The sequence below is a fragment of the Mobula hypostoma genome, chromosome 2, assembly GCF_963921235.1.
Source record: "Mobula hypostoma chromosome 2, sMobHyp1.1, whole genome shotgun sequence".
NCBI classification, from domain to species: Eukaryota; Metazoa; Chordata; class Chondrichthyes; order Myliobatiformes; family Myliobatidae; genus Mobula; species Mobula hypostoma.
Window position 1 is genome coordinate 174,774,927 of NC_086098.1, and position 144,179 is coordinate 174,919,105.

Here is a 144,179-nt window from a genome sequence, read left to right on the forward strand (position 1 = left end):
GGGGTAAAACCATGTCGAGGTATGCAGAAACGAGTTCGGTGGGGCAGGAGCAAGCTGAGACAATAGGTCTGCTAGGACAGGCAGGTTTGTGGATCTTGGGTAGAAGGTAGAAACGGGAAGTGCGAGGTGTGGGAACTATAAGGTTGGTAGCAGTGGATGGGAGATCCCACGAGTGGATAAAGTCGGAGATGGTGTGGGAGACAATGGCCTGGTGCTCCTTAGTGGGGTCACAATCGAGGGGTAAATAAGAAGAGGTATCCGCCAGTTGTCACTGTGCCTCGGCAAGGTAGAGGTCAGTACGCCAGACTACAACAGCACCCCCCCTTATCGGCTGGTTTTATAGTAAGGTTAGGATTAGTGCGGAGGGAGTGGAGAGCAGAGCGTTCGGAAGGAGTAAGGGTGGAATGGGAACAAAGTGCGGTGAAGTCGAGACGAACAAGGTGTGGAACCTGTCCCATGATCCTGTCATATCCCTTTTGCCAATCACCTGTCCAGCTCTTGGCTCCATCCCTCCCTCTCCTGTCTTCTCCTATCATTTTGGATCTCCCCCTCCCCCTCCCACTTTCAAATCTCTTACTAGCTCTTCTTTCAGTTAGTCCTGACGAAGGGTCTCAGCCCGAAACGTCGACTGTACCTCTTCCTAGAGATGATGCCTGGCCTGCTGTGTTCACCAGCAACTTTGATGTGTGTTGCTTGATTTTCCAGCATCTGCAGAATTCCTCGTGTTTGCATCTACAATCTTCTGCAGCTTCTTTTAGTCCTGTGCAGTAGCCCCTCCATACCAGACAGTGATGCAGCCTGTCAGAATGCTCTCCATGGTGTCGCTGTCTTGCCTTCTTTATAACTACATCGATATGTTGGGACCAGGTTAGATCCTCAGAGATCTTGACACTGAGGAACTTGAACCTGCTCACTCTCTCCACTTCTGATCCCTCTATGAGAATTGGTATGTATTCCTTCATCTTACCCTTCCTGAAGTCCACAATCAGCTCTTTCGACCTACTGACGTTGAGTGCCAGGTTGTTGCTGTGGCACCATTCCACTAGTTGGCATATCTCACTCCTGTACGCCCTCACGTCACCACCTGACATTCTACCGACAATGGTTGTATCGTCAGCAAATTTATAGATGGTATTTGAGCTATGCCTAGCCACACAGTCATGTGTATACAGAGAGTAGAGCAGTGGGCTAAGCACACACCCCTGAGGTGCGCCAGTGTTGATCGTCAGCGAGGAGGAGATATTATCACCAATCCGCACAGACTGTGGTCTTCCGGTTAGGAAGTCGAGGATCCAATTGCAAAGGGAGGTACAGAGGCCCAGGTTCTGCAACTTCTCAATCAGGATTGTGGGAATGATGGTATTAATTACTGAGCTATAGTCGATGAACAGCATCCTGACGTAGGTGTTCGTGTTGTCTAGGTGGTCTAAAGCCATGTGGAGAGCCATTGAGATTGCATCTGTTGTTGACCTATTGTGGTGATAGGCAAATTGCAATGGGTCCAGGTCCTTGTTGAGGCAGGAGTTCAGTCTAGTCATGACCAACCTCTCAAAGCATTTCATCACTCTCGATGCGCGTGCTATCAGGCAATAGTCATTAAGGCAACCCACATTATTCTTCTTAGGCACTGGTATGATTGTTGCCTTTTTGAAGCAAGTGGCAACTCCCACCTGTAACAGTGAGAGGTTGAAAATGTCTTTGAATACTCCCGTTAGCTGGTTGGCACAGGTTTTCAGAGCCTTACCAGGTACTCCATCGGGACCTTCTGCCCTGCGAGGGATCACCCTCTTTAAAGAGAGGCCAATTAGCCTGACTTCAGTGGTTGGAAAGATGTTGGAGTGTATTATTAAGGTTGAGGTTTTGGGGTACTTGGAAGCACATGACAGAATATGCCAAAGTCAGCATGGTTTCTTTAAGGAGAAATCTTGACTGACTAATTTGTTGGAATTCTTTGAGGAAATAACAGACAGAATAGAGAGTCAGTGGATCTTGTTTATTTCAGAAGGCCTTTGACAAAGTGCTATATATGAAACTGCTTAAGAAGAGACCATGGTATTACAGAAAAGATACTAGCATGGATAAAAGGCTGTCTGATTGGCAGGAGGCAAAGAGTAGGAATAAAGGGGGCCTTTTCTGGTTGGCTGCCGGTGACTAGTGGTGTTCCGCAGGGGTCAGTGTTGGGACCACTTCTTTTCACATTACATGTCAATAATTTGAATGAAGGAATTGATGGCTTTGTGGCCACGTTTGGAGATAATATGAAGATGGGTGGAGGGGCAGGTAGTGTTGAGGAAGCAGGCTGTCTACAGAAGGAAATAGATTGGGAGAATGGGCAAAGAGGTGGCAGATGGGATACAGTATAGGGAAATGCTTGGTCATGTACCTTGGTAGACGGAATAAAGGCGCGGACTATTTTCTAAATGGTGAGAAAGCTGAGTCGGTTTGCAGGTTGAGTCGGTGGTAAGGAAGGCAAATGCAACATTAGCATTCATTTCGAAAGGACTAAAATATAAAAGCAAAGATGTAATTCTGAGGCTTTATAAGGCATTGGTCAGACTGCACATGGAGTATTGTGAGCAGTTTTGGGCCCCTTATTTCAGAAAAGACGTGTTGGCATTGGAGAGAATCCAGAGGAGATTCACGAGAATTATCCCAGGATTGAAAAGGTTACCATATGAAGATTGTTTGGTGGCTCTGGCCCTGTACTTGCTGCAGTTTAGAAGAATGAGGAGGGATCTCACTGAAACCCATCGAATATCTCTCATCAGAGATCCCCACCACCCAGTTCATACTCTCTTCTCGCTGCTGCCATCAGGTAGAAGGTACAAGAACCTCAGGATTTGCACCACCAGGTTCAGGAAAAGTTATTGCCCATCAATCAACAGGCTCTTGAACAAAAGGGGGGATAACTACACTCACTTGCCCCATCATTGAAATGTTCCAACAACCAAAGGTCTCATTTTAAGGACTGTTTATGTCATTATCTCATGTTCTCATTATTTATTGCTATTTAATTCTATTTGTATTTGCACAGTGTGTTGTCTTCTGCACTCTGGTTGATCTTTCATTGATCCTGTTATAGTTACTATTCTATAGATTTGCTGAGTATGCCCACAGAAAAATGAATCTCAGGGTCGTACATGGTGACATTATGTACTTCGATAATAAAATTTACTTAAAACTTCAAATATTGAAGGTCTAGATAGAGTGAATGTGGAGAGGATGTTTCCTATAGTGGAAGAGTCTAGGACTGGGGCAGGGTGGGGGGGGGGTAGAGACTTAGAACAGAGGGACATCCATTTAGAATGCAGATGAGAAAAAAATACTTTAGCCAGAGGGGTGGTGAATCTATGAAATTCATCACCACAGACGACTGTGTAGGCCTAAGTCACTGGGCATAATCAAGGCAGAAATTGATAGGTCCTTGATTAATCAGGGCATTAAAGGTTATGGGGAGAAGGCAGGAGAATGGGGTTGGGAGGGATAATAAATCAGCCATGATGAAATGGCAGAATAGACTCAATGGGCCAAATGGCCTATTTCTGCTCCTATGGATCAGGGCTGGAAGGGAGGGGGGCAGAAACCAGAATCCAGAACAGTCTTCAAAACTTCTTTTTTTGCCCTAGTCACAGGATACACTGTCAAGTTGTGCTGATGAACGCAAAAGATTCTGCAGATGCTGGAAATGCAGAGTAATGCATATGAGAAGCTGCAGGAACCCAGCAGGTCAGGCAGCACCTATGGAGCAGAATAAAGAGTCAATGTTTTGGGCTGAGATCCTGAATCAGGACTGAAATTGTAGGGAAGTAGCAGTTCCTGAACCTGGTGGTGTAGGACTTCAGCCTTCTGTACTTCAAAGTGGCAGCTCGGAATAAGGTTGGGATTCAAACCCTTGCAAAGCACAATGGATTAGCAGTCCATGGCCTTGAACTATTGGCAGAGAGGATAGTCAGTATAAAGAAGAGAGGGGGAGGGGTGACACATGGGGCCAGTAGATAATTGGTGGATTTAGGAGAGATGAAGGATGAAAGCATGGTTGGGTAGGTTAGTAAGTTTGCAGATGCTAGTTCAATTGATAGTGTTGTGGATACCACAGAAGATTGCCAAAGGATATAGCAGGACATAGATACCTTACAGATATGGGCAGAGAAACGACACGCAGTTTAACCCAGCTAAATGAGAAGTGTTGCCCTTAGGGAGATTAAATGTCAAGTGACAGTACACTGTTAACAGCAAGACCCTTAACAGTGTTGATGGTCAGAGAAACCTTGGGATCCAAGTCCATAGCTCACTGAAAGTGGCTGCACAGGTTGATAGGGTGGTAAAGAAGGCATATGGTATGCTTGCCTTGAGTTGGTGAATTAAGCTCAAGAGTTGGGAAGTTTTGTGGTGGCTTTACAAAACTCTAGTTAGGCCACATCTGGAGCATTGCATTCAGTTCTGACCACTCCTTTCAAGGATGTGGAGGTTTTGGAGAGTATGCAGAAGAGGTTTATCAGGATGTTGCCCAGATTAGATGGCATGTGTTGCAATGAGTGAATGGACAAATTTGGATGTTTTCTTTGGAGTCGCAGAGATTGAGAAGAGACCTGACAGAGGTTTATAAGATTATGAGACACATAGATCTGGTATGTTTTTTTCCATGGGTGAAATGTGGCAAACATTTAAGGTGAGGGGGGGTAACATTCAAAGGAGGAATGTAGTTGAGTTCTACACTTGATTCAGGAACAGCTTCTTCCCTCTCTGTCATGAAATTTCGGAACATTAATGAACTCATGAACACATTATTTTTTTGCACGACTTGATTATTTTTGGAATTAATATTAATGTTACGTCTTTGCACTGTACTGCTGCTGTAAAGCAACAAATTTCATGTTATATAAGACAGTGAAAAACAACCTGATTCTGATATGCCAAATTATCTGTAACCTGGGGAGTTCCAGAATATGAAAGGGTGCCCTCTGGTGGCACAGTGAATGAAGTGTTGCTACCCTTTCTGAAGTTCAAATTTCAAAGTAAATTTATTATCGAAGTGTGTATAGTTCATGATATACTACCCTGAAATTCATTTTTGCAGCTGCAGTAGAGCAAAGAAATACAACAGAATCAATAGAAACCTACACATACAAAAAGACTGACAACAACCAATGTGCAAAAGAAGACAAACTGTGAAAATAAAAACTAATTACAATACTAATATGTAACTGGGTAAAAGAACATGACTGTCTGGGTAGGCGCATTGTCCCTACCTGCTCCTACCCCACTGAACTCATGTCTTCCTCCCTCAACTCCATTCTACCCCTCTTGGTTCAGTCCCTTCCCACTTACATCCATGACACTTCTCAGCTCTTGAATTCCTCACTAACTTTCAATTCCCTGGCCCTGACGTCCTCATTTTCATCATGTATGTCCAGTCCCTATACACTTCTATCCCCCATCAAGAAAGCCTTAAAGCTCTCTTCTTTCTCAATAAAAGAATCAACCAGTTCCCCTCCACCAACACCCTCCTCCTTCTGGCAGAACCGGTCCTCACCCTCAACAATTTCTTCTTCGGTTCCTCCCACTCCCTCCAGACTTGAAAGGTAGCCATGGGCACCCGCGTGGGTCCCAGCATTATCTGCCTTTTTGTTGGCCGCATTCCATATTCCAAGCCTTTCCCCGCAATGCTTTCCAACTCTCACTCCATTACATCAGTGCTGCTTCATGAACCCATGCCAAGCTCGTCAATTTCATCAACTTTGCCTTAAACTTCCACCCTGCCCTTAAATTCACTTGGTCCATTTCTGACACCTCCCTCCCCTTTCTTGACCTCTCATCTCCATCTCTGGAGGCAAGCTGTCAACCAATATCTTTTATAAACTTATAAATTCCACAGCTATCTGGACTATACCTCTTCCTGCCCAGCCTCCTGCAAAAATACTATTCCCTTTTCTCAGTTCCTTCTTCATCTCCGCATCACCACTAAACATATCTACCTACCCCTCTCCGCTTCCAGCAGTGATTGCTCCCTTCGCGATTCCCTTGTGCATTTGTCCGTCCGCACTAATCTCCCTCTTTGCATTTATCCCTGCAAGCAGCCCAAGAGATACACACCTGCCCATACACCTCCTCCCTCACCTCCATTCCAGGTGAGGCAAGACTGCACCTCTGAATCTGTTGGGGTCATCCAGTGCTCCTGACGCAGCCTTCTTGACATTGGTGAGGCCCGTCATAAATAAGGGGACTGCTTCATCAAGCACCTCCACTCCATCCGCCAAAAGTGGAATCGCCGGGCAGCCAAACATTTTAATTCCCATTCCAACATGTTGGTCCATAGCCTCCTCTTGTAGCAAGATGAGGCCACCCTCGGGGTGGAGGAGCAACAATTTATATTCCACCTAGGTGGCTTCCAACCTGATAGCATGAAAATCGATTTCATTTTTGGTAAAATTCTTTCCCTCCCTATTCCCCACTTGGACTCTTACTTCTTCTTACCTGCCCCTGGGTCCCCTCCTCCTTCCTTTTCGCCTATGGTCCACTCTCCTCTCTTATCAGATTCCTTCTTCTCCAGCCCTATCTTTTCTACCCGCCTGGCTTCCCCTCTCTCCCCCTTTTTATTCTGGTATTTTCCCCCTTCCTTTTCAGTCCTGCAGAAGGGCCTCAGCCCAAAACGTCAACTGTTTATTCACTTCCATGGATACTGCATGATGTGCAGAGCTCCTCCAGTATTTTGTGCGTTATTGATTTGGATTTCCAGCATCTGCAGACTTTCTCGTGTTTGAAATGTCACTATGAGTAGTTACCTTTATCCCCCTCCCAGGACTTGGTATGAAGTGTAATGTCACTTCAGCCACAGCTCACAAGGACAGTGGACGAGCCTCAGACATTTCACTCTGTGGTTTGATTAGACACTACCATTGGCAACCTTAGCCTGAATGTGGGAGAACCCTACTGTTAGGGCATATAGCAAAATATTAACTTCAGCAACTAATCTTTTGACCTGAATCTGGACTGTAGATTAAATTTAAAATGCAGCTCTGGACAGTAAGTTCCTAGAGCCGTGAACTGGAGTTACCTGGAAAACCAGACAATGCCGATTTAATATTCAGTAGTGTGGGTGCGAAGGAGAAGGTATGAAAGTTATATGCAATTCAAAGGAAGCATTGCAGATACATTGTAAACATAGAATTGTCCTTTGATCTTTAGCATATAACATGTCATGTAATGTTGGGTTGAACAAGCCTCTTCCTCCAAAAGGGTCTCAATAAGATGCCTGCTGTCTCATTTTTGTCGAATTAAAGACTGCTTCATATCTACCAGCTATGTCTCTCTGGTGACTTTGTTCAAATTACAACACCTACTATGGGTTTTTCTTTTTGAAATGATTTTAGTGAACCCTACTAATGACAAGAAATAAACTCAGAGACAGCAGCAATGCTTAGTGAGTATTCAGAGTGGTGCACACCACTGTTTATTGCAAATCAACCACAGCTCCTCCCGAGAGGAACCAATTTTTACTACAATGAGTAAAAGCAAGAGAATGAGGGGTGGGAACAGAGGGCAAGACTTGACAAAATATAAGAAGGTGAACAAAGAGCAAAACTAGCTTAAAATTAAACCCCATCCCACCAGGTATTTTAACAACACCTAATCTCCAAAACATACTGTGTATACACTGCAAAGGCGAATCCCCAAATTAAGAACCAGATCAGATAAGGGATTTCCACCCTTCTTGGAGAAAAATATAATTAAAGGGATTCTATTAGCACCACACGAGAGCTTCAGATGCAACATGTAGTCACTTATTCATCATCTTTTTAAAAAAAAGCTTGGGAGAAGTCAATAAACGAACAACATCCTGCCACACCACAAAAAATTCCATCAAATGCCTGGGATGTTTGTTGCAAATGTGTCTTTTAATGCCTTAAAACATAATGCTCAATCGAGTTTTTGGGCCATGGCAGCACTGAGGAAATCAAGACCAGGTACCCAAGGACAGACTGCACACCTTTGACCAGAAGCAGCGAATTTAGAAAGCAGATTGAACTTGGCAAATTTATGTCCTGGTTTCACACAATCAACTACTACTGGAGCAGCGAATCATTTCCCATTAGTTATTCTGTGCGTTGAGTCAAACAAAGGTGAATTGGTACTAAATTCCAACAGTGGGTGATACTACAATGTTTTTGATGTCGGTGTGTAGTAGTGTAGAATATTTAGAGACACTCATTTTGGGAGGAGACTGTATCACTGACGATTATTTAATAAACACCATAAAGATTTTGAAGACCATTAAGATTGAAAATATTTTCTATTAAAAGATAACATTAACCCACAAAGTTAAACCAAATAGAATATGTGCTAAGAAAAATATATTTGTAGACCTTCACCATCATTCTGAAAAGGTAATCTTTTTATCAACAGGCAGTAAATATTCAGACCCATGATGTGCTCAGGAGAGAGATACATGGTTAACAGAAGTACAAAGTCTTAATGTTCACTAACTAGTTTCAGAGATAATACTTTTAAAAGTCTCCACCTTATGACATTTATTCAAATTGTGTCCAATGGCCTCGGATATCCAAACCACAATTTTGACGAAAAATTGACATAAAGAATCGCTCCCATTGTTCAAACCCTTAACACTTTGCAAACTTGTCCTTTTCTACTCTTGCACTGTGGTGACTATACGTCATAGCTCAAACATTTTAATACTTAAATCTTTAATCTGCAAAAATTGCTAACTAATGAATGCAAAACAAAAGCTTAAGATGCTGAAGATAACACTGAGGTGTGCAGGTTTCAAATCTGTAAGGAAACAACCTATAAGACAAAATGCAGAATCAGAAAGACTTGCCTCACATTATATGAGAGCCAAGATGCTAAATCACAGCCCTACTACATGGACTGAAAATGATCAACCTTCAGGTTAGATCAGCTCTTTAAAAATTAATGCACCAGGAGTCAGTACTGTGGGACATAATAGGGACGACTGATTGTAAATAGACAGGAGTGTTCAGGTAGTATGGAAAGTTCTAATAGATTTTCTTCAGTATAGTCTGGCCACCTAAACCAAGTAGAACTGTGTGAAATTAAAAATCATAAGCCCTTGGTCTTGGGTTGGGTTGGGAGTGGAAGTGCTGGGTCTTAATTTTATACCTGAGCTGACCTCTAGGTCATTCGTTTAAATAATCTTTGTTCTCCTTAACTGCTCCTTGCTCTATTACCACTCCAACAGTGTACGTCTGGGGTTCCCGGACCCCTTGGTTAATAGTAGGAGTCCTGGACATAAAAAAGGTTGGGAACCCGTGGTGTGGAATCTTGCCTCCATTACTTAAGCCAGAGGAACATATTAAGCGTAGCAGCTCAATACACCATCACTGTAATCCAATTCCCTTGCTGAAGAAAGCCAAGTAAAATACAAGGCAAAGAAAAACAAAATCCCCCATGACACTGCAATGTCTCATTATAGATTCAAGAATAACAGAAAATGTTCAGCATGAGACACAATAATACTTGAAGTGATTGATTTCTGATATGAAATCAATGTGATGGTCAGTGAAAGGAACAGTGACAATACACTCTGGGTCTTAGAAGAACAAGAGATTATCTCAGAAGTGTGCAAGGTTCTGAGTTACGTGTAGATATTGAGCTGATTCCTCTAGCTTGAGAATCTAGAAGTAGGGAGCATAGCCTCAATATGGAGTAAACTAAACTCCTTTCATCTCCACACCTCAAAAAAGCCAGTTGATATTAGGAACCAGGGTGAACCTGAGTAGACAGAAGATTATCAGGTCCCTCATTCCACCCACTCAAATCATCAATTCTCATCAGCCAGACACATTGGAACAACAAGTAGGGTAAGGCAGTAATGGGAATACTAGCAATCACTGGGAGAAAAGAAATAAACAAAGCGAGGCAATACAACTGCTTAAATCAGCTACAGTGCCGCACAAGCATGACATTCCTCTCTACAAGAGTTGAAATACAGTGCTATACAGGGCTTCCCTAGTTAATGAACAAGTTCCACTTTTTAAACAAAATACAGATGGCCATAAGTTGATTTTACACAAATAAAATCACACAGCATGATAACTTTATCTCCACACTATTGTATTAAAATGCTATCAAAAGCACACAAACGATTACTAAAAGTGGAAAGAGAACAAGAGGGACAAGTTCTACTGTACCCTAGCACAAAACTCTGCACATACATCATTAATAATATTATGGGAGCCTGTTCACAGGTACAGTTGTCCATAAGTCCAGTATTTGTAACATGGAAATGGCCTGTATGACATTAATAGCAGCTGATGTTTAAGTTCTCTTTGAAAATCAAAGCTACAAAAGTACTTATGTGGCAGTTTATCTGGGCATCTTTGTGACGCTATTATATAGTAGCTTGGTTTAAACAAACAAATGCAGGAAAATAAATGGCTCATAAAAAGTGACTCCAGCATACAGAATATATACAAAATTTCAGTAGGTTACAACAGATTAATTTTAATATTCTCTAATTAAATTTCAGTGTTTCAGGTGTGGTATACGTGCAAGTTTGCAAGCTGTATCTATTATCAATAGTCAAGTGTCTTAAAAAAATCTTCCATTAAACACTAACCCTCCCCTTTTTAAAAAACACACAGGAATTGAACTGAAAGCAGTCATGTAAAAAACAGCTGAGGTATTTATTTTTTTTTAAATAAATACAAATTTTATTACATGAACTAGGTGAACACCTGTCTAAAAATTCAGTTTTCTGCATTTGTTTGTGAAAACAGAAGGTACTGGCGCCTTTGAATTCAAAGTGTCATGATCACTTTAAGCCATTTGAAATAAATTAAAAGATTACAGATAGGCACTGGTGCAACCCCTCAGGTTTCTTCTTCGAAACAATCAGTTGGCACATTCATTGAAAACACCAAGCAGAACTGAGTAACTAGCATCATAGCATGATGTAATGAAATACTTTTGTCCCTCATTAATAGCCAGGGACATAAGACACACATGACCACGTCATTACAATTAGGCATCTGCACAAAATGAACACAGAACAGGGAGCTGGGAACGTTTTTAAAAAACAATCGATTGCGCTGTGGCACGTCCCATTACTGCTCCTTTTTGTTTTCCTTCTGGTCGCCCTTGGTTTCATCCAAAGTTGCTTTGTCAGGGATGTCAGCCTTTTCTTCATACCTGCAGTAGAGATGATAGGAAAGTTAAGGCATTCTGTAAAAGTTTACTCATTCAGTACTGAGACTTTCAGAACTGCTGGCTCTTCACCCAGAACCATAGCATTTTAAGAGTTGGAAACGGTGATTCAGCATGATGCTCGATTCACAGGATTCCTGCCTCCCCAGACATCTCAACTAGACAACAGCCAGGAACAGAAACAACTGCTGAAACTGAGACAGAAAACCAATGGTGCCCACCGTCCACACCTCCCAAGTTCAAATGTTTAGATTAAAAAATAGCTTTATTTGTCACTGATACATCAAAACATAGTGAAATGTACCATTTTGCATCAAAGCAAATCAGTGATAATTATGCTGCCCCCAAGTGTCACTGGCAAATGTTCCATCAATAACATACTCACTAACCCTAACCATACATCTTTGAGAAGTGGGAGGAAACCAGGGCACCAGGAGAAAACTCACACAGTCACGGGGGGATCGTACACACTTTTTACAGACAGTGGCATGAACTAAACCCATTCTTACAGCTGGCACTGTAATTAGAAAAGGGAGTTTATCCAGAAGTCAGAATGAACGAAAGTACCATTGATTGTGTGGATAGTCAGAGGCTTTTTTCCAGGGCTGAAGTGGTTAGCACGGGAGGGCACAGTTTTAAGGTGCTTGTAAGTAGGTACACAGGAGATGTCGTGGTAGGTTTTGTTTTGTTTTTTTTAAATGCAAATAGTAAGTGCATGGAATAGGCTGCCAGCGACAGTGGTGGAGGCAGATACGATAGGGTCTTTTAAGAGACTCCTGGACAGGTACATGGAGCTCAGAAAAATAGAGGGCTATGGGTAATCCTAGGTAATTTCTAAGGTAAGGACTTGTTCGGCACAGCTTTGTTGGCCGAAGGGCCTGTATTGAGCTGTAGGTTTTCTATGTTTCTATAGTACCCTCAATGAATTTAGACCAGGAGACTGCAAATGCAACTCCTGTTATCACATGAAATAACCTAACTGCTTCATAGTACATGAACTAAATATTTCATGTCACTGCCATTAATGACATGAAATGACACAAAGGACACCACGGTAGTGGAGAGTTAACGTAATGATTTACAGCACCAGCTATAACATCGAGGCTCAATTCATGCTGCTGTTCGTAAGGAGTTTGGATGACCACGTGGGTTTCCTCCAGGAGCCCTGGTTTCTTCCCACAGTCTAAATATATACAAATTAGCATTAGCAGGTTATGAGCATGCTATCTTGGCACTGGAAGCATGGCAACACTCGTGGGCTGCCCCCACATCTCAGACTGCATTGGTTGTTGATGCAAACAATGCATTTCACTGCAGGTTTCAATGTACATGCTCCCTTAAACACTAAGTCCTACAAAAAGTAGTGGATACAGCCCAGTCCATCATGCATTAAGTCCTCCCAACCACTGAGCACATCTAGATGAAACGCTGTCACAGGAAAGCAGCATCCATCATCAGAGACCCCCACCACCTGTGACATGCTCTCTTCTTACTGCTGCCATCAGGAAGAAGGTACGGGAGCCTCAGTGCTCACACCACCAGGTCCAGGAACGGTTACTAGCTGTTAATCATCATGCTCTTGAACCAAAGGGATTAACTTTACTTGCCACATTACTGAACTGCTCCCATAACCTAAGGACTCACTTTTAGGGACTCTTCATCTTATGTTCTCAATATTTATTATTATATCTTTGTTTCGTATTCGCAATTTGTTGTCTTCCGCACTCAGGCTGAACGCCCTAGTTGGACAGTCTTTCACTGATTCTGTTATGGTTATTATTCTATAAATTTATTGAAGATGCCCACAAGAAAATGAATTTCTAGGTTGTATATTGGGACATGTGTACTTTGATAATCAAATTTTACTTTGAACTTTGAACAAAGAAAGACCTGACGCAGACTGGGAGACCGTTTCGCTGAACACGTACGCTCTGTCCATCAGAGAAAGCAGGATCTCCCCGTAGCCACACATATTAATTCCACGACCCATTCCCATTCTGATCCATGGCCTCCTCTACTGTCAAGATGAAGCCACACTCAGATTGGAGGAACAACACCTTATATTCCGTCTGGGTAGCCTCCAACCTGATGGCGTGAACATTGACTTCTCTAACTTCCATTAATGCCCATTAATAATTTATTATTAATTTATCTTCCCCCCCTTCTTTTTCTCTTTTTTCTCCCTCTGTCCCTCTCACTATAACTCCTTGCCTGTTCTCCATCTTCCTCTGGTGCTCCTCTCCTCCCATCCCATGATTCTCTCCCTTCTTCAGCCTTGTATCCCTTTTGCCAAACAACTTTACAGCTCTTAGCTCCATCCCTCCCCCTCCCGTCTTCTCCTATCATTTTGGATCTCCCCCTCCCCCTTTCAAATCTCTTACTATCTCTTCTTTCAGTTAGTCCTGATAAAGGGTCTCGGCCCAAAACGTCGACTGTACCTCTTCCCATAGATGCTGCCTGACCTGCTCCATTCCACCAGCATTTTGTGTGTGAAGCTTAATTCTGAATGTTTTGCTAACCTTTGATCTATTTTAAGTGATGCACCAAGCGGTAACATTTAACTCCTAATGCTGTGCATTTAACTAGTTTAGGGCAAGTCCTTTTTTTAAATTGGGGATGGGCTTGGCTTTTGCTCATCTGTGTTGATTCTCTCAATTTAGGTAAATTTTATGTTAGCAGCTGCAGTTCTGAGCTAGTCAGGGGGAAGGAACCCAAAGATGTCATGCCTAATATTGATCTAGTGATATCTACTGAGAGATTATATGTGTGGAGAAATGCCAAGGACAAGCTGCCCATGCCAAGTTTGAATACAAGAAGCTTCAATCCAGCTACCTGCCCACAATCCTATCAAGTCTCAACCTAAGCTTTTGAGATTCAATGGTAAAGATAGGGAAGGAAAGTCCAAAAGACAGATTTGTTCTTGTGATACAGAGCTCCAGTGAGGAAATAGCAGTCAAAGTTGGACTCCTGGACTAGTACAATGTCAGATTTTATCCAAATTACAGCTCTTTGTCAGATTTAGAACACAATACAAAAAGAAATATAGGATGTTGCCCAAACTGTCAGCTGTTTACTCCCCTCAATAGCTACTGTCTGGTTTGCTGAGTTCCTCCAGCATTTTGTGTGTGTTGCTCAAAGATTTCCAACATCTAAAGAATCTCGTGTTTAGGATGTGGAATTATTTCTCGGCATCCAATGCCTGCAACAATTCAAGTTGAAATTCTTGACCCTTACTCAAAACCTTTATGGTTCAGCTTTACCAACCACGCAAGCTCACCAACACTCAAATTTCTGTTGCCCATATCTAGCCTCTTGTTCATCGGATATTCACCTCCCCTATTCAGTCTTTTGTACCATTCAATGAGATCTGTGACAACAACAACCTTGCACTCAATGTCAGTAAGACCAATGAACTGATTGTGGACTTCACGGAAGGGGAAATCCGAAGAACACATATCAAGCTTCAAGTTTCTGGGTGCCAACATCTTTGAACATCTATCCTGGGACCAACATATTGATGCAATTATGAATTAGGCACACCAGCATCTACATTTAATTAGGAGATTAAGAAGATTTGGTAACAAATTTCTATAGATTTGTCACCTGGTATGGTAAATGTAATGTACAGAATCAAAAAAAGCTGCAGAAGTTTTTAGACTCAGCCAGCTCCATCATGGTCACTAGTCTCCCTACTACTTCAAAGTAACCTTCTTCTTCAAGGACTTCTTCAAAAGCGATGTCTCAAAGTAGCGGCATTCATCACGAAGGACCGCACCATCCAGGCCATGCCCTCTTCTCATTACTACTATCAGAAAGGAGCCTGAAGACACACACTCAACATTTTGGGAACAGCTTCTACCCCTCTGCCATCGCACTTCTGACTAATCCATGAACCCATGAGCAGTACCCCACCTTTTGCTCTCTTTTATGCATTACTTTTTTAATATATTTCTTATTGTAACTCGTCATAATTTTTTACGTAATGCACTGTATTGCTGCCGCAAAACAACAAATTTCCCAACATATGTCAGTAATAATAAACCTGATTCTGATTTTCTGAGAGAGTAGTGAATCTGTGAAATTCTCTGCCCAGGGAAGCAGTGAAAGCTACCTCATTAAGTATATTTAAAGTAGAGTTAGATATTATTGCTATTTAAAGCTACACAGGCACAACAGAACCAACAAAAAAAAACTTCCAATGGCTTCTCTGTTTGGAGATAACTAACGTTAACAGAGCAAAAACTCTTGTTCCAAAATAGTACACATCAGGAAAAAGTCAATGCCAAACAAGAGGTTGTGATACATATTGGTACTAACAACATAGTTAGGAAAAGGGAGGAGGTCCTAAAAGCAGGCTACAGGGAGTTAGGAAGGAAGTTGAGAAGCAAGACCTCAAAAGGTAGTCATCTCGGGATTACTGCCTGTGCCACACGACAGTGAGTATAGGAATAGAATGAGGTGGAGGTTAAATGTGTGGCTGAGGGATTGGAGCAGGGAGCAGGGAGCAGGGAGCAGGGATTCAGATTTCTGGATTATTGGGGCCGCTTCTGGGGCAGACATGACCTGTACAAAAAAGACAGGTTACACTTGAATCCGAGGGGGACCAATATCCTGGCAGGGAGGTTTGCTAAGGCTATTGGGGAGAGTTTAAACTAGACTTGTTGGGGGGGGGGGGGGGGGAACCAAACTGATGAGACGGAGGAAGGCTCACAAATAGAGAAAGCTTGGAGACAGTATGGGAGGGAGGATGGGCAGGTGATAGAGAAGGGATACGCTTAGACCGATGGCTTGAGATGTGTCTATTTTAATGCAAGGAGTATCAATAACAAAGCGGATGAGCTTAGAGCATGTTTCAGTACTTGGAGCTATGATGTTGTGGCCATTACAGAGACTTTGATGGCTTAGTGGCACTTGGCTATACTGGGTGTTGTTTTATAGACCACCCAATAGTAACAGGGACATTGAGGAGCAGATAGGGAGACAGATTCTGGAAAGGTGTAATAACAACAGGGTTCTTGTGGTGGGAGATTTTAATTTCCCAAATATTGATTGGCATCTCCCTAGAGCAAGGGGTTTAGACGGGGTAGAGTTTGTTAGGTATGTTCAGGAAGGTTTCCTAACACAATACATAGATAAGCCTACAAGAGGAGAGGCTGAACTTGATCTGGTATTGGGAAATGACCCTGGTCAGGTGTCAGGTCTCTCAGTGGGAAAGCATTTTGGAGATAGTGATCACAATTCTATCTCCTTTACCATAGCACTGGAGGGGACAGTAACAGACAAGTTTGGAAAGCATTTAATTGGAGTAAGGGGAAATATGAAGCTATCAGGCAGGAGCTTGGAAGCATAAATTGGAAACAGATGCTCTCAGGGAAATGTATGGCAGAAATGTGGCGAACGTTCAGGGGATATTTGTGTGGCATTCTGCATAGGTACGTTTCAATGAGACAGGGAAAGGATGGTGGTGTACAAAGGCTGTTGAAAATCTAATCAAGAAGAAAAGCAAATTTTACGAAAGGTTCAAAAAAACTAGGTGATGATAGAGATCTAGAAAATTATAAGGCTAGCAAGAAGGAGCTTAAGAATGACATTAGGAGAGCCAGAAGGGACCATGAGAAGGCCTTGGTGAACAAAGTTAAGGAAAACCTCAAGGCATTCTACAAGTATGTGAAGAGCAAGAGCATAAGATGTGAGAGAATAGGACCAATCAAGTGTGACAGTAGAAAAGTGTGTATGGAACCAGAGGAGACAGCAGAGGTACTTGAAGCAAAGCATTCATTACGGAAAAGGATCTTGGCAATTGTAGGGATGACTTATAGCGGATTGAAAAGAGTGAGCATATAGACATTAAGAAAGAGGATATGCTGAAGCTTTTGGAAAGCATCAAGTTGGATAAGTCTCGGGACCGGATGAGATGTACCCCAGGCTACTGTGGGAGGTGAGGGAGGAGATTGTTGAGCCTCTGGCAATGATCTTTGCAACAACAATGGGGATGGGAGAGGTTCCAGAGTATTGGAGGGTTGCAGATGTTGTTCCCTTATTCAAGAAAGGGAGTAGAGATAGCCCAGGAAATTATAGACCAGTGAGACTTACTTCAGTGGTTGGTAAGTTGATGGAAAAGATCCTGAGAGACAGGATTTATGAACATTTGGAGAGCCATAATATGATTAGGAATAGTCAGCATGGCTTTTTCAAAGGCAGGTCGTGCCTTACAAGCCTGATTGAATTTTTTGAGGATGTGATTAAACACATTGATGAAGGTAGAGCAGTAGATGTATTGTATATGGATTTCAGCAAGGTATTTGATAAGGTACCCCATGCAAGGCTTATTGAGAAAGTAAGGAGGCATGGGATCCAAGGGGACATTGCTTTGTGGATCCAGAATTGGCTTGTCCACAGAAGGCAAAGAGTGGTTGTAGACGGGTCTTATTCTGCATGGAGGTTGGTGACCAGTGGTGTGCCTCAGAGATTTGTTCTGGGACCCCTTCTCTTCGTGATTTTTATAAATGACCTGGATGAGGAAGTGGAGGGATGGGTTAGTAAAGTTGCTGATGACACAAAGGTTGGGAGTGTTGTGGATAGTGAGGAGGGCTGTCAGAGATTATAGCGGGACATCAATAGGATACAAAACTGGGCTGAAAAGTGGCAGATGGAGTTTAACCAGGCTAAGCGTAAGGTGGTTCATTTTGGTAGGTGAAATATGATGGCAAATATAGCATTAATGGTAAGACTCTTGGCAGTGTAGAGGATCAGAGGGATCTTGGGGTCCGAGTCCACAGGACACTCAAAGCTGCTGCGCAGGTCGACTCTGTGGTTAAGAAGGCATATGGTGCATTGGCCTTCATCAACCATGGGATTGAGTTTAAGAGCCGAGAGGTAATGTTACTGCTATACAGGACCCTGTTTCAGACCCCACTTGGAGTACTGTGCTTAGTTCTGGTCACCTCACTACAGGAAGGATGTGGAAACTATGGAAAGGGTGCAGACGAGATTTACAAGGATGTTGCCTGAATTGCAGAGCACGCCTTATGAGAACAGGTTGAGTGAACTCGGCCTTTTCTCCTTGGAGTGACAGAGGATGAGAGATGACCTGATAGAGGTGTACAAGATGAGAGCCACTGATCGTGTGGATAGTCAAGAGGCTTTTTCCCCAGGGCTGAGGTGCCTAACACAAGAGGGCACAGTTTTAAGGTGCTTGGAAGCAGATACAGAGGAGATATCAGGGGTAAGTTTTTTTAAAAATGCAGAGAGTGGTGAGAGCGTGGAATGGGCTGCCAGCCACAGTGGTGGAGGTGGATATGATAGGATCTCTTAAGAGACTCCTGGATAGGTACATGGAGGTCAGAAAAATAGAGGGCTATGGACAACCCTAGGTAATTTCTAAAGTAATACATGTTTGGCACAGCATTGTGGGCCAAAGGGCCTGTATTGTGCTGTAGATTTCCTATGTTTCTAAGAGTCAGAAAATGTGATAAATACCCATCATTACAAGTAAAGAAAAATTTAAAGCCAAGCTCAGATTTCATACTACCACTTCACTATGATTCTGATTTTTTTAAAATAGTGTTGTAAAAAAAGACAACTGTTCAAAGATGTACTTGGGGTCTTTGAATAGGTACCATGACATTTTCACATTTAAACTTGAGGGAATTAAAACTATAGCTCTCAGAAAATGCGTAGCACTTAAAGTACTGTGCAAAAGTCTTAAGCACACCTTAAAAAATTCTGTAAGTTAGTGGAGTGACAGTGGAGGCCAATTCTCTGGATGCTTTCAAGAAAGAGTTAGATAGAGCTCTTAATGATAGCGGAGTCAAGGGATATGGGGAGAAGGCAGGAACGGGGTACTGATTGTGGATGATCAGCCATGATCACAGTGAATGGTGGTGCTGGCTCAAAGGGCCGAATGGCCTACTCTTGCACCTATTGTCTATTTCATTAGCCCACACAATATGATCTTTCACTGTAGAGGTACTTTCAACATCTGACTGACATCTACCATGACAATGGGAACAGAGTGGAAGCCACATATACAGCACTGGCAAAAGTCGTAGGCACGCTAATTTTTTAAAATATGGTTTCAGATGGTGCCTCCACAGAGCCCTGATCTCAATCAACATCATTGAGGCTGTCTGGGATTACCTAGTGAGACAGAAGCAAGTAAGGCAACCAAAGTCTGCAGAAGAACTATAGCAAGTTCTCCTACCTACCAGTCGATTTTCTTATAATACTGCACAATTTAAGAGACCTGATGCATTTTTAACAGCAAAGGGTAGTCACACCAACTATTGATTTGGTTTAGCTTTTCTTCACTGCTTACTGCTCATTAGTTTTTTCTTGATATTTAGAAACTTTTTATAACATTCATTACCCCTGCAAGCAATGTTCCAGCTCATATCTACTCTCTGCTCAAAGTTTTTCCTCATATTCTCCTCAAAACCACTGGTCAAAATTATAAATCTGTAAACTCTTATCCTTAAACAAACTCATTCCCACACTAAATTCTCCTGTAACTGACCATGCCCATATTCTCGTCACTTCCACAACCTACCTGCACAAGGGTCGATCTGCAATCAAATACTCTAGCAACACCACTTTGGGATTCGAAAGGAAACCAGATCTGCCAGGGGAGTGCACGTATCACAGGGAAAGCATGTAAACTCCACACTGACAGCACTGGAGATCAGCTTTGAATGCGAGTTACTGGAGCTAAGAGAGAGCAATTTAACCATTCTTTTGGCCCTATGTAAATAGTTTCCCCTCTATTCACCAGCCGTCACCTTCTTTAACAAACATCCTATAGCTGATTCTGTTAATTTTATATATAAATCATTGGGCAACCTCATGCATTGGACGAGGTATCAGAATCAGATTTAATAACACCAACGTATGTTGGGAAATTGGTTGGTTTGCAGTAGCAGTACAATGTAATACAAAATAATAAAAGACTGAATTACATTAAATATATATTAAAAACATATTAAATAAGTAGTGGAAGAAAGAAGTGAGATAGTATTCATGGATTCAGTCCCCATTCAGAAATCTGATGGCAGAGGGGAAGAAGTTGTTCTGGATCGTTGAGCATGTGCCTTCAGGCCCCTGTAACTCCTCCCTGATGGTAACAATGAGAAGAGGGCATGTTGTGGGTGATGGAGATTCTTAATGATGGATGCCACCTTTTTGAGGCATTGCTCCTTGAAGGTGTCCTAGATGCTGGGAGGCGATTGCCCATGACGGAGTTGACTGAATTTACCAATTGCTGTACTTATTTCAATCCTGTGTCGTGCTGCCACCCCCATACCAGACGGTGATGTAGCCCACAAGAATGCTTTCCATGGTACATCTGTAGAAATCTGAGAATGTTTTTGGTGACATAGCAAATATCCTCAAATGCCTAATGAAATATAGCTGCTGCCATGCCTTCTTTGTTAACTGTATTGATATGTTGGACCCAGGAGAGATGCTCAGAGATGCTGACACCCAGGAATTGGAAATTGCTCACTCTTTCCACTTTTGATCCCTCTATGAGGACTGGTGAGTGTTCTCTCATTTTACCCTTTCTGAAGTCCATAATCTACCTACTTTTTACACCGCCCCCAACAAGAGATTCACTGAATAGACAAATTCAACAACAGTAGGAAATATAAACAAAATCTTAAATAAATAATGCTTCAGATACTTTGCCTCTTGTTAACTACTGTGGGTGAACTGTCCACACAAAAGGCTATTTCCTTCACTGCATTTCCAGTTGAGTCAGTATCAAGTGCCAAGTTGCAAACACAAAGTAATTAATTATCAGTGTATCAGACAGCTACCACATTAATATATTTGACTCCTACTTTCAAGCTTACAGCAATTAAGTAGCTCATTAAAATTAATGTTGTGATCCATTTGATATTACAACCAGATTCCTCTTTAAGAAGTATAAATGCAAGAGAAATGTTTAACTAAATAATTTATCATTTGGAAAAGGTTAGTTAATATCTCAATTTTTTTGTAAGACTATCTTTATTATTTATCTTTCTCAACCACTTAACTTGCTTTCTCACCTTGCTGTGCATTACTGGCTTTATTTCAAAAATGCAGCTTTTATAATCATATAACATGGTGCCCATTTTCTTCTGGAATCGTGAAATCACTTGAAAGTTTAAATAATTTGGGGCCTGGCTTCATCTCTTTCAGAGCGTTTACTTTTAACTGGAGATAACTCTTGTTTGACTGTGCTTTCCTCCACTTGCAGATGTCTGGGCATCAGAGGCAAATGGAATACAAGAAAGCATAAAAGAAATCCACCCACCCCCCCACAATCCCCCTACCAGAATTGAAAAGTTTAAGATTTGTTGAAAGGAAAGGAATGGGTCCATCTTCAAATGGGAACACAGAAAGCACTTTGGTACATCATGTGCGCTCACTAGTAGGTCAATTGAAGGCAAATTTTACCAAACCACCCGCTCCATAACTCAACATTCTACTAGAGATATTAACCACTTATAAAGTTATTAATATACAGTACTGTATTTGTCAACATGGAGTGGAGAGCGAATTCGTAAATTTGGTGGGAGCAAAGGATGTTGGGATGGAGAAGATGGGGCGCCGCAGGAGGAGTGTTGGACAGGTGGCAGAGAAAGTGTGTCAGGGACATGTTTGGCATGGGTGCACACACAGCCAGCCCTGAGACTCCAGGCCAGGTAATTTTATTCGTAACAATTGGTTTATAGATCATTACAGAATGTCTCTCTGGTGTTTCCCACTCTTTCTCCTCTTCCTTCCCCTTCTCCCAACCATGATTCCCCTTTCCCTGCCCCCTTCTCGTTCTCAGTCCACAACAGAGACCCTTAGCAAAATCAGGTTTATCATCACTCACGTATGTCATGAATTTTTTTTTGCGGCAGCAGTACAAAGCAATACATAAAATTACTACAGTACTGTGCAAAAGTCTTAGGCACCCTAGATATATATATATATATATATATATGCCATTTAATGAGACCATGCCATGGCCCTGACTGTCACCTCAACTCTGCATTTCCATTTACTCTCAAACTATTCAGCCCCTTATCCAAAATCCATTGATTTCTGGCTTTAAGATATTCAAAGTTTGCTTCCACCATCCTTTGAAGAGTGTTCCAAAGACTCTCAACCCTCCAAGAAAATAATTCACCGCAATCCACTTAAAAGTCCAAGTCTTTGCCTTTAAGTAGCCACTCCTAGTTATAGATTCTCTCAAATGGAACATTCTCTCTGTATCTACTATCAGTACTTAACATGTTTCATTTAAGTCATTCCAGCAAATACAAGCTGAGCCGGCCTGACCTTTCCAGCTAGCAACCTGGTAAAACCTCCCTGAATTGCTCCAGCACATTAGATTAGATTAGATTATGAGGACACTCAGTCCTCGTTTATCATCATTTAGAAATGCAAGCATTAAAAAATAATACAATGTTCCTCCAGTATGATATCATAGAAACACAAGACATTAATATCATAATGTTGTTCAGCATTGCAAGAAGTCAGGAATACCTAACCCACTGCTGCTCCATGAACTCACAGGACTATAAGAGACTTGCCTGTGACAGAGGAAGTTATGCTTTTGCAGCATCAAACCAACAATGTACTATAAAGCTGGAGAATAAACCTCCCTCATTATATACTCAATTAGACCACAGGAAAGACACAGGCCATTCGGCCCATCAAACCTGCTCTACCATTCCATCACAGCTGATTTATTTTCTCTCTCAACCCCATTCTCCTCCCTTCTCCTCATAACCTTTGATGCCCTTACTAATCAAGGAGCTATCAATCTCCACTTTAAATACACCCAATGACTTGGACCACAACCATCTGTGGCATGAATTCCAGATTCACCACCTTCTGGTTAAAGAAATTCCTTCTAATCTAATTACTAAATGGATATCCTTCATTCTGAGATTGTGCCTCAGCTCCTAGACTAGTTTCCACTATTGGAAACATCCTACCACATATATTCTAGTCCTCTTGAAATTAATGCTAACCATTGCATTTGCCTTTCTTACTATCAACTCAATCTTTAGGGGATCCTGCACTAGGACTCCTAAATCCTTTTGTATCTCAACTTATGAATTTGCTCCCCATTTAGAAAATAATTTCTTTCTACCAGAGTGCATGACCATACACTTCCTTACATTGTATTCCATCTGCCACTTAATTTTCCCATTTACTTGCTGTATGTAAACACAAGACAGCAGATGCTGGAAACACTGAGGAAAACACACAAAATACTGAGGAACTCAGCAAGTCAAGCAGCACCTATATAGGGGAATAAACAGTTGATGTTTCAGGTACAACCCTTCATCAGGACTCTCAGCCTCAATGACCTCAAAGATCTTTTAGTCACTGCAATAATCTTAAAAATAAAAACCATCACCTTTACCTCAATCACTAAGTGGCAAAGATCCACCAATTCTTCCTAATCTCCTTTATTCCAAAGACAACAGCTTGGCCTGTGTCTCGTCTCGTTTCTTCAAAACTACATTTCCCTGGTACAAAATAAAAACAAAAAATTTTGTATGTACTCATCAGATCAGACCACATCTGACAAAGGTGTCTGACATGAAGCTTTAGAAGTGTTTCTCTTCCCACAGATGCAGCCTGGCCTGCTGAGATTTCCATCTCCTGTTTTTAATTTACATTTCCAACATCCTTAGACTGATCGATTTATACTGCTCCAACCTTGCTTGGGTTACTGGCTCCAGACCAAACTCCTGCTTTCTTCATGGGAGAGGACTCTGTGGTTCATGTTCAGTGTATTATTTGTGTACTTTTCTATTTACTGTTTGCACGATTTGTTCCTGTTTTATACAGTGGGCATTTGTCCATTTTGTTGTTTCTTTGTTTTGAGGCTGCCCGCAAGATGATGAATCTCAAGGTTGTATATAACTCAAGGATTCAAGATTGTTTAATGTCATTTCCTGTACACAAGTGTAAGGAGAATGAAATAATTGTTACTCCAGACCCAATGCAGCACAAAAAAACAAAAGATAAAGAACACGATAATATTAATTTAAAAAGTACAATAAGTATAGATACACAAGATAGTTTATGTACATAGATTGATTGTATGTCCACAATGTGACACCAGGCTGTTCATAGGTGACTGATGGGAAATAATAAAGTAGTGGTAGAGTTAGTGCATGGAGGTGTTGATTAGCCTCACTGCTCGGGGAAACTGTTTTTGAGTCTGTTGGTGCTGGATGCTATGTGGCCTCCTCTCTGATGAGAGGGGGTCAAACAATCCATGAACAGGTGTGTGGGATCCTTTATGATGTTACTAGCCCTTTACCGGCACCTTTCTGTATACATGCCCTTGACACATACTTTAATAAATTTACTTTGAAACTTTGAATAGTTATCAATGCTCTACTGAGCAAACATTGAAGTTTACAGTGACTGAAATTAAGATTTCTAGAACTTAACCAGATGGATAAAGAATTTTTCTTATTTTAGGTAAACTCAATTTCATTATTAGGACCAACTTTGTTGAATTATTCAGCACACAGAGGGAATTAACCATCAGGAATTAGGAGGCATTGCTAAACCTGAACCTCTTGAATGAGGAGCAGTTATTAAGCTGTAAATCGCAGTCTTGTGATTCCATAAATACTGTATGTACAGTACTGTATAATCAGGTACATATATAGCTAGGGTACAAGACTCTTGCACACTACTGTAGTAATGTTATGCATTGCACTGTACTGCTGCCGCAAAACAAAAACAAATTTCGTGACATACGTGAGTGATGATAAACCCGATTCTGATATGGGTCTCTATCGTGAACTAAGAGGGGGAAGGGGACAGGGAGAGGGGAATCATGGTTGGGGAAAAGGGAAAGGAGAGGGAAGTGAGTGGGAAGCACTGGAGAGAAGCTGTAATTAATTTAGAATCAAATGACCTTGCCTGGTGTGTCAGGGTTGGGTGTGTCTGCACCAGTGCCAGCCCGCCCCTGACACTCCTCCTCTGCCACCTGTCCCACACCCCTGCTGTGGTGCTCCACCCTCACCATTCCCAACATCCTTTGCTCCCGCCAGATTGACAAACTCACTCTGTGCTCCACATTGACAAATACAGCAACTGTACATACAATGGAAGTTATGGTAGTGGTTTAGTGGACAATGTTATTGCTTTCTCACAACTGTCTTCAACATCTGGAAGATGTTGAAACACACCCATTCACAACACAAATCAGTGCAGTTGATGCAGGATGTTCATGCTAAAGGATTAGCAATTAAAGTACCAATCTTGCTACCTGAAAAATCGCAGGCAAGCTTTGCTGAGAGCACATTAAGGTCATGCATCTGAAGCTATGACTTAAATGGATTAAAAGCCCCTCCTTCAAATGAAGAGCAAATTAAAAATCAAACCATACACAAAGGGGAAAAAACACACACACTCACACAAGTCTAAGTAGCTTGTACTGCATCAGCATGCTGGATATATCACTATACAGGCAAAGCGTTGCAAGAAGTCATGAATACCTGACCCGTTGCTGCTCCACAAGCCCTCTCACAGGACTACATGGGGCTTGGGTTCGTCCGCCTGCGGCGGGGGGAGTTAGGCTTTTGCTGCATAGAGTTGGCCAGACTAGCAGGGGAGCCCGAAACAGTGGGGAAATGGGTGAGCCTTGGCGTGTGTGGCAAGACCTCAGCTGAAGACTCGTAGCTGATTAACAGAACAGAAAATGGAGGAAAGGGATAGGATAAGAGAAAGAACAAAAGAGGAAGCTTCATTAAGAAAAAGAGAACAAACAATTTATTAAGTGCAAATACAGAATCCTCAGCAAAGAAATACAAACCTGACCCATTCCAAATTTGGATCCTAGAATCAGCACCGGAAAGAAATCTCAATCTTTCAATGCCCCAGGCTCAGGATATCCACTGAGGCCAAAATTGAAATGCAGCAATTTTGAGAAAGATATTAAATATGAAGGTCACATTACCCAATAATTTGCCACCTCAGATTATGCAGCTAGGAATGGAGAGCAAGCACAGGATCATCCTGTATTCCCCACTCTGAAACATTACATTATCCATTGTACTGGAAATCACAGAGATGCGCAAACTTTGTATTTGACACTGCAATCCATTCTAAAATTGACTTTGCTCAGTTTTGTTCCGAGGTTCCAAAAGACTGGAGTAGATATTCCTTCACTTACAACACACACAAAATGCTGGAGGAACTCAGCAGGCCAGGTAGCAGCAACAATGGGAAAAAAGTATAGTTGACATTTCTGGCCAAAACTCTTTGGCAGGACTGGAGAAAAAAGGCTGAGGAGTAGATTTAAAAGGTGGGGGGGGGGCGGGGGGAGAGAACACCAGCTGATAGCTGATAGGGATGAAGTAAAAAGCTGGGAAGTTAATTGGTGAGATAAGGTGGGGGGGGGAGGGGTGGGAAATGGAGAAGCGGGAGGGGTGTCTTGGGGGCATTACCAGAAGTTTCAAAAATCGATGTTCATGCCATCAGGTTGGAGGCTACTCAAATGGAATATAAAGATGTTGTTCTTCCAACCTAAGTGTGGCCTCATCATGACACTGGAGGAGGCCATGGATGGACATATTGGAATGGGGGTGGGAAGTGGAATTAAAATGGGTGGCCACTGGGAGATCCTGCTTGTTCTGGCGAATAGACTGTAGATGCTCAGCGAAGCCGTCTCCCAATCTACATCGGGTCTCACTGATGTACAGGAGGCCACACCGGGAGCACCAAACACAGTAAGTGAGCCCAACAGGCTCACAGGTGAAGTGTTGCCTCACCTGGAAGGACTGTTTAGGGCTCTGGTTGGTAGTGAGGGAGGAAGTATAGGGGAAAGTGTAGCTCTTGCTCCACTTGCAAGGTTAAGTGCCAGGAGGGAGATCAGTGGGGAGGGACGAATAGAGAAGGGAGTCACGTAGGGAGTGATCCCTGCGGAAAGCAGAAGGTGGGGGGAGGCAAAGTTGCGCTTGGTGGTGAGATCCTGTTGGAGTTGGCAGAAGTTTAGGAAAACTATGTGCTGGACGCGGAGGCTGGTGGGGTGGTAGGTGAGGACAAGAGGAATCCTGTCTCTAGTAGGGTGGTAGAAGGATGGCTTAAGAGCAGATGTGCGTGAAATGGAAGAGATTTCCTTCATTTTCTGTTTTATAGTAGTTCAAACTCCCTCTATTTTATATTTCATAGCCCTTGCCAAAAAAAGATTCCACTGATGTTCCTGATTATTAATTTTAACAGCATGGTTTCACTTCCTTAATGGAGGATTCCAGCAATTCCCCAGCATATAAGATTTCTGCATTATTTCTCTGGAATGAACTTGGAGATTTTGGGGTGGGGGTGGTGCAGCGGCAAGAAATTTTATAGCTACATACTGTCAATCCCTGGCTAATATTGGAGACTGGTGGTGGGAGCTGCAGAGAAAACTGTTCTTCTATTTTTAATTTCCCTTTTCGATCAAGCAACAATGCAGACTCAATTATTCAGGAGCAACACAGAAAATGCTGGAGGAATTCAGCAGTCAGGCAGCATCTATGGAAGGGAACAAACAGTTGATACTTTAAACAGAAACCCTTCATCAGGACTGGAAAGAAAGGATTTCCAGCATCTGCACAACTTCTTGCGTTTATATTTACTCAGTTTAAGACTTTGATGTTTCAGCAGTGACAACACTGATTATGTTCATGATTCACTGATGTGATTCACCGACAAGTTCTCCCCCTTGAAGATGCAAACGAACTACTGACCACGGAAGATCCTTTTTAAAATGTATCCAGAATACTTCTATATAGTTCTTCGTTCAGTAACCCTTTAATGCTGGCTGAAGCTAAGGCAACTTAAGGCGCTGACATTCACAATCTGACAAGGCTACAACTAGTGAGTAAAGCAAATTCAACCTCAGCTCATATTTATACATCCTCCAGAAATACATTTAATTCTCAATTTAAGGTGCCACCATCAGCACCCATTTAATTTAGTCTCTGCTCTATTAGAGGCTTTGTCTTTAGACCATAAGATATTCGAGCAGAATTAGGCCATTCTCCACCATTTCAACATGGCTGATCCAATTTGCCTCTCAGCCCCAATCTCCTGTCTTCTCTCAGTATCCCTTCATGCCCTGACCAATCAAGAATCTATCAACCTCTGCCTTAAATATACATAAACACTTGGCCTTCGCAGCTGCCTGTGGCAAAGAATTCCACAGACTCACCACTCTCAGAATTCCACAGACTCACCACTCTCCGCTAAAGAAATTACTCAACTCCGTTTTAAACGAATGCCCCTTTATTGAGGCTGTGTCCTCTGGTCTTAGACACACCCACCATAAGAAACATGCTCTCCACATCCACTCTATCAAGGCCTTTCACCCTTCAATAGGTTTCAATTAAGGCACCCATGTTCTTCTGAATTCTAGTGAATACAGGCCCAGAGCTATCAAATAGCTTCATATCACAAGCTATTCATATACTGGAATCATTTTCGTGAACTTCCTTTGAACCCTCTCCAGTTTTAGAACATCCTTTCGAAGGGGACCAAAACGGCTCTCAATACTCCAAGTGAGGCCTCATCAGTGCTTTATAAAGTCTCAACATTACTTCCTTGCTTTTATATTCTAGTCCTTCTAGTCCTCTTGAAATGAATGCTAACATTGCATTTGCCGCCTTCATCACAGACTCAACCTCCAAATTAACCTTTAGGGAATCCTGCACAAGGACTCCCATGTCACTTTGCATCTCAGTTTTTTTGTATTGTCTCTCGATTTAGAAAACAGTCAATCCTATTAGAAAATAGTCACTTCTACCAAAGGGCATGACCATACACTTCCCGACACTGTATTCCATCTGCCACTTCTTTGTCCATTTTCCTTCTGTAGCCTCTCTACTTCATCATACCTGCTTGCCCCTGCACCTTTCTTCAAATCGTCTGCAAACTTTGCAAAAAAGTCATCAATTCCATCATGAAATCATTGACATATAACATAAAAAGATTCGGTCCCAACACAGGTCCCTGTGGAACACCACATTACCTGCAGCTAACCAGAAAAGGCTCCCTTTATTCCCACTCTTTGCCAATCAGCCACTTTTATCAACGCTAGAATCTTTCCTGTAATATTGTGGGCTCATAGCTTGTTAAGCAGCCTCATCTGTGGCACCTTGTCAAAGGCCTTCTGAAAATCCAAATACACATCAACTGATTGTCCTTTGTCTATGCTGCTTGTCATTTCTTCAAAGAATTCCATCAGATTTGCCAGGTAAGCTTTTCCCTTGAGGAAACCATGCTGACTAGAGCCTATTTTTTCCACATGCTTCCAAGTACCCTGAGACCTCATCCTTAATAATCGACCCCAATCACTAAGGTCAGACTAACTGGCCTAGAGTTTCCTTTCTTCTGCCTCTCTCCCTTCTTGAAGAGTGGAGTTGCATTTTCAATTTTTCCAGTCTTCCAGAACCATTCCAGCATCTAGGGCTTCTTGAAAGATCGTTAATGCCTCCACAACCTCTTTAGCCACCTCTTTCAGAAACATAGGGAGTTTACCATCTGGTCCATGTGACTTACCTACCTTCCTTTCAATTTCTCAAGAACTTTCTCTCTAATTATGGTAACTGCACCTACTTCATGACTCTGACACCTGGAACTTCCCCATACTGCTAGTGTCTTCCATAGTGAAGATTGATGCAAAATACTTAATCAATTCATCTGCTATTTCCTTGTCCCCCACTACTACCTCTCCAGCATTGTTTGCCAGCAGTCCAATATCCACTCTTGCCTCTTTTACACTTTATGTATCTGAAGAAACTTTTAGTATCCTCTTTAATATTATTTGTGAGCTTAATTTTATATTCCATCTTTATCTTCTTAATGACTATTTTTAGATGCCTTCTGTTGGATTTTAAAAGCTTCCCAGTCTTCTAAGTACCCACTCATGGCTTGGCTTCACAAACAAAGATTTAGGAAGGGGGCTACCCATGTCTGCTGCAGGCTCACTGGTGGCTGACGAGGCCAATACGGGACAGGCAGGCCCGGCCACAGCGGCTGCAAGAGAAATTCTGTTCTGGGTTTGGTGCTGCTGTGTCACGGTTCTTCCTCCTTCTCCTTTTGTCCTCAATGCCAGCCCTGTGTGCGCTCTCGAAGGAGGAGACAGGCTGGTGAATGGTGTGTCGCCAGGCCTCGCGATCGGAGACTAGATTAGATCACTGGCGATGGTCAATATGACAAGCACCAAGAGATTTCTTCAGAGAGTCCTTGTACCTCTTCTTCGGTGCCCCTCTGTCACGGTGGCCAGTGGAGAGTTCGCCATACAGCACAATCTTGGGCAGGCGATGATTCTCCATCCTGGAGACACGTCCTGCCCGGCGCAGTTGCGTCTACAACAGCATGGCCTCGATGCTGGTGACCTCCGCCTGTTCGAGGACTTCGATGTTGGTGACGAAGTCACTCCAATGGATGTTGACTTTTGCTCTATTATATGCTTTCTCTTTCGCTTTTATGTTGGTTTTGACTTCTTCTGTTAGCCACAGTTGTGTCATCTTGCCTTAAGAATACTTCTTCCTCTTAGGGATGTATATAAACTATGCCTCCAAATTGCTTCCAGACATTCCAGCCGTTGCTGCTCTACCGTGATCCCTGCCAGTGTTCTTTAACTATCAAATCTGGCCAACTCCTCTTTCATCTCCCTTTTTTATTCCCTTTACTCCACTACAATATTGATACGTCTGACTTTAGCTTCTCTTTCTTAAATTTCAGGGCAAATTCAATCATATTATGATCACTTTCCCCCAAGGGTTCTTTTACCTTAAGCTCTCTAATTAATTCTGGTTCATTGCACAACATCCAATCCAGAATAGCTGATCCCCAAGTGGGCTCAACCATGAGCTGCTCTGAAAAGCCATCTCGTAGGCATTCTAGAATTTTCCCCCTCTTGGCACCAACCTGATTTTCCCCAATCTACCTGCATATTGAAATCCCCTGACTATTGTAACATTGCCCTTCTGGCGTGCATTTTCTATTTTGCATTGTAATTTGTAGATCACATCCTTACTACTGTTTTGGAGTCTGCATAAAACTCACATTAGGGTCTTTTTACCCTTGCAGTTGCTTAGCTCTATCCACAATGATTTTACACCTTCTAACCCAATGTCACCTCTTTCTAATGACTTTCGTTCTCTTTTATTTTTCTCCTTCTCTACAACTTAATCTTTCAAAATTTTCTCCGATTCTGATGAAAATATATTGACCCAATATCTTAGCAACAAATGCTGGAGGAACTCAGCAGGCCAGGCAGCATCAAGGGAAAAAAGTATAGTCGATGTTTCAGGCCGAAACATCGATTGTACTTTTTTCCATAGATGCTGCCTGTTTTGCTGAGTTCCTCCAGCATTTTGTGTGTGCTGCTCGGATTTCCAGTACCTGCAGATTTTCTCTTTTCTGTAACCCAATACCTTGACTTTGTTTCTCCCTTTATAGATGTTGTCATATTTGTTGGGTATTGCAAGCATTTTCTTTTTCTCTTTTAAGGATTATCGGCAGCTCAGTAAAGGTCAGTATTAATCGCACATCTCTCTAACTGTGTAAGGAGCTCCTTCTCTCCACTAGTCTGCAGGTCACCCTTGGGCAAGGTGTAGCACCTGCTTAGCCCCTCCAATCAGGATCACGTTAAGCCATGGGAGCAGGTACCGGGTGGTCACATTAGCAGCTGGTGCAGATCACAAGTACTGGTTATGCGACCACTACTCCAGACAATCTCTGAATGCTGGGGTCACCCATCTTGTAAAGACACTGCCCAGAAGAAGGCAATGGCAAACCACTTCTACAGAAAAATTTGGCTGGAACAATCATGGTCAAGACCATGATTGCCCACATCACAGCACATGATGATGATGATGAGGAGGAAGAGGAGGAGGAGTACGGTATGAGCCAGCTTCTAACACAACAGTTTGTCTCAGATGAGACAGGGGTTAAAAACAAACTTCCAGATTCTCTCTACTGACCACTTAGCAACTCTCTTGTAAGTGAGGGCAGATGTCAGTGGAATAAACTAAACAACATGTAGCTGCTGATGTCTTCATAATAAAAATTTAGCAACATAGCAATCAAAACAAAGGCATGAAGAATAACCAAATAGACATGAGACCCAAACAATCGTATCTATTCTTTCAAAGGACAAGTCTGAAGGTTTAATAAAACTATAAAATTTAGTTCAAGCAAAACAACTAGGTTGGCTGGTGGCGCAGTGAGATCAGCTCCAGGCTCGAGAATGGAGGTTCCTGAGTTCGATCCAGTGACAGACCGCTCCCGAGCATGCTCTCCATCAGTCGCAACTTGACCTGCTCAATTGTCATCAACATATCGCCTGCAGCACCAGGGATCCCAACACATTCAACCACTGCAATACTACAATTAGGAATGCCTACCATTCCATGCCTGGACCACATTTCAGGAAACCCGATCATTTTCTGATCATTGCAGGTAGGAAGAGGCTGCCCTCCTCTTACCTGCATAGAAAGGTTAAAGAGCAAGGCTTCAGAGATAAGGACAACAAAGAGGTGGCCACGGGAGGCAGAAGAGCACTTACGGGATTGCTCCGGGTTAGTGGACTGGACCATGTTGAAGAACTCAGAGAAGCTGAACAAATACACTATGGTTGTCACAGACTTTATAAAAACAATCGTAGGCAAGTGCGTCCACTCAAAATCATTCAGTCTTGCCCAACCAGAAACCTGGATGAACTATGTGTTCTGCTAACTGCTGAGGGCCAGACTGTGACAATCAGGTCTGGCAACCAAATAAATTTCAAAAGGTCCAGGAACAATCTCCAGAAAGCCATTTCACATGTGAGGTGGGAATTCCACACCAAACTTGAATCACTGAAGGATATTCAGTAGATGTGGCAGGACTTGAATGCTATCACCTCCTACAAACTGAAACCAAGCAACAAAGGTAACAAGGTTTTGCTTCCAGATGAGCTCAATGCTTTTTATGCTTACTATACTGTCAAAACATGAAGCAACCTTCACAAGCTGCCACAGCCCCAATAAACCTGTCATTTCAGTCTGAGGCCAACGTTAGAGCATCCTTCAGGAGAGTGAACCCATAGAAAGCGTCTGGCCCAGACAGGGAAATTGGTTGAGTATAAAGACCTGTGTTGTTCAGTTGGCTGAAATGCTTACCAACATCTTTAACTTGTTGCTTTGGTGGTTTCAGGTACCCAGTTGCCTCAAGTAGGCTTCAATTATACCGGTGCCCAAGAAGAATGTGGTAACCTGCCACTATGACTATCATCCACGCTTTAAAAGGATAGCGATGATACACATCAACCCCTACCTGAGAAAGAGACTTGAATTTGCTCCAATTTGCCTACCATTACAACAGGTCAGCAGCAGATGCCACTTCACTGGCTCTTCACTCAACCCTGGAACATCTGGATGAAGTGAGGATGTTCTTCATTGACTAAAGCTCTGCATTCAGTATGATCATCTGCTCAAAACTAACCAATAAGTTTCAAGACCGTGGCCTCAATATTTCCTTGTGCAACTGGTTCCATGATTTCTTCACTTGCAGACACCAGTTAGTTCAGATTGCCAACATCTCCTCCATAATCTCCATCAGCACAGGTGCACCATAAGGCTGTGTGCTTAGCCCCCTGATCTACTTGCTTTATACTTAGGACTGTGTGGCTAAGCACTGCTCCAAAGCTATATTTAACTTTGCTGATGACACCGTCATTAGCCGAATCACAAATGTTGATGATTCAGCATATAAGAGATTGAAAATCTGGCCAAATGGTGCCAATAACCACAATCTCTCACTCATTGCCAGCAACAACAAGGAGCTGATTATTGACCTCAAGAGGAGGAAACCAAAGATCCATGAGCTGGTTCTCATCGTGGGATCAGTGTTATCATTTCAGAGGATATGTCCTGGGTCCACAGCGCAACTGTCATTATGAAGAAGTACAGCAGTGCCTCTATTTTCTTAGAAGTTTATGAAGACTGGGCAAGATACCTTGTGCTTTGACAAACTTCTACAGATGTGTGGTGGAAAGAATATTGACTGGTTGCACCAAGGCCTGGAATAGAAACACCAATGTCCTCGAATGGAAGAACCTACAGGAAATATTGGATACAATCCATTGAGCATAGATAAAGCCCTCCACACTACTGAACACATCTACAAGAAGCCCTGCCACAAGAAAGCAGCATCCATTAAGGACCCCCAACATCCAAGCCACGTTCTCTCCTTGCTGTTGCGATCAGGAAGTAAGTACCACACCACCAGGTTCAGGAACAGTTATTACTCCTCAATCATCAGGCTCCTGAACTTCACTCACACCATCACTTAATTGTTCCTGCAACCTGTGGACTCACTCTTAAGGACTCGTCATCTCATGTTCTCTATTTATAGATAATTTATTTACTATTATTTGCTTTTGTATTTACACAGTTTATCTTTTGCACATCAGTTGGGGACAGTTTCATTGATTCTAGTGTGTTTCTTGTATTTATGGTGGATGCCCATAATTAAATGAATCTCAGAGTTGTATATTGCGACGTATATGTACTTTGATAATAAACTTTGAACTTCTGGTAATTTCGTCTCTCCCCCCCCCACTCTCTTTTTCCATTACCCATTCTGGTTTCCCTTTTATCCAGTCTCTTCTCTTCACTTTCTTCTGGTTCCCCTGCTGCCTGCTCTCCTGTGGTCTGTCATCTTCTATCAGATTGCATCTTCTTTTGCTCCTTACCTCTTCCAGCTATCACTTCCTAGCTTCTTGCTTCATCCATCCTCCCCAACCCACCCTCCCACCCACCTTCCCCCGCCCCCACCTGGTCTCACCCATTGTCCTTCCCCACCCCCCCAGACTTCGTATTCTGGTTTCTCCCCCTTTCCTTTTCAGTCTCAATGAAGGGCCTCAGCCTGAAAATTGACTTCATTGGTACTGCCAGACCTGCTGACTTCCTCCAGCATTTTGTGTGCATTGATCAACTCCCAGCTATTCTGACAGACCAGCCAAAATGAATTTAAAATACAAAGAGATTGGTACGGAGGTATCAAAAGCATACAACAGATGAGATCACATCCCATGATAGCTGAATTCTCCCCAATTTGGAATATGATAATCCAAAGTAATAAAAGAACAGAAAGCCAGCCCAGGATTTTTCTTTATAACATACCAAATTTTTTAAACAGAACTAAATGTTCCATATTTGCAGTCAAACTGCCCGGTTCCCATTTATAAATTAAACAGTAGGAATCTTTACATAGGTTCCTACTATCCTGTAATATTTTTATTGGGATCTCAGTTATTCTGCTCTAGCCAAAAAAAACTGCACTTCTTCCTATAGATGCTGCTTGGCCTGCTGCGTTCACCAGCAACTTTGATGTATGTTGCTCAAATCAAAAAGAGAATAGCTTTGGGCAACTGCCTTAGTATTGCTTGAGGAAACAAGACAAGAATAAAGGCTGACTTATACTTATGCATATTAGCTTGCATATTAGCTTACATCTTAGCCTACGTAAGTGGGCTACGCTGTTATGAGCATTTATACTTGTGTGTTGGTGTGTCTGCGTCTCTCTGCAATTCACCGCCAAAACGCTAGTTGGCGGGGGGTTTCTATGCCACTGTGTTGAGTTCCTTCATGTTGAAACTCAACACGAAGAAACTCAAACTTCAAACAATGGCGACTGAAACTGAAGGAGGGTGAATTTTCTGTGCTTGTTCGGCCACTGAGAGACATGGACGAGGAAATGCATTTCAAATATTTTCAGATATCAGCAGGTAGATTTGACGATTTGGTTTATCATCTCCAACAATTTATTTCGCATCAGTGTAGGCACAGTATACTCAGAGACTGGCAATCACCATTCGAGTTTTAGCTTCAGGTGGAAGTCAACAGGCTGCAGCAGCTAGCTACAAACTGGCATCAAGCACAGGGTCCTCCATAATTTTGGAGGGCTGTAAAGCTTTATGGAAAGCATTGCAGCCAGAGTTCCTTCCTTACTCTTCAGTCACTCAATGGGAAGCTATTGCAGCGTAGGAGGAAATGCGATGCTACCAAGCGGACCAATCACAGTTGTTGCGGTCTGCATCGCCGCGACACAGTTATATTTTGGGAGAGGAGTGCGTTAGGCTACAGCGTAGAGTACAGCGTAGGGTACGCGGCTACGCCGTACCTATAGCGTACACTTGACGCACAAGTATAAATTGGCCTTAAGTCTATGCCTGTTTTTCCCTGTTGTACAGATGAATTTTGAATTTCAGGTATTTTTAATAGATCGGTAGTGAGGTCGCATCAACTGTGACTGTCTCTGGATTAATTGGACATCAAAGATTAAGATGGAGATTTGGTATGGTTGTTGCTCTACAGCCTGAAAACAATCAGACAGTTTGTCTTTGCAAACACGAGAAAATCTGCAGATGCTGGAAATTCAAGCAACACACGCAAAATGCTGGTGGAACGCAGCAGGCCAGGCAGCATCTATAGGAAGAAGTACAGTCGACGTTTTGGGTCGAGACCCTTCGTCAGGACTAATGGGAAAAAGAGATAGTAAGAGATTTGAAGTGGGAGGGGGAGGGGGAGACCCTAAATGATAGGAGAAGACAGGAGGGGAAGGGATGAAGCCAAGAGCTGGGAAGTTGATAGGCAAAAGGGATACAAGGCTGGAGAAGGGGGAGTATCATAAGACAGAAGGCCTTGGAAGAAAGAAAGGGGGAGGGGAGCACCAGAGGAAGATGGAGAACAGGCAAGGAGTTATTGTGAGAGGGAAAGAGAGAAAAAAAACAACAAATAAATAAACAAATTAGGAATGGGGTAAGAAGGGGAGGAGGGGCATTAATGGAAGTTAGAGAAATCAATATTCATGCCATCAGGTTGGAGGCTACCCAGACGGAATACAAGGCGTTGTTCCTCCAAACTGAGTGTGGCTTCATCTTGACAGTAGAGGCGGCCATGGATTGACATATCAGAATGTGAATGGGATGTGCAATTAAAATGCGAGGAAGAGGAGGAGAAGATGGCAGCGCGATGCAGCGCGCGCGGCCACTTCGATGGTGATGTCTGTTATTTGTCTGTGGAATTCGTTACCACAGGCAGCCGTGGAGGCCAAGTCTTTACGTAAATTTAAAGGCAGGGGGTGATAGTTTCCTGATTGGTCAGGATATAAAGGGAGATGGGGAGAAAGCAGGAGATTGGGGTTGAGAAGAAAATTGGATCAGCCATGATGAAATGGCAGAGCAGGCTTGATGGCCTAAAAGACTTTTGCTCCTATACCTTATGGTCTAAAGGAGCTGTTTCTAATTACTGATGCCCCCTCAATGATTGAGGTTGGAATTTGAATGGCTGAATGAGCCTTAGTCACTGGAACTGAAGTGCCAACATCAGGAAGCATGGCTCCTGTTTGCACCTCTGAGCAACAGGTGGAACTGAAAGCTTTGACTGAAACCTGTAAGTTGACAGAAGGAAAATCAGCCCATCTACAGTGATCATGAATATGCTTTTGGAGTTGTTCATGATTTTGGAAACTTATGAAGACAAAGAGGATCTCTTACAGGTGCAGGAACCCCAATGAAGAATGGCTAACTAGTACAAGAACTTATGGATGTCATACACTGGTGGGAAGTTAAACAGTTATGGAGTATGGAAATATGGCACTACTCATAGACTGGTATCCCAACTATTTTGCTTCCCTATCTGGTACAGCAAATACACTCCCTAGGACACACTGGAGTGGAATCCAAAGTTCAGGCCACAAGCTCGATGAACAGATGTCAGAGAATGAATCCCAGAGAAGTAGAAGGGTGAGCATAGCTAAGTGCTCCTGCACCTGCTAGCCCATTTTTACATTTACAGGTGGAGTACATTTCTTTGCCAAAGTGCCAAGGATACTCATATGTACTGATAATAGTGGATAGGTTTTCAAGATGGATGGAAGCTATTCCAGCAAGGAAAGCCACTGCAACATACAACAGCAAAAACTGATCAAAAGCTATATACCGAGATGGGGATTACCATGTCATGACAACTTTGACCAAGGAACACATTTCACATTTGTTATATTTTTGCCAATTTCCCTACTTACAATGAGTACTAATATTCATACTAATTGGCCAATCATGTCCATAAAGCAGCAGCTAAAATACATCATTCTGATGGATGGGATTTCTTTCACTGGATTTATTTATGTCAATATTAAATGTTGTATTATTCATATTAATATGCCTTATTATAAATTTTACTTGTTTAATTGTGACCATTAATAGAATAGTTCAAACTTACTTAAATGTGCCTATTAATCTGCCTTACAATGACAATCCTATGAATACTTTGAAGTATACCCTTTGATATTTCCTAACTTAGGTAGTTTTTGATTATTTTATACAAAGTAGAAACCACAAGTTTTTCCTGGTGTACTTGACTAAATGTCTTTTAAATGTTAATGTCGTTGAGTCACAGAGCAACAACAGCACAGAAAAAAGGCCCTTTCGCCCACCTGCTTGTCCAAATATTCTGCATCTGGCCTATATCCCTCCAAGCACCCACCACCTCTTCCATGTACCTAGCTAAGTGCTTCTTGAATGATACTACTGTACCTGCCTGAACCACTTCCTCTGAAAGCTCATTCCATATATTCACCACCCATTGTGCAGAAAAGTTGCCCTTCATGTTCCCTTTAAATCTTCACCCTCTCACCCTGAACCTATGCCCTTTTGTTTTGGACTCCCATAGCCTGGGGGGACAAAAACTGGGCATCAGCCTTCAAAGTTCAAAGTAAATTTATTATCAAAGTAAATATATCACCATATACAACTCTGAGATTCATTTTTATTGCGAGCAATCAAGAAACACAATAGAATCAGTGAAAGACTGCACCCAACAGGACAACCAATATGCAAAAAAACTGCAAATACAAAAAAAAATAGTAATAATAAAACAATAAATAAGAGAACATGAGATGAAGAGTCCTTGAAAGTAAGTCCATATGATGTGGGAACAACTCATTGATGGGGCAAGTAAAGTTATCCCCTTATCAAGACTCTGATGGTTGAGGGGTAAATTGGATAAGTAAGTATGCAGATGATACTAAGATAGGTGGTGTTGTGGATAATGAAGTAGGTTTTCAAAGCTTGCAGAGAGATTTGGGGCAGTTAGAAGAGTGGGCTGAAAGGTAGCAGATAGAGATTAATGCTGATAAGTGTGAGGTGCTACATTTTGGTAGGACTAATCAAAATAGGACATACATGGTAAATTGTAGGGCATTGAGGAATGCAGTAGAACAGAGGGATCTAGGAATAATGGTGCATAGTTCCCTGAAGGTGAAATCTCATGTGGATAGGGTGGTGAAGAAAGCTGGCCTTTATAAATCAGAGCATTGAGTATAGGAGTTGGGATGTAATGTTAAAATTGTACAAGGCATTGGTGAGGTCAAATTTGGAGTATTGCGTACAGTTCTGGTCACCGAATTATAGGAAAGATGTCAACAAAATAGAGAGAGTACAGAGATTTACTAGAATGTTACCTGGGTTTCAGCACCTAAGTTACAGAGAAAGGTTGAACAAGTTCGGTCTTTATTCTTTGGAGCGTAGAAGGTTGAGGGTGGACTTGATAGAAGTATTTAAAATTATGAGGGGGATAGACAGAGTTGACATGGATAGGCCTTTTCCATTGAGAGTAGGGGAGATTCAAACAAGAGGACATGAGTTGAGAGTTAAGGGGCAAAAGTTTAGGGGTAATACGAGGAAAAGATACAGGTGCTATGGAAGAATTCCTGCTTGGTTCCTGTATCCAAGAAGGTGACTCCATCTGAACTTAATGACTACAGACCAATTGTCCTCATACCTCATGTGATCAAGATGCTGAAGAGGCTGGTCCTGACTTACCTTGGACCACAGGTGAGATTTTCATTGGACCCTCTACAGTTTGCCTACCACTCATGGGAGTGGATGAGGCCATCATCTACCTGTTGCAGAGAGCTCTCTCCCACCGGGATGATGCTGGTGGCATTGTGAGAATCACATTTTTTGATTTCTCTAGTGCCTTCAATATAATCCAGCCACTTCTTCTGAGCATAAAGCTGCAAAGGCTGGACATAGACAAATCCACTATCTCCTGGATTACTGACTACCTGACAGATAGATCCCAGTTTGTACAGCTGGGTAACCCTGAGTGAGATGATGGTGAGTGACATTGCAGTACCTCAAGAGACTGTCCTGTCTCCGCTTCTGTTCACACTGCACACCCCAGACTTTCAGTACAAATCTGAATCTCATCACTTGCAGTAGTTCTCTGATGACTGCAGTGGTTGGGTGCATCAGAGTTGGGCAGGAGTTGAAGTACAGAGGACTGATGGACAAGTTTGTGGAGTGGCACGGGAAGAATCACCTGCTCCTGAATGTGACCAAAAACAGGGAGATGGTGATTGATTTGAAGAGGAAGAGGACTGTGACGAATCCTGTATACATTCTGGGAGAAGTGGCAGTGGTGGAGAGGTACAAATACTTGGGTGTTCATCTCGACAATACACTTGACTGGAAAACCAACACCAAGGCTGCTTACAAGAAAAGGATGAGCAGGCTATTTTCTAAGGAAGATGAGATCCTTCAATGTGTGCAGCAGGCTGTTGGAGATCTTTTATCATTCTGTTGTAGTGAGTGGAGTCCTCTTTATTGCTTTATGATGGGGGAGCAGCATCTGTGCTGGTGATGGAAAAAGACTAAACAAGTTCATCAAAAAGGCCAGATCCGTCCTTGACTACAACCCGGACTCTTGAGTTATTGGTGGAGAGGAGGTCAATAAACAAACTGTTATCCAACATGGACAATCAAGCACATTCTCTCCACGACTTACTGAATAAGCAACACAGCATCCTTTCAAACAGGCTCATTCAGCTCTGGGGTTACAAGGTTCCTTACAGAACATCTTTCCTACCAAATGCAATAATCATATATAACAGTTCATCTCTATGCATTAGGAGAGCACACATAATACAACGGTCTATTTCATTATTTCATATATTATTGCATAGTAATTATTGTGCATATTATTCTGTACTTTATTAGTTATTATATTTATTATTAAACATTATTGCTAAGTGTGTTTTTAAATGTTGCTGCTGTAACAAAATAATTTCCCGCTCAGGATCAATAAAGTACTTATTATTACTACCTTAAGTCTATGCTACAGTTGCTTGCTATGTTGGTGCTGGACTGTGCGGCAGCACTACCCCCCAGCATACCCTTGGATGTGTTTGTTGTTAATGCAGATGACGAACTTCTCTGTACGTTTTGATGCACATGTGATAAACTAATGAATCTGAATCTGCATTGCTAATGAACAAGTCATGACACTATGAAACGTAGTGGGACATGGTGGAATCAACACCATAGATCAAAATGGTCAGAGAAGCAAGATGCACAGTGGGAAACTTACTCGCAGTACAACCTGTAGGACAAAAATGTAGAAACCAAATCCAGTGGGCAGACAGAGATGGTTAGGGAATACAGGAGGGCTAGCAAACTCAACTGTGTTAACCATAATGGAAAAACCTCACAGGTTCAGATGTGGTTAGAGTACGAAATTGGAATTATGAAATTATTGCAATCACAGAAACATGACTGCCAGGGCTGACAACTCATTAGGTATATTTAAAGCAGAGGTTGATATGTACTTAATTAGTAAAGGCGTCAAAAGTTACAGAGAGAAGGCAGCAGAATGGGGTTCAGAGGGAAAATGCTATTATCAAATGGTGGAACAGACTCTACATGCTGAATTTTGTGTCCATGTCTTATGGTCTTAATATCACTAGGTCCAAGTCTGGCAGCATCCAGTCATAGAACTTAATTGCTAAATAATAGTCTAATCATAAAGAAAAACATACCATGAACTGCAAAAATAATCCATATAAACTAGGAGTGCCATATCAAGTGGCAGAAGTGGATTACATTTAGTTTCAAGAAAACGGCAAAGTTTGTTTTTGTTGCTACAGGCAGTATAATAACTGCTGCTCCTCCCTGCTATTCATGAACTTCCACAGGTGAAATACTGACAGTCAGGTTTTGCCAACTAGTTTTGCGGAAGTGCGGTTTATAGTTGCATGCAATATCGATTCAAACATGTGTGAAGAATTCTGTCGACAACTTACCTCTGACATCCCCCCTATACTTTCCTCCAATCACCTTAACATTATGTCCCCTTGTATTAATGTACAACTTTAAAGGTGATTGAGGAAAGAACGAGGGGTGGGGAATGTCAGAGGCAAGTTCTTTACACAGAGAGTAGTGTGTGCGTAAAATGCCCTGCCAGTGGTGATTGGCGATGGTAGAGGCAGATACATTTAAAAATTTCTTATATGGGCACATGAACGATAGGAAAATTGAGATATGTAGGAAGAAAGGGTTAGATTGATCTTATAGGTTAAAAAGCTATAGAGCCTGTACTGTACACCTATGTGCACTGAGACATAATTAATATTGAACTGAAAATCAGTTATTATAGAGCAATCAAAATTCTTACCTCAACATGTCAGTAAGTTCTCCTTTAACCACAGCAACAATCACTGGGAATCCAATGCAAGCAGGCACCAAGTAAAGCAGAGCAGGCTGACAAGTAAAAGATGTATTTACATTTCAAAGGAAATTATTTCATGACACAATTTCAAACTATTGTTATTTTGGCATGAACTCAGTGCACCCAAGAACAGATTTCTAGAATGGATTCAATCACATTTCTCTGTAACATCGGAAATACACTCGATGGCTATTTTATTAGGTACATCTGCTTGTTAATGCAAATATCTAATCAGCCAATCATGTGGCAGCAATTCAATGTATAAAAGCATGCAGATATGGTGAAGAGCTTCAGCTGTTGTTCAGGCCAAACAGGAAATCCGCAGATGCTGGAAATCCAAGCAACAGACACTAAATGCTGGAGGAACTCAGCAGGCCAGGCAGCATCGATGGAAAAGAGTACAGTCAACGTTTCGGGCCAAAACATTGACTCTACTCTTTTCCATAGATGCTGCCTGGCCTGCTGAGTAGTGTTGCTCGAACATCCATTAAGCAGCAGTTCTGTGGACAAAAATGCCTTGTTAACTCAAATAACCACGTGTTACAACAGTGGTGTGCAGGAGAACATCTCTGAATGCACAACATATTAAGCCTTGAAATGGATGAGTTACGCTGGATCCCACTCCTGTACCTAATAGAGTGGCCACTGAGTGTGTATGCCACACACCTTTATAACTTTTAAAAAATATAAACTGAAGAACCATAAATGATTGGCGCTCTATCTGTTATGATGTTCCCTTCTCCAGCCCTGTATCTCTTTTACCAATCAACTTCCCAGCTCTTTACTTCACCCCTCCCCCTTCTGGTTGTACCTAGCACCTCACATAAAATGTTGGAGGAACTCAGAAGGCCAGGTAGCATCTATAGAAAAGAGCAGAGTGAACATTTCGGCCCAAACATCGATCGTACTTTTCCCCCCCACAGATGCTGCCTGGCCTGCTGAGTTCCTCCAGCATTTTGTGTGTGTTGCTCTGATTTCCAGCATCTGCAGATTTTCTCTTGTTTGTTTACCTAGCACCCTGTGTTTCTCCCTCCCCATCACCCCACCTTTTAACTCTACATTTTTTTTCTCCAGTCCTGCTGAAGGATCTTGGCCCGAAACATCAACTGTTCTCTTTTCCATAGTTGCTGCCTGGCCTGCTGAGTTTCTCCAGCATTTTGTGTTGCTTAGATTTCCAGCATCTGCAGATTTTCTCGTTTGTGATTGATTTACTGCTGTTGATTACTTTTTTAATAGTTTGCAATTTTTAGGTCAGTGATTCATTGCTCGTAACAGGTCCGGGGCTCTCACCAATTTTTGCAATCCATCAATAAAAATTGGCTTTCACCAATAAATTCTGGGAGTGCAAGTGGCAAATTATTACAGAAGTCTTCTCATTTCTGTTTCCATACATAAGGTGTGGGTGGAGAGTGGCAGAAAGAAACAGGAAATAGTTTCCATCAACTATTCGAAAGCAGATTGCAGGAGCTTTGATTGTGGCCAACTAAATGATCACACAGCACAGTAAACAAATATACCACAGGATGAAACTACTTTATGTCAGATTTCACAGTTTGACATCAGCATCATAACAGGAACAGTAGTTAACTTTCATGACTTTATAACTAAATTAACAGTTGGATAGAATGGGAATGTTAATTGCATGAGCTATAGCAAGCCATTTTATGCATTATTGACAGTGTCCGCTTGGGGTAAAAATAGCACATGGAGGATGTAACACTTTACAGCGCAAGCTGCAAGATCGGGGTTCATTCCTGTCACTGTGGGTAAGGAGACTGTACACTCTCCCCGTGATCGCATGGTTTTCCTCAGGTCCTCTGGTTTCCACCCACATTCCAAAAATGTACACATAAGTAGGAAGTAAGTAAGTTATGGGCACGTTATGTTAGCACTGGAAGCATGGTGACACATACGAGCTGTCTCCAGCACATCCTTGGAATGCGTTAGTCATTGACTCAATCAATGCACTTCACTGTATGTTTTGATGTACACATGACTGATAAAGTTAGTCATCTCATAGGGCCATGGTGTCATGGGACAATGCAAGTATGCCACTGTCTTCAAGATGGGGGATTAGCTAAAAAAAACATTGCATTTATTGCCCACTACCAACTACTTTTGATATGAGATACTGTCACTTGATCAGAGGACAACTAACAATCATATCATTCTGTGTCTCAAGTCACATGCCAAATTAAAAATGTCAGGTTTCCTTCCTCAAAAGAGCTACATAGCTGCCCTTGAGCCATGTGTCTTTGATGTGCAGCTTGCACATATACCAGACTATATAATAATTACATTTCCCATGAACTACCAACATAAGGACACCAATTAAAATTCTTAAAACAAAAGGATGTAATGCTCAGGTATTGGTTGTACCGTGTTTGGAGTACTGAGAGCAGTTTTGGGCCCCTACGTAAGAAAGGATGTTTTGGTTTTGGAGAGGATCCAGAGGTGATTCCCAGGAATGAAAGGGTTAATGTATGAGGAGCACTTGATGGCTCTGGGCCTATACTTGGAGTTTAGAAGAAATGGGGGGGGGCAGGGGGAGAGGAGAGGAATCTCATTGAAACCTACTGAATATTGAATGGCCTCAATAGAATGTTTCTAATACTGAGGAAGTCAAGGACTGAGGGCACAGCCTAGGAATTACAAGCACATCCCTTTAGAACAGATGAGGAGGAATTTGCTTTTAGCCAGAGTGTGGTGAATCTGTGGAATTCATTGCCACAGATAGCTGTGTATGTCATTATTAGGTATATTTAAAGCAGAGGATAATAGGTTTTGATTAGAAAGGACATCAAAAGTTACAGAGGGAAATGATAATAGGGTTGAGACGTATAATAAATCAGCCATGATTGAATGGCAAAGCAGATCCAATAGGCTAACAGCCTAATTCTGCAACCATGTCTTATAGTCTAACCGGATGAATTCCCCTTGTGGACATTAGGGTACATATGCAATAGATGAGTTAGCAAGTTTATCTTTTACTGCATCAAATACAGTTGATGATTTTAAAAAGAAACAGACTATATTTAGGATATACATTTAACACAATAGTAAGCTTGGTGATGTGAGCATGGGCTTTGTAGAAGTCTTGCGACTCTTTTGGCTAATAGCAATTATGAATCTGGCTCTCGAGTCAGATAACAATGAAACCTACTACGCCTTGACATCTCATATTGGTGCATGACACTATGAATCATTCTATAACTGGTTCCACAACCAGTAAGGAGCAACTTTAAAAATCAAAGCACAAGCGATATTTAAAACCACAAAGGATAATTTACCTGTGCATGCTTGAAAGTGTGCATTATATATATGGTAAGTCCAAGACCAAAGACATAAGCCAAGAAGCTGGTGTAGAAGTACGTTCGACTATTCCTCTTCAAACTGGTAAAGAACAGGAAAAGTATGCAGGTTGGCAATTTCTGTACATCAATAGTTTAATAGTCTAAACTTCAATTCAAGGATCTCATTACCACAAAAAGCAGATGTTCCACAAATGTCTAATAAAGAACAAGCCAAATTCAAAAGAAGGGCAAACATTACTCTCTGCCATTTTATGCATCTCCCCCCTGCACCTACAAGCAAAGGCAACTAGGGCAATTGGAATACTTGTTTAACCTACAACTAGATCAGAATAGCTAATAAGCAGAAAGCCACCAAGTATGGGAAAGGCTCTGTCTTTAATATCTCCCTGAAACAGTCCACTGTCTCTGTAGGCTTCCAGGCAGCCACCATCATTCCAGTGCCCAAAAGAACAATGGCAGCTGGCCAATGATTACTGCCAAGTGGCAATGACTTCAACAATCATTTAGTGCTTTGAGCGGCAAGTAATAGATCGTATAAAATCCCATCTTCCAGTTACGTCGGACCCTTCCCTGTTCGCCTGCTGCTCAAACCAATTCACTAATGTCATAGATTCTGCCCTCCACACCATCCAGTCACACCTTAACGTTGATGCCTCATACACCAGGACGTTGTTCACCGATTTCAGCTCAGTGTTTAATATGATCATCTCTCAGAGGCTGGTGGGTAAACTGTCAATGGGACTCAACATCTCTTTCTGCAACTGGAACTTTGACTTCTTGATGGAAAGACCCCAGTCAGAAAAGTTGGCAGCAATATCTCAAGCTCCATCACACTGAGCACTGGTGCCCCAGCGATTGCGTGCTCAGTCCGCTACTGTCTCAAAAATGCACTGCCAGATTCAGTTCAAACCGTAATGTTAAGCTCACTGATAATATTAGTCCTTGGCCTCATCAGCAACAGTGATGAGTTAGCATAAAGAAATGAGGTAGAGAGGCTTGTCAAATGGTGTGAGAGCAACCTGCATCTCAGCACGGACAAGACAAAAGAGATGATTGTGGACTTCAGGAAGGCACAAGCCAACCACTTCCCATTGCATATCAATGGCTCTCCCATAGATAGAGTGAGGGGCATCAGGTTCCTGGTGTGCACATAACAGATGATACAACCTGGACTCATAACACCACCTCACTGGTCAAGAAGAGGCAGCAGCCTCGATACCGAGGAGATTGAGGCGTACAAGTTCTGTGCCCATTCTAATAACTTTCTACAGAAGCACCATTGTGGGGTACAAAAGCTGCAAGACATCGGACTGTAAGACCCTGTAGAGGACAGTAAAATCAGCTGAGATAATCGGCCTCCCACTCCCCCTTATTTGTGACATTTACTGGGAGCTTTGCAGGTGAGGGGTCCTATTCAAGGATTTTGACTGTATGATGCTATAACTAGTCTCATATGAAGATCAAGATGATGCTGGGTTGCAAGTACAATAATGTCTGAAGTCAAACTAGCTGCTGGAAAACATGTCTTACAAATATGCAATTACATGTGAATAAAACGGAAGTACTTTACTCAACGTTCACAACACTGGCAAAATACAAAACGATGCCATGAAAAAGAAAGACAGAAAAAGGGCGGAAAAGGGAAAATTAATACTGCAAAGGAATTGAGGATAAGTTAAAAAAAAAGTGTGCAACTATAATTATACTGTACATCTGGCATTCTAAGAATAATCATTCCAAATAACTAGACAAACACACAGAATTTCATTGATTTATGACCATTAGTAATTTAATCGGTTTTGAAAATGCTTATCTAATTTCCTTACTGACTCTGCATAACCTAATTACTACTGACAGATTAGTGAAGTTTGACTTACATTGTCAAAACCATTCAGAATCAACGTTATCTAAAATTTGGCCATTTATAACTTAGCTCACATCTTCAGGCAGCTTACCTCACATCAAAACGAAGGAGAAGGGCGATGAAGATGCCTAAGTTTAGATGAGAAATTAAAAAAATTAGATAACTGCCCAGTCAGAATTGTACTAAATTGCCATCAACTGTTCCTTTATGGTAACAAGTTCCACATTCCAACACTGCATGAGTGAAGAAAATCATGACTATATAACACCAATGTAATGAGTATTGTGAGCAGTTTTGGGTCAGAGAAAGGGGGTGCTGGCATTGGAGCGGCTCCAGAGAATGATCCCAAAAATGAAAGGGTTAATGTACAAAGAGCATTCGATGGCTTGCTGGAGTTTTGAAGAATGAGAGGGGGAATCTCACTGAAACCTATCGAATATTGAAAGGCCTACATAGAGTGAACATGGAGAGGATGTTTCCTATAGTGGGAGAGTCTAGGACCAGGGGACACAGCCTCAGAACCAAAGGATGTCTGTTTAGAACAGAGATGAAAAGATATTTCTTTAGCCAGAGAGTAGTAGATCCTGAATTTATTGCCACAGTTGGCCGTAAAGGCCTAGTTATTGGGTATACTTAAAAGTGGAAGTTGATAGGTTCTTGATTAGTATGGGAATCAAAGGTTACAGAGAGAAAGCAGGAGAATGGGTTGAGTGGAATAATAAATCAGCCATGATTGAATGGTAGAGGAGACCTGATAGATGGGATGGCCTAATTCTGCTCCTATTTTAATGGATATACAACAACCATTATCATTTCATCCAACCGTTTTATTGTCCTGCAACAGACGTCGTCTGCTACACATTATTTTGTGTTCTCTACCTTTATTAAATTTAATAGCTTGCATCAAGTTAATGGATTAAATGACTGTGTGTGTTAATAGGCTTAAAAAAAAGGCAAATGAGAAAACCAGGAGGAGCAGTGGATGCGAGACCTACTCCACCTCCACAGAAAGATGAACCCACCATGAGGATTAGGAGACTGGATGCAGCCATCTAGCCATTTTCTGCTGTGTATAGATAAGAGAAATTTATGGCTTCAGTGTGTTAGGGTATGCTCAGCTGCAAACCAATTATTCCAGGGTCAGATATATTCCTAGTGACTGTCTCTAATTAGTGAAAATTTCTCTGACGTTGGTTGTATTGAGAAGAACAATAAGTTCCAGAAAAGGACAAACAACCTTACTCTGGGGATCAGTTTCACAAATGACAGCTGGGGATACAGGAAAGCTTGGAAAAACCTGTTCTATGTGCATGTATCTTTCTCTTTTGGTAGGGAACTCTGAGATGGAACCATGACGTGGGGAATGAGGAGGAGGTGCAGACATTTGAAGAAAGTGTGTTTCCAAAATTAAGTAAGATTAGTTTTGCTTATCATGCTGGTGTTAAAGTTGCCTGAAACCTACTTCATGCGGTTTGCTCTGTACCTTATGTTATACTAGGTAAAGAACACCACAAGCACCAGATACACCTTTCCCTATGTCTATAGGTGCGGCACGGTATCATAGTGGCTAGTTTAATGTTTTACAGTGCCAGCTGTAAAATGAGGGTTCAATTGCTGCCACAGTCTTTTTCTACCCCGCGACTGCACAAGTTTGCCCAGTGCTCCAGCTTCCTCCCGCATTTCAACGACATACAAGTCAGGGGTAGTGAGTTGTGGGCATACTATGTTGCTGCCAGAAATTTGGCAACAATTGCAGGCTGCCCCCAGAACATCTCAGACTGTGTTGGATTTTGACGTAAAATGATGCATTTTCACTGTTTTGATGGCCATGTGCCAAATAATCTAAGATTATTACTTTTATCAATTCAATTCATATAATCATGATCACTATCCCTGTTCTCACCCATTTATTCTGCCTTGATAGTGATATGCTCTGGCTCAATATCATACTTGTCAAGTTTTCACTAAGTCCATAAGACTACATCAGACACTCCAGACTATGCTGACCAGAGCTACCAACAAACTTCAAATAGCTTGTAAAAACCCTTTTGATTCAGACAATCATCAGCAGAGGAAATCTGCTGCCCTCAGAGCAGGGGTTCCCACAACTGTTTTTATGCCATGGACCAATACCATTAAGAAAAGGGCTTGTGGACCCCAGGTTTGAAACCCCTGCTAGAGCCTTTGCACAGTTCCAGACCCACAGAATCATCCTTTGAAGTGACCTTGGCTATTCTGTTCTGGTACTATGAAAGATGAGCAATAAATGCTGGCCACAAGGCTGAAGCTGATTATCTTGAAAAGTTTACAAATAACCAATAATGAGCATATAGTGGGCTCCAAACTCTCCCACATTAGATTGGCAACTGGTCCAATGCCACATCAATAATGATGTGAGAAGGGCATTATACTTGCAATTTTAAAATAAGACGCAAGAGCAGAATCCGGCCATTCAGCCCACTTGAGTCTATCCATCATGGCTGAATTATTATCCCTTTCAACCCCTTTCTCCTGCTTTCTGCTTATAACCTTTGGCACCCTTACTAATATGCAAAACTAAAATGGCACATGACAAGAATTGCTCAAGGAACATTAGCTAATTTGAGCTCGTGTTAAAACTGAAGACAGCATGGTATTCAACACCAACACATCTAGCCCAATTGTTCAGAGCATGAGCGAATTGACAGCAGTTACTAAAAATTATGGATTCCTTAAAGAAAGCTCAATTACCTGGAATGACAATGTCTCCCAAGCCAAGCATTGCAAAATTATTGGCTGCAAGCCCTTTCTCGAGTAGATCTTGAGGAAACAGCACTAAATAAACAAAAAAATAAACATTACTATCCAACCTTGAGAGAAAAAGGGAAGCTGCAACAGTACTATTGGCCCATAAAAATCTTGAAATACAAAGTTCAGGAAGCAGGGAAAGAAATTATCAAGGTAGTTTTCCTTCGTAGTCTTAACTTTTATAAGTTAGAATATTGTGTACAGGTGATGCTCTTTTCCCGCATACCTACTGTCAATGCTCATAATGGAAGAACTGTCAGAACTACAACAGTCTGCTCAGTCTGTTCAAACCATAATCCATCATCTTTAGTTGGTCCAGTGAGAAATATGGCAGCAGGGATGGCCCCTTTTAAAAATGAAGCAATCTTGAACAATGTTTTAGGTGCATTCCAGTGCCAGACTGTATAAACACAGAGCAGCTGGGATGTCCTGCAGCTTGACAGGAATGTTTGCTTTTGTACATCTCATTCCAGTCCACGCTGTGCACAGTGATATCGCCCAACCGCAGGCCATCTGGAATCTAACCACCAGCTAGGGTGATGCTAACAGTTTCTAATTCTGTTCTCATGCAGCTGCTCGGGTAAGCAGCAGGCTAGCATCTTGGCCAAACTGATCAAAAACAAGGTCTGTTTATAAACACTCACCCAGATTCTACTTTCAGACAGAAAGTCCAAAGTGTTGCTGTGAAACTTAATACCATATATTACAATGACGCAAAAGACATTTCAAAGACTTGGAATATCTACAATTGGAGAAAAGGTAATTTGAAGTATTTTAAACAATTAAAGATCCCTCAATACATCCCCACAGAGAAATTAAGAATTAGCTCATCTTAAAATATTAAGATTGAGGAGCAGAATTCGGCTATTTGGCCCATTAAGTCTGCTCTGCCAGTTCATCATGGCTGATACAATTCCCTCTCAACCCTGATCTCTTGCCTTCTCCCTGTAACCCTTCATGCCCTGACTAATCAATAATCTAGCAACCTCTGCTGGTAAACTTCATTTAACAGGCACCAGGACTTAAAGTGAGAGGCACAAGATTCTAAACAACTGACCCCAAGATTATTAGTTAATAATAAGGAGCGTAGTGTAGTGTAGTGTAGTGGTTAGCACGTTTTATAGCATAGGTGCCCTGGGTTCAATTCTCGCAACTGCCTATCAGGAGTCTGTACGTTCTCCCTGTTACTGTGTAGGTTTCCAGTTTTATTCTGGATGCTCCAGTTTCCTCCCACAGTCCAAGATATACCAGTTGGTAGGTTAATTGGTCATCGTAAATTGTTCCATGACTAGGTTCGGATTAAATCGGGGTAGTGCTGAACAACATAGTTTGAAGGGTCGATTCCACATTGTATTTCAATAAAACAAATAAATTGATTGGCCAATAAGCTAATTAACAGCAGCCAGTAAAAAGCTATGGTCTAATGGAGCAACCATTGTCGGAGTGGACCAGCACAAGAGGGGTGAGCAGTCAGTGTGATGAGGCTGAGTAACGAGCAGGTGTGGGAATGAGAGGAGTTCTAAAAAAAAAGGCTTCAGTGAGAAGACATGGGTAAGTACAGGCAAGGTTTAAATTTGTTGTTGATCCTTGATCTTGGATTGAGGGTAGGCAGGATGGTAGCTTGGGCAGCAGAATGATCCCCCCACAAGATGTAGCATTTCAAGGGACCTGATGGTCTCCCCTTTGACTTCTGTGGCAACTGCACCACTGTGCAGCTTCAGACAGACCAGGTCAAGGAACTGGAGTTGACTCTGGAGGTACTCTGGATCATCTGGGAAGCTGAGGGCTTCACAGATGAGACTTACTGAGGTGGTCACACACAAATTACAGACTTCAGATAGATGGATCAGAACCAGAAGAAAGGGGAGCAGGCAGTCAGTACAGAGTTTCTCTGTGGTCATTCCCTTCAAGTATTACTTGGTGGGGCGGGGAGGAGAAGGGCATGACCTATCAGGACAAATTCTCAGAGCTGGCCACAGTGCCATTGATCTGCCTGCTGGTGCTCAGTGGAGAAGAGTAAAATAGCAGAGGACTAGTGATAGGAGACTTGTTGGTCAGTGGGACACACAAGAGATTCTGTGACTACTAAAGATGTCAGCATGATGTGCTGCCTCCCTGCTGCCAGGTTCAATGACAGCTGCAGAACCTTCTCAAGGAGGGTGAGCAGCCAGAGGTCATGGTGCACACTGACACAAGCGAAATATGTATAAAAGGACAACGAGGTCCTGCACAGTGAATATCGGAAATTTGGAAGCAAGCCGAAAAGCAGGACCTCAAAAGGTAATCATCTCTAGCTATCTCTCATACACGAGCTAATCAGGGCAGGAACAGAAAGACAGAAGAGAGGTTGAGGAAGAGGGGCCAGATTTCAGTTTCTTCAACCAATGGAACCTCTCCTGGGGCAGGACAGAACAAATTGAAGGCAGAGCAGTGAATGTGATGTTATATGGATTTTAGTAAGGCATTTGACAAGGTTCCCCATAGTAGGCTCATTCAGAAAGTCAGGAGGCATGGGATCCAGGGAAGCTTTGCTGCATGGATTAGGAATTTGCTCGCCCACAGAAAGTAGAGAGTAGTAGTGAATGACTTAGATGACGAAGTGGAAGGATGGGTTAATAAGTGCGCAGGTGACATGAAGATTGGTGGTGTTATGGATAATGTAGAAGGTTATTGTAGGTTACAACGGGTCATTAATAGGATGCAGAGCTGGGCTGGGCAGTGGCAGGTGGAGTTCAAATCTGGAAAAGCGTGAACTGATTCACTTTGAAGGATTGAACTTGAAAGCAGAGTACAGAGATCCTGGTAGGATCTTTAGCTGTGGATGAACTGTATCTCAATGTTCCCCTGGGTCATACAATTTGCTGTATATTCTTGTACAGTAGTTAACCTTCCGCAGTGCGTCACCTCACACTTGTCTGGATTAAGCACCACCTACTATTCTTTTGCCTAAAATTCCAATTAATCTATGTCTCATGACATTTTGAGAGCCTTACTACCTATAACAGGGTAACAAGGTGAAGATGTATCTCGACTGAAGGCACTCCTTCCCTCCACTAGCCTGCAGATCATCCTTGGGCAAGGGGTAGCATCTGCTTAGCTGTTCCACCCACCCCGCTCCCCTCATTCAGTGTCACATGAAGCCATGGGAGCAGGTATTAGCACCTGGTGCATATCAGAAGTTCTGGTTATGCAACCACTGATACCAGGCAGACAATCTGAAGAGTATTGATAATGGCTGGGGTTACCTGTCTTGTAAAGACACTGCCCAGAAGGAGGCAATGGCAAACCACTTCCATACAAAAATCAGCTAAGAACAATCACGGTCATGGAAAGACCATAATCCCCCATATCAGACATAATGAATGAAATACCTAAAATTCCACCAGTGTTCGAGTTACCCATGAACTTGATAATCAGACTGCCTACCAACTTATTATATATACTTTAAAGGGGTCCCAGCACTGATCCTGCAAAGCACCACTGATCACAGACCTCCATGTATGAGTAACACCTCTCCACCACTACCCTGCCTTCCACGACCAAGGCAATCCTGAATCCAACCTACCAACTTACCATGGATCCTCTATGACTTGATCTTCTGGATTAGTCTACCATGCAGGATGTTAAAGGTTTAAAAAAAAAGTGCGCATCAAGATGGTATTGTTTGCCATATCCATCTAAATGTTACCCACCTCTGCAACAGAGCTTCCCCCACACAGACATGCTGATTGCCCCCATGCAAGCAAACCTGTGGCCTGTGGAAGTTTGAAATGCAAGCAAGAATTTCTCCAACGTTTTCTCTACCACTGATCTAAGGCAAAACACCTGAATTGTATGAAAGGAAATATTTACATACAGAAACAGCACTGTCCAACTAGCTTTCCTTACTTCACTTATCCTCCCTATCAGATTCCTCCTTCTCCAGCCCTTTACCTTTCCCACTCACCTGGCTTCCCCCATCACCTTCCAGCTAGCCTCCCAACTCCCCCCACCCTTTTTATTCTAGTGTCCTTCCCCTTCCTTTCCACTCCTGAAGAAGCATCTCAGTCCAAAACATCAGCCATCTATTCATTTCCACAGATGCTGCCTAACCTGCTGAGTTCCTCCAGCATTTTGTGTGCATTGCTTTGGATTTCCAGTGTCTGCAGACTTCCCTGTGTTTATGACTTACATGCTTTGTTACCCTTTCTCCCTGCTGATTATTAAATACAAAAATATCCTATTTAATAAAAACATTCCATCCATGATTCCATGTCTGTCTTCAATCCTGTGACAACCTAGCTTATTCTAAAACATTTAGCGATGCTTTAATTTAGCAAATATCACATCCTTATCAAGGCTTCCCAAAACGTCCCTGCTTTTAACATCATGAAATATAGCGGACAACATACGAGTTGTGGGACCTTGCTACATGTGTAAAGATCAACACACACAAAATGCTGGAGGAACTCAGCAGGCCAGGCAGCATCTGTGGAAAAAAATACAGTCGACGTTTCGAGCCAAAAACCCTCTACTCTTCAGTTTTTTTTCTCCAGTCAAAACTGCCGAAGGGTTTCGGCCCGAAACGTTGACTGTACTTTTCCCCCAATAGATGCTGCCTGGCCTGCTGAGTTCCTCCAGCATTTTGTGTGTGTTGCTCGGATTTCCAGCATCTGCAGATTTTCTCTTGTTTATGTAAAGATCATATGTTTCTGGGCAAATGCTGGCCACGACACATAAGAATTCCTTATCTACTCTTCAAATTTGTGCCACAAGATCGCTGATGTTGGAGAACATTTGTGTTTTTGGTTTAACAGCTCCTTCGAAAGAAGGCACTTCCAAAAGTGCAACAGTGTGCACAAAGTAAGCCAATCCAGTCTCTCAAAGGCAAGCTTAAATTGCCAGAGATGCAAACTTATAAAGGTTAACCTCACCAGATGTGTGGTACAAATAGCAAATATATAAACAGGGAGTTAAATATTTATGCAAGGTAAGAAACAGAAGGCCAATTCATTCATAAACACCTGTATTTTTCTTCATTTTTGGAACTATAGTCATGGAAGATGCTTTTAATTCTGCTGCAATGTCCTCTTTTACTTCTTGGCATAACTACTATTTTCACAAGCCTCACAGACTAATGGCAAGAGCATAACTTGCTTACTAAAAGAAGAGCACTTGCCAAATTATCTGCAGTAGCCCAAGAGGGAAAAGGAGTTTAATTTACAACAAGCACAGTAGAATTATTTTATCCTACGACAAGGTGATTTTTGTTCTTGCAAGGTTTTGCCAAATTTGGGAAAATATGAAATTAGTTTAAAATGGGAAGATTTTAAGTCTAAGATTGGAATTGAATCCAAGTCTAGTGGGACAGGGCTCCCTCTAGGGGGTGTATACTGCACTTAAAATAACTGCGTTCTGAAAAGTCCATGCAGTCATCACCTCAGACGAGATTAACAGAACTGCAAATGTCAAAGGTGCAATAGTTCATTATCTGCAAGTAATTTTGACTAGTGGGTAAATATCAATTTTAGTGAAACAGACTTCACCTTATCAGTAGTTGTTATAAGCTAATGAATGGCTGAATCACACCCTTGCCACAGGGTAAGAGGAGTTTCTACTGTTTACCCAGTAAATTGAGTTAACGTAACTTGGACATTCAGAATAGACAGACCTTGTAAGAATTGCATAATTGTTTGATTTATGATTTAAAAAACATTCCTGGAGAAGTTGCATGATTTAAATTAATTTACTTTTTGTATCAATAAAAGAAAACCAGAGACTTGGCACTAGCCTTTCTGATGAAATTTTTAAGCTAATGGGTTTGATCAATTTTTTTTTCACCTCCCAATTAATTCTCACTTTTCCTCTACAAGTAGTGATTACAATTCTGGCAATTCCATTTGCCCAAAAATTAACTGAGCCATTCGAGCAAAATTAGATGGCAGATGCTGGAAATACAAAACAAAAAATACTGGAAGAATTCAACGTGCCAGCAAGCATCTGGTAGAAAGAAGAGAGCCAAAAATCCTTCATCTGATGAAGTTTCATCGATGTATAACAATCAGCTGGCACACAGACCTTAAGATATAGGAGCAGAATTAGGCCATTTGGCCCATTGAGTCTGCTCCACAATAACGATTATTGCTACGGTCAATATTTACACTCAGTGACCACTATTAGGCACACCTGCTCATTAATGCAAATAACTTATCAGCCAATCATGTGGCAGCAACTCTATGCATAAAAGCATGCAGACATGGTCAAGAGGTTCAGTTATTCCGACCAACCAGAATGGGGAAGAAATGTGACCCACGTGACTTGGACCATGGAATGATTGTTGGTGCCAGGCAGGGTGGTTTGAACTTCTCAAACAGCTGATCTCAGGATTTTTCAAAGTTTACAGAGATATGAAAAACAACAAAATCATCCCATTAGCGGCAGTTCTGTGGGTGAAAATGCCTTGTTAATGAAAGAGGTCAGAGGAATATGGCCAGAGTGGGTCAAGCTGACAGGAAAGTGACTCAAAATAGCCACACATACAACAGTGGTGGGCAGAAGAGCACCTCTGAATGTGCAACATGTCAAACCTTTAAGTGGATGGGCTTCAACAGCAGATCACACCAGGGTGCACTCCTGTACCTAATAAAGTGGACACTGAGTGCATCTGCACCTCTGCTGTAGGGCATCACTTGTTGTCAAGTTAATGCAGGTATAATAACTGTATCGCCCAACTGTTGGACCAGAGATTGCTGATAAAGTATTAACTGAATACTTCTCATCTGTACCCACAATCAAGAACACTGTGATTGAAGAATTCGATGGGGGGGGGGGAGAGTGGGATGGAAGGGGCAGGATATTGCAAATTCCAAATCTCATGGGGTTGGGAGGTTGAAAGTTATTCTTATGAAATCTCCTCCAACTCTCCTACCCCTTCCTTTGAACCTAGGCTTTTGGTAATAGAGTGGATTCCAGTTAATTGAGACACACCGGGACCAGTACATTTTGGCTCAATTAAGCGGCTACCCCAATTAGCCAAAGTTTCATGGAAATAGTTAAAAAGGTATAAAAAAAGACAAACTGAATATAACAAATTAGGTATTTAAATGAAATACAGAACAAATTAAAACACTAATAATGCTGCTACAGTACTCTAACTATATTAGTTCTTAATAGTTATCCGAGGAATTAATCCAATGTATGCACTGAACAAAATCAGTGCTGACACCCAGTGTAGATATTGGTAATGCCTTCATACAATGATGATTGCATCCTCCAAATCATCACTTTCATGGTAACATTCAATATAACTGTCAACACCTTCAAATTCTTCATAGCTCCTAACTTTTTGAAGTAGTGAAATTGTTTCATTTTCACTCCTGCCTATTTCTGGCATCTCCAAGTCTGAATGCTTGAAACCACCATGAGTAAAACAGTGCTGAATTACTTTACCGCTTACTTCTCACCAACTATCAGTGACAAAAAATAACTGCTGTTTTAAAAAAGCACACACAACTGAAGCTATTTAAAAACTGTTTGCTCTATAATGGTGTACCGTCTGATGGCCACACAAGTGCCGTCCCTAAATAAATACAGGGAATCCTGGCAATTTTCTTAATTAGTTTTTGCTCTTTAACAGCTGTCCCAAATAAGTAGCACCCTGATTAACCAATGGCTCAATTAAGCAGAATCCATTATAGTCATCTCTGCCACGGTGAAAACCTTCTCACCATCTTCCCCATCTATTACCCTTATTCAGAAACCATCAGATTTCAAGGAAAGCAAATCCAGCCTACTCAGCACGGTCTAATAGCAGAATTGCTGCATCCACACAGTTCATGGTGTGTTTTCTCTGCACAGCCTATGGTGTGGCAACCAGAACTGCGGGCAGCTGTGCCTTAAGTAACGATTTCTATTTTTGTATGATAAGCTCCCTGTTCTTACAGTATTTCCTTAAGAGTGATAGAGACAGGTACTTCATTACATTTAGATATCTAGCTAGGAAGTTGAAACAGAAGATCATGGGAGATTGCAGGCCCAGTACTATGAAATGGGATTAGTATACATCGGTACCTAGTGGCCACAATGAACCTGATGAGCTAAAGAGTTTCATTTTTGGGGTGTATGACAACCTCAACCAAACCTCAATAAACTTCCCTTCTTTAAAGTAATGCTAAAATTCTGCCACAACTGAAAAAAGTTCTACTTTCCAAAGAAATTCTCATAAGGATCAGAGTGATCATTTGTGGTTTATCAGCATAGACAAAATCCTGGCAAATTAATACACAACAGAAGCTTCACAGAATCTCATCTTTGCCTCCCCATACATCAAATACAAGCAGTTTCCAGTCGCTCCCAAAGGAGGATGGAGAACAGTAGTTTGAAGCACTACCTGATATTAGTTTGAAACTGGTATTATCAGCAGGAAACAAGAATCCCCTAAGCTACCAATTTACTGCAAAGGAGACAATCAATTTTGTATTGTCTGGCTTCAAATACAGAGCAATGCTATCTCACATTTTCAATCTTCATTTACTTCTTTCTGAATCATCCTGGGGAACAGGATCAATGCAGAGTATCTTAGCTCTCAAGGAAAAGGCAAAGTAAGCTATCTAACCAGCAGTCAAACAACCCTTGATTGATCACTGGTTGTGCCAAGCATTTAATTGCTAAATAAGAAAGGAATAACCAAGTTATCTTTGCTACTTGTTTGCAAGCAGTCTGCTAAACCAAGCAGCGTTGAAAGTGGTTTTAATCACATATCTTAGAAAATCCTTATCAGACTTAAAAAAAAACACCTGGTGCTGCATTTATCAAGGTACATAATATTGCATTCAACACATGTTAAGAATATGCTACTGTGGTACTCACATTTAATTGGTGCTTCAAATGACTTGGCAACAGTTACCATGACATTTGTGCCAAATACCTGTAAGCAGATTTAAAGGATTTAAGTATTCAATTTAAATAACTCCAAGATGCAAGTAAGAGTCCCTTTCACCAAACCCAATCCAAAATAACAGAGCATATAATGACTTTGAATTAGGAATAATTTAGTTGCTATTTTGTTTTAAAAACAAAAATATGGTAAAACTTTTGCAGTCTTAACCAAAATGAATGAGTGGAATGTAAAAATATTAACAGCACTTGATAAACACCTTGCCTTAATCAGATTTACAACTGGTTCAGCAAGATTTGTCATAAGGAAAAAAACAGCTGCAGCACCTTCATTTTGGAGGTCTGCCATATGTTTAGCTGCCATTGTTGTAACTCAAGGATGAAATCACAATGAAACCTTTACAACTCAAATGAGGTATATGTATTTTGCATTCTCCAGTATTCTAATGACTACACAGAAACACAAGCTATTTAGTTAATTATTATTGTTACTGAACAAAAAAGTAACTTGAAAGTAATTGTTCTGAAATAAAAATGTAATTTAGGTCAACAACAATACTCACTTGCAATACAGAAAATTCACTTAGTCTCCCACATATACAACAAGGCTTAGCGTTGAACACAGCTTTGGCTCATTGTTTAACATGGTCACCCCAGAATTAAAAGGTTATAGATTCCAAAAAGATACAAGTTGATATCTATACAGAGTGTTTACTGAGTGCTAAACTGCTTATGGTACAATCAGATATTACCCAAGACCTTGACTTTACTTAGCAATAAAAGAGCCAAAGCATTATTTCAAAGAGAGGTGGGTTAGTTACTCCTCAGTGTTCCAAGCAATTGTTATCCCTCATTTTCCATTACCACTGCAGACGATGCCCAAGCTGTTAAAGAATTCCTATATCTCAACTTTCCCTCAATCTGTTACTGGGTAGGTTTCTGACAAACTGATCGGAATTTAATAACACTGGCCAGCGACTTGATTGCTACCCAAATGCAACCTATGAGGATTGCAAGCGAGCTCGATGGAACTTGGTTCAGGATCATTCATTTCCTACTATACAGTTAATTACAGATTCCAGGCTGACATCGAGTTTGTTGTACATGGAGAAAATATGCCCACCCACTCAAAACATACAGAATTCCTAAAGGCATTTACGCAGTACACGTTGATTTGCTGTCAGCTCATCCTGGCCATGGAAAACAATGTTCTGCAGACAAGGACAGAGACAGAATGAAAAAAAATACCAAGGTTTTAAAATTCACTACCCAAGTGGCCAATAAAAGATATTCAAAATAAATAATGATTTTTTAAAAAAAGAAACTTAAGGGCAGGAAGGGATATTGGTGTTTATGCAGAGAAGTTTCACATAAAAAATCATTCTTAACGCTACTGAATGGATGGGCAAGCGTGAAGGAATGATTAGATTAGATTAGATTATGAGGACACTCAGTCCTCGATTATTGTCATTTAGAAATGCATGCATTAAAAAATGATACAACGCTCCTCCAGAATGATATCACAAGAAAACACAGGACAAACCAAGACTAAAACTGACAAAAGCACATAATTATAACATAGTTACAACTGTGCAAAGCAATACCATAATTTAATAAAGAGCAGACCATGGGCACGGTAAAAAAAGTCTCAAAGTTCCGATAGACTCATCGTCACACGCAGGCGGCAAAAGGGAGGAACGCTCCCTGCCATGAACCTCCAAGCGCCGCCATCTTGCCGATGCAGCATCATTGGAAGCACCCGAGCACAGCGGACTCCGAGTCCGTCCGAAAACTTTGAGCCTCCAACCAGCCCCTCCGACACAGCCTCTCCGAGCACCATCCTCTGCCGAGCACTTCGACCCTACCCCGGCCGCCGAGCAACAAGCAAAGCCGAGGACTTGGGGCCTTCTCCTCCAGAGATTCTGGACCACACAGTAGCAGCAACAGCGAAGCAGGCATTTCAGAAGTTTCACCAGATGTTCCTCCGTGCTCTCACGTCCGTCTCCATCAAATCAGGATTGTGCATGGCACCCTACTTGACAAATAACCTTCATCACCACCGGAGTGGCCGCAGCGAGCTGCGTCGTGCCGCCATCTTCCCTTCTTTTGAATACCTTATATCTACTTAAAAATGCCTTTTAAATATAATTTCCATAGATCCCTCCCAAATGTTTAATGTACGTTTTGAAAGACAATTGATTAATGTTTTCCTTTAAATACATTACAGTTCAACAAAGAATCTGAAGTAATTGAACTGGAAAAGTGAGCAGGACAACTTAAATATATCTTAGAAAAATATTTAAAACAGTTCTGTTGACATAGCCTTTGTAACCCAGATGGTCCATGCCTCTGTATCTCAGATTAGCTTTACTAAATACAGGTTGAGGACACCTTATTCAAAATACTTAGGGCCGGAAGCTTTTCAGATTTTGGAATATTTGCATTTACATAATGAGATTTCTTTGGGATTGGACTCATGTCTAACCACAAAATCCATTTTCGTTACATGTATAGCTTACCCTAAAGATAGTTTTAAATAATTTTTTTTTACAATTTTGTGCATGAAACAATGTTTATATTGAACCATCAGAAAGGCAAGTTACCACTACCCCAGCCACCTTGGTAGACAGTGGTTATTTGGTATCACCATAATCCCGTCTCTAAATTTGTGTTTCCAGTAAACAGATTGTCTGACACTTGTTCATCACACATGTACTGATGCAGCAGCAATCATCAGCAATGTTCTTGGCAAACTCAATGCATGTCTCTGCTGCTTTGTCATCAGCACATGCTTTATCAGCACCAATCTTTAAAAAAAATTAATACCGTGTGTTTCTTAAATTTCCTCAACCAGCCTGCTAAATATTCACAATTACCTGCAAATTTTAATCATGACAAATCTTTGCTTGTTTCATGATCAGCATGCCATTAAAGAGTACATGTTCACACCAAAGCTGACAAATCCAATCTTTCAATTCATAATCAAGATCTTCAATTTTTGCTTTATTCAGTGCTTCTCTACTTTTTATTAACTTCTAATCATTACACATGTGAGGATACTCCTCATAATTGTCTGTGGTGCAGTGACATGCACATTGCCTGGAAACCTCCAACAGCTTTGTGGAATTTTCCATTTGTGACTCCGTGTCAGCACTCAAAAAAAATTTTGGATTTCAGAGGTTTTTAGATTTTGGAATTTCTGACTGGGGTGATCAACACTGTAATAGTTGTATTTGTCACACATACATTGAAACATCGAAATATACACTGAAATGTGTTGCTTTGCATCAAGGACCAACACAATCTGAGAAAGTGTCACCAAGCTTCTGGCACCAACGTAGTATGCCCACATTTTGTGAATCCTAATCCATACATCTTTGGAAACTGGAGCACCAAAAGGAAACCTGCTGGGTCACAAAAGAGCATACAAACTCCATACGCACAGAAGCAGGAACTGAACCCTGATTTTACAAAGGGCACTGTTAGTTTCACACGAACCACTACAGTTTGGTGTCACCCTAAAAATATAATGAAGTACTCCATATGAGGCTCAAACTCATTTGGTGGACTCCTGGCTGAAATGAGGACATTGGCTAATTACATCTTTCACCAAGCGAGATGCAGTGGAACATAATCAAGGAAGCAGCAAACCCACTTACCCAGAATACATCATAGATAAACAGCCCACCGAGGAGAATGCACCCTGTGCTGACATTGTTGAGATGAAGAAGTTCAACACCATTGAGAGCAAATGCTAATCCAAACAGATTGTTGGCAATCCAGTGCTGCAATAGAACAGGAAAGGATCATTAAAATTAAAAGGCAATTAAAAGTATTGTACACAAAATTGTGAGGGGTATAGATAAGAGTGGATATAAGCCTTGAGGTTGGGTGAGACTAGAACCAGAGGACATAGATTAAGGATGTAAGGGGAACATGAGGGGGAACTTCTTCACCCAGAGGGGGGTGAGAGTGTGGAATGAGCTACCAGTTGAAGTGGTGGATGTAGGTTTAATTTCAACATTTAAGCCAAATTTGGATAAGTACATGGATAGAAGGGGTATGATCCAGGTGCAAATCGATGGGACTAGGTAGAATAATAGCTCAGCACAGACTAGATGGCACAGCTTGTTTCTGTGCTGTAGTGCTCAATGACGTGAGCATATTCCAGAATGTCTTTGAACATATTTTGCTGCACACCTTATTCAAATCATCTAATATAAGCAATACTCCTTTACGTTTATTGACAGTCTGTCAGTAACATCAAGTCATATTTTACAAGTCAGGTTAGATGTAATCAAACATGAAACACTGACACAAAACATTAATATTACAGTGACATGTTTGGTGCAGTTGGTAGTCCAAGCAGTTTGTCCAGATGTTAGTTTAAGGATGCTGGAAACAGCAGTACTTTTAGTTATTTGGTTAAATGAGGGCCAACATCATTTCAAGAGGACTAGAATATAAAGTATGTAAATGTTAAGGCTTTATAAGGGCGCAAACATGAGTAATTCTGCAGACGCTGGAAATTCAAGTAACACACATCAAAGTTGCTGGTGAATGCAGCAGGCCAGGCAGCATCTCTAAGCTGCCTGGTCTGCTGCGTTCACCAGCAACTTTGAGGCTTTATAAGGCATTGGTAAGGCCTCACTTGGAGTATTATGAGCAGTTTTGGGCCCCTTATCTCAGAAAGGATCTGCTGACATTGGAGAGGGTTCAAAGAAGGTTCATGAAAATGATTCTAGGAATGAAAGACGAGGAGTGCTTGATGGCTCTGTACTCACCTGAATGAGGGAGGATCTCATTAAAACCGATTAAATATTCAACGGCTGAGATACAGTGGATGTAGAGAAAATGTCTCCTATGGTGGGGGAAGGGCAGAATCTCAAAACAGAGGAACATTCGTTTGGAATAGAGATGAGGAGGAATTTCTTTAGCCAGAAGTTGATGAATCTATTGAATTTATTGCCAAAGGTCATTGTGTGTATTAGGTTATAAAATGACGGCAGGAGAATGGAGCTGAGAAGGATAACAAACTAGCCATGTTGGGATGGCAGAGTGCTTGATGGGCTAAATGGCCTAATTCCACTCCTATGTCTTACTGTCTTAAATGGAGTTCAATGCAAAATTACATGCAAATCAGTCACAGGTCATCTACAATTGTTGTCAACTGAAGTCTGGACAGTGTTATGCCCCCTTATGTAGACAAGGGGCAATACATCACTAATTGGCAGAGGCTGTAGAACATAAGTGGAATTTCTCCAACTTAAGCTGAAGTTGTTATCCAGTCTATTTAATATGAAGCCAAATTTAGAGTTCTTTTAAAACTTAGCTGCGTCTTTACTGGCAGCATTAATTTTTATATCCTCTGACTCCTTTAAAAAAAAGCGTTAGTTCCAGGAACATTACCTCTAGAATTTAATCCAAATGACCATGCTTGTCTGTTTTGTCGAGTTGTCCCCCTATCACCCGCAATTAAATACTACTTTCCCTTCAGATACTCTTCAGTTAAAACAGAGAATTTAAAATACAATTTCTATTCACCCTTCATTACAAGTCATATTAAAAAACTATATTAAATTCAACCGTGCAGATAATCATCTGCAAAAGGAGGATACAAAACAATGTTTGTCAAAGATGCACAATTTTTTTTGTAAAATCTTTACATTTATTTACAACATACAAATACACAGAATAAAATTTCAGTGATAGATACTTAAATATTGGATAAATGAAGACGTGTAGTTAAGTAATGAGACATTTAGAGCATTACTTTCATGTTACAATGCTTTGAATTGATTTGTCAGAATACTATTTTCTACCTTTATGTTAATCCCATGAGCAGTTACAGTAATGAAAGAGGAATAATTAGCAGTAATGACTTGGAGCTTTACATTACATTTCTAACTGACCCAAAAACCCAACCTCTTGTATTAACAGCCTACTTAAAAAAAAAACTTTTAATACCATAACTCTACCAATCCTACTACAGAGGACCTGTTAACCCAACTTCTACCTGTGCCCTTCATTCCCTGAAGACACACCCTCCTGCACTGAGCTTGTTGGACATTGCTCAAAGCCAAGTTTCTGAGCAATAGCTCTAAATACAAATATTAGAAAGGATCCAAGGTCCACAGACAGGTGGTGAAAGTTAATGATGGCTATTCAACTAATTTTATGACAGATTAAAAGAACAAATAGAAGCAAAAGCACTTAAATCATGGTTGCCCATTCAGAAAGGCCTGAACTCCATTTCCCCATCAGGTTTCCGACAACTTTGATTTCCACAAGTTTCATACCACACCCATTACAAATGTCACATTGTTTCTTGAAGACAAGAATCTGGAGCTACAAATCAGATGCAGAAGATACTCAGCAGGTCAAGGCAGCATTTGTGGAGGAAAATGGACTATCAACATTTCCAGTCATCTGAACTGAAAGATGAGGAAAGAAAACCATGTAAAAAGGTGAAGAGGAGAGCTGCCAAGTGATAGGTGTATGCACAAAACAGGTGACAGAGGACGAGAGAAAATTGGAAATAGCGGAGCCTGGGAGGTAGTAGATGGAAGCAACAAAGCACAGATGACTGCAGGTGGGGTGGACAGATGCGGACAATAAATACCCCACTTCCCTTATTTGATTCTGTACTCCATCTTCCTTTCCTATAAGATGCTATCATCTGCAGCCTTCTGTCACCTGTCGTATTCAAAACATGGACTTCCATTTCCTTCCACAAATGCAGCCTGACCTGCTGAGATCCCCCAGCAGTTTTTCTTTGCTTCATATTGTTTCTGTCAATATTCAAATGACTTTCACAGCTCTTCATGATACATAGCTCAAAATGTATCTGAACAGACTTTCAGAAGGCTAAGTGAAAACAATCCCAGAATATATTTTTTAAATGTAGTTGAAATTAAGATGACTTAAATGATCTTAAGTTTATAAATAATTGACCACATTCAGGAGAACAGAACACACACTTCCCCCAGAAACATGGAAACTTACTATGGCCTGAATCAGCCAACAATGAGAGCAGAACCATTCATCTTAAAACTCTGGAAAATTAGCAATTGCATGTTGTATTGTACTGAGCTGAGCACGTTCCACTAACTGGATATAGTTACAGATAGAGATCATTCAACACGAATAAAATCATTACTTGATAGGTTGTTCTTACCTTTTTCAGTAAGTACCAGACTCCAATCACACTGCTAAAACCCAAACAGACAAGATCTTTGGTGTCAAACTCATAGTTGATGATTTCTAGAAAAATAAATATATACTGGTTTAAGAAAAACTTAATACAGGCCCTAGCGAGGTTTTGAGTGTTCAATTTATGGAAGCCCCATATATAAAAGCTGGAAGCCCCATATATAAAAGCAAGCAGAGATCAGCAGGATGAATTTGCTGGCTACTGCAGGCATTGGCTGCTGGGTAGGATGGGGCATCTCTCCACCTGAGCACCAACAACCAGAGGTTTAGGGTGACCCCAACAAAGCTAAACCTTAGCAGGTTTTTGCTGAGCACTCACTCATTGATCAGAGGTCATTGGCAGCTGCTTTTCCCTGAACCTACTGTTCAGATGCTCCTCTTTTCATTTCAGAATTATGAACAGTTCTCAGGAATGGAATCGTGTTATTAGCTCTGCATTGCTTGTACTTTTTTTTTTAGTGCTTTTCAGAAAAATACCCATTGCTTTTTTCCCCCATATTAACGCTACAGCTTTGGTCAGAAACCCCAAAATCATTGACTAAAATCGTTGCTTCCTTAACACCAAACCATGGGTCACCAGTGATCTAAAGATTCTTCTCAACCACAAAAAGAGAGCCTTTAGATCAGGAGACATGGAGGAATTGAATCATGCAGAGGGAGCTAAGAGAGAAGATCAAGGTGGCTAAAGAGGAATACAGGAGAGCTGGAGAACAAGCTTAGGCAGAGTAGCACCCAAGAGGTGTGGGGAGGCATGAAGGACAGCACTGGCTTCAATCAGCCCAGCTAGAGAGCCTGGGAATTGAACCATAAATGGGTTAATGAGTTAAACCAATTCTTCAATAGATTTGACAATTGCCCTCCTGTTCACACCTCCCTCAGCACACCAGTCCAGGTGCTGAAGCACCCAATGCTCCCGCAGCACTAAAACCTCCCCTCCTACCCCAATTCAACATATAGATGAAAACAGGCTACCATTATCTACATCCCCTCCTTGCCCTCCACCTACCATCCACAGCTCCACACACCAACTGCTATCATCCCGATTTCACCTCCCCCAGCACCCACCTTTAACCAACTTCCCAGTCATCATGGACTCGCCTTCACCACTGAGCAAGTGAGAAGGGCTCTGGGGAAACTCAGACATGGCAAAGCATTGGGACCGGATGGTGTGAACCCCAAGGTCCTGAAGGAGTGTGCTGAGCAGCTGTGTGGAGTTCTCCAACGCATTTTCAATCTGAGTCTCAGCCTGGAGTTAACACTGCTGATATCTACCTGCTAAACAGAGCCTACTCTCAGACGGTTGAAGAAGTTTGGTGTGGGCCCCCAAATCCTAAGAACTTTCTATAGGGGCACAATTGGGAGCATCCTGACTAGCTGCATCACTGCCTGGTAAGGGAACTGTACTTCCCTCAATCGCAGGACTCTGCAGAACTTCCTACTATTCAGGACATTTACAAAGACAAGTGTGTAAAAAGGGCCTGAAGGATCATTGGGGACCCAAGTCATCCCAACCACAAACTGTTCCAGCTACCATCCGGGAAACAGGAACAACAGGCTCCAGGCCAGCTTTTTCCACCAGGCCATCAAACTGCTTAACTCATGCAGACACAACTGTATTTCTATGATATACTGACTACCCTGTTGTACATACTGTCTGTCTGTCTAGGTACCATATCCGATGCGGACTTTGGTGACCATGGTTTTCCATGTAGATCTATCCTTCGTTTTTTGGACGACTTCCATTTCCTCGATGTGTAGCCACTTGGCTATGCTTTTGATGCATATAAGCCAAGGTCTTCCTCTAGGTTTACTCCCCTCAATCTTTCCAGACAGTATGAGCTTTTCTAGTTCATCTTTCCGCATGATGTGTCCTAGGAATCTGAGTTGTCTTTCTCTTATTGTTGGTTTGAGTGAACAAACTGCTTGGGCTCTTCTGAGAACTTCATTTGATGTGTGTGTGGTCCATGATATTTTTAACATTCTCCTGTAGAACCATAATTCAGCTGCTTCTAGTCTCTTTTCTATTGCTGGAGATATGGTCCAGCATTCACTTCTATAAGTCAGGATAGAATAAATGTAGCACTGCAGTATTCTGTTTTTAGTGTACATGTTCATCTTTCTGCCTGTTAATATGATCTTCATTTTTTGGAAAGCTTCTTTCGCCATTGCTATTCTGTATTTTTGATATCTGTTGTACATACTTTTTATTATAAATTACTCTATGTTGCACATTGCACATTTAGATGGAGGTGTAACGTCAAGATTTTTACTCCTCATGGATATGAAAGATGGAAGTAATAAAGTCAATTTAATTCAATTCCCATTTGGATAAGCAGGGCAGCACTGTGAGGATCATGTTTTTTGATTTCTCAAGTGCCTTCAATACCATACAGCCCTCACTGCTGGGAGAAAAGCTCCATTCAGTGCAGGCTGGCACTTGCATGGTACCCTGGATAATGGACTATCTGACTGGCAGACCACAGAATGTGCAGCCTCAGAGCTGTGTTTCAGACATGGCTATATGCAGCACTGGGGCCCCACAGGGCTCCCTTCCTCTCTACCCAGTATACCTTGGTCTTTCGATACAACACTGAGTCATGCCATCTGTAGAAATTCTCTGATGACTCAGCAATAGTTGGATGGATAAAGGGAGGACAAGGTGATGAATACAGGGCCCTGGTGGAGGACTTTATCAAATGGTGCCAGCTGAATAATCTGCAGCTCAATATCAGTAAGACAAAGGAGATGGTGATGGACTTCAGGAAGACTAGCCTGCACTGTTCCCTGTTACCACTAAAGATGAAGACGTGAATGTGGTAAGAACCTACAAATACCTGGAGGTGCACCTGGATGATGGACTTGAGTGGAGCACCAACATACAAGAAGGGCCAGAGTCACTTCTACTTCCTGAGGAGACTAAGGTCCTTTAGAGTAAGCAGGCCTCTCCTTCATATGATCTATCAGTCTGTTGTCGCCAATACAATCTTCTATGTGGTGGTGTGCTGGAGCAATGGCAGGCTCAGTAAACTGATTAGAAAGGCTGGCTGTTATAGGAGTCAAACTGGACACACTGGAGGCTGAGACAGAACAAAGGACCCTACAGAAAATCCTGCCAATCTCACCCTCTACATGCTTCCTTGGCTGAACAGAGGAGCACTTTCAGTAATAGACTAGGACAACCGTGCTGCTCTAAGGACCACTATATGAGGTTGTTCTTCCTCTTAGCCATTAGGATCTATAATGTGTCAACCATAGCCAAGGAAGTGATAACTTACCACAAGCAGCTAACAGGAGTGGGTTATTTTTTTTATTCTTTCTTACTTCTCTTCTAATATTTTTATATCTGTGTACTAGTAATGTTACTGTGACACTGCAATTTTCTTTGGGATCAATAGGGTATCTAGTTATTGATTGACCAGCAGGTCATTTTAATGATACATTTTTCCAATGATCCCATCAGCTCCAACTTTTAGTAGGTTATCTCCAAACATGTCAGCCTTCAATACTAAGCTTATTCAGTCTTTGCATTTTTTTTTAAATACAAGTTGATTCCAACTCTGAAAACACTAGGGAAAGCTAGTATCACTTTCTCAAGATGAGTATTAATGGAATTTTAACAGAAGATCCCCATCAGGAAACTTTTAATTTCAGTTGCAACAACATCACGTTGGATTGGCCACCACCACTCTCTGCCTGGCATACTCTCAACTGGAACTACGTGATCTCACAGACCCAAAGCTCGTTACTTCCAACACAATGTACTCCAGTTCTCTAGTTCTGTGCAGCATTATTTGCCACTTATTTTAGGCAAGAAGAAAAATGTTCACAGTGGCAACAACAATAATAAAAAAAAACAACTTAGAATATGTAAAATGATTTTATCTTTTTGCCTTTACAATCTGATGGTGGGCAAGATAATCCAGAACTAGAACAGCTGGGTTCACTAATCTCTCATTAAAGAATCATTCATGTTATCCTCTTAATTAAAAGTTAATCATATACAGTCTTAGTTAGTGACTTGATGGAGGTATACAGGAGCCATTGATAGAATGGACAGCAAGGGAATTTTCCCAAGGCAGACATGGCTAATACAAGGAGATGTAATTCTGAAATGACTGATGGGAAGTATGGGGTGGCGGGCGGGGGGGGGTGGTGGAGGAAGAGGGATGTCAGAAGTATTTCTTTTAAAACACAGAGTGGTGGTTGCATGAAATGCACTGCTAGGAGGTGGTGGTACAGGCAGCTACATTAGGGACACCCAAGAGACTCATAGGTAGGCACATGGATGAAAGAAAATTGGAGGGCTCTGTAGGAGGGCAGGGTTAGATTGATCTTGGGGTAGGTTCAAAGACTGTCACAATATTGTGGTCCAAACAGCCTGTACTGTGCTGTAACATTCTATGTTCAAGTACTTACCCTCCTTGGATTCTCCTGTTCCCTGAGTAAAAAGCAGCTGGTACTGTTTGTTTGGTAGACTTGCAGGAATCACCTTATTCATAGCTGGACTGAAACAAAAGAACAAATCAGTTCACTTTGTTTCCCAGGATTCCTCCTTTGCATTAATTATTACTAGAAAATGGAGAATAATATTGAAAGTTTTACGTAGGTACAATAATCACCCAAAAATTTATTAGCCATTAATGTCTTTTCTGGTTACACTCCATTTTCCAATGACTGTTCATCATAGTGAGCTACATAAAGGAGCTTAAAAGTAGCTGGAGAAATATCAGCCCTGATCAGTGTCACCACATGGCTCTGAAAATGAATAATAATAATTTATAAAGCACTTTTTATACAATACAGTTCAAAGTGCTTTAGAATGGGATACAGTGCAAATATGAAAATAAAAGACAAAACTATGTTAGTTAAAAGTAAGGTTAAATAAACAAGTTTTGAGCTGGCATTTAGAAGTGTCAACTGAGTCTGCATCCCTTATCATTTTAGGTATTGAATTCCACAGTTTAGGAGCATAGTTCAAAAAACCTGACCTGCCGATTTTCTTGAAAGCGATTGGTTTAAATTTAAGGGACTGGCAGAAGAAGATCTGAGAGTCAAGCAGGATTATAAAACAAAAACAATTCAGCCATGTAATGAAGGAAGATTACAATACTCAACTTGTTAAATTTCATTGAGCATAATGACTTCTTCAACTATGGAGGGTAGGGCTAAAGGAGAATGAGAAGGCTTTGGTGCAATTTGTCAGTATTTTGCATGGTCAACTATACATGAACTGGCCCAGCTAGGATGAAATAAGAGTCAAAAGCCAAACATCAACCACAAGAAAAACTTGTTCATTATTTTTGTACAGTTCAAGCAGCTCTCAAATCACAAGCCCAAGGATAAAATTTTGATTGAATTTAGCTTTGTCAGAGTAAGACTTTTACAGCTCTGTTAAAATAATCCCCAATTCCTATCTAAGTCCCATACAGACATTAAGTTAATATTGAGTTACACAAACAGAATAAGTTGCCTGAAGTCAGATTTTTTAAAGCAGAAATGTCAAACCTTGGGAGGTTTAGACTTGAGAAACTATAAACCAGCTCAAACAGAACTCATTTTTGAATTGTTATTGGGCCTTTTACATCCAGTTTGACAGATTTTTTTTTTGCATTCCAAAAGACTCTCAGCACTGCTTAAGCATCCAACTGTTAACCCATCTGTTCCTTTCCTAAAGTAAGGCATCAACCTAAAACCTATCATTCAAAACCACTTGCAATTAAACAAAACCAGCATCATAAGCAAGAATAGGTCAAGAAGTTAAGTACAAAGAACCATCAAGTGAGACCATTTCTCACCTCATTGTTTTAGTTTTCTCTTCAGAGATACAAAAGTTAAAATATAAAGATTAAAGATTAGCTTTGTTAGGTGAAACGTATTGTTTGCGTCAACAACCAACACAGTTTGAGGATGTGCTGGAGGAAGACTTGCAAGTGTTGCCATGCTTCCAGCACCAACACAGCATGCCCATAACTTATTAATTCTAACTCTTTTTATAGGCATCTGTTAGTTTCATGTGACCATGGATTTGCGCCTTGGAAGGTTTTCAGGGCGCAGGCCTGGGCAAGGTTGTATGGAAGACCAGCAGCTGCCCATGCCGCAAGTCTCCCCTCTCCACGCCACCATTGTCCAAGGGAAGGGCATTAGGACCCATACAGCTTGGCACCAGTGTCGTCGCAGAGCAACGTGTGATTAAGTGCCTTGCTCAAGGACACACACGCTGCCTCAGCCAAGGCTCGAACTAGCGACCCTCAAGTCACTAGATGAACGCCTTAACCACTTGGCCATGCGCCAACACTCTTACGTCTTATGTCTAACTCTTACATCTTTAAACATCAGAGCACCTGGTGAAAACCACAGTCATGGGGAGAATGTACAAACTCCTTACAGAGGGCAGCAAGAATTGAACCCCAAACTTAACACGCTGCAAAGCGTTATGCTTACCACTATGCCAATGTGTTATGTGTTATGTACTATGTACAGAACATGTCTTGGAAAGGAAAGCCTTTCATTAGTAGCGATCTTCCAAAAATTAAAAATCCAGTCAGGAGCTGAACACCAGCTACCTTCTTCCAGTTCAGCTTCCCCCATGACAGATGCTGTGAAATTTTTGAAATACTTGAGTCAAGCAGCCACTGCAGAGTGAGAAACAGTTACTCTTTCAGGTTGATGGTCTTGGATACTTCGGATGAACAAGCGGCAGTAATAACTCATTTCACTTTCCAGAGGCTACCCATCCAGCTGAGGATTCCCAGTACATTAAGTTTAGGCTGGCAGCAGCTGCTGTGTTTAGTCTCTGGATTCCTTATTTCACCATCTCTACCATGTGGAGGAAAAAAAGACAATTATGCTGTCCTTTTGCAAGATAAGGATTGAGATAGTAATTCAAGTGCCAAAATGTTGTGGTAAAATGCATTGCTCAAGATCAGGAACAGGAAGCAACCACCGCCCCCCTCCCCCACAGAAACACAGGAAATAAGTGAATCAAACAAAGTATTCAAAGTTCACTACACAATCGACCTTTTGCTTTTACTTTGCCACAGCTAGATGTTGGCAGAGATATAGCAACAAGGATGGATCACTGAGACCCTTAAATTTGTTCTTCCAGTTAATTAGACAACAGTTGATATGCTGTTAGTAAATTTAGTCAACGGGACAAAGGATTTGACTCAGTGCCCATTATGACAGAAAACTCCAAACAACACCAGCTGGATGTGTTTTTAGTTACGGTATTCCATCAATACAACTTTTTACTAAAATATATTAAAGTCAATAGTTTCCAGCCAAAACAATGACTGCCCATTTCCCTTGGTAGATGATGATTAACCTGCTGAGTACATCCAGCTTTTTGTGCTTTTATTTCTAAATTTTATTATTTTTTAATTTTATTGAGATACAGAATGGAATAAGCTCTTCCACCCCCCTCGAGCCATGCTATCTCTAATTACGGAACAACTTACAATGACCAATTAACCTACAAACTGGTACATCTTTAGATTCTGGGAGGAAACCGGAGCACCACAAGAAACCCAAGCGATCACAGGGAGAACATACAAACTCTAACGGCAGCAGCTGGAATTGAACCCGGGTTGCTGATACTGTAAAGCATTGTCCTAACCACTACACTACCATGCCAACCCTTTAAAATGAAGAGTTAATCTGAATAGATCTCAGAAATTACTCAGAATAACAGACTTCCAGTAAACAAGTGGGAGGGTCCATAAATTGTGCAGAAATTCTAATGAAGTACATGGCACAATATATTGAAGTCTCATTACTGAATAGAAGGATCTTGAGAAGTACTTAATCAGGCAGTAATCCACCGAGGAATTCACTGCTGAAAATAACTAAGTAGCTTGACAATGTTTTCTGGACCTAAAAATGACTCACTCCTTTACCTTAGTTAACATTTACATCTTAACTTTAGCTAATCAGTGAACTACACAGCAAATTGATGAATGCACACAGTAACAGCATTCCATTCAGCCATTTCCTGTGCAAATGCTATTACTGCAGGATTAGTCTATAAATAATCTGTCATTAGCTGCAAGGAAATGTGCCATAATTACCATACATTTATTTTCAATAGCTTAATTGGTGAACATTGGAACTGTTTCCAAATTTGAAGATTTATTTCAATGGATATATTCCAGCACATTATTATAGGCTTTCAGATTCGCAAGGAGACAGTTTTAATGTGATCATCACGAAATGAGTACAAATCAGCCATTATCCGATGGTGAAGCAGACGCAATGGTCCAAATAGCCTAATTTTGCTTTTGCATCTTATGGTCTTAAAATAGCACACCAGTCTTAGATTCCCCTTTTAGAAAGTGTTTCTATGAACAATGAATATGCTAAGATTTACAGAACACATCTAAAGAGGTTCAGCCCAACGATTTGGCAGGTTAATGTGCCATGTCCAACATTAAGAAATTAGTTCTCAGATGTTGCTTACCTACCCAATTTCTAAAAATAAAACTCAATTCAACACAATCTACCAGATCATACTCACTGACTCTCGTTTTGCGCTGAGACTTAGCAGTCAGAGTTAGCCCTGAGCTGAACCTTCAAACCTGGAGGACCAGTGGACTACTCCAAGTCTGGCTTCTACCCTTTGACCTGTGTGGCATGGGTGATCCTACCAAGAGTCAAAGCATAAAGCCCTGACTCTAGCCAACATAGTTTCCAGGTCATTGAGGCACGCAAGCCTCTAAACCACAAGGCTGTGGTCCTCAGATCATAAGGCCAGTAGATCTGTTCACCAATTACTGCTATATTTCCCTAATATGCTAGTTAAATCAAAGGGCTTTTTTAATATACATATAGCACAATCATTTAGCATAGTTAAAACCAAATACCCATAACTTCTTAAAAAAAATTTTTTTTAATGTTTCTTCCCAGCAGCATAATATAAATATTAGATATAGATCCATTATCAAAAGGTTTCAAATTAAAAATTACATCTAGTAGATTATCAGGACTTTTAGGAAACGTACTTATTTGAGACCGCCAAAAATCTCTTATTTGTAGGTATCGAAAAAAAAGTTCTGGGTACACTATATTTAGTTGACAGTTGTTCAAACGAAAAGAGACTTCCCTCTACAAACAAGTCCTGAAAGCATTTAATACCTAATCCTTTAGATAAAGTGTTCCTTTAGATAAAATTAAAAATCTTTGGGAACAAGATTTACACACTTCAATTTCTGAGGAAACTTGGAATCAAATTTTTAAATTGGTTAATACTTCATCGTTATGTGCCCGCCACTCTCTCCTACAATTTAAAGTGGTCCATGGGGCCCATATGACCAAGGATAAGTTGTCTTGTTTTTATTTAGATCTATCTCCGTATTGTGATAAATGTAATAATGGAGAAGCTTCAATCATTCATGTTTTGAACATGCCCAAGTCTTGGAAAATATTGGAAAGAAGTATTTCAAACTTTCTTGATACTTTTTAAAGTTTACTTTAAGCCTAATCCTTTGACCACTTTATTTGGTATTGTTGGAGGTAAGGATATTATTTTGGAGTCATCTGACTTGCACATTTTGGCTTTTATGTCTCTTATGGCCAGAAGGATGCTCTTGCTTAAATGGAAAGATGCGGCCCCTCCTATTCACGCCCAATGGTTACGTGATGTAATGTCATGTTTAAATTTAGAGAAGATTCGATGTTCAATCTCTGAATCCAGTCAAGACTTTCAAACATTGTGGGGATCCCTTTCTGAATTATTTTCAAAACCTTGATTTGTTGTTAAAGCAAAGATGATGACTAATATTTTTTTTTTACTAATCAGCTTCGGTCTTGGTAATGGGTTAGATTTTTTTAATATAATAAAATTACTATATTTCAATGTTACAAATTAATTAACCTGTATGAATATAGGGTAAGGAGTCATTATATGCAATTTAGTATAATGTATTGATATATTTTTTCCTGTACTCTGTACTCTTATATGTAAATTAATAAAAATATTGGAAAAGAAAAAAGGTTTCTTCATGTTTTCTTTCCAAATTAAAGAACATGAGAATTTTTTTCCAATGAAAGAATGTCATACCTTAAAGTGTGAGACAAAGCCAATATACCAAGTATGAAAAAGTACATGGAAAGGAGCAAATTGATGTACTCTTGAGAAAATATCTGAAAACAAAAGACACAGAACAGTTATTTCCCCTCAACCATCAGCCTCTTGAACCATATAAGATATCTTCACTCACCCCATCACTGAACTGTTCCCACAACCAATGGACTCACTTTCAAGGACATATTTATTGCTTATTTAGCATTGCTGCTTTTCCCCCTTTCTTTTTGTATTGGCACAGTTTGTCATCTTTTCCACACTGATTATCATTGCCTGTTGGTGCGGTCTTTCATTGATTCTATTTTGGTTACAGAATTTATTGAGTATGCCCACAGGAAAGTCAATCTCTGGGTTATATATGGTTACATATGTACTTTGAGAATAAATTTACTTAGAACGTTGAATTATTTAACTAAAGTACAGCAGCAGCCCCTACTACAATGTGGATAACAAATACTGACAACCAAAATATATATATTTTTAAAAAATAAAGTCTCAGATGGGGGGATGGGCACACAGAAAGAAAAGATATACAAAGCAAACTTACTTTGAAAAAAAGATAAAGGCCAAACAGTGTGCAGCTGGCAATGATGGGAAATCTGGCTGCATCTCGACTTGTAATGGTCTCCGGCATATCATTGGAATTCTGCAAATGCAAAGCAAGTGGCTGTTATGAATCATACCAGAGTATAATAAGTCTTCAAACAGCCCGGGTAATTGACGTCCAGGATAATCAGCTAATTTTTTTGAGAGAATGCAATAGGAACCTTGATTTCCCCCTCCCACAATGTATTACTACTGAATTTTACCAAATCAGAGAGATTACATACAGATGCCCATTGCATCTATCAAATCCAGGAACAACTGAGCCAGTCCCACTCTCTCACCTTTCATCATAATCCTCAAAATTCTTTCCTTTCATACATTGAGTCACATTCCTCATGAATGCTAGAATTGAATCTGCCTCCATCAATACCGCCACATTCTAAGCCTTAACCGATAACCATGTGCTTTGCAAGTATCAAGTCTCTTTATAACTGGCAAAAAAAAAACAATGCTCCCTCCACCATCTCTATCTATTCTGTCTAGATTCTTCAGAACCCTTGAAGTATATACAAAACTCCACTTGTGGCTGAATCAATGTTTTATAAAAGGTTCATCATCATTTGTAAAACTGATTTGATGCCAGCTCAAGAAGTACAACATTGGAGTACAGACCTCTTAACCGAACATCAGAAATCAGCTTCAGCATCAAAACAACTCATCAGTGCTCGATTTCAACCGGCTATGAAAACCATTCGACGTTGTGTTTCTACGATTTTTCAATATTGTATTTGTCTATTTGTCAACTGTTTTTGTCCATTACACCAGATGACCACAAGCTCTAAACCCTGGTCTGGTGTCTTACTAGCATTACAGAATGGTTGAGTTTGAATATCCTTAAACTAAATGAGGGGGAAAAAACCCAGAAATTTTGGTTATTGGTAACAATAAAAAGTAGTGTGAATCTCAGAAATGAATTTTATCATCTGGCCTTACAAATTAAGCCAGAAGTTAAAGAATTCAGATGCTATTATTGACTCAAGAGTTTGATTTCTTATAACATCAATTTGCAGAAAAATTGATACAAGTTTAATGTTTTTAGCTGATTAGATTACTGTAATGCACTCTTTTCAGAACTGCCTACGAAACATAGAATCAGCTGCAGCTTGTTCAAAATGCAGCAGCCAGAATCTTAAACAAAACAAAAGAAAATTTAAGTATATTTCACCACTTTTGGCATCATTGCACTGGGTGCCTGTCTCCTTTAGGACCAATTTTAAAATACTCTTAATTGTATACAAGGCTCTGAATAATCTAACTCCTCTATATATTTTGGAGTGTCTATCCCCTTATGTCCCAAATCATAATCTTAGAATCGCAAATATTGGTGTGCTTAGTGTTCCTACAGCCAAGCATACAAAAATCTTGAATACTCTTAATGATTGAGGTACGCCAAGCTAATACTGTGGAATGTTTCAAAACACTTCCAAAAACCTACTTTTTAAAAAAAAATGGATTACTTAATGCCTGTTGATTATATTTATATAATTTGGTTTTTGGTTACATTTTATTATATATAATGCTCGTCTTCACTTATGATTTATAATTGTCTCATTTTTATGATTGATGTAAAGCATGTAAAGCACTTCAAGCCTGCATCTTAATGTATACAAATAAAGATTATTATTACTACAGTCCAAAAGAACAGAAAACTGGTGTGGCAGGGGGGAGGACTGCAATCTGATTGTCTGGCTTGTAAACATTCTCAAACATGGGCACACAGTAGGCAGTCTTCAGAGTACCGTTTTGTTGAGAAATGAGCAAAAGGTACACAGAGCACAAGGTGTCGCTAGTAGAAAAGTGGAGAGTAGACAAAGGATAGCAGCATAAAAGCAGCTCCACAACCCAGAGGCCACATTTATTCAGGCTGTTATTCTCAGCAGAAAGTTGCACAAATAGTCTCCATCTCAAGAATGTCCTCAGCCAGGTTTTCAATCTGGAACAGTTTAGTATACTATCAAGAATTCCGCATGGTAAATGCCATATTACCACACAGAAAATAATAAAACTGACAACTCAAATGCTGAAAAATTGCTTCCACTAAGTAAGCACTTAACCATTCCATAAGTCAATTTCAGCATTGGCATCAAGATTCAAAGTTTTGCAAGCTTGCCATGATGAGAGCAGAACCACTGCTGTCAGCAGAACTGAAAGCAGGCAAAGAGGATGAGGAATACAGAAGGCAGTCAAAAGTGGATCTTTCTAGTTGGCTGATAATAAATAGTGCAACAAAATCCATTAACTGCAACCCCAATTCCCAATTCACTGACAATCCCATATTTGGCCTTTTCTACTGATGGCCAGTGTTGGCTTGGCTATAATACAAGAACAAAACTTCCTAGTTTTTATTTTTATTTTGCAATTTATGAAATGGATGGTACATAAATATCAACCACTCATGTACAACCTGTTCATTTCTTTTTGTTCCAGTCTAACTTAATAGGTCATCCAACATGGACAATGAATGAATTCTGAAGTGATGTGGAGAGAACTCACCTCAAAATATGCAGCAGTAGTCTAAAAGATAACACATTCAATAGGTTCTGCCAACTGAGTCACAATAGTTGGCCACGAAATTTAACAAGCTGAGATCTCTCCCGTCATAGCCAGAGGCCACATGGCGAACGATTCACCAGATGCTAGATGTTTAAACTACAGAATGATCTGAGCCAAAATCCACATGATACCAAATGACTAGATTTTCATCTTCATATTCCTTATGCTCTTCTACCATGACCAGAAAGATTACAGCAACAGATGCTTGAAGACAGAAAGGCACATGTGCACAGGCTCTGGTGACTAGAAAGGGGAGAGAAGATAGATGCATGCTGACACTATTTGAAGTTAATAAATTAGAGGTGATGGAATGAAGTGCAAAGAAAATTAGATGTGAGAATACTGTCAAAGTTTGGAGAAAGAGACTAAAGCTAGGAGACATAGCCTCAAGATTTTGGGAAACAGGTTTAGGAAGGAGATGAGGAGAAATTGCTTTTCCCCAGAGAGTACTGAAGCTTTGGAATTCTCTGTCCAGGGATGCATTAGAGACTACCTCATTAAATATTTAAGACACAGTTAGATAGATTGTTTGCACTGCAGGGGAATTAAGGTTTACGGGGAAAAGACAAATTGGTTCTTCTCAGTGCACGGCCAGGTTAGCCACGATCTTACTGAATGGCAGAGCAGGCTCAGTAGACCAGATGGCCTAGACCTGCTCCTGTTTCATATGTTCTAAGTTCTATTCTTTTAATTCCATGATTGGCTTGTCTTCAGAAATAGGTATAGCAATAATAACCAGTCTAGCAGCCCATCCTGCTGCCAAATTTCTGTTCATTGTTTGAGATCACAATGTCCATGGCAAAGATGTATTTATTGCCCATTCCCAACTTCCTTTGGAAATTGAGCAACCTTCGTTGCATTTAAACGACCGAGCACTAACTGCAGCAGGAGTGACTGCTAAAGTGATGAGTGGCATTCCAATTGTCCTGGATGAAGTTCAGCTTCCAGGATGTGATTGGAGTTGTACTCATCTAGGCAAATGGAGATTATTCCATCATCATCCTGACTTAATGAGATGCCTGAAGTTTGTGTCAACACACACACACACACACACACACCACACACACAAAATGGAGCAACTCAACAAATCAAGCCACATCTACAGATGGAAATAGATAATTGACATTTTTTAGGCTACAATGTCAACTGTTCATTTTGCTACATAGACACTGCCCAATTGTGTGTGTTGCTTCAGGTTTCCAGCATCTGCAGCATCTTGAGACTCTGGTGTCCCTTGCTACAGCAGATTCAGTCCCTACATGCATTTGTAGCCAGTTGTACGGTTGGTCCATTTGAGTTTCTGATATATTAGTGACACTCAAAGTAATCACAAGGTTAACTAGGCAACAGTGAGTTTCACACTGTTCTGCGTGAACTGTGCCATTATTAAACATTCTTTGTGTTTTAGCCATGATTGAATAGCTGGCTCTGTGGGGTCTGCAGCAATGCCAACTGTGTGAAAGTGTTGTCTACCAAACAAAATGTTAAATACGGGCCCTGAAAGATTAATTGTTAGTGTTTTTTTTAAATCAGGACATTGATTACCTGTGGTGTTCCTACACAGTTGATTATGTATGACATTGGTTATCGTGTTAACTGACACTCATTCAAGGGCACTGAACTGATTGAGATACTGTATCAGGTCTTTTGGACTTGATCCCTAGCAATGAGCAATAATCAAGTGCCTTCAGACACATTGACTGAATCACACCTTTTATTAGACAAGACAATGGAGCAGAGCAATGAACCATTTGGTTCATTGAGCCTGCTCCACCATTCCATCATGGCTGATTGATTATTCCTCTCAACCCCATTTTCCTGCCTCCTCCCCCTGACCTTTGATACCCTTACTAATCAAGAAGCTATCAACCTCCACTTTGAATATACTCAATTACTTAGCCTCCATAGCCTCTGATAGCAATGAATTCCAAAGATTCACCTTCTCTGGCTACAGCAATTCTATCAAAAACTCAAGCAGGACCAAGATTCTTTTACCAACACCAAATAAATGTTGCAAAACTCTTACTTCTTAACTCTTTGTGATGACATCTAAATTAGCTTTAAGTGACACTGCTCATTATACTTGCCTCTTACTATAAAGTACAACCAAAACAGTATAATTAGAAACAACTGCTCGTGACAATTCTGCAAGTAAATCAACAAGACAAAGCCCAGGCACTACCCTTGCCACCACTAACAGGCAGTGCCTAACAAAGGCCTCACAATCCAGGATATGCCCACTTCTCATTACAACCATCTGAAAGGAGATGTAGCAGCTTCTCATCCATTCAGAAACAGCTTCTTTCCCCTCTGCCATCAGATTTCTGAACTGTCCACAAAAAGTACCTCATTATTCCTACATATTTATTTTTCTGAGTTATAGTAATTATGTCTTTGCACTGTACTGTAGCTACAGCACAAGAAATTCCACATCATCCAAGTCAAGAGATAATAAATTTGATTCCACATCTGCATCCGAAACTGCACAAGTGTATTAATTGTACTTCAGGCACACCAGGTCTACTTTCAAGAAAAATACACTCCAAATGTTAAGGATTAAAAGGAAAGCTGAAACTTTCAGCCGAATTCCACTCATTAATATGATCCAACACATTCTTGCTTTTGCAAGTGTTCAAGTAAACTGAAGCCTTGTACATAAAGCTCAAATTTCTTGCCTTCTGATAAATGCCAAAATGTATTTTCTGTTTTTAGTACAAATTATGAAAATAATTGGATTGAAAATGGGCAGGGTAGTCAGTAACAGAGGATGATGGTAGAGTATTGCTCTTGTGATTGAAAGCCTGTGACCACTAGTATACCAGAGGGACTGGTGCTGAGACCTGAGCTGTATTATACACATATCGTATACACTAATGACTCAAGTAAAATTATAGAAAGTTTGTAAATAGCAGAACTTGATGTTGCTGCTTTTGATGACAAGGTTGCCTTAGCGTACAGAATATTAACCAGATGGCAAGTTTAGCAAAATGGTGGCAGATCAAATTTAATCCTGCCAAGTGACCTGATGCATTTTGGGGAGAGGGAGACAAAGGGTAGAACGAATACCATAAACGATAGGAACTGAGGGAGAACTGAAGAGGGATCTTGGTAGATAGGAAGTGAAAATAGCAAATAGGATGCTTATGTTTATTAGCTCAGCATGAAATAATAATAGTGATTTCCTGGTATAAAATATCAATTAGGCCACTGCTGGGATATTGCATGCATTGCTGGCAGCCACACTATAAGAAAGGATGTGATTGCACTGGAGAGGGTGCAGAGGAGATTCACTATGTTGCCTATAATGGAAAAATTATAAGGCAGGGTAGGGCAAAAATTCAATTATAGGGTGTGATAGTAGAGATCCATTTATCTTGAAGCAAAAGAAGTTAACTAAGGACACTTTTCACATGACAGATGTGCCCAAGGCCAGAGGGCATACATTTAAGGCGAGGAGTATGAGGTTGGAATGAATCCAAGGAAGAACTGTTTTGAACCAAAAATCTGGAACACCGCCTGAGGTTGTTGTGGAGGTAGGTTCTCTTACAGTTAAAAAATAGCTGTATGAACATTGAATTATAACATTATAGGCTACAGGCCAAGTGCTGGAAAATGGAATTCAAGGATGAAATGGAAAGCACTTTAAAATTATGCCCCGCTCGTATTTGCCATTTCCGCTTTAGGGGAGAAAAAAAGTCTCTGGCTAGCCACTCAATCTACGCTCATCATTTTGTAAGGTATTTGGTCAGCAAAAGCAAGATGGGTACTTGGCTAGCATAAAGGAGAATGACTGAAGGTTCTGTTTCTGTACTGTACAACTAAATGAACCGTTTCCTTCCTCCTCAAAATATTTACCCAGCATAAAGAGTTTGATAAAACCTGCCAGATACTTTCCTGTTTGCACTGCAAAGTCACATTACTCCATGTCATACAATTCAAATGGAATACAAGTTTTATGTAAAATTACTTTGAAAATGGACACCACGTGTTAGGACCTTGCCATTACTTACTTTTTAGTAAGAAGTGCAGTGAGCAATTTCAAGGTGCTATCACATCAATCAGTTCTACTGTGGAATTTCACTGCGCAAACAAGATACATGGGGCCAGCAAAAATATTCCTAAGCTGCAAAAAGAAAACAGAAGGGTAAGGAAATTGTCATGAGGAGCTCAAGACTACCTAAAAAAATTGCTGTAAATTTACTGCATTTCATGCACAAGGAATACCCAGATCCCTAGGAATATTGACATTAAAAAATAAAAGACTAAAAATATATTTTTTAACCATTTCACAGGGAATAAATGGCATTGTAGCAAAGCTAGTAGAGCTGCTGCTTCACAGGATTGAATATGGACCAGAGTTCAGTCCTGGCTTTGGTATCGTCCATGTGGTGTTTGCACACTCGCCCTGTAAATGCATCCCCTCACCAACGCATCCCACAGCTGTGAGGGTTGGTAGGTTAACTGGCCATGACTTGTCTCCAAGAGATAAGCAAGTGGTAGAATCAAGAGGGAGTTGAGAAGGAAAAAATAAAAATTGGGATTAACGCAAGTGGGTAGTTGAAAGTCAATAAAGATTGAGTGGACAAGAGGGACTGTTGCCATGCCATCTGTCCCCATGACCTAACATAATACGTCACCTATCTAAACCTAAAAGAACACAGAACAGTACAGCCACGATCAATCTAACCCTTCCTTCTGACATAGCCTCCACTTTTCTATCAACCATTTGTTTTTTCTTAAAAAAAAGTTTCTTAAATGACCTTAAAATATCTGCCTCTACCACTACCCCAGGCAGGGCATTCCAAGGACCCACTACTTTGCTTAGAAAGACTTGCACATACTTTCCTCCTTAAAATTATGTCCCTTTATATTAGCTATTACCACCCTGGGAAAAAGTTTCTAGCTATCTACTCAATCTGTGCTTATCATTACTTTGTAATCAAATACTTCTGCTTTTTGCACAACACAACTACGAACTCAAATACCTGCTCAAGCAATGTTTATCCACAAGACAGAGCAGAATTAGGCAATTCAACACATTGAAACTGCTCCATCATTCCAACATGGCTGATTATCACACTTCTACCTTCTCCGCATAACCTTTTACACCCTTGCTAATCAAGAATCCTTCCACCTTCACTTTTATTATAAATGATGATTTGGCCTCTATTGCCATCTGTGGCAGTGAATTCCAGATTCACCACCCTCGGGCGAAAGACATTCTTCATTTTTCCTCTAAATGGATGTCCTTTTATTCTGAGGCTATGCACTCTGGTCCTACTCTACCACTATAGGAAACATCCTCTCCACATCTACTCTATCCAGGTCTTTCAATATTTAAGAGGTTTCAATGAGATCCTCCCCTCATTCTTCTAAACTCCAGCAAATACTGGTCCAGAAACATTAAACATTCCTCATATGTTAATACACTCCTCATCTAGAATTCTTATGAAGAAAGCTACAAGGCCATTAAAAATATGATCATGGAACCTGGGCTATCATAGGAAGAGAATACTTCATTGTTGGAAGAACAATATACCCAGGTATCAATTAGGTTATTGGGTGAATGCAATAGATTCTAGAGTAGGTGCTATACACAGACCTCAGCCTTTACCCCACCTGTGTAGCTGGATCCTGGACTTCCTGTCAGATCACTGACAGGTGGTAAGAGTGGGCTCCCTCACCTCTGCCCCTCAACACAGTTGCCCCTCAGGGCTGTATACTAAACCTCTCCTTTACTCTGTGTATACCCATGACTATGTCATCATCCACAACTCCAATCTGCTAATTACATTTGCTGACGACACTACACTGACTGGCCTAATCTCAAATAATAATGAGGCAGCCTACAGAGAAGAAGTCATCACCCCGACATGGTGGTGTCAAGAAGACAACCTCTCCCTCAATGTCACAAACACAAAGGAGCTGGTTATGGACTACAGGAGGAATGGAAAGAGGCTAGCCCCTATTGGACCTGGCGTTGAGAGGATGGACGGCTTTAAAGTTACTCAGCATGAACATCACTGAGGATCTCACGTTGTCTGTACATACCAGCTGTGTGGTGAAAAAGACACAACAGTGCCTCTTTAACTTCAGACGGTTGGAGAAGTTTGGCATGGGACCCAAATTCTAAGAATTTTCTATAGGGGCACGATTGAGAGCATCCTGACTGACTACATCACTGCCTGGTATAGGAAATGTACTTCCCTCAATCGCAGGACTCTGCAAGAGAGTGGGGAGGACAGCCCAACGCATCTGCAGATGTGAACTTCCCACAATTCAGGACATTTACACGGACAGGTGTGTAAAAAGGGCCCGAAGGATCATTGGGGACCCGAGTCACCCCAACCACAAACTGTTCCAGCTGCTACCATCCAGGAAATGATACCGCAGCATAAAAGCCAGGACCAACAGGCTCCGGGACAGCTTCCTTCACCAGGTCATCAGACTGCTTAATTCATGGTGACACAACTGTATTTCTATGTTATACTGACTATCTTGTTGTACATAATATTTACTATATACTATAAATTGTACATTGCACATTTAGACAGAGACATAATGTAAAGATTTTTACTCAGGTGTATGAAAGATGTAAGTAATGAAGTCAATTCAATTTAAATAAAACGTTAAGGCCATACTATTATTTGTGGAACTGTGCTGCATGCATCTTGCTTGTCAACTTAACCTTCATGATTGACTACATTTGATTGATTACATTACAACTGCTACCAAAGAATGACATAAATCCCAAATATTCCCTGATAACTCCTTCGTGCTCTCCCCTCCAGGTGGCTTATTTTCAGAGAAGACTAACAGAGCCAGGAAGATAGACAGACAATCAGGACCAGACATTAGAAATTCCATGTTGAAAACAGACATAAAAATGCTGGAGGAACTCAGCAGGTCAGGCAGCATCTACGGAAATAAATAAATATATAGTCATCGTTTCAGAGTGAGACCCTTCTTCACAACTGGAAAGGAGGGGGAAAAGCCAGAATAAGCTGATTGGAAGGAGTACAAGCTAGAGGGCGATAGGTGAAAAAGAGCCTTCCTGATAAAGGGTCTCGGCCTAAAACACCGACTGCTTATTCCCCTCCACGGATGCTGCCCAACTTGGTGAGCTACTGTTGTAAAACAGGCATATGGCATGCTTTCCTTCATTGGTTGGAACATTCAGTATGAAAATGGTAGATCATGTTGCTGCTGTATAAAATATTGTTTGGGCCACTTTTGGAGTATTGCGTACAGTGTACAGTTCTGGTTACAATACTACCTGAAGGCTTGGAAAGGTTCACCAGGGTATTGCCTGGATTGGAATGTATTGGCTAGGAGAAGTTGGACAGTTGTTTTCTCTGGGGCACAGACTGAAAGGCAATCTAATAAAAAAGCACACAAAAATAAAAGGCACAGAAAGGGTAGGCTGTCAGAAACTTTTACTGCAGAATGGAAATGTCAAATACTAAATGGTGTAGCTTGGAAGTGAGAAGGAAAAAGCTTACAAGAGATCAGAGGCAAGTTTATTTTTCCACCAAAAAAAGTGATAAATATTTGGTAAACACTGCCAGGGTGGGGGGGGGGGCAGAGGTTTAAGCAAATATGCAAGATATGCAAGTAGCATTTAACAGGCATTTAAACAAATAAGATTACTTTAGCCCAAACCTTCATGCCATAGACACCTACCATTGACCAAGGGGTCGATGGACCCTAGATTGAGAACCCATTTTAAATCAACATCATGGTCAGCACGAACATGGTAGGCCAAATGCACTGTATCTGTGGTGTTCTTATATATTTTTTGTTGCATTCCCAAGTATCTTTTCCTTAGGCAGGTTAGAACTGAACAGTAACTCCCTCTGAGAGTATTGTTTTCTTTTTCTTGCTGGACAGCACTATTGTGCAGCAGGAACAGTTTGGTTTTGCACTTATTTAAATGGATGATTAATCTAAGATCCATTCCCTCATCTGCTTCAGTACATAGGCCAACAATATCTTAGACATGGGCCTTTAAATGTGCACAATGAGTGCCTAAAAAAATTCACCCTCTTGTAAGTTTTCATGTTTTATTGTTTTACGTTGAATTACAATGGCACTGATCAACAGAAAAAAATCTTTTGTGTCAAAGTGAAAACAGATCTCTACAAAGTGATCCAAATTAATTATAAATATAAAACACAAAATAATTGATTGCATAAGTATTCACAAGCCCCACTCTAATATGACACACCAAATCACCACTGCTGCAGCCAATTGGTTTTAGAAGTCACATAATTAGTTAAACGGAGACTGTTTTTGGAGATCTGTGTGCAGTCAAGGTGTTTCAATTTATTGTAGTAATGTATCTGGAAGGTCCAACTGCTGGTGAGTCAGTATCCTGGTAAAAATTACACCATGAAGACAAAAGAACACGCCAAGCAACTCCACGAAAAGGTTATTGAAAAGCACAAGTCAGGAGATGGATATAAGAAAATTTCCAAGTCACTGAATATCCTTTGGAGTACAGTTAAGTCAATCATCAGGAAATGGAAACAAAATGGCACAGTTGTAAATCTGCCTAGAGCAGGCCGTCCTCAAAAACTGAGTGACCATGCGGGGGACTGGTGAGGGAGGCGACTAAGAGATCTGTGACAACTCTACAAGCTTCAGTGGCTGAGATGGGAAAGACTGTGCATAGTACAACTATTACTCAGGTGCTTCACCAGTCGCAGCTTTACGGGAGTGTGGCAAGGAGAAAGCCACTGATGAAAAAAAACTAAAAAAACTCACATGAAAATCTCAGCCAGCGTTTGCCAGAAAGCATGTGGGAGACTCTGAAGTCAGCTGTAAGAAGGTTCAATGGACTGATGAAACCAAAATTGAGCTTTCTGGCCATCAGCCAAACACTGCACATCATCAACAATACAACATCCCTACCATGAAGCATGGTTGCGCTGCATCACATTGTGAGGATGCTTTACTGCAACAGGCCCTGGAAGGCTTGTGAAGATAAGGGAGAATGAATGCAGCAAACCACAGAGAAATCCTGGAGGAAAACCTGATGCAGTCCGTAAGAGAGCTGCGACTAGGGAGAAGATCTGTTTTCCAGTAAGACAATAGTCCCAAGCATAAAGTCAAAGCTACACGGAAATGGCTTAAAACAATAAAGTTGATATCCTGGAGTGGACAAGTCAGAGTCTAGACCTCAATCCAATTGAGAATGTGTGGCTGGGGGCTGGCTGGTGGTGCAACGACATCGGCGCCGGACCTGGGAGCAGAGGCTCCCGGGTTCGAAACTAGTCGAGTCCGCTCCCGAGTACACTTTCCATCCATGCCAGGTTGAGTGTCGAGATCGCAATTCAACCTCGTAAAATAAAGGGAAAATACTGTGAAAATGTCTGTGTGAGGAGTGGCGTGTCACACAGTCTCTCTCTCGCTCCGCACCTTGTAAAAAGCCATGAAAAAGACATTACAAACACACGCACGGACATGCAGGCACATGCAAAAAAAGAGAATGTGTGGCTGGACTTAAACAGGGCTGTTCACTCACGATCCCCCAGTAATCTGACAAAGTTTGTGCAGTTTTGTAAAGAGGAATGGGGGGAAAAAAAAATTGCAGTCCAGATGTACAAAGCTGATAAAGACCTATCCACACAGACCCAAGGCTGTAATTGCTGCCAAAGGTGCATCTACTAAATACTACTTGAAGGGGATGAATACTTACGCAATCAGTTATTGTGTTTTATATTTGTAATTAATTTAGATGCTTTGTAGAAATGTGTTTTCAATTTGACATTTAAAGAATTTTCTGTTTTTGAGGGCCAAAAAAGCCAAATTAAATCTCGCTGTACACCCATGATTGTGTAGCCAAGTTTCCATCGAACTCAATATATAAGTTTGCTGATGACACCACAATTGTAGGCCGTATTTCGGGTAATGATGAGTTTGAGTACGGAGAGGAAATTAAGAACCTGGTGGCATGGTGCAAAGACAATAACCTATCCCTCAACATCAGCAAGACAAAAGAACTGGTTGTTGACTTCAGAAGGAATAGCGGACCGCATGACCCAATTTACATCGGTGGTGCTCAAGTGGAACAGGTCAAAAGCTTTAAGTTCCTCGGGGACAATATCACAATTGACCTGACTTGGACCAACCAAGCAGAGTCCACTGCCAAGAAGGCCCTCCAGCGCCTTTACTTCCTGAGAAAACTAAAGAAATTTGGCCTGTCCCCTAAAACCCTCACTACTTTTTATAGATGCACCGTAGAAAGCATTCTTCTAGGGTGCATCACAACCTGGTATGGAAGTTGTCCTGTCCAAGACCGGAAGAAGCTGCAGAAGATCGCGAACACGGCGCAGCACATCACACAAACCAATCTTCCGTTGTTGGACTCACTTTACACCGCACGCTGTCGGAGCAGTGCTGCCTGGATAATCAAGGACACAACCCACCCAGCCAACATACTTTTCGTCCCTCTTCCCTCGGGAGAAGGCTCAGGAGCTTGAAGACTCGTATGGCCAGATTTGGGAACAGCTTCTTTCCAACTATGATAAGACTGCTGAACGGATCCTGACCCGGATCTGGGCCGTACCATCCAAATATCCGGACCTGCCTCTCAGTTTTTTTTGCACTACCTTACTTCCCATTTTCTATTTCCTATTTATGATTTATAATTTAAATTCTTAATATTTACTATCAATTTGTACTCCAGGGAGCGGGAAGCGCAGAATCAAATATCGCTGTGATGATTGTACATTCTAGTATCAATTGTTTGGCAACAATAAAATAAAGTAAATCCACAGTGATTCAATGTTGTAAAACAATAAAACATGAAACCCTCCAAGGGGGTGAGTACTTTTTATAGGGACTGCATAGACAAAACAAGATGTAATGCTCTTGGTTCTGGTGAGAAGGATACAGAGGCTGAATGGTTTCACATTTGTCCTGTCAATTAGCTGCAATACAACAAGAAATTTATTTCAAATGAAGTGCAAGATTTCCTTGACAGTATAAGACTGTTAGAACTAAGAGAGCTTTGCTCCATTCCAGTTTCCACTGGGCTTGAGTTTGTGACAAATCTGATGGTTTGAATCAGAGCTCGCATGCAATCTTGTGGCAGATGCAAAATGACAACAACCCCAATTCTGAGATAGATTCTCCAGTCCCTTTCAGTTGATGGAGACTGAAAGCAAAAACTCTTTAGGTCATTAAGTGTCCTAGTTTATGATGGACATTGTATTTGAAATGATACAGCAAAAATTATGCCCACTGTGCCTCTTGATGCAAAGAATCTTAAACTAACTTGGCGAGCATCTTGGGGACCAGTATATCCTCAAGGACCCACATCTCCATAAGACACAGGAGCAGAATTAAGCTATTCAGCCCATTGAGTCTGCTCCACCATTCATTCATGGCTGATTCTGGATCCCACTCAACCCCACACTCCTGCCTTCACCAAATCCATTGATGCCCTGACCAACCAGAGAACATTCAACTTCTGCCTTAAATATATGCACAGGCTTGACCTCCAACTAGTCTGTGCCAGGGTATTTCACGAATTTACTACTCTCTGGCTAAAAAAAAATCCTCCTTACCTCTGTTCTAAAGGGTCTCTCCTCAATTTTGAGGCCATGCCCTCTTGTTCTAGATACCCCCACCATAGCAAACATCCTCTCCAGATCCACTCTATATAGTTGTGTCATACCTCGTGGGTATCTTGTGACTGTCTTACGACCATGATGTAATTGAGTATCATGAGTGCATGATGTAATGGTCTTGTGATAGTGTGGTGATGTAATTTTCCCACCAGTGTGAGGTCATGTGATGACATATTCTCAAAAGGCATATAACAGGAAACCCCTGTTGTTACGCAGTTGATTCGTTGTTTAATTCGTCAGTTACTCCATTATGCTGCGTATTCGTCTCATGACGCAGTTTCCCTTTAAAGTGGAGTTTTACTTTCTATTGTAAGTCTAGTATTGGAGAGTGAAGACCTTACTGAAGAACAGGAACCTGAAGGATTGAGTAAAGTTGGTGTCGTTCAGCAGTTTAATACGGGATCGACATTATTGAATCTTTGTTCAGAAATAGTGGCCTGCATCTGAGATAACCCCTGTAAGATCAGGAAGGTTTGTGCAGTGTTCATTCGCCAGGGAAAAGGTCAGTTCTTTTAAGCCATTTCATTTCCTTCATCGTGAATCCTTTGGACAGAATCAGTAGTAACGTCACGTCTTCGAAAAAATCCGTTTCCAGAGAAGTCTCTCCTTATTGTAAACAAAAAAATACTCTGCAGATGCTGGGGTCAAAGCAACACTCACAACACGCTGGAGGAACTCAGCAGGTTGGGCAGCATCCGTGGAAGCGATCAGTCAATGTTTCGGGCCGGAACCCTTCGTCAGGACTGAAGAGGGAAGGGGCAGAGACCCTATAAAGAAGGTGGGGGAGTTCCTCCAGCTGGTTGTGAGTGTTGCTCTCTCCTTATTGACTGTGTCAAATTTACCACTTTAAGAACTGTTCCAGAGTTGCCGTATAGCAGTTAACTTCCGGTTAAGTTAGTCGTTTGAATACTTTTCGCTATTGTTGAGCTGCCTTTAATAAATGTTTCTGTTTGTTTTTTTAAACCTGACTTAGTTCTATATTCATTGTTGCTGGTCACATGACATAGTCTTTTCAATATTCGGTAGGTTTCAATGAGATTCCCATGCATTCTTCTAAATTCCAGTGAGTACAGGCCAAAAGCTGCCGAATGCTCCTCATATCTTAACTCCTTCAATCATTTCCAGAATCATCCTTGGGAACCTCCTCTGGATTCTCTCCAATTATAACACATCCTTTGAGATATGGAGCTCAAAACTGTTGACAATACTCCAAGTGCAGCCTGACTAGTGTCTTAGAAAGGCTCAGCATTATCCCCTTCCATTTATGTTCTATTCCCCTTGATCAACAATGGTGCACCTCAGGGGTATGTACTTAGCCCACTGCTCTACTCTTTATATACACACACGACTGTGTGGCTAGGCATAGCTCAAATACTATCCATAAATTTGCTGACGATACAGCCATTGTTGGTAGAATCTCAGGTGGTGACGTGAGGGCGTACAGGAGTGAGATATGCCAACTAGTGGAATGGTGCCACAGCAACAACCTGGCACTCAACGTCAGTAAGATGAAAGAGCTGATTGTAGATTTCAGGAAAGGTAAGACGAAGGAACACATACCAATCCACATAGAGGGAACAGGAGTGGAGAGAGTCAGCAATTTCAAGTTCCTGAGTGCTATGATCTCTGAGGATCTAACTTTGTCCCAACAGATTGATTCCTGGGATGGCAGGACTTTCATATGATGGAAGACTGGATCGACTAGGCTTATACTTGCTGGAATTTAGAAGATTGAGGGGGGATCTTATTGAAACGTATAAAATTCTAAAGGGATTGGACAGACTAGGTGTAGGAAGATTGTTCCTGATGTTGGGGAAGTCCAGAACGAGGGGTCACAGTTTAAGGATAAAGGGGAAGCCTTTTAGGACCGAGATGAGGAAAAACTTCTTCACACAGAGTGGTGAATCTGTGGACTTCTCTGCCACAGGAAACAGTTGAGGCCAGTTCATTGGCTATATTTAAGAGGGAGTTAGATATGGCCCTTGTGGCTAAAGGGATCAGGGGGTATGGAGAGAAGGTAGGTACAGGGTTCTGAGTTGGATGATCAACCATGATCATACTGAATGGCGGTGCAGGCTCGAAAGGCCTACTCCTGCACCTATTTTCTATATCGATGTGGTTATAAAGAAGGCAAGACAGCGGCTATACTTCATTAGGAGTTTGACGAGATTTGGCATGTCAACAAATACACTCAAAAACTTTTATAGATGTACCATGGAGAGCATTCTGACAGGCTGCATCACTGTCTGGTACTGCGGGGGTGGGGGGGGGAGGGGCTGCTGCAGAGGGTTGTAAATCTAGTCAACTCCATCTTGGGTACTAGCCTACAAAGTATTCAGGACATCTTCAAGGAGCAGTGTCTCAGAAAGGCAGCGTCCATTAAGGACCGCCATTACCCAGGGCATGCCCTTTTCTCACTGTTACCATCAGGTAGGAGGTACACACTCAGCAATTCAGGAACAACTTCTTCCCCTCTGACATCCAATTCCTCAATGGACATTGAACTCTTGGACACTACCTCATTTTTTTTTAAATATACAGCATTTCTGTTTTTTTGCACTTTTTAAAATCTATTCAATATACATATACTGTAATTTATTGGGGACAGACGAAGGGCCTCGGCCTGAAACGTCGACTGTACCTCTTCCTAGAGATGCTGCCTGGCCTGCTGCGTTTACCAGCAACTTTGATGTGGGTTGACTGTAATTGATTAACTTATTTTATTTAGTATTTTTTCCTCCTCTATATCAATATAATGCATTGAACTGCTGCTAAGTTAAATTTTACGTCACACGCCTGTGATAATAAACCCAATTGTGATAAATGCCAACATTGCATTTGCCTTCTTTACCACAGACTCAACCTATAAATTAACTTTGAGAGTCTTGCACTCAACCACTACACTTTGACGTTTGAACCTTCTCCTGATTACATAACAGTCTGCACTATTGTTCCTTTTACCAAAATGCATAATCATATACAAACGTTTATATTTTCCAGAATTCTATTCCATCTGCCACTTTTTTGCCCCTTCTCCCAATCTGTCCAAGTCTTGCTGCAATCACGATGCTTTCTCAGCACTATGTACCATAAAACATAGAAGCAGAATTAGGCCATCTAGCCCAGGGGTCCCCAACCTTTTTTGACCCGCGTACCGGTTTATTATTGACAATATTCTTGCAGACCGGCCAACCCAGGGTGGGGGAGTGGTAGGGTTGCCAACGGACAAGAGTAACCATCAAATACGTTGCATTTACCCCGAGAAGACTGCCATGCCCATGAAGCCTTGCACGGGCACCAGTGCACATGCATGTACATGAGGATTTTTTTCTACAAATCGTTTTCGGCGATTCTGTTCGCGGGGGGGGGTGTTAATCACGACTGGAATATGGGTGATAAGAACTATAAGTCACTTATAAGTGGCTCATAAACTCAATTTCGTTTCTAAAAGGGTTTATCTAACGAATTTAATATTAAACACAGTGTATATTTTCCTCGCATGAATATAGTGATAAGTCACTTATAAGTCAATAGCATCTCATAACATTTTAAGTAACGTTTGGATATTAAACACACAGCACATATTTTCCCCATATGAACATACAGGATCATTGCAACTGTTAGAGTGAATTTTTTTTGGGTAGATGATTTGTTTACACTTAAATGACTTTGGCCACCAGACTTCTACTTGACAAAGTACTTTGGATTGAGTCCACCACAATGGGCTTCCTAAAAAGGTGTGAATACCTGATGCTTTTGGCGCCGTAGTTTGACCTAAAGCTATAGTTTCGAAGACAGTGTTATCTATACATTATAAATATTAATTATCTATGTTAGCATGTAAAATGCTAAGTAAATCCTAAAGGCTGTGGATACCAACCCAGACATGTTGGCGTCGGAAGGAAAGGATGGTGTGATATTTTGTATGTAGCTTCAAAAGGAAGCATTGTCTATAACTTAAGTAGCCATTGCCTTTGTGTTTAGCATATAAATATCGAGCCCACAATGAGCTAGCAGACCTTTCTGCGGAAAGTGTCTCCGTCCGTAAGATGCCTGCTGTACCTTGTTGTGTCGAATAAAGAAGCTGCTTTGTATCTACCAATGACTCTGTCTCTCCAGTGATTTCATCCACGCTACAACATTTGGTGTCAGGAGTGGGATGCCTTCGTAACCCATCGTGTGGCCAGTGTTCCTAGCTGTCTAAGTTGGTGAGTATTTTTCTAAAATAACACTCACACTTGGATCTGTTCGGTCGGTGGACACACGGGAACACAAGGTATCACGAATGTGGAGAGCTGAGCTGGTAGATATAAAAGCAGTATGTGCATGTGTGTTTATGTAAGTGAGGAATCTTTGCATGTTAACTTGGTTACTTTGGTGAGACTTGGACCACCAGTTGCGAAAGGTGGTAACCAACGGTACGGTTCAAGACGCCAGAGTAGCAGCGTGTATACTTGTTCGGGAAGCTGCATTTTAGTGTATGTGTTTGCAAGCGTGATGTAAGGGAATACAGCAGGCACCATGAGTTCAGGTACTCAAAGGTGGCAGATTGTGGAATACATACTCTGCGGTTTTAAGTATGTACTGTTTAACTGCTACCTGTCTATGATATTTTGCGTAGTGCGGGAATTAGTATGGTGATATCTCAGGGAGAGGTTTACCCAGATAAATCTACCAGAATGGCACCTATTGAGGTCAGGCAACGTCAGGTTGAGAACCCTGATGATCCGAGCCAGCCCTTGACCTTGATTACGACTATTCATAAACCCTTCACCCCCGGGGAGAAACAGAGCATTTTGTCCGAGTTGCCCTCACTTAAAGTCGCCTGTGGGAATTCAGAATTCTGGTGCAAACTCAAGGAAATGGTTGAAATTCACCAGATGCACCCTAAAGATATACACGTGTTAGTGAAAGCGAAGTGCCCAAGGAATATGTGGGACAGGATGGCCCAGGGGGTGTGGGATGGTACATGGACAACTACCGGATGCGCCAGTAATGACGAAAGATATTGCTCTTTTAAAGGGGAAGTGAGGCAGCTGCTGGGGGGAGGCGACAGTAGCTGGGGAACGATAATGGCAGTGATTCAAAAAGCTGACGAGACAGCCATAGATTATGCAGAACATAAATACTGAGCATATCAGGAGTATTCAGGGTTGGATAATCCAGGGAGGAATGACCCAGTCTTCTTAAAAATGCTGAAGGAAGGCCTGAGCTCAGCCCACCAGGAAGTTTTAGATTTAGGCATAATGGTAGGGTCCACTCACTCTGCGATAGTTTCATGGGCCAGTGAGATAGACCAAAGAAAAGGCAAGAGAAATCGTAAAGTGGGTATAGTGGATGCAGCTGCTGTGATGTCCCGTAGAGTTTGTTTCGCTTGTCAAACTGGTTGTGGCCTATCGGGACATGGCTGGAGACAGTGTCCAAAAGGGAGGGAGAAAACCCAGGTGAAGGTCACGGCAGACACCCAGTCACTCACCACATCAGCAACCAGTCTGACTGTTGATCAAATAAAAGAGTTAGTAACGGTGCCTCTTAAGGCAGAAAAGGATGTGGCAGCGGGCATCACTGCCAGCTCTGTTGACTCATGGATGTACACAACGGCGTTGTTAGGGGGACAGCAATGCAATATGTTAGTGGACACAGGGGCATCAGTATCGCTAACACTTACCCTTACCAACAACTGGACAGGCCAGTTATATCAGGGGTGTAGGAGGGAAAACAGTAAAAGCGAGAAGCAAATACTAGAAATCGGGGGAGGGCACGATCCTTGGAATAGACATCCTAAGGGAAACAGGAGCTGTTATAGATTCGGGAAAGGGAGAAATAATATGGACGAGTCAGGGGCAGCGAACGCATACAACCAACAGAATACACAAGCAAGATTGTGAGCAGGTAAAGATAGACCCAGTTAAAATACAGGAGGTTCTGTATAAACTCCCTAAGCAGGACCCTATACAAACAGACACACTGACCGCTGTTCAGGGTATAGCGAAGGAACAAAAACACCAGGGGATACTCAGAGAGACTGCGGCCACTCCAGAACATAAGGTTTTCCCAGTTCCTCCAAGGGCAGAGATTACTGTGAAGAAGGCAGCAGGGGAACAATAGGCAATTGAAATTGCAAGTGTGCAGGAGGAAATGACAGAAGCCAGCTTAGTAAAATTATATGAAGAGGTAGAGGCAGAAGAGAAGGAAAAATGAAGGAGAAAAGGAGCAAAGGAGGGATCGGATGGGTGCTGAACACATGGGGAGGAAAGAGTCGCAGTGGCCCCATCCTGTATTAGACAGATACTACTAAAATTATATCATGGGGCGATGCATCAGGGAAGGCAGAGCATGATCACAACCCTCCGGCAGGACTGGTGGTGGCTAGGGATGGGCGGGGATGTTGAGAAATTCTGCCACCGTTGTATCATTTGTGCCCAGCATAACCCTGGTGAGGGCAGAAAACTACAGCTGGCAAATCAGTCTCGGCCGAGGGGACCCTGGGAAAACATCCAAATAGACTTCACAGGGCCCCAAAAGTTACTATTTAGTAATCATGGATCATTTCACTCGGTGGGTAGAGGCATCCCCAACAAGGGACTGCACCGCCCGCACCGCTGCATGGATCCTAGTTCAGGAAATCCTCCCAAGGTGGGGAACCCCAGTTCAGGTGGATTCAGAGCAGGGAGCATATTTCATGGGGAAAGTGATGAAGGAAATGTGGCAACTGCTAGGGATTCGACAACGGTTGCATGTACCCTACCACCCCCAGAGTTCAGGGATGGTAGAAAGGATGAACCAAACAATCAAGAATGTGTTAGCCAAAGCTATAGCTGAGACAGGAAAGACATGGGTGGATGTATTACCAGGAATCCTGATGAGATTGCGCGCAACCCTGAACCGCACTTTGGGTCTAAGCCCCCACGAATTATTGATGGGGCGAGCAATGCGACTCCCTTATGGGGTAATTATGGGTTGCAGGGAACCTGGGGTTTATAGGGCTAGAATGACCCAATATGTGAAAGACCTTTATAACCAACTTAAAGTATTAAAGGACCGAGCAAAACAACAACAGCGAATCGCTGATCAGAAAGAGCCAGAGGGAAAGGGGATAGTTCTTCCACAGCCCGGCGACCAAGTTATGGTGAGGGTGCTGCCAGAAAGGCCGGGGTTTGCCCCCAGGTGGATAGGACCACAGACAGTACTCTTAACCAATGATACATGTGTCTGTGTACAGACTCGGCAAGGCAGCCAGTGGAAACACTGGACTCAGGTTAAAGCATACAACTCACCCTCTTGTTGCTCCCACAGACAGAGTGTGGAACCACGTGTACCCAGTAACCATGTAATTACAGAGAACCTGAGAGAGGAACACCAGCTGGCCATGCCAGACCTGACCACACTGATGAAAACATACCCAGAGAAAACTCAAGGGCAGAAAACGCCAAGAGCGTGGCAGAAGACACTGAGAACGTGAAGAAAAACCACGAATAGCCTGCTAAAGTGTGATGATGATGGTACTCTGTAAAGAAGGCTGGTTGCTGAAGGTAGATGATTAATTTTATAGCATAGTATAGAAATTCATTGGGAAATAGACGAGGAGGGATTTTTGAGTTAAAGCAGAGAAGGCAAGTTCCACCACTTTGACGGCATTTCGGACTGCACACGGTATCTGGAAGCAGTCACCCCCAGTCTGAGGAGCTGGGCCCTTTCAGCAGTTGGGCCAGTGATCGACCGGACAGTTCGGAAGGGGCTGCCACCAGGGAGAGGTCCTTGCAGGCATTTAAGTAGAGGCCACCCCAACCCTTTCCTGTACATCAATGAGAGAGCCTGTGGGTGCTCCTGGAAGGACAGTTTCAGCAACCAGAGGATAAAGGGCTGAAGACAGAAGAATGTAATTAAGCTGCAGTCAGCCTGCAGGGAAAGAGCAGGCACACCAAACGAACCGCATCCCTAAAGACTTGGAGCAGCCTCTCTGCTTAACATTTGGTATGTAGCGATTAGGTAATGCTAGGATAGATATCGAGGTACATAACACTGGGGGGGGGGGGATTTCGAGACAGGGCATTTTTGCTGCCCAATTTGAGCAGATCCTCCTAGGTTGGTCTTTCCTGATACAAGTTTAATTTTTGTCCAGGAAGGCCAAGAGGAGGGACTGTTAGAGTGAGGTTTTTTTTTGGGTAGATGATTTGTTTACACTTAAATGACCTTGGCCACCAGACTTCTATTTGACAAAGTACTGTGGATTGAGTCCACCACAATGGGCTTCCTAAAAACCTGTGAATACCAGATGCTTCTGGTGCCGTAGTTTGACCTAATGTTGTAGTTTCAAAGACAGTGTTATCTATACATTATAAATATTAATTATCTTCTATGTTAGCACGTAAAATGCCGAGTAAGGCTCTGGAAACCAACCCAGACATGTTGGCGTCGGAAGAAAAGGATGGTGTGATATTTTGTATGTAGCTTCAAAAGGAAGCATCGTCTATAACTTTTTAAGTAGCGAATGCCTTTGTGTTTAGCATATAAATATCGAGCCCACATTGAGCTAGCAGACCTTTCTGCGGAAAGTGTCTCCGTCCGCAAGATGCCTGCTGTACTTTGTTGTATCGAATAAAGAAGCTGCTTTGTACCTATCAGTGACTCTGTCTCTCCGGTGATTTCATCCACGCTACAACAGCAACACACCAATATCGCTGAATCAGTGGGAGCCCTGGGCTTGTTTCCCTGCAACAAGACGGTGCCATCGAGGGGTGATGGGAGACATCGATACTCGAAGGGGGATCCTTACGTCCAGTCTACTCTGAAATTTAGTTTTTGTTGCATTCATTGCAGAAAACTCCGCTTCACAGAGATATGTTGGAAATGGAAGCAACGTTTTCAGTGCTTTCGTGGCTATCTCAGGATATTTAGCCTTGACTTTGATCCGGAATGCCGGCAGAGATGTTATGTCAAACATACTTTTCAGCCCGTCGTCATTTGCAAGCTTGAGGAGTTGATCTCCTTCCCGCGCTGACATGGATGACGCGCGGGTAATGACCTTGCATGCGTAATGACCTTGTGCGTTCAAGCTCCACAGTGACAGGGAATGAGGAAAGGTGCAGCTGACTCATATCGCCAAATCGTATCGTTTCCTTGCAGCCCGGTAGCACATGCTTTGCGGGGAACCGCTGATCTAGCCCATCAACTCTGCTCCGCCATTCAATCATGGTTGATCCTTTTTTTTCCCTCCTCCTCAACCCCAGTTCCCGGCCTTTGCCCCGTAACCTTCAATGCCAAGTCCAATCAAGAACCTATCAATCTCTGCCTTAAATACACCCAACGACCTGGCCTCCACAGCTGCACTTAGCAACAAATTCCACAAATTCACCATCCTTTGGCTAAAGAAATTTCTCTGCACCTCCGTTTTGAAAGGGTTGCCCTCTATCCTGAATCTGTGCCCTCTTGTCCGAGACTCTCCCACCACAGAAAACATCCCTTCCACATCTACTCTGTCTAGGCCTTTCAACATTCAAAAGGTTTCAATGAGATCCCGCCTCATCCTTCTGAATTCCAGTGAGTACAGACCCAGAACCATCAAACGTTCCTCATATGATAACCCTTCCTCAGCTTTTATGCTGTCCTTATCTTCCTCTGTCAGCCATGGTTGCCTCCCTCTGCCAATTGAGAACTTCTTCCTGTGGGACACATCTATCCTGCACCTTGTGAACTACTCCCAGAAACTTCCTATTCCCAGATCTTGGAAATAAAGGTTGTTGATATATTCAAGTTCTTCTCCATCCTTTCATAAACCCAGCATGGATAATATCTTCTCCAGAAGCTTTATCTTTTCCGTGAATTATAATCTTTTTGGGAAATATAACAATGGATAAATTCAAAGTTCAAAATACATTCATCATCGAAGTATACAACCCTGAGAACCATCCCACCGCAGGAGACCACGAAACAAACACCATGAAACCCATTAAAAGAAAACATCAAACAACCCACTGTGTAAAAAAAACACAAATAACACAAACAGCAAAAAGTGAACAGAATATTAAACGCCTCCAAAAACAGTCAAAGAGTGACAGCCACTGAGTCAGTTTAGTTCAGCTCAGGGTCAATGACCGCAGGCCAAAGCTAGAAAACCAGTTTCGCGCCAAAGCACCTCAAACAAATCATGCAGATGCTAAAAAAAGGTAATCGGAAACACATGGAACATGAACCAGAGTCCTCTAAAAGCAAGTCCACAGAGCGTGTTCAGCAATGAGAATTTTAAACACCAAAACACTGATATTCCCAATAAGGAATCCCACAGCCACCTGAGGGAATTGAACTCAAGGAACCTGCACCTTCCTCAAGAAGCAGAGAGACCTATCAAATGCGGGTAAATGACAATAAACCATTGCGTTCTATCCTTTTCCTCATGTTCAATCTCGCAATGTTTTGATCGGTGAGGAGTAATGGTGCCTACCATGGGTTCAGGCTCTGCCACCAGGCTCACAACCTCATCAAATTCCCTGCGAGATAGCAAAAGCACCAGATCGCTCATTCGGTCCAAAAGTACATCAAAATGGAAATTACAGACAACAATCACAGCTCAGAAGTATATTTAAAAGAAATTGTTTCTTGAGCTGTCTGCAGGATGTTGCTAGTTGCACTTGTCACTGGTGCCATCTTGTTCCAAATGCAGCAACTCCAAATATAAAACTATAGCTTCCATCCACAAGGAATTGACCATGCTCTCCTCTTATCTCACACACAGGTGGTGGTTTAAAATTTGAAATTAAAAATTTCACCATTAGTCATTAAAAATTACTGTTATTTCAATGAAGTAACTCTAATGGAGAAAAAGCAAAATTTGGTCCCCCAGACTGCCACAACCTTAGTTAAAACAGTGCCAATCCACAGATATGAGCTGGCAGCCTTGGAAGCATAGACAAGATACAGTGATGCAGCTAGTACAGATAATTTCCTTGTTGTGCAAGGGCTCACTTCCTGGGAATCGTCTCCGAAAGTGAGAAAGGTACATTTTCTATAGTAACACAAATCATATAGCAAGTACATGTAGTACCCTCAATTAAACTAATGAAATATGCAACACACTGTATGTATGTAGTCATTAACAGAAAAATGTAATGGAAGAATTTACAAAGTGTCAGATTTCCCCCAAATTCAGGTTAATCATAACCTGAGGAGCCACTGAAAAACTGCTGCTTTGACCTCTGGCGCCATCTATGTGAAGTTTGCATGTTCTCCTGTGACATGTACATTTCCTTCTGCTGTTCCTATTTCTTGCCCATCTCACTGATATACTGGTGATTGTAGATTGTCCAGCGTGTCAGTGAGTAGTGGCTTCTTAGAGCAGTTGATGGGATTGAGAGAAGAATAGTAGTGCATGCTTGATGGCTGTCTCAAACTCAGAGGGTGTTTTTCCATTCGGTATAATAGAAACATAGAAAAACCCATGGCTCACATCGCTGTAAAAGCTGTCTCATTTAATTGAGATCATAACGCTACATCACATTACAAAATAAATCAATTTCCCTTCTGTACATTGTAACATAGCTCAAAATATAGTACTGTGAACATGTGAAAAAATTCTGCAAAGCGAAGATGCTTTCAAAAATAATGAAATTATTAAATATCAAAAAATGACAATAAAGAGCAGTAAAAATTAAAGAAACTAAATCAAATATTTAGTGTAACCACCCTTTGCCTTTAAAACTGTATTAATTCACTTAGGTACACTGTCGTGCAGTTTTACAAGAAAATCGGCTGGTAGATTGTTCCAAGCACCTTGGAGAATTTGCCATAGTTCTTCTACAGACTTTGGCAGTCTCACTTGCTTCTGCCTCTCCAGGTAATCCCAGACAGCCTGGATGATGTTGGGATCAGGGCCCTGTGGAGGCTATACCATCTGTTGCAGAACTCCTTGTCCTTCCTTTCACTGAAGATAGTTCTTTATGACCTTGGCCATGTGTTTGTCATTGTCCTGCTGCAAAATAAAGTTGGGACCAATCTGATGCCCCCCTTATAGCATTGCATGATACTATATCTGGTTGTAATTCTCAGCATTGAAGATTCCATTAATTCTGACCAAATCACCAATTCCATTTGCAGAAATGTGGCCCCAAACCTGCAGGGGTCTCTGCCATGCTTCACTGTCGGCTGCAGACACTCATCCACGTAGCATGCTCCAGCTTCTCTACAGACAAACTGGCTCCTGTTCTGGAAGAAAAATTTCAAAGTTTGACTTATCATTCCAAAGCACTTGCTGTCATTGTTCAGCAACCCACTCTTGTTTTTTTGTGTGTAGATGAGTCTCTCTCAGCTTCGTTTCCACTTCAGAGGAATGACTTTTTGGCAGCAACTCTTCAACGAAGACCATTTCTGACAAGCTTTCTCTGGACTGTAGAGGGGTGTACCTGGGTTCCAGTGGTTTCTGCGAGTTCAGAGCTGACAGCAGTGCTGGACGACTTCTGATTTAGAAGTGATATCAGTTTGATGTATTTCTTGTCTGCTGCACTGTTTCCATGAACAACCACTAAGATTCTGGTCCACAAGCTTGCCCATTTCTTTGCACTTCTTCAGAAAACCTTGGACAGCACATGTTGAAACTGCTGTTTACTGTGAAATTTCCGCATGGGAGAGAACTTGCTGATGTAGGATGACCACCTTGTGTGTTACTGCTCGGCTCACTCTTGCCATGATGTTAAGAATTGATGATTTGAAGGTTAAATTGTCAAAACTGCTACACCTTGACCTTTTAGTTTGGTTGTCATTCACCCAGTTTGATTCATAAGATAAGGAGCAGAATTAGGCCACTTGGCCCATCGAGTTTGCTCTGCTATTTTATCATATCTGATCCATTTCGCTCTCAGCCCCAATCTCCTGCCTTCTCCCCATTTCCCTTCATGCCTTGACTAATCAAGCTCCGATTCAACCTCTGCCTCAAATTTTCCCAATGACTTGGCCCCCACAGCCACCTGTGGCAATGAATTCCACAGATTCACCACCCTCTAGCTGAAGAAATTCCTCAGCTCCGTTCTCAGTGGACATCCCTCCATTCTGTGCCCTCTGGTCTTAAGACTCCCCAACACAGGAAACATACTCCGCACATCCACTCTATCAAGGCCTTTCAACATTCAACACACATAAAAGTTGCTGGTGAATGCAGCAGGCCAGGCAGCATCTCTAGGAAGAGGTGCAGTCGACGTTTCAGGCCGAGACCCTTCGTCAGGACTAACTGAAGGAAGAGTGAGTAAGGGATTTGAAAGTTGGAGGGGGAGGGGGAGGGGGAGATCCAAAATGATAGGAGAAGACAGGAGGGGGAGGGATGGAGCCAAGAGCTGGACAGGTGATTGGCAAAAGGGATAAGAGAGGATCATGGGACAGGAGGTCCGGGAAGAAAGACAAGGGGGGGGGGAACCCAGAGGATGGGCAAGGGGTATATTCAGAGGGACAGAGGGAGAAAAAGGAGAGTGAGAGAAAGAATGTGTGTATAAAAATAAGTAACAGATGGGGTACGAGGGGGAGGTGGGGCATTAGCGGAAGTTAGAGAAGTCGATGTTCATGCCATCAGGTTGGAGGTTGCTTGAATTTCCAGCATCTGCAGAATTCCTGTTGTTTGCCTTTCAACATTCAATAGGTTTCAATGAGATCCCTCCTTATCCTTCTGAATTCCAGTGACTACTGGCCCAGAGCCATCAAACCTCCTTTGAACCCACTCCAATGTCAGTACATCCTTTCTAAATTAAGGGGCTCGAAACTGCTCACAATACTCCAAGTGAGGCCTCACCAGTGCCTTATAATGGCTCAACATTACATCCTTGCCTTTCCTTCCTTCTACACGTATTTCTGTTACAGTTAATTAGTGTAGTTCATTCAACTCATTAAGACACTGATCATTAGCACCCTCTTTGTTACCGTTTTTAATCATGCACTGGGCCGTAAACCCACAAAGCAGTCAAGTTTTTAATTTGAAGTGATCTTAATTACTTAATATGCTACTCTCTTTTAAAAAACAAAACACTTCTCTGTAAATTTTATATTTGGAAATATAAAATTTTCTCTTTTCCATTGACACACTAATGTAGAAGGCAAAACATAACCATCTAAAACAAAATTTATCTTTAAAAAATCTAGCATGCCCAAGACATTTGCACAGCTCTGTACATTCAAGCCCCAGAGCAGTTTGGTCAATAGCTTAAAATTTATTGTATGCCTTACTGTCAAAACAATTACAAGGAGTTCATGAATACAGACAGCATATTGCAAACCTTTTCAAAGACAATTCCTAACTTCCAAAAAATGAAACTAATCTGTTACCACTCTCATCAGGCCACACTATCACATCTACAATCATCCAATGTTGAAATATAAATGTTCATGCACAAGTTACAGTAAATATAACAAAAATATAAGTGAAAGAGAACATGTCATCTAAAATACCCACCCAATAAAGCTATTCTGCCTATCAATGTATCCAGGCCTGTTTCTGAAGACCAAAGCTAATACTGCCATCAGCCATCTCTTTACCTCCACTGATGCTGCCCCACACACAGAGTTCCTTCAGTATTCAGTGCTTTGTTCTCAGATAATCCAAACGTCTGGTTATTATTCTCTACGTACGATTCTGCTGTATTCATCCAATTTCAGACTACTATCAAATCTATACTTATTAGTATCCCTACTGCAAATTGTAGCTGCACACTGCTTACAAAAATGCTCAAGCTTGCATCAATTCCAATTCTGTTAGTAACATGTCACATTAAATTCGTGGCCACTTGAACTTTTGGATAAAATTTAATGCACCCAAAACCCCGCTGCCAAATTTCCTCTTCGCTACATCCATTCCACAGAAAGCAACCACAGCTTTTTCACCTTAACCACATAGCCATAACCTCCAGAATCACTCCCGTACATCTTTTCCATACTTCCTTAGAACATTCAGGTCCTGCAAAATAAAAGGTTTTTGAAGACCCAGGTATGAAGTAGTTCTTTCTAAAGATGCGTCTGAACTTCCTGTGTTACCATCCCTGAAGCTTTGCTAATCTGTCCTGCCAATGGAAAGAAAGGGAAACAGAGACAAATGGAAACCAAAAAAATCAGAAGACATAAAAAAAGAGAGAAAATTAAGTACTGCCAGCTGAGGCAAACTTTCCCCATATACGCTTCACCCTGACATTATTTCAAAGTGATAGTTTACAAATATAAACGAACGTGGGGTGTGTGTGTGTGTGTTTGTTTGTTTGTTTGGTGGTGGTGGTGGTGGTGGTGGGGTGTGAACAGTGTTCTGCTCGACCGGCCACACTCTCCCCACCGGTGTGTCCGCTCCCCCGGTAAACGGGCCCTCCATCCCTACCCTCCCCACCTTACCTTGGCCTTAGCACAATTCACCGACCGCAGGGCCCCGAAGAAGATTGGCAGCAGCGCCATAACCACAAGGCTTCCGTAGGCGACGGCCGTCCCCTCGGGGGTCGCCACGAACTTGGCGGTGGCGTTGGCAGCCGCCTCAGTGTCGTTGAGAGTGACATTGACAGCGCTGTCGTTCATCACGGGAAGCTCAACTCCAGCCATATTAACCACCCTCACAACAGCCCGAAAGGCCACGTTTCCTTAACACCCCGGCAGCGGACGTGACACCACACCGAAGAGAGCGGACCGGAAGTTGCAACACCACCATAGCAACCAGCCCCCAGCGCTTAGCAACCGTCCAAGCTTCATTTTGCCGGGGAATCACTGTCTCCAACAAGATTGAGGTAAACCACCTCTCTACTAATCAATGGTGTTACAATGACTGTGTCTTTTTTTAAAGTACCTCTATTATAAGCTGTCTGGTTATAGTTATTAACTTTTAATGCACACTTGACACTCCTTACAATGAGGTTTAGAATCAGGCTTATTATCACTGACATATATCTTATACTCCTTCTCCTCCTCCCACCCTTCTTATTCTTGGTTCTGCCCCCTTCCTTTACTGTCCCGATGAAGAGCCTCAGCCCAAAACAATGACCATGAACACTGAGCTCATCTACAAAGAACGTTGTCACAGGAAAGCAGCATCCATCATCAAGGACCCCCAACATCCTTGCCATGCTCTTTTCTTCTTGGTGCTGTTGGGGAAGGAAGTACTGGAGCCTTAGGTTGCACTTCACCAGGTTCAGGAACAGTTATTAACCGCTCCACCATCAGACTCCTGAACCAGCATGGATAACAGAGGCGGCGCTAAGGTGGTGCTAGCTGGTGCTATAGCCCCAGCAGAAATTGCAATAGCACCAGCGTAACACTACCAAGAAATTAACTGAAATTTCACATACAAATTTCCGCTGCTTTGCTTTCTCTGTATAGTTTTGCATACAGCGTGTTTCTCCAGTTGATCTAGTGAAACAGCGACCCCAATTACCATAGCACCCACGCAGCAATAAAGTTATAAACTCTGTCAGGTCCACTTTACACTTCTGCTTATTCGTTCGTTGTCAATGTCTTGCCATTGCTGTCCTCAGATCAGTTAAGCTGATCTAAGATCACTTAAGTTAGTGATGTCACTCACTCTCACTCACGCGAGAGGTTGATAGTATACATCCAGGCGCAGATCCGTGGTCTCGCAAGACTAACGAATGCCACACACACACACATTGTGCTTTTACAAGCTAGCGTTGACCCGGCACGTGCATTATTTTGGCCAGCGTGAAAAATGGATCGCTTTTTAGCGAGAAAAAGACCTCATTCAGAGGAATCAGTGGTGTCTCAGCCTGAGCCTGTATTAATTGAAAGTGACATGCAGAAAGAAGTAAGTGGGGATGAGGACGACAGCAATTCATCAAAGGAGTGTGAGGGCAAAGTAGAGGAACAAGAAATGGAGCGGGATTTGGAAGAGAATATGGATGAAGCTGCTCTTAGTACTAGTGGGAATACTGTTAGTGACATTAGCCAGCAGCCTGAGGAAGGACCCCGTCGGCCAGCATTGAAAAAGTACCCTTCGCTGCTCGCAACAGTTTGGAATCAGCAAAGGAGTCTTATTCGTGGCTGGTTTGACTGACTGGAATATTCGATCACAAAAGATACTACGTTCTGCTTCACATGCAGGCATTTCCTGTGTGGAGAACATGGGTTCCATTCTGAGACTACCTTCACCATCACCGGTTACCGCAACTGGCAGAAAGCTACAACAGCTTTCAAAACCCACCATGTAAGTGCAGCTCATAAGTTTGCTATGGAGACATGTGTCGAATTCAGACTGAGAAAACAAGACGGTTTAAGATTGGGAAATATGCTTGACAAAGGACGTACAAAGATTGTCCAAGAAAATTGAGTACAGTATATGAGAGCTGTGGTTGAGTCTCTAGCAAGGACAGACAATGAATGACACAATGGAATTTCTAGCTCCAATGAGACCCTACCGCAATGCATTTATAGATTTATACAAACTAATCTGCATATCACTGACTCTACCTGTGACATCTGCCTCATGCAAATGGAGTTTCTCTTGCCTCAGACACTTCAAAAACTACCTAAGGAATGGCAGCGGCGATGCTTAGAACTGCAACTTGGCCCTGTTGGCCGTAAACAGCCGGAGGACCAAAGCACTTGACATCCAGAAAATCATTGAGGCTTTCACCACCAATCACAACAACAGATGGATTGGGCTTCTCTGAAAACATCAATGGTGAGTGCAGTTGATTTTTTTTAAAAATTTGGGCCAAGACTGAGGCTGATTATTATTATTATCTGGTGGATACCCCATAGTCCTTATGTTTCCTACAAATCCTAAACTATTACATTTACTGCTATTAAGCCTACTGGTTTTGCTTAGACTTCCAAGTGGTGATTCTGTTGATTTTTGTTTTAATTTCAGTAGCCGAATTAATTGAGGTATTGCATAGTCAGAGTACAATTTGCCCAACTCCTGGTAAAGCCTTGCATCTGTTGTTTGCCTTATTTGACTTTAATAACGGTGTATCTTTTGGCATTGTCTGTCTATGTAATGCGAATAGTGGACATTGTGGGTTAGTGTTGTGTTTTTCAGTTGAAAAGCAGGAATGATATGATAAGTACACAGCCTATATAAAGTAGAAATAATGTATATACAGTGTAGTTTTACTGAACAGAATTGCCAAAAACGATTTGTAGGAAAAAATGGGAACGTACCCACATGCGCATGTCACGCATGTGCACATAGGTTAGGTGCCCGCACAAGGCTTCATGGTCATGGTAGTCTTTTTCAGGGTAAACACAACGCATTTGACTGCTACTCTTGTCCATTGGCAACCCTACCCCCCCCCCACCCCAGTCGGCCGGTCTGCAAGAATATTGTCAATATTAAACCAGTCCACAGTGCAAAAAAGGTTGGGGACCCCTGCCATAGGGTACATCTCTCAGCACCACCACTGAATAATACAGCCCCACTGTAGCACCAGCAAGAAAAAATCTTTGGCGCCGCCACTGATGGATAACTTCATTCAACCCAACAATGAAATGATTGACCCCAAGAACACAAGATATAGAAGCAGAATTATGCCATTGGGGCCATTGAGTCTGCTCTGCCATTTCACCATGGCTAATCCATTTTTCCTCTCTGCATCAATCTCCTAACTCCTCCCTCCCCCTGCCCCCGCCCCCACATCCCTTCATGGCCTGACTAATCAAGAATCTATCAGCCTCTGCCTTATATATACATACGGGCTTAGACTCCACAGCTGTCTGTCACAATGAATTCCACAGATTCACCATTCTCCAGCTGAAGTAATTCCTCCTCATCTCTGTTCTAAAAGGACAGCCTTCTATTCTGACGATGTGTCCTCTGGTCTTTGACAGTCCCACCACAGGAAACATCCTTTCCACAACCACTCTATCGAGGCCTTTCACTATTCGATAGGTTTCAATGCGGTCACTCCTCATTCTTCTGAATTCCAGTGAATACAGGCCCAAAGCCGTTGAATAGTCTTCATGTGACAAGCCATTTAATCCTGAAATCATCTTCATCAACCTCCTTTGGACCCTCTCCAGTCTCAACACACCAACCTGATTTTCCCAATCTATCTGCATATTGAAATTCCCCTTGACTATTGTAACATTGCCCATTTGGCATGCATTTTCTCTCTTCCATTGTAATTTGTAGAAAATATCCTTACTACTGTTTGGGTGTCTGTATATAATTGCCATCATGGTCTTTTTACCCTTGCAGTTCCTTAGCTCTATACACAACGATTCAACACCTACTGACCTTATGTCACTTCTTCCTAATGATTTAATTTCATTTTTGTTTCAAATGTTTTTATTTTGATTTAATTCCATTTTCTGCCAAGAGAGCCACATCACCCCCTCTGCCTTCCTGCTTAACATAACTGTAAAAGCTTTTACAGATATGTGAAAAGAAAAAGATTGGTTAAGTCAAATGTAGGTCCTTTACAGTCAGAAACAGGTGAATTGATCATGGGGAACAAGGACATGGCAGACCAATTGAATAACTACTTTGGTTCTGTCTTCACTAAGGAGGACATAAATAATCTTCCGGAAATAGTAGGGGACCGAGGGTCCAGTAAGATGGAGGAACTGAGGGAAATACATGTTAGTAGGGAAGTGGTGTTAGGTAAATTGAAGGGATTAAAGACAGATAAATCCCCAGGGCCAGATGGTCTGCATCCCAGAGTGCTTAAGGAAGTAGCCCAAGAAATAGTGGATGCATTAGTGATAATTTTTCAAAACTCTTTAGATTCTGGATTAGTTCCTGAGGATTGGAGGGTGGCTAATGTAACCCCGCTTTTTAAAAAAGGAGGGAGAAAGAAACCAGGGAATTATAGACCGGTTAGCCTGACATCGGTGGTGGGGAAAATGCTGGAGTCAGTTATCAAAGATGTGATAACAGCACATTTGGAAAGCGGTGAAATCATCAGACAAAGTCAGCATGGATTTGTGAAAGGAAAATCATGTCTGACAAATCTCAGAATTTTTTGAGGATGTAACTAGTAGAATGGATAGGGGAGAACCAGTGGATGTGGTATATTTGGATTTTCAAAAGGCTTTTGACAAGGTCCCACACAGGAGATTAGTGTGCAAACTTAAAGCACACAGTATTGGGGGTATGGTATTGATGTGGATAGAGAATTGGTTGGCAGACAGGAAGCAAAGAGTGGGAATAAACGGGATCTTTTCAGAATGGCAGGCAGTGACGAGTGGGGTACTGCAAGGCTCAGTGCTGGGACCCCAGTTGTTTACAATATATATCAATGATTTAGATGAGGGAATTAAATGCAGCATCTCCAGGTTTGCGGATGACACAAAGCTGGGCGGCAGTGTTGGCTGTGAGGGATATGCCAAGAGGATGCAGGGTGACTTGGATAGTTAGGTGAGTGGGCAAACTCATGGCAGATGCAATTTAATGTGGATAAATGTAAGGTTATCCACTTTGGTGGCAAGAACAGGAAAACAGATTATTATCTGAATAGTGACCAATTAGGAAAAGGGGAGGTGCAACAAGACCTGGATGTCATTGTACACCAGTCATTGAAAGTGGGCATGCAGGTACAGCAGACGGTGAAAAAGGCACATGGTATGTTGGCATTCATAACAAGAGGATTCGAGTACAGGAGCAGGGAGGTTCTACTGCAGTTGTACAAGGCCTTGATGAGACCACACCTGGAGTATCGTGTGCAGTTTTGGTCCCCTAATCTGAGGAAAGACATTCTTGCCATAGAGGGAGTACAAAGAAGGTTCACCAGATTGATTCCTGGGATGGCAAGACTTTCATATGAAGAAAGACTGGATGGACTAGGCTTATACTCGCTGGAATTTAAAAGATTGAGGGGGGATCTTATTGAAACGTATAAAATTCTAAAGGGATTGGACAGGCTAGATGCAGGAAGATTGTTCCCGATATTGGGAAAGTCCAGAACGAGGGGTCACAGTTTAAGGATAAAGGGGAAGCCTTTTAGGACCGAGATGAGGAAAAACTTCTTCACACAGAGAGTGGTGAATCTGTGGAATTCTCTGCCACAGGAAACAGTTGAGGCCAGTTCATTGGTTATATTTAAAAGGGAGTTAGATATGGCACTTGTGACTAAAGGGATCCGGGGGTATGGAGAGAAGGCAGGTACAGGGTTCTGAGTTGCATGATCAGCCATGATCGTACTGAATGGTGGTTCAGGCTCGAAGGGCTGAATGGCCTACTCCTGCACCTATTTTCTATGTTTATCTTTAATACAATGTGTATCTTTGAACATTAAGCTCCCAGCTATAATCTACTTTTAGCCATGATTCAGTGATGCCTACAACATCATACATGCCAATCTATAACTGTGCTCGAAGTTCATCGACTTTATTCCATACACTGCATGCATTCAAATTTAACACCTTTAGTCCTGTATTCACCTTTTTCAATTTTGTCTGCCTTTTTCGTTGCAACTCATCCCGTTGACTGTAATTTTGCCCCATCCTTGCTGGGAGTCTCACTACACATTGCCTGTGTTTGTAACCCAACCACCTCATCCTCAGCACTATCACTCCAGTTCCCATATCCCCGCCTGATTAGTTTAAACCCACCCAAACAACTCTAGCCAACCTGCCCACAAGGATATTGAACCCCCCTCGGGTTCAGGTGCAACTCATCCCTTTTGTACAGGCGATACCTTCCCCATAAGAGATCCCAATGATTTATAAATCTGAACTTCTGTCCCCTTCAGCCATACATTCACCTGCCAAATCATCCTATTCTTACCCTCACTGGCATGTGGCACAAGCAGCAATCTAGAGATTACTACCCTGGAGGTCCTGTTTCTCAGCTTTCTACCCAGCTTCCTAAAATCTGTCTTCAGGACCTCCTCACCTTGCCTACTTATGTCATTTGTGCCAATATGGCTGCTCACCTTCGTCCTTGAGAATGCCACAGACACAATCCAAGACATCCCTGACCCTGGCACCAGGGAGGCAATATACCATCTGACTGTCTCTATCGCGCCCAAAGAACCTCATCTCTGTTCCTCTGTCTAAAGAATCTCCTATCAACACTGCAGTCCCCTTCACAACCCATGGACTTTCAAGGACTCACCAACTCATGTTCTCAATTTTTTTTTGCATTTGCACAATTTGTTGTCTTATGTACATTTGTTGTTTGTCCATCTTTGTTGTGTTGCAGTTTTCCATTGATTCTGTTGTGAATCAATAGAATACTATTCACTTCAATTTAAGTTTAACTTAAGTTTAAGTTTAATTGTCATTCAACCATACATGAATACTCATGAATACAGCCAAATGAGCTAGCGTTATTCAAGGGTCAAGGTGCAAAGCACAGTACCAATAGTCACACACAGCACAAAGCACACATAGTATGTATAAGATAGAAAGGTACAGCCACTCAATAAAGGAGACCAAACTCAAGCCATCCAACACTGCTGAAATCTGCAGATGACTACAAAAGAGCTTGTCTTCTGCCAAGTGAACTCTGGGGCTGGGAGGGCTGCACCAACTCCACTCTGGTCTCCATGCCACACTGACCTGGTGGAGCGCTGGCTATGATGCCTCTCGCCTGGTGGCTGTAGACAGGCGACACCATGGCTTGTGGCCTGGTCTCACTATGACCAAGGCCATGCAGCTTCCTCACAGTCCATTTCTGCTCTGCTGATAAATCAGTAAATCGAACTTGTATTCTAATTAACAATGTCCATAAGGGTCTTGCAATCACAAGAAAAGTGACCAAAATGGTCACTCACCATTAGACTGTACACCTCCTTCAACTCTGGTAGTAGCACAATACACAGCTCCCTCGTTTTCACCACCAGCGAGCAACTCACAGATGGGTTAGACCTGAAGTACTTTAAGTTCTCAATATTCAGCAGGATCTTGTGATAATTAAAAATACATTTAAATACGACAGTAGCACCTTTTTTTGACCCCGTAGATCACCATCTACCAGAAGTACTGTGAATACCACAAGAAAATGAATCTCAGGCGACGTATACTGTTTATATTTTGATAATAAATTTTCTTGGAACTTTGTGTATTCCTCTCCATAGATGCTGTCTGACTTGCTGAGTTTCTCCAGAATTTTGTTTGTATTGCTCCAGATTTCTAACATCTGCAGAATTGCTTGTGTTTATGTCTTGAATTGTGTTGTTTCGTGGCAGCCGTTCGGTACAGGACCTAAAAAAAACTAAGTTACAATAAAAAATAAAGTAAATAAATAGTGCAAAAAGGAATTGTGAGATAGTTTCCTGTACCTCCTCCCCAACGTTAAAAGGGCATATCCCAGATGGTGAGGATCTGTACCGGTGGATGCCACCTTCTTGAGGTATTCAGGATATTGTCGATAGTGGGGGGGGGGGGTGTGCTTGTGACGGAACTGGCTAAGTTGGCAGCTTCTTGTGATCCTGTGCACTGGAGCCTCCATACCAGGCTGTGATGCAACCAATCAGAATGTTGTCCAGAAATTTGCTAGTCTCCAGCAACATACCAAATTTCCTTAAACTCCTAACAAACCACACTCACTGGCATTCTTTCTTCATGATTGTATCAAGGTGTTTGTGCCCAGTAGAGATCCTTTGAGATGTTGAAATATAAGAATACTAGAACATAGAACAATGCAGCACAGAAACAAACCCTTCAGCCCATGATGTTGTGGAGGACATCAACTTGTAATTACATGTAATCAAACAAATTCCTTCTGTTTACACCCACTCCAGGCACTCAACATTTGAAAAAAGCCTTGTCCTGTACTTCTCCTTTGAACATCCCCCCTCCTTAAATGAATACCCTCTAGTGTCAGACGTTTCAAGCCCAGGAAAAAGATATCAGTTGTCGATCAATGCCCTTCATAATCTTAAAACTTTTAAGACATACGAGCAGAATTAGACCATTTTGGCCCATTGAATCTGCTCCACCATTCCATCACAGCTGATTTATTATCCCTCTCAACCCCATTCTCCTGCCTTATTAATCAAGAACTTATCAAACTCCTCTTTAAATGTATCAAAGACCTAGCCCCCACAGCTATCTGCGGCAATGAATTTCTCAGATTCATCACCCTCTATCTACAGAAATTCTTCCTGATCTCTATTCTAAACAGGAGTCCTTATATTCTGAGGCCATGCCCTCTGGTCCAAGATTCCCCCATTATAGGAAACATCCTCTCTATGTCCACTCTATCTAGTCCTTCCGTTATAGGTTTTAATGAGATCCCCCTTTGTTCTTCTAAACTCCAGCAAGTACTGGTCCAGAGCCATCAAACACTCCTCATACAGTACATTAAGCCTTTTACTCCCGAGATCATTCTTGTAAACCTCCACTGGACAGTCTCCAGTACCAACACATCCTTTCCTGGATAAGGGGCCCAAGACTGCTCAAAATATTCCAATAGCATCTGACCAATGCCTTTTCAAGCCTCAGCATTACATTCTTGCTTTTATTTTCTAGTTCTCTCAAAATGAATGCTATCATTGCATTTGCCTTTCTTGACTCAACCTGCAAGTTAACCTTTAGAGAATTGTGCAGTTGGACTCTCAAGTCCCAATGCACCTCAGGTTTAATCTTATTAACTTCTCTCATGTCTTCCCTCAGCTACTGCAGCTCCAGCTGTATGTGTGAAATCTTTGTCCTTTGTTATTTCTAGACTTGACCTATCCAATGGCTTCTCATCTTCCATATTCCATACTCTTAAAAACTCTTCAGGAAGTGATAGATTCTGGCATTGTACCAGATAGAGATGTTACAAGCAGGGTAGAAAAAGGAGATGTAGTAGATGTAGTGTACTTGGATTTTCAGAAGGCCTTTGACAAGGTGCCATACATGAGGCTGCTTAACAAGTTAAGAGCACATGGAATTACAGGGGAGTTACTAGCATGGGTGGAGCATTGGCTGATTGGCAAAAAAACAGAGAGTGGGAATAAAGGAATCCTATTCTGGCTGGCTGCTGGTTACCAGTGGAGTTCCACAGGGGTCAGTGTTGTGACCGCTGCTTTCTACGATGTATGTCAATAAGATGGACTATGGGATTAATAGATTTGTGGCTAAATTTGCCGATGATACAAAGATAGGTGGAGGAGCGGGTAGTGTTGAGGAAACAGAGAGCCTGCAGAGAGACTTAAATAGTTTAGGAGAAGGGGTAAAAAAGTGGCAAGTGAAACACAATGTTGAAAAGTGTATGGTCATGCACTTTGGTGGAAGAAATAAACAGGCAGATTATTATTTAGATGGGGAGAGAATTCAAAATGCAGAGATGCAAAGAGACTTGGTAGTCCTTGTGCAAGATACCCTAAAGGTTAAACTCCAGGTTGAGTCGGTTGTGAAGAAGGCAAGTACAATGTTAGCATTCATTTCTAGAGGTATAGAACATAAGAGCAGGGATGTGATGTTGAGGCTCAATAAGGCACTCGTGAGACCACACTTGGAGTATTGTGTGCACTTTTGGGCTCCTTATTTTAGAAAGGATATACTGACATTGGAGAGGGTTCAGAGAAGATTCACGAGAATGATTCCAGGAATGAAAGGATTACTGTATGAGGAACGTCTGGCAGCTCTTGGGCTGTATTCCCTGGAGTTCAGGAGAATGAGGGGGGATGTCATAGAAACATTCCAAATGCTAAAAGGCCTGAACGTATTAGATATGGCAAAGTTATTCCCCATGGTAGGGGAGTCTGGGACAAGAGGGCACGACTTCAGGATTGAAGGACGTCCATTTAGAACAGAGATGTGGATAAATTACTTTAGTCAGAAGGTGGAAAATTGCTGGAATATGTTGCCAAGGGTGGCTGTGGAGGCCAAATCATTGGGTGCATTTAAGGCAAAGATAGATAGGTTCTTGATTAGCCAGGGCAACAATGGGTATGGGGAGAAGGCAGGGGAGTGGGGTTGACTGGAAGAATTGGATCAGCCCATGATTGAATGGCGGAGCAGACTTGATGGGCCAAATGGCCTATTTCTGCTCCTATATCTTATGGTCTTATAAATTTCCATGGTTAGATGGGATCGATCCCAGGATGTCAAAGAAGACAAGAGAGGAGACTGCTGGATTCTCATGGAATTTTTTTTGTTTTTTTTAATGATAGGTGAGATATCAGAAGAGCAGATATCCCTTTGTTCAAGATGGGCAGTAGGGAATCTACAGGTTAGTGAGCCATCAATCAGTGGTAAGGAAGTTCTTAGAGAATATTCTGAGGCAGAAGATTTAAGATTCAAGATTGTATCATGCCATTGCTAGTACACTAGTGTAAAGGAGAACTAAAAAATTGGCTTGGTGATAGGAGGCAAAGTGTATTGACGGATAGGTGTTTTTCTGGCCAGAATTCTGAAAATAAAGTTGTAAACAGAAAACGTACAGCACAATACAGGCCCTATGGCCCACAAAGCTGTGCCAAACATGTCCCTAACTGAGAAATTACCTAGGGTTACACATAGCCCTCTATTTTTCTGAGCTCCATATACCTGTCCACGAGTTGTCGCCGGCAGCCCATTCCACGCACTCACCACTCTCTGCGTAAAAAAACTTACCCCTGACATCTACTCTGTACCTACTTCCAAGCACCTTAAAACTGTGACCTCTTGTGCTAGCCATTTCAGCCCTGGGAAAAAGCCTCTGACTATCCACATGATTAATGCCTCTCATCATCTTGTACACCTCTATCAGGTCACCTCTTATCCTCCATCACTCCAAGGAAAAAAGGCTGAGTTCACTCAACCTATTCTCATAGGGCATGCTCCCCAATCCAGGCAACATCCTTGTAAATCTCCTCTGCACCCTTTCTATGGTTTCCACATCCTTCCTACAGTGAGGCGATCAGAACTGAGCACAGTACTCCAAGTGGGGTCTGACCAGGGTCCCATACCTGCAACATTACCTCTTGGCTCCTAGACTCAATCCTATGATTAATGAAGGCCAATGCACCGTATGCTTTCTTAACCACAGAGTCAACCTGCACAGCAGCTTTGAGTGTCCTATGGACTCAGACCCCAAGATCCCTCTGATCCTCCACACTGCCAAGAGCCTTACCATTAATACTATATCCTGTCATCAGATTTGACCTACCAAAATGAACTACCTCACACTTATCTGGGTTGAACTCCATCTGCCACTTCTCAGCCCAGTTTTGCATCCGTCCTGCTGTAACCTCCGACAGCCCTCCACACTATCCACATTACCTCCAACCTTTGTGTCATCAGCAAATTTATTAACCCATCCCTCCACTCCTTCATCCAGGTCATTTATATATTTTTTTAAAAATCACAAAGAGTAGGTGTCCCAGAACAGATCCCTGAGGTACACCACTGGTCACCGACCTCCATGCAGAATATGACCCATCTACACCCACTCTTTGCCTTCTGTGGGCAAACCAGTTCTGGATCCACAAAGCAATGTCCCCTTGCCTCCTTACTTTCTGAATAAGCCTTGGATGGGATACTTTGTCAAATGCCTTACTGAAATCCATATACACTACATCTACTGCTCTACCTTCATCAATGTGTTTAGTCACATCCTCAAGAAATTCAATCAGGCTCATAAGGCACGACCTGCCTTTGACAAAGCTATGCTGACTATTCCTAATCATATTATGCCTCTCCAAATGTTCATATATCCTGCCTCTCAGGATCTTTTCCATCAACTTACCAACCGCTGAAGTAAGACTCACTGGTCTATAATTTCCTGGGCTAGGGGTGTGGTATTCATGGTTTCAATGTCTATTCAGAAATCGGATGGCAGAGGGAAAGAAGCTGTTCCTGAATCACTGAGTGTGTGCCTTCAAGCTTCCATACCTCCTTCTTGATGGTAACAATGAGAAGGAGGCATATCCTGGGTGGTGGAGTCCTTAATGATGAATGCCACCTTCCTGAGGCACGACTCCTTGAAGATGACTTGGATACTACGGAGGCTAGTACCCATAATGGAGCTGGCTAATTGTAACACTTTCTATAACACTTTTATCCTATGCAGTAGCCCCCTCTCCCCCCACGGCACAGCTGGAGAAGTTTTTGAGTGTTTTAGGTGACAAATCAAATCTCCTTAAACTCCTAATGAAATATAGCCGCTATCATGTCTTCTTTATTGTTGCATCAATTTGTTGCAACCAGGTTAGATCCTCAACAATATTGACAACCAGGAACTTGAAATTGCTCCACTTCTCCACTTTTGATCCCTCTCCAAGGATTGGTTCATATTCCCTCCTTCTACCCTTTCTGAAGTCCACAATCAGCTCTTTGATCTTATTAACATTGAGTACAAGGTTGTTGCCATGACACCACACAAATAGCAGGTGTATCTTGCTCTTTTACACTCTCTTGTCACCATCTGAGATTCTGCCAACAACAGTTGTATCATCAGCAAATTTATAGATGACATTTGAGCTATACCTAGCCACGCAATCGTGGGTGTAGAGAGAGTAGAGCAGTGGGCTAAGTACACATCCCTGTGGTGCACCAGTGTCGATTGTCAATGGAGAAAGTTACTTAAAGATAGAGGAAGAAATAGATCTACTGGAAAATTGAAAGTGAACAGAGTGGTGGCAGATAGAATATAATGTTTGAGATAATCCACATTGGGAAGTCACATACTGCTCTCGGTAGACTCAATCCAAGTGTGGAGAAACAATTGACTTTCAGTGTCGGGGGGTTGCTTGCACTAACTGAACCAAGGAGCTGCAGATGGCAGGCTCATGACACAACCCATGAGCAGAGGAATGGTAGAATCTCCATGAAGGGACAGAAACAAAGAGGTTAGACATAAGAATACTAACAGAGCCCTTGGAGGAGTGACTAAGCAACACCACAAGACAAATCTCCAACACAATGACTCCTCTAAGCCACTAACTGAGAGTCCTCTTTAAATGATCACAGAATGCAGGAAACACATGCCAGTCACAATTAACTTGACAAGATTAAACCAAAAACACAAGAGCTTAATTGCTCTAGTTAAGATAATGATTAGTGCTCAAGATCCCTACAAGCTCAACACTCTGCGATAAGCTGCAGAGGCCAAGAGCTAATGACAATAACTCACCCCCTAAAGTCGGTACCTGACGGCCTGGGGAGCTCTCGAGGTAGGTATGAAAATCACAAGACATACCTGATGCTCTCAAAGCAGCACTGGACAATCCAGAAGAGCTCTAATGCTCCTGAGGCAGATCTGAAAAACACAAGGCAAATCTGATGCTCTCAAGGCAGAGCTGTAAACTCTGGAACAGATCTGGAGCTCTCAAGGCTGGCCTGAAAAGCAAAGCAGGTCTCTTGCTCTTGAGGCAGCACTGGAAAATCCAGAACAGCTCTGATACTCCCAAGGCAAATTTGAAAAACACAAGGCAGACCTTGAGGGTTTCACTGTCATGAGCTCTGCAGCTTGCAATAGAGAATTGGGCCTCTAGGGTTCTTGAACCCTTGTATGTACTAATGGTTATTTTAACTACAGCTGATAAGCCCTTGTGCTTTCAGTTTAATCTTGTTAAGTTAATTGTGACCAGCACATGCTTCCCACATTCTATGATTATTTAAAGAGGACTTGCATTTAGTGCCTTAGTAGAGTCACTCTATCATGATGTGTTCTTGGATGTCTTACTTCAAGTGTGCAGGAACAGTAGACTTTCTCTGTCATGGGGTTGCTGGCACCAAGTCAATCCAGGAGCTGTGGACAGCAGGCTCATCATTCAACCCAGAAGTCCAGGAATGGCAGAATCCCCATGAAGAGATGGAAACGAGAGGTTAGACGTAGGAATATCTACAGAATCTCAGAGGACCGACTGAGTGATACCATGAGCCAAATCATCTCTCCAATACAATAACTCCACTAATCTACTTCTTCTCCATCTTTTTTTTTTACGGTGGTTGGCACCCAGTTTGGTGCATTACCGCCACCTTCTGCTCCACAGTGTGCAATAGACTTATATTCTAAATCCCTTCACCCAATCACACATACCCTAACCTTCACTTTATCCTCCCATCTTTGGCCATCCTAGTACCCTATTCCTGCTTATCCATCATATCCTATAAAAAAAACCCCTGTACCCCTTAAGAAAGCTAAAAAATACCCTGACCTGTGCTCTCTCACTCATGCCCAGCAACCCTTTTAATGTGAATTCCTGCACCCCCAATTCCCTTAGATTAATTCTCATCATCTCTCTCTGTATCCCATACTTCCTGCAACTCGTTAATCTACTGTCTGTCTGTATCTTGTTTTACGGCGGTTGGCATCCAGCTTAATGGTGCATTACCGCCACCCTCTGCTCCAGAATGTGCACTAGACATACATTCTAAATCCCTTAACCCAATTGCGCGCGCGCACGCACACACACACACTTCATCCTCCCATCTTTGACCATCCTAGTATCCTATTCCTGTTTATTCATCGTATTCTATAAAAAAAACCCCTGTACCCCTTAAAAACACTAAAAATACCCGGACTTGTGCCCCGTTTTAAAAGCCCCACTGCACACTCTCAAGGCCTGAGCCTGAATCACATCCAGTTTCCTTATAAGAGACCTAGCTGCTGATCCATATACTATATTTCCATAATCCAATACAGATCTTACTAAAGCCACATACATTCTCTTCAAAGCTGAACAACTTGCTCCCCATTCCCTACCAGTCAAACATCTCATCACATTTATTACTTTTTTACATTTCTCCTCAACTTTCCTGATATGGTCTGCCCATGTTAATCATGAATCAAATATAACTCCCAGAAATTTAAATGATGCAACTCTTTCTAATTCAACCCCATACATCCTTAACTTCTTCCCTACCTCAACCCTTTTCCTGGTAAAAAATACAGTTTGAGTTTTGTCTACTGAAAATCTACATCCCCAATCATAACCCCACTCCACCACTTCATCAATTGCTTCTTGTAGTTTCCTGATTATATGGTCCATGTTCCTGCCTCTTTTCCATAAGGCCCCATCATCCACAAACAGTGACCTAACTATATCCACTGGTACCTTTGTGAAGACATCATTGATCATAATGATGAAAAGTAACGGGCTAAACACATTTTCCACTATGTACTGTTTTGATAATTCTAATCCAATCCGAACTTGAATTTTTCTACCAAACAAAAAATCTTTAATCCAATTAAAAACTCTCCCACTAACCCCCATCTTGTGCAGTTTAGTTAATAATCCTTCCTTCCACATCATATCATAGGCTTTTTCAATGTCAAAGAACACTGCCACTACTGACTCTCTATTTGCCTGGGCCTTCCTTATTTCAGTCTCTAACATAATCACTGAGTCCATGGAATTTGCTAATCTACTAAATGAGAGTCCTCTTTAAATAGCCATAGAATGCGGGAAACATGTGCCAGTCACAATTATCTTGACAAGATTAAACTGAAAGCACAAGGCTTAACAGCTCTAGTTAAGATAACAATTAGTAAATACAGGTGCTCAAGAACCCAAGCCACTCAACACTCTACGGCAAGCCACAGGGCTCATGCCACATATGGAGTAAATGACACAACTTTAGAAGAGTAAATGTACAGACGTGCAAATCAGTAAGTTCCTGAAAGTGGCAACATGTGACTAGGGCTGTAGATGAAGGGTGGCGCAGTTGCGTAATGGTTAGTGTAGTGTGATTATAGCACCAATGATCTGAGTTCAACTTGCCATACTGTCTATAAGGAGTTTGTATGTTCTCTCCATGAATTTCTCACCACGGCTTTCCTCCCACATTCTGTTTTACTTCACCTCCATTAAAAACATGTTTTTTATACCTTGGGAATATTTGATAAATGCAAGTTATGATTTTGTAAGTCGCATATTTTAAAATACAAAGTGCAGAAGATGTTAAGCTTAAATAAAATTAACATTTTAGACTGAAATAAAATTAAAAAAATATTTTGGACAAAAGGAAAAGGGCAATTGACAATGTAGTCTAAGATACCCTGCAATTTTACTTGTAAGTACAATAATACATTTCTGAAAAACATATATTTGATGGTGTAATATTGAGAATCCTTTGTACCAAGAATGACTCAGAAGTGACCCACAATTGTGTGACATCACATTATTTTATTGTGTGATAGAACTGGTGCGTTGATTTATTATTGTGTTCATGTGTTATGGAGCAGCACTGAATGTACACTTGAATGTACGTAACTAATCAGCCATCTCACTCATGCAATGATGCATGGAGTTGGAGAACAGGACGCTGAATGAAAAATAATTGAAGTTTGGATCAGTGGAGTGGAATGTGTTCCAGAGCCACTTCAAAGGGGAAGTATTCATAATTACCCTGAGGTTTCATTGCAAAGAAAGAACCAAATAAGAAACCAAGGTTTCTTATTTTCTCTTTGTATTGTTCTGTTTTAAATTAGTTTCAAAATATTTTATTCAAAGTAACTTGTGATTGCTAATTGAGTTATTATTGTCACATGTACTGAGATACAGTGAAAAATGTTCTTTTATATGCAATCCCTACAGATCATTTCCCAAAGGAGATGTGAGGGGCAAGCTTTTTACACAGAGATTGGTGGGTGCCTGGAGTGCGCTGCCTGGGGTGGTGGTAGAGACAGATACATATGGAACTTTTAAGAGATGTTTAGATAGGCACATGAATGTGAGACAAATGGAAGGATATGGACATTGTGTAGGCAGTAGGGATTAGTTCAGTTGGCCATTTGATTACTTATTTAATTGGTTAGACACAACAAAGTGGGTCAAAGGGGCTGTTCCTGTCCTGGACTGTTCTAGTTTTACGTATTTCATCATAGCAGTACATTGAGGTAGTAGAAAGGGAAAAACAATAACAGAATGCAGAATATAGTGTTACAGTTACAGAGAAGGTTCAGTGCAGATAAACAATAATGCATAAGGCAGAGCATTTAAAAGGCTTGAATATATATAACATACTGTGAAAAGACAAAGAAGTTCGGGGTCCCATCATTGGCAAATCCTTGGCTGATACCAAAAATCAAAGTTCAAAGGTCGATTGTAAGTCGAGGCCCAATGGCCAAAGCCCTGGATCTGTGAGTCAACTGGGAAAATCAGAGACCAGATGTCTGCAAGTCCACGGGTCCACTGGAAGCTAGAGGTCTGAAAGCAGCCTGTTCTGGGGTTGGTGGACTGTTTGTGTGTGGTATTTGGGAGGAACGAGGTATGTTTTGCTGTTGTTGTTTGTTGCTCTATTGTTGTTGTTGCTTGTGTTACTCTCCTGAACACTGGGGGCACATTATGCTCATGCTGAAGTGTGCGGCGACACTTGCAGGTTGCCCCAGCACATCCTAAAGTTTTGGGCAAACAACACATTTCACTGTACGTTTCAAGGTACCTGCTATGTTTTGTAACTTTGGAACATTAAACTAATTCAAAGAAAGGCACAGGAGTCCGAAATATGAGTCTAACTTTATGTTTACTTTAAACAAGGTGTTGTTGGGAGCATTCTGACATATGCAATTCAATGTATTTTTACATATAACCCATACTGAATTATTTAAACAAACAACAATACTTAATCAAATAATATTTACAATATTACTCAAATATTATTGAAATATTAAATGCACAAGAGTTCTCTCCCTCACCCATCAAGGATATCTTCAAGAGACAGTGCCACAAGCGGGTGGCATCCATCATTAAGGACCCTCACCATTCAGAAAATGGCCTTTTTTTTTCATTACTATGATGGGTAAGGAGGTATTGAAGCCTGAAGATACCACACTCAATGATTCAGAAACATTTAGTTCCCTTCTGTTATCAGATTTCTGAACTGTCCATAAACCCATGAACATAAATTCATTATTCCCTTTTTGACACTATTTATTTATGTTTGTAATTCATGGTGATTTTTTTGTCTCTGAACTGTAGCACAGAAGCATGGTTGTTATTGTAACACTTTACTGCACCAGAAATCGGGTTCAATTCCCACTGCAGTTTGTAACTATGCACGGGTTAGGATTAGTAAGTTGTGGGCAGTCTATGTTGGTGCCAGAAGCATGGCGACACTTGCAGGCTCCTCCTAACACACCCTTGGCCTGTGTTGATTGTTGACGCAGACGACACATTTCACTGTGTTTTGATGTTTCAAGGTACACGTGACAAATTAAGCTGATCATTATCTTTTGCACTATACTGCTGCTACAAAACAATAAGTTCAATGTCAGCTAATTCAGTGATAATAAATCAGAATCTGAATTGTGATGGACATATCCACCTTCACTCAGGCAGGCTGTTGACTCAGAAACATGGATGTTTAAAAAAATGAAATTCTATTTTTAAATTTTACAGGATGTTTGAGCTTCTTGAAACTCGTGGTTTCCTGGCAGCTTCCTCTCGCCCCATGGGACATGGGATCCTTTGCTTCTCTGTTATTATCAGGCCCAAATTCTCAAAAATATTCCTATCTTCCTAAGGAAGATATTGGAGATTAGCTTGTTTAACAATTGGAAAGATCACCCAAGTGATTGCAGTTTATTTTCTGAACTGGATGAATAAATCGTTGAATTTCAAAGTGCCATTCGCCAACTAAAAAGGCTTGGATATTTCATGGGCACATTGTCTCAGATTGCATCGTATTTTTTCTCATGGATAATTTAATTGCTTGCCTAGAGAGTGGATGCCTGGAGTCAGCACAGATTCAATCATTTATGAGCTACCGTGACTGATTGCTGGGAATATCAATCCCACTGAAGCCTTGGAATAAATATTTACATATCTTGTGAATACATATTATTAATATTAATAATCTGTGGTTTCCTTTCAAGTCTATGAATTTTTACAAGCCTGTGGAATAGAACTTCACCATTGGACTGGATGTTTGGATGGAGACTTAAGCACAGGGCCAAATCGAGGCGGTGGGGTCCTGGCCTCAGCGTATCGAGGCGATTGAACCTAATGTTTGGATATGAATTTAGGTGTTGGGCCAGATTGAAAAGGTCAGGGTGTTGGGGCCGAGGTGAGGGATGGGGCGATTCAGATCACTGCTCCATGAATCGGCTTTGTGTTGAACTATGCTGAACTGTGGGGTTCTCTTTGCAGACTTCAGTTCAGAACGCTATTTGCTTGCAGTTATTGTCTGCATGATGTGTTTTTTCTCTCTGCACATTGGGTGTTTGACTGTCTTTTTTATGGGTTCTTTTGAGTTTCTTTGTTTTGTGGCTGCCTGTCAGGAGATGAGTCTCAAGGTTGTATAATGTATACATTTTTTGATAATGTACTTTGAACTTTTGAATAGATGTAGATCTTTAGGTAGCACAGAAAACAGATAGTAGAGCTGTGTGAAGTCCGGATATTAGCCCTGAGACCATGTGCTTCTTCTGGGAATGCTCTTCTTGTGGTAGTTTATAGTGCTATTCCCATGTCACTCAGTTAGCCGCTCCCACATTGGAGGAGTTCACATAACGTACAAGTAGCATTATCAATACAGTTCAGTTGAATATCCTGCATGCTGCTGTGCCGGTCTTCTCCGCACTCTCCCTCAATATCAAACACAATGACCTTTTATCCAACATTTTCATTTAATTTGATTTATTACTCTTGCAATCTTTTTTTTCGAAGTTTTAGATTTGATAAGAAAGTCTTTCTTTTTTTTTGGTTGTATCATCTAATTGGACTGTCCAGTCCCATTTTTTTGTTTCTTTTTTTTTATATATAGTGTAGTGGGGTTTTTTTCCTCTCCATTTAAAACTCAATGTTTTTTCTTTCCTCTTCATGAACTGATAAGAAGAGAATTGCTGTTTTCATTTTTTTTATTATGTATTTTATACTAGCTTAACAATATCTATGATTTTGACAATGTCTATCTTAATCTCGGTTTATATTATTGCTGATATATATATTTGAGATGATTCTCCTCTTGATTGTATTTATGCTCCTTTTAAATCAATAAAAAGATTAATAAAGAATATAAAACACAAATAGCTCTGACTTCCTCCCACACCCCAAATTTATTCATAGACACATATCAACGATCAGGGTTCAAGTATTGCCACTGTATGTAAGGAGTTTATACGTTATCCCCGTGACCGCGCAGGTTTCCTCTAAGTGAGGGGTTCTCAACACGGAGTCCATGGTCCTCTTGGTTAATGGTAGGGGTGCATGACGCAAAAATGGTTGGAAGACATCCCAATTTTCAAAATAGGCTCTTTTTTTATCATAATTGAACTAGCTGCACATTGTGTCAGAATTAGAATCTTTTACATTAGTACTTGTCAAGATAGAACTTCAGACATCTCTTACAAATATACACTTCTTATTTTTACCAAGCAGTTTTATTTCTGGGTATGTGCCTCTCTGAAAAGATAAAAGAGTTTCATGTGTCATGGTAAACTTCTCTGTCACAGGCAATGTGATAAAAAAAATTACAAAAGAAAGATGAGCATGAGAGATTTTATGGTTTAGTATCAACTTAAAGTTAATGAATAAATTTACATTAATATAATTCCTTTCATGGATCAGGTCATCCAAAAAGAGCTCTGTAAGTAAGGAAGTTGTTTTTAAAAAGTAGTCACTGTTATGTTGTTAGACTAGTCCTCTTTAAGTAAAATGAAAATTAGCTAAAGATGTATTTTGCCTAATATTATTTTGACAAAACTAATGGGAGTCAGATCATCCATCAGACTGAAGTCTATGGTGCACAGCTTTTACATAACACAGCAGTAAAAGATCAAATATTAAAGGATTCATTAAAATAAAGGCAGACAAGCTAAACACAGGCTTCTGAGCTTTTGTGAAGGCAAACTATGTGAATTTTTACTCATTAAAATGATCATAACTTGTCAATTGTGTTATCTTTGCGCTTTATTCCAACATTTATGGGTGAAGAAACCATAGTGTAAGAGTGAACATAGAATTCAATAATAATTTGCATTACAGGAAGAGGCCATCAGCTCAACTTGTGACAAGAGGCATAGTTGAGGATGGAGGACCCAAGTACTGGCGTTATATAAGATGACAATCGAGACACAATTTCCAGACTGAGATGAGAACAGGATTCTTGACTTGATGCCAGATGAGAATCCAAACGAGACAGAAATCCTAAACTCAATTGTTATGTATTTAGTATTTCAATAATATTTGAGTGATCTTTTATTTATATATATATAGAGAGAGTTTGATTGTATTCTTGTTCATTTAAATAATTAATCATGGGTTTTATGTAAAAATATGTTAATTGCATATGTTATTACACTACCATGTGATACATGCACACATCACTTCAAGTGAAGATGAAGTTACACTTCCATTTCAGATACTTGTATGTTCCTTAGAATTAGTCAATGTTTTGAAGATACAAAACATAACAGTAATTGCAGACTGAACTGAAGTTGAGCTGACGATTGAGCATCAAACCTGGGTTCAGGTGCTGTTTAGATATCCAAATCTTGACGCCAAAACATGGCCACCAATTAGCGGCGCGGGCCAGAATCTCTAAAGGGACCGCAACAGCTATGCATATTCTGGAGAATCAGATTGTCAACACCCCAGAAGCTGATGCAATCAGGTGTGTACCATAACATAACTATGGTAGAATATACCACTATAGGGCATTTTCCACCTTATTTTCTCAAACATTGTCCCTGTGTAATCTTCTTCTTTTTCTTTGAAACTAATATATTGTTGACCAGAAAGAACTACAATCTACAAATCAGCAAATAGGAATGAACAAGGACAATGGAAATAGACAAAGCAAAGGTCATTGTTCTTGCCATGTGGTTCCAGGAATGGAGACAGCCATTTTGTGCGACTGTTCTTACAGCTGCCATTTTGTGAACTGTTTCTTGCTCAGGGATAACTTAATCAGACCAAGTGAATGTGGGCACAAGGAGTTTCTGCTGATGATCTGCTAAACCTGAGACATTTCTCAGATAAGAAGCTATTTATTACATAAAGTGACAGGCACTTTATTATTATTAAAGTGACAGGGAGCAGAAGTGGAGAGAGTGAGCAATTTCAAGTCTCTTGGTGTTAACATCTCTGAGGACCTAACCTAGTGCCAGCATATCGATGCAGCCATAGGGAAGGCAAGATAGTGGCTAAATTTCATTAAGAGTTCGAAAAGACACCCACCCCCCCCCGCCCGCCCGGTCAAACTTAAGAAATCTCGTTTGGGTAGATGCTGTGCGGTGTGTCCCTTGTACAAATCAGTACCACAAAATAACAAACAGTGCACAATATGCGATTAAATGATTGAGCTTTATAATTCCAAAGTTGACAATATGGTCAGTAAAGAAAAAAAAAGAAAAGGGCCCATTCTCATGAAAAAGTCTAATGAGCAAACGTTGAAGTTCACAGTGTTGTCCGTTTGTTCCCATTGTCCTCATCTGAGCGTAGCCGACACTCGGACTCTCACTCCTCGGTCCACTCTGTTCAGTGGTCTACCAACTCTCTCCATTCACGTCCTCTCTCTTCATCTCTCCCCGACAAAAGACCGTGAAATCCCTGCTCCCAGACACACAAGAAAGAACAACTTCCCACTCATTGGCTAACATGCCCCATTATCTCTAGTCATAACCCAAACATTGCTGCTACAGAGAAGTCATTACCTTAGCCTTGGCAGTGAAACATTAGAGAGGCCATTACATTAGCAGTGAAACCTTACAGTGTGCTGCCCACAGATAGCGCCCCCCCCACCTCACCTGACTCAGAGGGAGACGGGCCAGGAGTCTCTTCCTCAATCAATGGGGAGTCAGCTAAAGGCGGCATATACTACACATCCATGTCCTCATCCTCCGAATCAGTATCCCTCTCAGGGGTGGGGGCTGGCCTAACCTCGCATGCTGTGAGCCCTGCACTCGTCCCACGTTTCCGCAGAGTCCTCTTACTGGGTGGAGGCTCCAAGTCGGGCTCTGGGTCTACCCGCACCTCTTGCTCCAGGGGCAGCAAGTGGTTCCGATGGAGAATCTTGACAGGCCCATCCCCATCCTCTGGTTTCACCAGGCAAACTGGTAGGTTTGGCATCTGACTCTCCACCACATAGGGCGTAGCCACCCAGTGGTCAGCCAACGTATGCTTCTCAGGTAGCCCCAAATTCCTTATGAGAACTCGGTCTCCTGGCAGGAGTTGGGAGAACCTTAACTTTTGATCATACCTCCTCTTATTTCCTTGATTCTACTTGGCAGCCGCAACCCCAGCTAATTCATAAACACCTTTTTAGCTCTCTTTTCATATTAGACACATACTTCAGATAAGTCTTCAGGGGTAAGTTGCCCTCGTCTGTCCCAAAGCAAACGTCGATAGGCAACCTCGCCTCGCACCCAAACATCAGATAATATGGAAAGTACCCAGCAGCTTCACTTCATGTACAGTTATAACTGTGGACCAGATGCCCAATATGTTGACTCCACCTGCTCTTCTCACTGATCTCCAGGGTCCTGAGCATGCCTAGCAAGGTTCGATTAAACCTCTCTGGCTGGGGATCACCCTGCGGGTGATAGGGCATGGTCCTCGACTTTTCAACTCCAAGCATGCCCGGTAACTCATGGATGAGCCTGCTCCGAAATCCCGTCCCTGATCACTATGTATCCACCTGGAAAGGCTATAATAGATGAAATACCTCTCCCATAACACTTTTGCCACAGTAGGTACCTTCTGGTCCTTGGTAGAAAAAGCCTGAGCATATCTGGTGTAGTGGTCCATGATGACCAAGATATTTGCCGTGATGCTGGCACTGGGTTCTATTGACAAGAAATCGTTACACACCAGGTCCAGGGGCCCTGCCCTCTGCAAGTGGGACAAGGGAGCTGTCCGTGTAGGCAGTGTCTTCCGTCGTATGCATGGAATGCACGATTTGCAGTATTCTTCGACTTCCAATTTCATCCAGGGCCAGTAAAGCCGGTCTCTGAGCAATCCATAGGTCTTTTCCACCCCCAAATGTCCAGAATCATCATGAAGTGACTTCAACACAATCCTGCGATACTTCTTGGGCAGAACCAGCTGGCAACATCGAGGTCGGTCTGGGGGTGACATGACCCAGTATAAGATCTGGTTCTTCAATTCCAGCCGAGGCCATTCTTACAGTAATGGAGGCATTGACGCATGTTTTGTCTTCTCTGCCTGAGCCATGTCTCCCTTTTCGACTGCTGCCCAAATGGTACCAATGCCCGGATCATCTCACTGAGCAGCTGCCACTTCCCCAGGACTCAATTCCGGCAGCTGATTTGTCTTTAGAGCAGTCAGGTTACAATGAACTTGGGGAATGGCATCATCAGAAGCTCCCAATTGATCCACTACTTGATCCTGCCCCTCCTTTCCCTCTGCCTTCATGGTGATGGCAAACTGACACATGGCCTTCACCCCCAGGATAGGAATGCTTGCCCCTGTCCAGTCCCTCGTGCCCATCGGGACAAAGCATCAACATCAATGTTCCTGCTTCCCGGCCAGTACTTCAGGCTGAAATCACAGGCAGACAACGCCACCAACCACCGATGGCCTGTTGCATCCAGTTTCACTGATGTCAGGATATAAGTTAGGAGGTTGTTGTCCGTCCTCACCTCAAACTTGGTTCCTAAGAGGTAGTCACTCAGATTATCCACCACTGCCCATTTCAACGCCAGAAATTCCAACTTGTGCATGGGATAGTTTTTCTCAGACAGTGACAGACTCCAGCTGACAAACGCAATGGGTCTCAACCCGGTGTCCTGATCCTGATACAGGACCCTCCCGGCTGGCATCTGTGTGCAGTACATACGGCAATCGGGTGTCTGCAAAAGCCAACACCAGTGCCTGAGTCAGCAGTTCCTTCAGTGACTGAAAGGCCTCCTCACATTTTGCGTCCCACCTCGGTCCAAAGAGCTCCAACGGGCTAAGATACTCTCCACCCTCCTGTTCTGTTTTCCAGCCTCCCTTTTCTTCCCCAAGGGAAGGTAACTGCACAGAAGCTGATTCAACAGTGACTCACTTTTGTGTAGCCTTTCATGAACCTCTGATGGTAATCACAGAACTCAAGGAACAAGCACAGAGTGCTCACAGTCTGGAGTCTTGGCCAGATGGTAATTATCTCTATCTTAGCCGAATCAGTGGCTACTCCATTGCATAAGACTATGTGCCCAACATAGCTAACAGACATTTGGCAAAACTGGCACTTGTCCAGGGAAAGTTTTAACCCTTCAGCTTTCTGGCGGCCCAGCACCTTCAGCAGCCTCACTTCATGTTCTTCCAAGGTGGACCCAAATACTATGAGGTCATCCAGATATACTAATACCTCAAGCAAGTTCATATCCCCCACCGTCTTCTCCATGAACCGCTGGAAGGTTGCAGGAGCTCCGGAGCTGCCCAGGGGCATCTTTTCGTACTGGAAAATTCCCAGGGGGCATATAAATGCCGTCCTCTCTTTGTCGGCCTCACTTATAGGGAACTGGTAATATCCACCCCTCAAGTCCAGCACACTGAACCACTTCGCACCACTCAGGCAGGCCAGCATGTCTTCAGTCCTCGGGACAGTATGCCTGTTCAGAGTCCTATAGTCCACACACATACGTACCTTCCCATTCTTAGGGGCTTTGGGACTCGGTGATGATCCCAGCTTCCTTCAACTTACACAAATCCTGCCAAACGTTCGCCACCTCTGCAGGGGCCAGTCGCTGTGTCCTTTCTCTGAACGGGATATCCTCGGTCACCCAGATAGTGTGACGAGTGCTCTTGGAACAACCCACATCAAACTCATCAGTGGAAGAGACACCTTCCAGCTTCAACATCTTCCCCGGTTTTTGCGGGTTGGACTTGAATATTTATCAACATCCTGTTTTTGGAACTCATGGTTTGTTCTCAATGTTGGATTTGTCCTGGAATAAGTAAACAGAACTTTATCAGCAGCAATAGTTTTGCAATCTATCTCAGAACTTTTTTATTCACTCAAAGGAACTTATTTCTTGTGGATTAAACCTAAACCTTCATAGGGCACAGTTCTTACCCCATCCTTATTCGGTTTTGAGAAGATAATAATGATCTGCCTCCTAAAACTTCAGTAGTTCTCTGATGAAAGTTATGGAAGTTATCTACAGGCTCCCAAACAGTAGTCTGGATGTAGGGTTAAGTTGAATCAAGAGTTAAAATTGGCATGTCGCAAAGGTAATGCTACAGTTGTTATGGGGGATTTGAACATGCAGGTAGACTGGAGGAATCAGGTTGGTACTGGACCCCAAGAAAGGGAGTTTGTGGAGTCCCTCCGAGATGGATTCTTAGAACAGCTTGTACTGGAGCCTACCAGAGAGAACACAATTCTGGATTTAGTGTTGTGCAATGAACCGGATTTGATCAGGGACCTCGAGGTAAAGGAGCCATTAGGAGGTAGTGACCATAATATGGTAAGTTTTAATCTACAAATTGAGAGGGAGAAGGGAAACTCGGAAGTGTCAGTATTACAGTTGAACAAAGGGAACTATGGGGCTATGAGGGAGGAGCTGGCCAACGTTCAATGGAACAATACCCTAGCAGGGATGACAGTGGAACAGCAGTGGCAAGTGTTTCTGGGAATAATGTGGAAGGTGTAGGATCAGTTCATTCCAAAGAGGAAGAAAGATCCTAAGGGGAGTAAGGGGAGGCCATGGCTGACAAGGGAAGTAATGGACAGTATAAAAATAAAAGAGAAGAAGTATGACATAGCAAAGACGAGTGGGAAGCCGGAGGACTGGGAAACTTTTAAAGAGCAACAGAAGGTAGCTAAAAAGCCAATATGCAGAGAAAAAATGAGGTACAAGGGTAAACTAGCCAAGAATATAAAGGAGGATAGTAAAAGCTTCTTTAGGTATGTGAAAAGGAAAAAAATAGTTAAGACCAAAATTGGGCCCTTGAAGACAGAAACGGATGAATTTATTATGGGGAACAAAGAAATGGCAGGCGAGTTGAACGAGTACTTTGGATCTGTCTTCACTAGGGAAGACACAAACAATCTCCCAGATATAATAGTGGCCAAAGGACCTAGGGTAATGGATGAACTGAAGGAAATTTAAATTAGGCAGGAAATGGTGTTGGATAGACTGTTGGGTCTGAAGGCTGATAAGTCCCCGGGACCTGATGGTCTGCATCCCAGGGTTCTTAAGGAGGTGGCTTTAGAAATCGTGAACGCATTGGTAATCATTTTCCAATGTTCTGTAGATTCAGGATCAGTTCCTGTGGATTGCAGGGTGGCTAACGTTGTCCCTCTCTTCAAGAAGGGAGGAAGAGAGAAAACAGGGAATTATAGACTGGTTAGCCTGACGTCGGTGGTGGGAAAGATGCTGAAGTCAATTATAAAAGGTGAAATTACGACACATCTGGATAGCAGTAACAGGATCGATCTGAGTCAGCATGGATTTATGAAGGGGAAATCGTGCTTGACTAATCTTCTGGAATTTTTTGAGGATGTAACTATGAAAATGGACAAGGGAGAGCCAGTGGATGTAGTGTTCCTGGACTTTCAGAAAGCCTTTGATAAAGTCCCATATTGGAGATTAGTGGGCAAAATTAGGGCACTGGTATTGGGGGCAGAGTACTGACATGGATTGAAAATTGGCTGGCTGACAGAAAACAAAGAGTAGCAATTAATGGGTCCCTTTCGGAATGGCAGGCGGTGACCAGTGGGGTACCGCAGGGTTCAGTACTGGGACCGCAGCTGTTTACGATATATATTAATGATTTACATGAGGGAATTAAAAGTAACATTAGCAAATTTGCTGATAACACAAAGCTGGGTGGCAATGTGAAATGTGAGGAGGATGTTATGAGAATGCAGGGTGACTTGGACAGGCTGGGTGAGTGGACAGATGAAGTTTAATGTGGATAAATGTGAGGTTATCCACTTTTGTGGTAAGAACAGGAAGGCAGATTATTATCTAAATGGAGTCAAGTTAGGAAAAGGGGAAGTACAACGAGATCTAGGTGTTCTTGTACATTAGTCACTGAAAGCAAGCATGCAAGTACAGCAGGTTGTGAAGAAAGCTAATGGCATGCTGGCCTTCATAACAAGGGGAACTGAGTATAAGAGCAAAGAGGTCCTTCTGCAGCTGTACTGGGCCCTGGTGAGACCACACTTGGAGTACTGTGTGTAGTTTTGATCTCCAAATTTGAGGAAGGACATTCTTGCTATTGAGGGAGTGCAGCATAGGTTCACAAGGTTAATTCCCAGGATGGCGGGACTGTCATATGTTGAAAGAGTGGAGCGACTGGGCTTGTATACTCTGGAATTTAGAAGGCTGAGAGGTGATCTTATTGAAACATATAAGATTATTAAGGGATTGGACACGCTGCAGGCAGGAAGCATGTTCCCGCTGATGGATGAGTCCAGAATCAGAGGCCACAGTTTAAGAATAAGGGGTAGGCCATTTAGTTCGGAGTTGAGGAAAAACTTTTTCACCCAGAGAGTGGTGGATGTATGGAATGCTCTGCCCCAGAAGGCTGTGGAGGTCAAGTCTCTGGATGCTTTCAAGAAAGAGGTGGATCAAGCTCTTAAAGATAGCGGAATCAAAGGTTACGGGGATAAGGCAGGAACTGGATACTGATTGTGGATGATCAGCCATGATCACAGTGAATGGCGGTGCTGGCTCGAAGGGCTGAATGGCCTACTCCTGCACCTATTGTCTATTGTCTATTGAAAGTCTTCCATAGTGCTGAGAGGTAGGAAATTGCAGGATTTTCATTCAGCAACATTAAAAGAACAATATATCTTTAAATAAAGATGATATGCTGTACATGATGGTATCTTTCTGCACTTGAAAAATGCTTGTCATGTTGCTGAAGTGTATTTGATGAATGCTGTTACTTTGCATAGATGGTAGAGGAAATAGGTACCGATCAAAAACATTGCTTTCTCCTGAATGGTGCCAAGTTTTTTGAGTTTGGCTGGAAATGGTCTCGAGCAGGTATTTCATCACACGACTGACATGTGCCTTATGGATTCTGGAAAGGCACAAAGGAGTCAAGAGGTAAGTCACATGCTGCTGAATATTGGGATTCCAGCCTGCTCTTACTGCACAGTATTAAAAGACTGGTCAAGTTAATTTTCAAATTAGTACTGAATGAGCCCTGGATATTGATGGTAATGTCTTGGAATGGCAAAGGGAGGTGCTTAGACTTCCCTGTTTTTGGATGCCAAGGTAGCATTGTGGCTAGTGTGATGCTATAACAGGTCGGGGCGTTCCAGAGTTGAGAGTTAAATTCCGCTGCAGTCTGTAAAGAGTTTGTACATTCTCCCCATGAACTGCATCAATTTCCTCTGGGTGCTCCAGTTTCCTCCCTCAGTCCAAAGACATACCGGTTAATAGGTTAATTGGTCATTGTAAATTGTCCTGTGATTAGGCTAGTGTTAAATAGGTGAGTCGCTGGGTGGTGCAGCACATTGAGCTGGAAGAGTCTCTTCTGTGTTGTATCTCTAAATAAAGGGGAAAAAACTTGGTTATTTCCTGCCATATACACAAGAAAGAATGAAGTTCTTTTTTTGAATTCTGCCTCTAAAGCTATACACCTGTTACGCTGCTGCATTTTGTTGCAGCTGTGCTTGACAGTAAACTAAACTCAACTCTATATGTGTAGAATGAATATTATTTTTCACCCCTCAGTCTAAGGTTGACTAGTTGCATGCAAGCAAGGACTTTATTACCTAAGGAATTGCCAGCAGCTATATTTCATTATGAGTGTAAGGAGATTTTTGCATGTTACCAAAGACTCTAGTAAATTTCTACAGATGTACTGTGGAGAGCATTCTGACTGGCTGCATCACTGTCTGATCTGGAGGCTCCAATGCACAGGACTGGAACAAGCTGCAGAGGGTTGTAAACTCAATCAGGTTCATCAAGAGCACAAACTTCCCCACCATCGAGAACATCTTCAAAAGGCAATGCCTCAAGAAAGCAGCATGCATCATGAAGGACTCTCACTATCAAGCACAAGCCCTCTTCCCATTAATACCTTCGGGGAGGGGATACAGGAGCCCAAAGAGACACAATCAATATTTTAGGAGCAGCTTCTTCCTCTCTGTCATCAGATTGCTGAACAGTCCATGATCCCATGATTTTGCCCTGTTTTTACATAATTTACTTAATAGTTTCTTTTTATTATATTTCTTGTTGTAACTTACAGTAACTTTTCATGTATTGAACCGTGTTGCTGCCACAAAGAAACAAGTTTCCCGACAGACGTATACTGTATTAGATATGTGAGCTGCATGGTCGCGTAGTGGTTAACACAAGAGCACCAACTTAACACGTCAACAACTTAAGGCTGATTTATACTTGTGCGTACAGGCTACGCCGTAGCCTATGCCATAAGCCTGTTTTATACTTTTGCATAGCCCTACGCCATAGCAAGCATGCGTAGTTGTGTCTGCATCACTCTGCAATTCACCACCAAAACGCTAATTAGCAGTGGAGTTACTATGCCACTGTGTTGAGTTTCTTCGTGAGAGACATGGACGAGGAAATGCATTTCAAATATTTTCGGATGTCGGCAGGTAGATTTGACGATTTGGTTCATCGTCTCCAACCATTTATTTCGCCTCAGTGTACAGACATGGTGGAGAAAAGCAACCAGAAATGCGATGCTACCAAGCAAACCAATCACAGTTGTTGAGGTCTGCGTCGCCACAACGCGTGAGTTACATTTTTGGGGAGGTGCACGTCACCCTACAGCGTACAGTATGGCATAGGGTACGCAGTGCCTATGGCGTACATTTGACGCAGAAGTATAAATTGGGCTTTACTCACTGTAACTTGTATGTCTTGGAATGTGGGAGGGAACTGAAGCATCCAGAAACCAACGCAGCGAAGGGGAGAATGTACAATCTCCTTACAGACAGCAGTGGGAATTGAACACCTATCGTGCATCTAACGCTGTAAAGTGTTGCGCTACCACGGATGGCTGAAAGCAATCTTTTGTGATGCTGAGGAGCTCAGGAGAGACTAAAATATATTGTCCATTTGTACCTCAAGCTGAAAGTTTGTAATGCTTAAGTATGCTTTCTAAGCTTCCTAGTTGGGCTCTGCTATCATTAAGAAAGGAGATGTTTATGAAGTTTACTCCAACCGTTACTTGGTTAACTATCCGCTGGCAGTCACAAGATTTTAATTCGTTGGAATGCTCGCTAATAAAATCAACTGCAATTAACAAGACTGCTGTTTATCTTACTATAATTAGTGCCCTCTATATAATGCAAAGGTTGTTAATCTAGTTGGTTGTAATTAAGACCTTCTTTTTGGCTTTAAAATTATCTTGTAATCTTCCTATAATGAAGCATGATTATTTTCATTTTTGTAGATTAATAATAGATGAACATGACTTTATTGCACTTTTCAATTTACACCCGTGATGTCATTGTAAAAAGCCACTGCTGCAGTGGTATGTATGTTTATTTTTAAACTGATCATTGATAAAAAAGAAAATCTAATAAGGGGGCAATTCAGCCCATTGTGTCCGTGCCACTTGCAAAGAAATAGCCAACCAAATCCCACTTTACAGCATTCACTCCTTAATCATAACCAAAAGCAGGTTTAATATCATCGGCACACATGTGTCATGAAATGAAGGGTCTTGGCCCAAAAAAGTCAACTGTTTACTCTCTTCCATAGATGCTGCCTGACCTGCTGAGTTCTTCCAGCATTTTGTGTGTATTACTTTGATTTCCAGCATTTGCAGATTTTCTCTTGTTATGAATTTTATTGTTTTTGCAGCAGCAGAATAATGCAATACATAATTATAGAAAAAATGTGAATTACAGTAAATATACATATTCATTAAGTAGTTAAACTAAATAAGTAGTTCAAAAATAGAAATAAAAGTAGTAAGGTAATGTGAGGTGCTCAATATCCATTCAGAAATCAGGTGGCAGAGAAGAAGAAGCTGTTTCTGAATCATTGAGTGTGCACCTTCAGGTTTCTGTACCTCCTTCCTGATGGTAGCAATGCAAATAAGGCAAGACCTGGGTGAGTGTGGAGGGGAAGTGTCCTTAATGAAGGATGCCTCCTTTTTGAGGCATCACTCTTTGAAGATATCCTAGATACTGGGGAGGCTGGTGCCCATGATGGAACTGACTGAGTTTACAACTCTCTGCAGCTTATTTTGATCCTGCACAGTAGCCCCCACCCCCACACCAGACAGTGATGCGGCCAGTTAGAATACTCTCAGTACCTCTGTAGAAATTTGAGAGCGTCCTTGGAGCATACAGGCCATGGGCATTCTCAAGTATACCCTTAAGTACTTTTTAAATGTAATGAAGATTTCTGCCTCAACCACCTTTTCAGGCAATTAGCTCCAGACCTTATCTGCCTCAGGAGGAAATATTTTTCTTATCTTCCTTCTAATTATTGTACCAATTATTTTAAATCTGTGCCCCATGGTTTTGATCCTCCTGTTAAGGTAAGTATGCCCTTTCTATTTATTTTAACCAGACCCTCATATTTTTATATATATATCAAATTAATCTCCCCTCTGCCTCCACTGTTCCAAAGAAAATAAATTCAGAGATCTAATCTCTCTTCATTGCTGAAATTCATCCTCTTCACAGACATCCATGAAACAGAGAAACCCCATAGAACAATAGAAACATCAAAGCCCCCTCCCTTCACATAAGCAGGAGCAAAAGCATTGATCCACCCACCCCCGTCTGCACCAGCAGAAGCACAGATCCTCCCTAGTCCCACCCCCCACCAAACAAACAGTGTCAGAAGCATCAAAACTACAGTCCACAACCCTGCACTTCAGTATCTCAGACAGGGTCTCTCTCTCTCCAGTGAGAGAGAGAGAGGTCACTCCTGCGACAACGAGTGTGGAGACCAGCAACTTGCTGTTCCGATGTTCCCAATGGTCATGTTCTCAATATTTATTGGTTATTTATTTATTATAATTAGTTTGTGTATTTTTTACACAGCCTGTACACAGTATTTGCATAATTTGTTGCCTTTTGCACATTGGCTGTTTGTCCATCTTGTTGTGTATGGTTTTTCATTGATTTTATTGTATTTCTTTGTATTTACTGTGAATGCCTGCAAAAAATGAATTTCTGAGTTGTTATGGTGACGTGCTCTATATGTACTTTGATAATAAATTTACTTTGAACTTTTTATAAAAAAAAATTTCTCTTCAGATCTTGCACACAGTTATTGAACTTTGAACTACACAGCAATTTTTTGTATCATCTGAACACTCTTTATCTTGTCCTCTACATTTAAGTCTAAACCAGTAATGTATCTTACCAACAGTAAGGAACCAAAGAACTCCTGTGGAACACCAGTAGAGATAGCCTTTCAGTTCAGAATCACCTGTCAATCCTTTTTTACTGGCTTTGAACCAAATGTGGATCCCAAATGTCATTCTCCCTTGGGTCCCATGGATGCTTACTGTTTTTTGCAGTCTTCCATACTGTTACAGTTAAAATACTGGATGTTAACGATGCCCTTGTTAGAATCTTTGTAGATTACATCAAATGCTCTCTATTTTACATCATAAAACATAAAATTAAGTTAGTCAAACACAACTTTTCAGGTATGAACATTGAATTTTCCAACCAGTGATACTTGGGTGGAGATGATTGAGAGCTTCTAGTTCCTTGGTAGCTTTCTTGGGTTCATTTTAAAAGTACCTCATCGCCATTGTTATGTTTTGTAACTTCAAATCATTAAAATAATTCAAAGGAAGACACAGGAGTCTGAAATGTGAGTCTAACTTTGTGTTTACTTGAAGTGAGGCATGCACATATCATGTGGTAGCATGACAATGATTGCAATTCATATATTTATACATAAAATCCATAACTGTATTATTTAAATGAATAAGAATGCTCAATCAACCAATATATATACAAGAGTACTCAGATATCAAGATGAATATTACTCAGTAAGACAAAGGAGACTAAGCCTGCTTTACTCCCTGTTACGATTGATGGTGAGAACCTGGATGTGGTGAGGACCTACAAGTAATTGGGGGTTCACCTATATGATGAACTTGAGTGAAGCAATAACACAGAGGCTGTGTACAAGAAGGGTCAGAATCGCCTCCACTTCCTGAGGAGACTGAGGTCCTTTGGAGTATGCAGGCCTCTCCTTCACCTGTTCTACTGTCTGTTGTCACCAGTACAATCTTCTATGCAGTGGTGTGCTGGGGCAATGGCATCAACACTGGTGATGCCAACAGGCTCAATAAAGTAATTAGAAAGACTGGCTCTGTTATAGGAGTCAGACTGGACACACTGGAGGCTGTGGGAGGACAAAGAACCCTACAGAAAATCCTGGCAATTCTGGTCAATGTTTCTCACCCTCTGCATGCCACCTTGACTGAACAGAGGAGCACTTTTAGTAATAGACTAAGACAACCGCGCTGCTCCAAAGAGCGCTAAATGAGGACATTCTTACCCTCGGCCATTAGGTTCTATATTGAGTCAACCTATAGTCGTGGAAGTGATGACTCCCTCCTATTAGACTGTTTGTGGTAGCTTATTTTTTATTCTTTCTACTTTTCTTCTAATATTTGTGTATTAGATTAGATTAGATATCTGTGCACTTGTAATACTACTGTGACACTGTAATTTCCTTTGGGATCAATGAAGTATCTAACAATTTATCTATCTATATTCAGTCAATCAGTCAGTGGGTGCCGTCCCAAATCCGGGGTTGGCGGCTATGCACCTCCATCTTCTTCGATCTTGCAACAGCACCGAGCGCAGCCTCTCCTCTAGTTTGTTCTCGCTGGCCGCCTTGGCACCACCCAATGCTGCCCCGCCGAACTCGAGCCCGAGGCTGTATCGGCCTCCAGCCACGGCCGCTTCTTCGAGCTCAGCCCTTCCTTAAGTGGAGGCCTTGGGCAGGTCCAGGCACATGGTGCAGCGCCCAAGTTCATCAGGTCTCTTCTAACTAGGTGCATAGCATACGATTCGTAGATACGTGGTGAGGCTTTAATCTCTTCCATGGAAGATGGCCGTTGGCTCACAAGGAGCTCAACCACCCTTTGTCAGGTCTTGTTTTTGTTTAGTCCTGCTGGGTGTCCTCACACCCTCCTCACCAGACTAAGTCCGGTGCGGGAGCCAGCCCAAGTCGCCAACCACTCGACCACGGCCCCCAGCCGAATCTCTCCAAGCGCCCGGCTGAAAACCATGGTCGAGCAGCCGGCGACCAAACCGGAATACCTATATTACTGAAATATTAAACACATAACAGTTGAGAGCTTCTAGTTCCTGGGTAAAATCAATAGCTTGACCTGGTCCATTAGTGCCTCTACTTTCTCAGGATGAAATTCACCATGTCCCTATTGACCTTCACTGATTTTTGTTGATGTAGCACAGAAACCATCCTATCCAGATGGATATATCATGGCTTGGTATGGCAACTGCTCTGCCCAAGACTGCAAGAAGTTACAGAGAATCGTCAGTTCAGCACATCACGTTATCTAGCCTCCCCTCCATGGACTATGTCTACACTTCTTGCTTTCTTGGTAAAACACCCAACATAATCAGAAACCCTACCTGGATACTCTCCCATCCTGCTTCTCCCATCGAGCAGAAGATACAAACGCCTGAAGGCAAGTACCACCAGTCTCTATGCCAGTTTCTATCCCAATATTATAGGACTATTGAGAAGAGCTCTTATACAACAAAATGGACTCCTGATCTCACAATCAACTTCTTTATGGCCTTGCATTTCATTGTCTGCCTGCACTCCAGTTTCTCTGCAAATGTAATACTTTATTCTGCATGCTGTTTTCACTTTTGCCTTGTACTGTTGTTGTTGTTGTTGTTCAGTCGTTTAGTCGAGTCCAACTCTTCATGACCTCATGGACCATAGGGTCCATAGGGTTTTCACGGCAAGATACGGAAGTATCTGCCTTTAAGTCCCGTGCTGATGCCATTTCACCACCAGCCAGCCCTACCTTGTACTACCTCAACACAACAATGTGATGAAATGATTTGTATCAATGGCACTGAGAACAAGACTTTCACTGTACCTTGATACCTGTGACAATAATAAACCCGTTACCACTGTTACCTGCTTCCTCCCTTATCTTGCTCTCCATCAGATTCTGGCTTCTCCCACTTCCTGTTCCCTACAAGCAATTTCCATCCTCATATGATCAGGCTCAAATTTAGTGATATGCTATGCCCCCATCGAATATTATATACATCTACGTTGGCACTCTAATCTCCCCAGTATCAGTACCAAAAAAATCCATTCTTTTTAGATATTTCCAATTATTCTTGAAGATAAACAAAGCTTTTTTAACAATTAAGCTTTGCTATAAAATTAAAAATAACAACTATAGTCGCCTGAACTCTGAAAAATCTGAAAGCTGGAGGCCAAAGAAGATGGTCTTTCCTAGGGCTAGAGGACTATGTATGTGTGTGGGTGGGAGGGAGAGAGGAATAGTGCTTCTTTTGCTGTTGTTGCTTTATTGTTTGGTATGTTCTGTTTGCTGTGTTCTGTGTCATTCTACCAAGCATTGTGAGTATGCTATGCTGGCGCCAGGATGTATGGCAACACTTGTCCCCAGTGCATCCTTGGCTGTGTTGGTTGTTAACACAAACGACACATTTCACCGTATGATTTGATGTACATGTGATAAATAAATCTGAATATGAATCTGAAAATGCTGGAAACACTCAGCAGGTAGGCAGTATCTGTGGAAAGCAAAACAATTAACATTTCTATTCTGGGACCCTTCATCAAAGGTGATCCCAGACCTGAAACACTGACTC

At 41.8% G+C, this 144,179-nt stretch overlaps 1 protein-coding gene across 2 annotated transcripts; it reads right to left on the reverse strand.

The window, feature by feature from the left end:
• Positions 1–7,420: 7,420 nt before the first annotated feature.
• hm13 (histocompatibility (minor) 13) lies at positions 7,421–107,280 on the reverse strand. 2 transcript variants are annotated; one of them, XM_063041105.1, is made up of 13 exons: positions 107,010–107,280; positions 77,414–77,512; positions 76,843–76,925; positions 71,205–71,293; positions 66,754–66,839; positions 63,236–63,361; positions 59,550–59,607; positions 50,646–50,729; positions 48,007–48,043; positions 46,028–46,130; positions 42,684–42,769; positions 25,692–25,875; positions 7,421–11,169 (listed from the first exon to the last, which is right to left on the reverse strand). In XM_063041105.1, exons 1-12 carry the CDS (start codon positions 107,208–107,210, stop codon positions 25,728–25,730), a joined length of 1,200 nt encoding a protein of 399 aa, XP_062897175.1. In that variant the 5' UTR covers positions 107,211–107,280; the 3' UTR covers positions 7,421–11,169; positions 25,692–25,727. The 2 variants fall into 2 exon arrangements, with proteins under 2 accessions (XP_062897175.1, XP_062897176.1); XM_063041106.1 differs by lacking the exon at positions 25,692–25,875.
• Positions 107,281–144,179: the final 36,899 nt, after the last annotated feature.

Coding starts and splice junctions, on each gene's coding strand:
- hm13 (XM_063041105.1), bottom strand. CDS start 107,210: ATGGCTGGAGTTGAGCTTCCCGTGATGAACGACAGCGCTGTCAATGTC. Junction 76,926..77,413: donor GCCTTTATCTTTTTTTCAAA/GTAAGTTTGCTT, acceptor TTTTGTTTTCAG/ATATTTTCTCAAGAGTACAT. Junction 25,876..42,683: donor GAACTTACTGACATGTTGAG/GTAAGAATTTTG, acceptor TCTGTTAATCAG/CTACGAGTCTTCAGCTGAGG.